This window comes from Rhinopithecus roxellana, chromosome 1, assembly GCF_007565055.1.
Source record: "Rhinopithecus roxellana isolate Shanxi Qingling chromosome 1, ASM756505v1, whole genome shotgun sequence".
Lineage (NCBI taxonomy): Eukaryota > Metazoa > Chordata > Mammalia > Primates > Cercopithecidae > Rhinopithecus > Rhinopithecus roxellana.
In genome coordinates this window covers 182,073,601-182,197,616 of record NC_044549.1, presented here as the reverse complement: position 1 = coordinate 182,197,616, position 124,016 = coordinate 182,073,601, and the positions used below count along the sequence as shown (strand labels likewise).

The window sequence follows — 124,016 nt, the reverse complement described above, 5'->3', positions numbered from 1 at the left end:
TATGCACATATTTCAGTTGGGCACTATTACAATTACACCGTCATCCCAGGGATAAAACATAGAATCATTCTTAAAGTAAAACTCATACCTAATATTTGATTTTTCTAAAGGTTGATTTAATTAGAGGTTTTAGACTAAAATCAATACTCACGGTTTAATTATACAATCGCATGCTACTACCTTTTTAAATAAATAGTTTTGTATTAAAGTGTCCTCAAATACAAAACATTTCGAATTGTCAAACTTTTACTAATTTACCTTTACATTTCTGAAGTTGTTTTGAATGATGTCTGAGATTATCATATTAAGGTAAGATATTATCATACAGATAAGAAATTACCTGCCCTGGAACTTATTTTAGCCAGAGATGGCTTCAAGCCAAAAGTCTGATTTTTTTAAATTTAAAAAAGAGAAGTGACTTTCTCAGTCTGCACTGTCTGATAGGATAGAAAACAAGTTACGTGAGAAAAAATGATCAGTTTAAACACTTAACATAAATTGTAAGAACACTTCAGTCTTTACTGTGAAATTCATCTGGAACTTAATATGCTATAATTAATAGCTTTTTACCCCAAAATATTTTCAAATGTTTGTTTTCTCTTATCAGAGCACAATATTTACTTTTTTATTTTTCTGAGATGGAGTTTTGCTCTTATTGCCCAGGCTGGAGTGCAATGGCATGATCTCAGCCCACCACAACCTCCGCCTCCCAGGGTTCAAGTGATTCTCCTGCCTCAGCCTCCTGAGTAACTGGGATTAGAGGCATGGGCCACCACACCGGCTAATTTTGTTTTTAGCAGAGACGGGGTTTCTCCATGTTGGTTAGGCTGGTCTCGAACTCCCGACCTCAGGTGATCCACCCACCTCGGCCTCCCAAAGTGCTGGGATTACAGGCATGAGCCACTGTGCCTGGCCTCTTCTTGCTTGTTAAATGAAAGTTTAATTATTAACCCACAGTTTAATTTTATACTCACAAGGTACCTATTTCGAAGAATAAAGTTTTTGTGTTTTTGATCAAGTCCAGTCCTCAATACATGATTTTCTTAAAGAAACTCATTTAATATGCTTACATACATTTCACAGTTTAAAAACCACAGTTTCACTCAGCATTCTATGAGATGACAAAGATCAGCCCGTTAGAACTACAGGAACACATGGAGAGCAGGGGAAGGAACAAAATGTTTATCAGCCCCAGCTGTTAAGGCAATGTGTCAGGAATCTACAAATAACTTAACTGCTTGTCTGAACACCCCTGTAATATTATTCCACGTCTTTGTATTGACAACCTCCTATGGCCATGATTCATGTGTGCTGAGCAGGAGGGAATTCCTAGGGACACACCCTCCCTTCTCCTCCCACCTCACTGCACTTGGGTGTCCAAGAGGAACATCATTCACCCTTCAACAGTGGAACAGAGGGACTCAACCCCAGTGCAGCTGGAGAGGCCAGGAGGCCCTCTCTACTCATCCAGTGCTGCCAGGACTGGTCAAGTAGGGGGAGTTTCTGGGATGCGAAGCACAAAGCACACATCTAAACAGTGGGCTCTACATGCCTACATACTCACACACAGCAAGCACCCACTTTTTGTCTGGGTGCTATTTAAATATGAATGACATTCCACATGAATGTCCCATGTGCAGTGAGGAAAAGAAAAGACACTTTGGTGAGAACTGACTCCTAGTGAAGCAGGTAGAAGCCAGAAGCATGAAAGCCCCACATGGGTTGAGTGGATCAGAACACCCACTTCTGCCTGCCTGGCCTCTCCCAAGGTCCAAGAGAGCAAACACACTCAGACTAGCCAGCATGGGTGTATTCTCCAATTGAAGCTTTACCCTCTGGCCACAGAGACCTTCAGGAGGGAGGTGAGGGCGCCTGGATAGCTCCAGGGAGAGCTGGAGCCTCCGCCTTGGTCTGTGACAGTGATGGAAACCTCTTTCTCAGGCAGGGGCTGCACAATCCAGGGTAGAGCAAATGCACACATCCTCATCTTTCAGATTGAAACGTGAATTTCTACGGTGTGAAACAGCTGCCTCTGGAGGAGACAGAAATGTGTCTAGCTCTTTCTTAATCTTACCATCTTGCTACTGCTGTGGTAGGGTAAATCATGGCCCCTGAGGATATGACCACCTTCTAATCCCAGAACCTGTGAATGTTACTTTATATGGCAAAGACTGCAGATGTAATTAAATTGAGGATCTTAAAATAAGGAGATTATCCTGGATTACCTGGGTGGGCCCTAAATACAATCCCAAGTGTCCTCCCAAGAGGGAAGCGGAGGGAGATGAGACAGGAATACCTGGAGAAAGGGAAGGGACGGTGGAGGCAGAGATGGAAGCGGTGGAGGCAGAGATGGAAGCAATGCAGGCACAGACAAGGAAGGCCAGCAGGATCTGAGTGGGCAAGGAGCAATTCCCCGCCAGGGCCTCCAGAGGGCACATGGCCCTGCCGACACCTTAATCTCAGCCAGTGATACTGATTTCGAATTTCTGGCCTCCAGAACTGTGAGAGAATACATTTCTGTTAAGCTACAGAATTTGTTACAACAACCATAAGAAATTAACATACCACCTCTCAGCTAGAACACCTCCTCACTGACAGGGTTTCTAACGCCTTAGGTTTCAACCTAACTGACCTGCAGGTGGGCTTTTCCTTTCCATATATCATTTAGGGATTACAAAACAAAATCGGCTTCGGGCTAGCTTTGAACTGGCAGGGCAGTTTGCTGGGATCCCGGCACACTTTCAGATAAAATCCCGAGCCTGGCAGGCTGTGCACCCCGTCTCCCCACTCCCCAGTCTGATCTGACTCACAACTCTTTAACTGTTATAAAAGGTTCTGTGTTGTTTTCGAAATAAATCTGCTATAAATTCTTCCAAAAAGCCTTCTTAAGGAAGAAAGCTTACCATTAAATTTCTTGTTCACAAAGACTCTACTTAGTTTATAAACTCTCAGATTAATTATAGCAAGACCAGAGGGGACATAGCCAGGGATTACTTATCAAGTGAAGGATGAATACATTCAATTTCCTACCACAAATATCGTTTGCAACTCTTTAAGTGAACAGTCACAATCTTTTATAACAAGCATCTTAATAACTCCACTTTTCTCCAACACATATAAAAATAAAACAAGCATTGTGGTCTCTGCGGCCTTGAGATTAAGGGTTACATTCCATAGGGAATTAACAATAAAGCCTAGAGTTAAGCTGTCCAAGGTTACCACAGCATTCTGGCAAATCAACTACTTAAGGTTATGATGACAAGACTAGAATAAACAGAGCATTAATTTTTTTAAGTTTTCTTTTTTAGGTAAAGAAAAATCAAGATAGGCTTTGTAAAAATAATGCATGCTTATTATAAATTATTCAAGCACTGCATAGAGGTTAAAAAATTCAAATGCCACTACTCATAAATAATTAGCATTTACATTAGCAGAGTATCATTCTAGACATCTTTTTAGTTCATATGTTCCAGAAACTCTAAATAGATATATTAAAATATTTTCATAAATATGTGATTGTTTTATATGTTATTTATCATAAGTTATCAGATTTAATTTTATTTGTATTTAAAACTTGAAAAAGAAACCAAAAGGAATTTGAAAAAATTATAAAATTTCAAATAAATGTTTATTCACTTTGAGAGTTTTTACAAAATAATCTTCTATATTTACGAAAAGAGATTTGGGGAGAAAAACCATGGAGAGTGATCATTTTTACATTCCGTACTTCAGTTTAGGTATTATCTTTCGATTCCCTGCTACAAAAGATAAGGACATTAGACACAAAGCATCCTTCCTTCTCTTCCCCCATCTTCACATATTGTCATATTAACATTTTACACAAGCAGCATTTATATTTTATTTTGCAACTATAATTTGCAAAATGTTTTGCATTAATTTATTATTTTTTAAATACGAAGTCTCACTCTGTTGCCCAGGCTGGAGTGCAATGGCACGATCTTGGCTCACTGCAACCTCTGCCTCTGTCTCCCGGGTTGGAGTGATTCTCCTGCCTCAGTCTCCCGAGTAGCTGAGATTACAGGCATGAGCAACCAAGCCCAGCTAATTTTTGTATTTTTAGTAGAGATGGGGTTTCACCATATTGTCCAGGCTGGTCTCAAACACCTGACCTCAAGAGATCCGACTGCCTCAGACTCCCAGAGTGCTGGGATTACAGATGTGAGCCATCATGCCCAGACTGTATTAATATTATTTTATAGTTAGATGTTTCCAAGTCTTACCACTAGACATTAGAACACAGCTCTCCACTTTTAAATTTTTTATTTACAAAAATTTAATTTCAAATAAGCCCGAACCACTCTCAGCTAATGATATTTATTCTTCAATGTTTTTATTCTGACAAGTACTTATTTTAAACAATATTTTCCCTTTAGAGTTTTCACTGTGAATTGTGGCTATTTTCTTGAATATCTAATTTTTTCCCAAGGTTTAGAGAAATTAAAAGATCATACCCAAAATCACACAGCTGATATCCAAAGTCAGGATGCAAATACAGGTCTAATTTCTGAGTTCATTCTGTTACCATCTATCCCATTATCCACTGACACCACTCAGTTACACAATTGCTCATTATCCAGAATCCCCACCTGTCTAGTTCTGTAGCTATCCATCTGTTACATCCATCCATCCATCCATCAAACATCCAGTGACCTACTTCTTCATTACTCCATTCACACATATGATGCAAACTTACATATACTTACATGTAGTCATTAATCTATCCAGACATTTCAATATGGCATCTATCAATCCATTGATCATCCTTCTATCCACCTATCTATCCATTTATCTACATTAATTTACTCCATCCACCATTTATACATGCATACATAGATACATCTGCTGATCCAGACATTCATCTATTCATCTACCCACCTATCAATTCACCCATTCACAGGTCACTCCATTCCATCTCCGATCCATCATCTATCCTTTCTATTAATTCATCTATTCATCCAACCAGTTCATCAAATTATCTGATAACTCTGAAACCTGGATCTTTCATAGAATAGGGAATGGTTTCCATCTATGTCTCTTCTGATCTCATTCCATTTTCCAGCTATCAAGGGAAGACCACAGCATCTCATTAGCATGATAAGCAGTCTGTGAACTCACATCCTAATTGCCTCTTACCTAAATAAAACTTCTTGCAACAGAGTGTGGATCTTATGGTATCCTATTCAACAGTGGGCCCTCTGTTAACAATCTCTCCAATAACTGGATTTTCTAATCTTACAGTAACCAATTCCCTCTTCATTGAAGAATAATCAGCAGAGATTATGACCTCACACTATGAAGCAGAAACATTGCCCATATTTGGACTCATGTAGACCTCCTCCCACATTGGTCTCTTGATTTTACTGGGGGCACAACCTTCCATCAATCCACCCACTATAAAGCTCTCTGGCCATCCAGCCAGCACTGAATGTGACTTGCCAAATTGCATATAGTTGTGTTTGTTTGTTTGTTTGTTTGTTTGTTTGAGACAGGGTCTCGCTTGCCACCCAGGCTGGAGTGCAGTGGCCTGATCACTGCTCACAGCAGCCTTGACCTCCTGGGCTCAAGCGATCCTCCAGATTCAGCCTCCCAAATAGCTGGGACTACACGTGCACACCACCATGCCTGAGTAATTTTTGTATTTTTTGTAGATAGGGGGTTTTGCAATGTAGCCCAGGCTGGTCTCCAACTCCTGGGCTCAAGAGATCCACCCACTTCAGCCTCCCAAAGTACTGGGATTACAGGCACGAGCCACCGTGCCCAACCTGCATATAGTTTTAAATCTTCTCTCCCCACCCTCTCTGTAGGTTAAGCAGCCTGGAAGCACCACTGAAGTGGACCTTGGTAACAACTGGAGGTGAGAAAAGCTAAGTTTCTCACTCAGATGAGTGAATCACAGCCACAGTGACCGAATCAAGGCTATTTATGAAAAATACAAGTCAAAACAAATCAAGAGGAAAGTATACAGAAATACAGAAATAAACAAACTTTAAAAACTCTCTTGTAGATTAATTTGCCAAGTAGGAACAGAGAAACTGTAATCAAACCTAGAGTTGAAAAAAAAAGAAAGGAGAAAGAGGAAGAAGAAGAGACTAGGAATAAGAAGAATAAGAAGGAGTTGAAGAGCCAAAAGAAAGTAGGAGAAAGAGGCATACCAGTGCCTCACAAGATAGTGAACTAACCTTGTCTTCTAGTTGTCTCCCAAAAATTCAATGATAGAGAAATTATGGAAGATGGAGGAACTAATATAAAACTGTGACTAACCCTTGGAGAGACTAAAGCTGGGATGAACTAACGTGAAAAATTAACAGTCTGGGCTGGGCACGGTGGTTCACGCCTGTAATCCCAGCACTTTGGGAGGCCGAGGCGGGCGGATCACGAGGTCAGGAGATCGAGACCATCCTGGCTAACATGGTGAAACCCCGTCTCTACTAAAAATACAAAAAAAATTAGGTGGGCATGGTGGCAGGCACCTATAGTCCCAGCTACTCGGGAGGCTGAGGCAGGAGAATGGTGTGGACCCAGGAGGCGGAGCTTGTAGTGAGCCGAGATTGCGCCACTGCACTCCAGCCTGAGCGACAGAGCAAGACTCTGTCTCAAAAAAAAAAAAAATTAACAGTCTGAGAGGTAGGAAGAAAGGATGGTGTAGATATTTTAAGTTCTGCTCATTCCTCTCTCCCGTATTTTCCAGGGAAGGTCACTAGTGGCCTCTGATACTGTAAGAAAGAAATCAGCAGCAAGAACTCATGCCGCTCAGGAATACCACGGTAATATCAGAGCCATGCTGGATTGAGATTCTGAGAAAAGCAAATGCAAGCTGACCAAGTGTCACAGGACATTGACTCTTCCATCCTATTCTCCTCTAAACCTCCAAGGATAGTGGACGAGCATCTCAGGGACAGTGGATGACCTTCTCATGTGTATTAGTCTGTTTTCACGCTGCTGATAAAGACATACCCAAGAATGGGCAATTTACAAAAGAAAGAGGCCTATTAGACTTACAGTTCCACATGGCTGGGGAGGCAGAGGGGAGCAAGTCACATCCTACATGGATGGCAGCAGGCAGAGAGGGCTTGTGCAGGGGAACTCCCATTTTTAAAATCATCAGATCTCATGAGACCCATTCCCTATCATGAGAACAGCAGGGGAAAGACCTGCCTCCATGATTCAATCATCTCCCACCAGGTCCCTCCCATAACATGCAGGAATTATGGGAGTTACATGATGAGATCTGGGTGGGGACACAGAGCCAAACCATGTCATCATGTATGGCAGCTGACCATTCCAGAGATTTCTGTCTCCTCTCGGTGCTGCATTTTTCAAAAAATTTAAAGAGGAATCCCTGACTAAAGAAATTTTCCTGTGAAATGAAAACAAAAGGAATGTGGAGCAACAGCTCTGCAATACCTGAGGCTCTCCATCCTGGGGCTCATCCCCACTCCTCTCTTCATATTCACCAGGAGGGGCAGACTTTAGTCACATCCCTTATCCATGATCAGACTGAGAATCTCATAATCACCAGGGAAACACAATTTCACAAGCCAAAATCAGTAGACACCCGAGGAGCTATAGAAGCATAACAAACTGAATAAAGTGTTTATCACAGACAGGCCAACAGTGGAAAATAAGCACAATAAATATTAGAAATACCTTCAAGGATGTAAAAGAGAATATCAGTAAAATGAAGAAGGAACAAGAAGGGATAAAGAAGAACCCTGTGCGTTTTTTGATAGAAGAATAGGTCATTCATTCAGGATATCAAGAAAAACTAGAAACAGTTTTTAACAATACATACTTGAAGATACTAGATAAATAACAAGGTAGTAAATAATTAGCGGGCCTGTAGCTTCAAAAATAAAAAAGTAAAAAAGGAATCCAAAAAGGCAAGCTCCACATTTGGACTCCTTCTACCTTGGGAACATTTATTAATTCCGGAGGAGTTAGTGGAGAGCCCGATCTGTGTTTTAGACAATCTCAAAGAGTGGGGTAAAAAGTCAGATTCTAGGACTCATCAAGGGAAACAGCCTAGCATTGGGATGAGAACTCAAATAATCACAGTATAGTAATAAGATTGGACTGCAACAGACCAGTTCTCACAGAGATTTCAGCCTCAAATCAGCTCAGTCTCTGGAATTGGATTAAAGCAATACCAGTTTTCCAGGATTCCCTGGTGCCTGGCATAAACAAATGGAAATCCTCCCTAGAGAAGGAAAACATTTCCTAGGCCTCAAGTTATTTCTACACAAACATTTTTTCAAATACTATGTTCCTCAGATAATAAAAATAATCAGACACTTGAGGAAACAGGACAACATAAATGAAAAGGAGGAAAAAACACCCCCAAAACAAAAACCCCAAACCAACCCACAAAGGAAACAGACCAATAAGGATTCCAGATAGTAAAGGTACTGGATACACACTTTAAAATTAATGCTTGCTAAATTTAATGAGGTTAAAAAAAAAGTTAGAAAATTTTTGAGATAAGAGAAAACCATTAAAAAGGATATATTTTTAAGAGAATACAGTAGACTTAAAAACAAATATACAGACATACTAGACCTTAAAAATACAATAATTAGGAGCCCATTGGATGAATTTTTAAAAGATTAAACATAGCTAAAGAAAAAAATTAGTAAATTGGAAGGTTAATCAGAAGAAAATATTCATAATGGAGCATAATATCACAAAAGAATGGAAAATAAGAGATACATGGAATACAGTAAGGTCTAACATATCTGTAATTGTAGTCCCAGAAAGAGAGAAGGGAGAGAGTGGTAAGGAAGAAATAGTTTAAAAGGTAATGTCTGATGGCTGGATGTGGTGACTCACACCTGTAATACCAGTGCTTTGGGAAGCCAAGCAGGGTGGATCACCTGGGGTCAGGAGTTCAAGACCAGCCTGGCCAACATGGTGAAACCCCGTCTCTATTAAAAATACAACAATTAGCTGGGCGTGGTGGCAGGCACCTGTAATCCCAGCTCACCGGGAGACTGAGGCAGGAAAATCACTTGAACCTAGAAGGCAGAGGTTGCAATGAGCCAAGATCGCACCACTGCACTCCAGCCTGGGTGACAGAGTAAGACTCTGTCTCCACAAAAAAAAAAAAAAAAAAAGATAACGTCTGAGAATTTTCCAACACTGATGAGAAATATCAGGCCATATATTCAAGAAGCTCTAAGAATTCTAACCAGGGAAACTGAAAGAAAAACATACCAAAGCACATCAAATTTCCTAAACCAAAGTAAAGAGAAAATCTTTAGCAGCCAGAGAATAAAAGACAGATTCCCCCTTAAAGGAGCAACAGTTAGACCAAAGGCTGACTTCTCAACAAAAACCATGGAAGTCAGAAAACAATGAAATATTTACAAAGCATTGAAAGAAAATAACTGCAACTTTGAATTTTATGCCCAGCAATATCTTTCAAAATTAAAACCAAAATAAAGATTTTTTTTAACTGAGAAAATTCACCACTGACAACTCCATAGCAACACTTAAAGACCTTATTAGGCAAAATGAAATCGGTCCCAGAAGAAAGAAGGAGATGCAGGAAAGAAGGTAGAACAACAAATTGGTAACTATGTAAGTAAACCTAAATGAATTTTGACTCTACAGAATGGCATAATGTGAACCAGGTATGCAATTTTACACTTTTTAGTAGTCACATTAGAAAGAGTAAAAGAAGCAGGTGAAATTAATTTTAATAATATATTTCATTTAACCCAATAAAACTAAATTATTATTTTTTCAATATGTAACAAATATATAAGAAATTACTAAAGAGGCATTTTACAGTTTTTTTAACATGAAGTCTTAGAAATCCAGTGTGTAGTTTTACATTTATAGCACATTTCAATTTGGATGCAATATTTTCATAGAATGTATAGATAAGAGTAGACTCACATATTTAAATTGTTTCAAATATACATTAAAGTGTTTTAATAACTGAATTCAGTACTAAAATATTTTCCTTCAATATTATACTTTTTCTTTAATATTTGCATTCATACTGACAAAACCAGTTCATCTTTTTTCAGAAGAATTAATTTGACTTTAAAGCAAAAGCATATTGGTTTCAAAATTAGATCTAAATTAAGAAAATTCAATAACCTATGTCAACTCAGTATTATTAAATCACATTAAAGGAGTATTATATAAATTAAAAGGCAATTCCAAATTTATCAACATTAAAAAGTATTCCTCAAAATTTTCTTATAGTCTTTGCAGCCAGTTTACATAATGGTAGCAATTACAATTAAAATCTTGTGCATGCTGATTCATTTTAGAAAAATGTGTCAAATCGCTATTATTATTTTGTACATATTATGAAATATTGCACTTTCAAAATAAATTCTTGAAAATTAGAAGGGCATGGTGGTACATGCCTGTAAACCCAGCTATTTGGGAGGCTGAGGCAGGAGAATCGCTTGAACCTGGGAAGTGGAGGTTGCAGTGTGCTGAGATGGCGCAACTGCACTCCAGCCTGGGCAACAGAGTGAGACTCTGCCTCAAAAAAAGAAAAAAAGAAGAAAAAAAATAAACTCTTGAACCTATCTTACTTCTAACCTTACTTAGAAGTAAGCTAGAAGATCTTACTTCTAGCTAGGTCATAAGTAAGCTTTATTCTTTCCTTGACATTTCAGATTAAGATGATTCACATGCAGTGTAATACCAGTAAGAAAACTTAAATCCCACTGACATTTTTATCTTTGATTATTGAATATCTGACTAACATTTGTTTAAAAAAATCTTGAAATATCAGTCTCTAGTTTTAAACTTTAAGTAAGTATAGATTATTTACTTAACATTGCTGCAGCATCTTCCATTGTTAGAAACTAATTTTATGCATATCTAGCTGAAATTATTTTTTGATAAATGTAAAATATTGAAAATATTCTGATCACAAATTCAATTTAATCTTTTAGACCACAAACTGACAATATTATTAGTATATTTATATGATTAGCTTCACATGGTATTTTAGGCAAATACAAAACTTGAGATCACTGCAACAGCAACAGAGGTAGCTATGAAATTATTACAGCAGTACAGCATGTACTACAGTAATTACATGCAGTTATGATTTAATATTGTAACTTTATATTTGTTTACATTTCTCTCATGAACCAAATGTATACTGTTGTAAGGATCTTGTACTATAGGTAAAGTAGTATGATAGTGTATGAAGATAGGCTATGCTAAATCAAAGATGCGAACTATAAACCCTATTGTAACCCCCAAAATAACACCACAAAGAGTTATAGCTAACAAGCCAACAAAGGAGATAAAACAGAATCATAAAAAAATGCTCAATCCAATAGAAGGTAGAAATTGAGGAAGAAAGGAACAAAGAACAGATTAGACAAATGGGAAAAAAATAGCAATTGATAAATTTAATTAAAGCCAATACTATCAATAATCACATTAAATGTAAATTTTTTTAACCACTCTAATTGAAGGCAGATATTGTCTGTTTAGACAAAAAAAGCAAGACCCAAATATTAATATATACCACCTGCAAGAAACACGCTTTCAGGAAAAATATATAAATAGCTTAAAAAGGGAAAAATTGGAAAATATACTATACTAAAACTATAAAAAGTTAACTGTAGTGACTATATTTATATCAAAATGAAATTTTAAGGAAATAACATTATCAGAGATAAAAAGGGTCATTTTATAAGGATATAGGGGTCAATTTTAGGTAGGAAGTGGGACTCAACTTCAGAGGGCTCGACAGCAGACCAGATTGAGGACTAGCTAAAAACACAACCCCGGTGAAAGCAGCTTTCAATCAGACCTACCCACCAGTGTGCCATGTCAATTTACTGTTGCCATGGCAACACCCGGGCACTACCACCCCTTTCCATGGCACCCGATGATTCAAAAGTTACTACCCCTTCCCTGCATAAACCACCCCTTAATCTGCATGCAATTTGGAATGGGTATAAATATGACTGCAAAACTGCCCTGAGCTGCTACTCTGCCTTTGGGACAGCACTGTTCTGCAAGAGCAGTCATGGAGCTCTAACACCACTGGAGCTGTATCACTGCCTGTTCAACAAAGCTGTTTTCTTCTACCTCTGGCTTGCCCTTGAATTCTTTCCTGGACAAAGCCAAGAACCCTCACGGGCTAAGCTTGCCTTTGGGGCTCTCCTGCCCTGCATCAAATTTATCAAGAGAGTATAAAAGTTCTATACCTTTATGCAGCTAATACCAAAGTTTCAAAGCACATGAAGCCAAAATTGATAGAACAGCAAGGAGAAATAGACAAGTCCACAATGATAACTGGTGATTTCCAAACACCTCTCTCAGTAAGTAACAGAAGTGGAAAATCAGTGAGAATATACAAGACTTGAACGATACAATCAGCCAACTTGATCTAATTTATATTTGTATAACATTTCACCTAACAACAACAGAACATACAGTCTATTCAAATGTACACAGAATATTTACCAAGATGGACCATATTCAGGGATATAAAACAAGCCCAAATAAATTTAAGGGATATAAATCACAAACTGTGGTGTCTGACCACAATGAAATAAAATCAGAATAACAAACTATTTCTTAAACATCTCCAAATATTTGTAAAATAAATAATACTGTTCTAAAAAGTAACCACCATAGATAGAAGAATAAATCAAAAAGTGAAAATTAGAAAAGATTGTGAACTGAATTAAAACGAAAACACAACATATTAAAACTGGTGAGATGCAGCTAAGACTTGGAATGTAATTTAGAGCAATAAATGTGTATATCAGAAAAGAAGAAAATTTTAAATCAATAAATCAGCCTCCACTATAAGAAAGTAGAAAAAGAAGAACAAATTAGACCCAGAGTAAAGAGAATAAAGGAAATAATAAAAACAAGAACAGAAATCAATAAAAGAGAAAATAATAGAGAAAATCTACAAAACCAAAAGTTTATTCTTTGAGATAATCAGTAAAATCAGTAAACTTTTAGACAGAATGTTGAGGGAAAAAAAGAACAAATACACAACTTACCAATATCTGGAACAAGAGAAGTGATATCATTACAGGTTCTAGATATATTAAAAGGATAATAAGGTAATATTTGAACAGCTATACATCAATAAATTATACATCTTAAAAAGACAAATCCCTTGATAGACACAAACTGCCAGGCGTACCTTAAGAAAATAATAGATAACCTAAAGAGTCTAATATCTATTGAAGAAATTTAACATTTAAAAAAACCTTCCCACAAAGAAAAGAACCAAATGGCTTCCTTGGTTAATCCTACCAAGCCTTTAGAAACAGTAATGCCAATTCTACACACTGTTCCAGAAAACTGATGAAACCATAACACTTCCCCAAAATGATTTGTGAGCAGAATATATTAAAGAATTCTCAGCTGGGCACAGTGAGTGGCTCACACCTGTAATCCCAGCCCTTTGGGAGGCTGAGGTGGGCAGATGGCTGGAGCCCAGGAGTTTGAGACCAGTCTGGACAACATAGCGAGATGCTGTCTCTACAAAAAATGTAAAAATTACCTCAGCATGGTGGCATGCACCTATAGTCCCAGCTAGTTGGGAAGTTGAGGTTGGGGGATCGCTTGAGCCTAGGAGGCAAAGGCTGCAGTGAGCCCAAATTGCACCACTGCACTCCAGCTGGGTGATAAAGCGAGATTCTGCCTCAAAAAAAAAAAAAAAAAAAAAAAAGAATTTTCAAAACCAAACAATAAGAAAACAAATAACTAAAAAAGAATTGGCAGATTTTTAAACTGTAACTACAATCAAATAAGATATATAGATAGCTAATAAATATATGAAAAGATGCTTAATACCATTACTCATTGGGAAAATGTAATTTAAAAATCACAATAAGATACCACTATACATCTATTAGAATGACTAAAATTTTTAAAACTGATCATATAACATTATTGTATATGTAGAAAATCCAAAAGGAATCTATAGATAACCGACTACAATAAATAAGTGAATTTAACATGATACTGGATAAGATCAATAAGATCAATCCATGATAAGGCCTCTACATAAAATTACAAAACATCACTGAGGCAAATTAAAGATACAAATAAGTGGAAGTAAACACTGTGTTCATGGGTTGAGAAACTCGATATTGTAAAGATGTCAACTTTCCCCAATCTGATCTCTAGATTCCATGAAATTTCAATCAAAACCCTCTCAGAGGAGTTTGTAGTATGTGTGTATGTGTGTGACTTTGGAAATTGAGACTCTGTTTCACAAAAGTATTTGGAAAATATAAAAAAGAAACAAGACAATTTTCGAAGATTAATATACACTACTTACAACATAGCTATAGTAATTTAGAGAGCGTGGTGTTGGCCCAATGAAAGTGAAACAGACTTAACGGAAAAGAAGTCCGGAAACAGACCACTTACAGTCACTTGGTTTATGAAAAAGGTACGATTGCAGTACCTTTTGCAGAAAAGTACAATAAAAAGTTGATAAATGTCACTGCATCAAGTAGATATCCTTATGGTAAAAAGTGGATCAATTTCAGGTGTTCTGTAACCTGAATATGAAAGGTAATACAACGTTAACTTCTACTAAATGAAGTATAATATTTGCATGATCTTGGAGTGGGCAAAAGTTTTTTAAACAGGACACAAAAAGTCCTAACAATAAAGAAAACAATACATTTGACTACATTTAAAAAAGGATCTGTTCATGAAAAGATATCATTAAGAAAGTAAAAAGGCAATCCAGATTTTAAAAAGATTCTTGTCATACATATTATTAAAAATACCAGAAAACATAATGTACGCTGCATGCCAATAAGAAAAGACCAGAAAACCCAATAGAAAAATGGGAAAATACTTGAACAAACACTTCCTTATGAAAATATCTAAATGGATAATAAACATAAGATAAGGTGCTCAACACTACTAGTTGTCAGAGATATGCAGATAAGACTACTGTGAGATATCACTACAAATCTACCAAAATATCTAAAATTAAAAGACTGATAAAATAGCAAGTGTTGGGAAGGATATGAAACACTGGAACTCTTACACACAACTAATGCTTTATACGACCACTTTGGAAAGCTGAAAATACCTACTAAATCCGAAAAAATACATGCTTCAGCAACCCCACACTTAGGTGTACCCAGAAGAAACATGTACGTATGCTCACCAAAAACATGTATAAGATTTTCATAACAGCAAAATTTGTAATAACCAAACACTGGAAACAACCTATTTTTCCACAGTAGAATAGACAAATAAACCGTGATGTATTCATACAACACAACACTATGCAGCAGTGAAAATGAATTTATTTTGTCTACATGCAATACTATGGCTGAATCTTACAAACCCAATACTGAACGAAAGAGATTCCAAAGAGAGTACATATTGTTTGACTCAACTCATCTAAAATTCAAATATGGGCAAAACCAATCTATGCTGATGTATCTGGAGAGTTATTTCCTTTGTGGAAAATGCAGTGTAATGACTGGGAGGGGTATAATGGAGACTTCTGGGGTATGGGTAACATTCTTTTTCTTGACGGGAGCAGTGGTTACAAGGATATGTTCGTTCATTCTATTGAAATTCATTAAGCTGTACACTTGTGATTTGTTGACTTTTATGCCTGTATGTTATGTTTAAATATAAGTTTATATTAAAATGTGCGCATGGAAAGATGAAGTAGGGATACTCTTCTCTATTCCTCCTGTTAGGTATAACTGAGTACTCTGGATATTGTGAATAAAACAAACATAAGAAAACTCTGAAAGGTGGAGGAAAGAAGGAAGAACCAGTTAGAGACCCTGGGTCCCAAGGGATGAAGCAGTGATGAGCTTTTTGGGTTTTCTTTTTACTTCATATATATTTGAGTCCTGGAGCTGAAGAAGGTGGCAACCCAGACACATCAATAAGCACAGGCCCAAATCAAGCCCCAATAAAATTTGATCTCTCTAGTCAAAGGACCAGAAAGGGTTTGTTTTACTCCAGCCAAACACCACAGAAAAAACTGCGCTGTTCCCACCCCACACCTACCTAGTGAGCAAAGTCTAAGTGATGAATATAGACTTCTAGCATCACCAGACTATATCAAGGTGCCCCAACTCTTTGGCTGGGATGGGGGTATCACAGAAGGTCAAGATGGGAGCCAGGACTTTTGCCTCCAGTGGGCAGTACCAAGGCCTCCAACCTGCAATGTCAGCGTAGACCATGTGGGGAGGCTGGACTTCCACCACCACCCCACAGTAATGAGGACCGGCAAATTTTTGACAAAGGTGCAAGAGCAATTCAATAGAGAATATAGAATCTTTTCAACAAATGGTGCTGTAGCAACTGGACATCCATGGGCAAAAACCCGAAAACAGACAACAAAAAAACCCCTCCAGCCTAAGTCTTACACCTCATACAAATTTAACTCAAAATGGACCATGAACATAAACAGAAGACATAAAACTATTTTTAAATTTTTTTCAAAAAACATAGGAACATTTCTTTGGGACTTAGGGCTTAGTAAAGAGTTCTTAGACATGACACCAAAAGGCACAATTCATAAAAGAAAATACCATAAATTAGACTTCATCAAACTCAAAAACTTTTGCTTTGAAAGAGACCTTGTTAAATTGCTCAGAGTGGTGGCTCATGCCTGTAATCCCAGCACTTTGGGAGGCTGAGGTGGTAGGGTTGCTTGAGGCTAGGAGTTCAAGACCAGCCTGGGTAACATAGCAAGACCTTGTCTTCATAAAAACAAAATTTAAAAATTAGCTGGGTGTGCTGGCGCACCTCTGTAGTCATAGCTACTTAAGAGGCTGAAGCAGGAGGTTCACTTGAGCCCAGGAGTTTGAGGTTGCAGGGAGCCATGATTGTGCCACTGCACTCCAGCAGAGTAGGAAAAAATATTTGTAAATCACATATCTGACAAATAACTAGTATCTAGAATACATAAAGAACTCTCAAAACTTAACAGTAAAGAAAACAATCTAATTTAAAAATGGACAAAAGACATGAACAGACACTTCATTAAGAGGATACACAGATGGCAATTAAGCACATGAAAAGATGTTGAACATCATTAGTCATTGGAAATGTAGATTAAAACCACAGTGAGATGTTATTACATTCCTCTCAGAAAGGCTTAAAATATTGACAACAGCAAATGCTGGTGAGGGTGAGAAGAGGCTGGATCACTCATCCATTGCTGGCGTAGAAAGTGGTAGAGTCACTCTGGAAAAGTCTGGCAGTTCCTTTAAAAAACAAACATGCATATGACCCAGCAAGTGCACTCCTGGGCATTTATCCTGGAGAAATAAAAACTTCCTTTCACACAAAATTCTCTACATGATAGTTCATAACAGCTTTATTTGTAATGGCCCCAAACTGGAAATAATTCAGATGCCTTTCCACAGGTGAGTGGTTAAACAAACTGTACATCCATACTATGGAATGCCATTCAACAGTAAAAGGGAGCTAACTACTGCTACAAACAATAACCTGGGTGAATCTCCATAGAATTATGTGAAAAAAATTGGACATGCAGTGGAATAGTAACCAGCACGGAAAATGAAAGAACTGCTGCTATGTGAATCAACAGATGGATCTCAGGAACATAATGTTAAGAAAAATGCAAGTCATAGGACAGAATATACAGTTTGAGACATTATATAAAATTCAAAAGATGTAAAACAAAAAAGTATTGTTGGAGGACACATCCAAATGTGATTTAAAAAAAAAAAAAAAAAACTCAAAGAAAAGCCACAGTTCTGTATTTCCAAGCTGGGGAGAGCGGGAGGGGCAGAAACACCTGAGGGCCTCAAAAGTCCCGAAATATTTGAGTGCTCCAGCCAGGTGGAGTGAAAAAAACCACTCCCGAAGGGTGATATACTGTGTAATGCCACTTATATAAGATTCTCAAAATAACACATTTATTGAAATGAAGAACAGATTAGTGGTTGCCAAAGGTTAGAAAGGGGTTGAGGGTGGGAGGAAAGTGGGCGTGGCTATAAAAGGGGAACATGAGGGCTCTTTGCGTGTCAAGGCACAGAACAGAAATGTTCTGTACCTTGACTGTCTTAATGCCAGTATCCAGATTATGATATTGTAGTATATAGTTCTGTAAGATCTTACTCTTGGGGAAAACTAAATAAAGGATACACAGATCTGTATTTTTTTTTTTTTTTCCTGTTGGTGAATCTACAACGATCTCAAAAAGTTTAATTTAAAAAAAAATATATATATAACAGCAAAAGGCTGAGGAAAACCAAGATCTTGAAGAAAATGAAAAATATGGATAATGCTGTAGTGCTATATGATCTGACGAATATCTTTGAAAAATAGTTTTGCACAAAATTAAACATACAGTTCTTTTTATACCACAACTTACCTGCTGACACATATCTTAGAAAAACTTCACAGGGGCATCAAGAAACATGGAAAGAATGTTGATAGCAACATTGTTTGTTAATAGCAGAAACAAAACTGAGTGCATTTTCCAATGTTAATTTCCCGTTTTACTAATTAATACGGTTATGTAAGATGTTATCACTGGGGTAGCTTGGTGCAGGGTACATAGAAACTCCCTGTAGTGCTTTTTATAATCTCTATGTGAGATTATAAAAATTATTAAATACAATTATTTCAAATAAAATTTTTTAAAAAGTCCAGGCGTGGTGGCTCACACCTATAATCCCAGCACTTTGGGAGGCTGATGTGGGCGGATCATGAGGTTAAGAGATTGAGACCATCCTGGCCAACATGGTGAAAGCTTGGCTCTACTAAAAATACAAAAATTAGCTGGACATGGTGGTGCGTGGCTGTAGTACCAGCTACTTGGGAGGCTGAGGCAGGTGAATCGCTTGAACTCGGGAGGCAGAGGTTGCAGTGAGCCAAGATGGTGCCACTACACTCCAGCCTGGTGACAGATCGAGACTCTATCTCAAAAATAATAACAACAATAATAAAATAAAATAATAAAAATTTTAAATGACACATTTTACTGAAAATAATTTAAAAATTGGGACATAAGTAGAATACTAACCAGCAGTGAAAATGAAAGAACTGCTGCTACATGAATTAACAAATGGATCTCAGAAACATAATGTTAATAAACATGCAAGTCAGGACAGAATACACAGTTTGATACCTTACATAAGATTCAAAAGATGCAAAACAAAACAAAGTATTGTGAAGGGCACATCCAAATGTGATAAAACTCAAAGAAAAGCCAAGATTCTGGATTTCCAAGTTGGGGAGGAGGAAGGAGAAGAAAACACCTGGGGACCTGAAAAGTACTGTAATATTTGAGCCCTCCAGCTGTGTAGAGGGTAAATGGGCACTCATAGTGATGGGTTTTCCTTGTAACTTACATATACACAGCACATACTAAATAGGAAGATTTACAGATTTTTTTAAAATGGAACACACAGATGCTATTTGGAAGAAACTCTTTCTAGTGAGGTTGCCAAGCTGAGGTTCAGTGGCAACATCTTCCACCTGGAGAAAGCCTGTCTGCTCTAGGGCAGGTTAAGGACAAGACCCAAAATCAAGAGAGACAAGCAATGATAGTTGGAGGAGAGAGACTTGGAGCAGAGCAAACTTGGAGTCTCTACGGCTCTCATTTCCACAGCATGATGACTGCATTCTGAGACAATGCCAGTATCCGCTCCAGCTACATAAGCCAGCCCAGTAGTTGGAGCCGGGTTTTTGTCATTCGAACTGGCAGATTATGACAGAGTCCCCCAAGGTAAGCTGGATCATAGTCAGCCCAGCTGGACCTGGTAAGCATATGGGATGACTTGGAGGCTTAGAGATGCCCAGAGGGGCCCTGCCCCAAACCTCCCTCCCCTACTGCCATACCACCTTTCATATGCAGGACCAGATGATCAGATGAGGTACAGGACTTGCCAAGGCTTACCCAAAAGATGCTGCCTTTTCTGGCACACCTCAGCTGCTTTGTCTTGCCACCGATGATCTCCTCAGGTCAGGATGAGAAGGTACAGGGAGACAGCACCAGATGTTAGGAGAAGGTGCAGGTTGGAGGAGTGTTGCATGGCTGGGTACCTTGGCCAGTAGCTCCCTGGCCCTTCTTTGGAGGGATCACTTACAGAGACAGGAAAGGCTGTGACTTGGGAGTCTCCTCTCCTTCTAGAGCTTTCTTCAGCCCCAAGCTGGATATGGTCTCCTAAGAGAACAGGAGCCCCAGAGAAGTGGGTGGGCATCTGGAGGGTTACCCTGAGCCTGGTGCCAGCCACAATGGGGCAGATATTCTAGGTGATGACTTACAACCCTTGAGGTTCCAAACTAAAGGTGATTATGAGAATAGGACAGTTATTTTGATTTGAGTTCTAGATGTTCATTTGAACATTAAACAACTATTTCTTAAACTCTGAGCTATGTCCTTGGGATGACTGCTTTTATGGAACTTGTGGTCAGGTTTTTAACAAGAAATAGAAGAGAGATTCGAGGTGAGCATACCAGGGAGACAGACAGGCTTGCCCAAGCAAGCCCCATCAGTCAAAAAGTGGGTAACAAGTGTCCACGAGAAATCTGGAGGTGAAGGTTGTGTCTCACTCCTTTCTCTTTGTATAACACATGCGTGCACACACCATCGTGTTCACCAACATGCAGATTATTATCTCAAATAAATGCTCACTGAACAGCCATAAACGAACAAGACCGCGCTGTGGCAGAAGAGTAAGGGGCAGCTTTGTTAAACCTCAATTAACCAGCATGCCTTAGGCTCGGGCTGTCCTGGGAGTGTTTCTAGCGCTTGGCTTCTGCTCTTTGCTCTCACCCACTCACAGCTTGGTCTGCGTGCCTCGGATGGACCAGGCGAGTAGAGGCCAAGGAGAGAGGTCGCCCACGTGTCCTCAGATAGCTCATTGTCCAGATACACCTAATTGCCAGGGTGGGGAGTGGCGTTGTCAGCCTGGCGACCCCAGGATCAAGAAACGCAGGGCACTGTACTGTCCTGGAGATAGTGGCACTGGCATTCAGAGTGTTACCTACCGTTCCTTCTCTCCCATGGGGCAGGTTATGATTTAGCATAAAATGATCCAAATGAGCAGCTGGTTTGAGGTAGGCGCGCCCTATATTGGCAGCTCCTCTCTCGCTGGCCAGGTCTGTGGGTACCCACAGACCCCACAAGAGGCCGCCCAAATAAACGGTCTAGGCATCGAGAGGGGAGGGCGGGCTAGAAGCCACACGGGGCAAGAGTCAAGCCCCATCTGCGCCAAGTACGCCACGTTTCCCTAGGTCTGCCCGCCCTGAAGCGCCTCGCCACACCCTGGCTCTCCCCCACCTTCGTTCCTTTCCGCCCTGTCGGACGACTGCGCTGTGCATCGGTGTCTCGCGAGGTGGAGGAAGGGACTGGCATCTAGGTTTAAAAGACCAGAAACAAATGTCCCCTGACAATTTCGTGTCATTTTCTGGATTCGAAAGAGGGGTAGAGTGGGGAAGACAGACGCAGCGGGGCAGTGAGAGACGGTCCGACCCGGGGGCCTCTCAGGGGTACAGCGAGGAGGTTCTCTCCTGCCCGGGTGCGGGCTCGGGTGGGCGGTCGCACGGCCCCCAGCCCCGCAGCGCCGCGGGCCCCGCATGACATCAGAGGTTGGGGAGCGCGCAGAGCGCAGGCGCCGGCGGAGGAGGGAGGCGGGAGGGGGCCGACTGGCGCGGCTCTAGAGAGCGCTCCTCCGCCCCGCGCGCCGTCCCTGCGCGCCGTCCCTGCGCCCCGCTCCGCCCGCGCCTCTCTCCCAGCGCCGCGCCTCGGGCGTAAAGAGCGCGCCCCTCGCACCGCAGCCAGTGCTGCCCGCAGCAGCCCAGCCCCAGCCTTCCCCCGCCTACTCCTCCCTCTCCTCCTCCTCCGCCGCCGCCGCCGCCGCCGCCGGACACGCAGCCGCAGGCCGGGGCCGGGACGCAGCTGGGAAGTCAGGGACGCGCGCAGCCAGCCCTTCCCCCTCCGGCTCCCGCACCACCGGCCGCCTCCCCTCGCCCTCCTCCTCTCCCCTCCCTGCTCCTTCGCTTTTTCCTCCTCCTCTCCCGGCCCCGGCTGCCAGCACCATGTCCGCAGGGGGAGATTTTGGGAATCCACTGAGAAAATTCAAGTTGGTGTTCCTGGGGGAGCAGAGCGGTAAGTACCCGGTTTAATCTCTTGGCTTGTTGCCGAGTCGACCCCCGCCGCCCAAGCGCCCACCCCATTGGGACCACCGGCCGCGGCTCGGAAAGGCCCCTCCGTGCCAGGATAGAGGAGAGGGACAGGGATGGGGAGGTCGGGGCCGGCTCGGGCGGGGTCGGACTGGGGAGGGGCCAAGGGTGAGGACGGAGGAGGTGCTGGCGCCCGGGGTGGAGGTGAGGGTGGGGGGCCCGGGGTGCGGGTGCAGGTGCGGCGCCGCAGGGGCTCGGAGGGCGGCGGCTGGCTCCGCCGCGCGGACCAGGGCGTGAAGGACCCGGGCTCGCTGGCTAGCTCACACTGCGGCACCGGCTGCGGGCGACCGCGCAGGTGGCTGGGTGCTGCCGGGGGTGGGGAGAGCGACGGGCGCCCCCCTTGGAGAACGAAGCGAAACTGGGGTCTGGCCGAGCCCCACTCCGCTGCACTGGAGGGGGGGTTCCCTGCGGACCCTGCCGGTAGCCATGCGAAAGGGCACGTCCAGGCGCTGGGACAAATAGCCATCAGGGGAGAAAAGACCGGCACCTGTCTCTGCTCGAAAGAGCGAGTGCAGGCCATGAGGGAACGGGGCGCCTACCTCCCCTATCTCACGTCCGACTGGGCACAGAAGGTTCTAGACCCGGTGCCCTTCGCCGGCGCTCGTTAGCCTCCTTGCTGCTCAGGGGTCTGGGCAATGACAGTGAAGGCTACCCCAACTCGAGGCGATTTGGGGAATGATACAGGGGCACCTCACACCAAGAGGCTGTGAAGTCTGGCTCTGGGCAGAGAAAGGCCCAGGCGACACGCCCTGCCTTGCTTCCCAGCACTCCTCCTGAGAGCATCGGTGGATTCTTCCCACCCCCACCTCCCAGCTCACCGCCCTTCTTGGGGGAGGGGAGGTCACCGTGGCAGCCGGCCAGAGCTGGGGGAGGGGGAGACTGCTTCTCCGCTGCCTTGCTCCCTCCCCAGGAAAACATCTCTGAAAACCAGCGTGGTCCCGAGGCGGGAAGCCCAGATTGAAGAGCAGGGACCCCTCTGCCACCTGTAGGAAGGAGTGGCTTTCGGAGCATCCTTCCAGAGGCCTCTCGAATGGGGCTGTAGGGAGACAAACTGAGCTTTGGTCAGCTCTGCTCTGGGAGAAGGCTATCCTTGCCGGGCAGGACCCCAGAAGGCTGTCCTTGTCGGGCAGGACCCCAGCTCTGGCTCTGCAGACCCTCTCTGACAAGGGGGTCCAAAAGAAAGGCAACTGTGGGAGGACTGGGTGGGCCACGAACAGTGCTACTGTGCTGTGTGTAGATGAGGGTTATGGAGGTCATGTGACTGGCCCCTGTCTGCTGATGCTCATTGCCTGAGATGGATGGTTCAGAGAAGGACGTTAGAAGGTAGTGTCCAGGCCCAATATGGAGATGGGTTTGGGGGCCAGGCTGGGTGTTTCAGAAGATCCTCTCAGTCAACCAGCATTTGCCTTGGATTCTGATTGCCTGTTTTAGTAGATCCCAGTTTCATGGAGCTGACCATTCCCTGTGTCTGGAAGGGATTTTGGTGGTATTCACATCCCAGTGCTAGTCTCACCGGGCCTGGAGTCCTGGGAGATAACCTGCGGGGATCAGGCAGCCTGGGAGTTGAATTCTTAGCTGTGTTGCCTTTAGTAAAATTTGAGGCCTCTCTGTGACTCACTTTCTGTCTCTGAAAAATGGTTGCTTGAAGACAATTCTCTTACTTCTTCATGTTTCCTTAGTGCCTCTCAGTGCCTGGACCCTGGTAGGTTCTCAACAAACATTTGTTTATTCTAAGTCTGCAAAAGCTTTAGAAAGGACTAGGAGTTTGGTGAATAAAGTGTCTCTGGTGAGTTTGAGGGAACATCTGGGCTCCCTCAGAATTCCTCATGAACAGAGACCCCTGCTGGGCTCCGCAGACCCCCTTTGCTCCCAGAACCACGGAAATGATAGCTGAAGTCTAAGAAATGAACCCACCACCTCTCCCACATGTTCAAATGGGAAGTCTGAGCCCCAGGGAACAGGGAGGCCTTGCCCAGAGTCCCAGAGTCCCATTGTGAGTTGCTAATACTTCTGGGCTGGAGCCTCACCTCTCGTTTCCAGTCCAATATTTTTCACTAGTGTGTCATTGTGAAGTAAGTTGACCTTGAATATGGGAAGCCAACAACTGGGGAGCCTCCCCAAGAGGGAGTAAGGGTTGCTTCTGTACGGCCAGGCTTATAGCTGGGGCCTGTGACTGGTAGGAATGAGTAGTTGGTCAGAAGCAGGGTTATGGGCCCTGGGAACATGGTCATTAGAGAGTCACTGCTGTCAGTGAGATGGGCTAGTGGCCACCCTGGTGCCTTCTGTCAGGGAGTCCCAAGGCCCTGAAAAGCCTGTTCCACTTTGTTGCATCGTTAGTGGGTTGTTTTAGGTTTTACGGAGCTTTTGAGTTAGGTAGGGGACATGTGCGTCTCTAAGCCTTATGGGATGGGGAGTCACCTCCACAGCCGCTTCTTCTACCTTGCCTGCACAGTTTTGCATCTGTTGGTCATTTGTGCCAGCATTCTCTGCAGCCTATGCAGTGGAGAGAGCCTCCTGAGGGCTGGCCCTCATGCTGGCCGTGGCTCTTTTTATATGACCTCGGAGGTCCTTTACCTTCTGTACATGGGGGACTTGGGCCCGCTGAGCTCAGTGGAGTCTTTCAGAGCAGCATGGGCTTGCCGATATGAGCCGAGTCCCCTGGAGATGGGCCAGGGGAAGGAGCTGGAGGGATGTGGCTTTATCTTATTTCCTGTGCCTAGCATAATGATGGCTTTTCTCTAGGCTGGTGGGCAACAGCAATGGATTTCCAAGAAGAGTGGTGTGCATGGACCAGGGTGTGGAGCACACTCTGGGCCAGATAATCCTGGGTGGACATCAGGTCTTTAAAGATACCAGGGAACTGGTTTAAATGGGAGGCCCTTGAGAAGCCACTCTGGAGGAAATACCTCAAGCCAGTGAGAGAGCCCCCCTCCTGGCAGCTGTCCCCCTGGCCCATGGAATATAGGCTGGGATTGTGGGAACGGTGCTCTGGATCCAGGGTGAGAGATTTCCTTGTGGCAGGGAGGCTGTGCAGTCCCACTGGTGCCAAATGGTTCTCTGGGCCACTGGATATGCCCTTCTGCTGATGGCAGTGGTAGGAGACATGGGGGGTGACATACATCAGTCCCAACTGGGGCATTTGATGGCGTCCGAGAAGACAAGAAGGAGCAGGTGTTTGAGGAAGGAGAGTGGGCCTGTGGGACCTACATCTTCCTCCTAAGCTGTAATGGCATTCTGTCGGCTTTTAGGCCTCACTCGGTACATCTCAGTGTGTGTGGTGGGAAGGGAGGGTCAGGGATGTGTCTGCTGTGCACTGTCTTCTGACCTCCCCTTCCCCAAGACTCTTCCAGCAAAAGCAGAAGGATTGGATGGAGATGCAGAAGCTCTGTCTGCTTTGCTAGCTGAGGCCAGCAGGCCAGTTTCTCACTCTGACCAGCCACCTGCCTGCCCTGCCCCTGGCATTGTGCTGCTGGAGGTGCTGTCCATGTTGAGCATAATGTGAATAGCATTCCTTGGAGCTGTGCAATGAAGCGACCCTGCAGGCAGCTGCCTTTTGGTTGTTCTGTTGTTTAGTCATTTGTTCATGTATCTTTCCCTCCTGCTCCTTCTCTCTTCTGTCCTCCCTCCGTTATCTGTCTATTTATTTATTCTTTGAGCGTATTCCTGCCCTCCTGGAACTTCTAGTCTGCTGGGAACACAGACATTTGTGGATATAATTATAGTAAAGGTCTATGAGAGTCATGATGAGAGAAGAACAGCTGCTACTGGGGCCTAGAGCAGGGGCACCTGACCCGCCTCTGGGGGCTGATGTCAGAGGCAGCTTCTGTAGGCTACCAAGGGATGCTTCTATAGGCAGTAGGCTGCTACTACTTCGTCTTTGGGCTGTGTGTAGAAAGTAGGTCTTGGAACGAGCCCACCCTACCCCAAGGGCCTTGCCTGTTCTGTTCTGCTTTGTAGAAAGTACATGAGGTGGAGGTTCAGGAGGACAAAGGTGACTCTCAGGTATCTGGCTTGCTGGTACCGAGTAGGGGCTGTCCCTGCACTTTCAGCCCATTCCTCTGTGGTTAAGGGTTGATGATCATTCAGTGGCCTCCACTGCCTGGAAGGCTTACTCCTCTGCCCACAGCCTGACCCATCCTGACTCCTGCCCTCCCACTGGCCACACCATGGAACATCTGCCCTCCTGCAGGGAGCCCTTCATCGGCCTGGTAGATGTGCCAGCAGCCCCTCCTAGCAAGTTTCCTCCTCCCAGCAATTTCCAGACTTACCCGCTCTTAGGTGCTCATTTCCACTCCTGCTCCCCGGGCTACCAGCTCGCCTGGCCACACATTGTGGCATAGCTTTGGTTTTCTCTGAACATCGCTTAAATACAATCATATGCTTCACCATGACCTGTCTTCTGTTGTCTCTGTTAGCTAAGGATTTTAAAATGTTAACTTTTTCAGGTACAAAAACCGTAATTGAATTTTAAGTGTCTTCTGAGGACTATGTCTTAGTCATCATTTCACCCCTCCCCACCTGCAGGTGGTTTGTGCTTATTAAATCTCTTGATTTGAAAATGATGAGATTATGCTCGCTGTGTGAGATTTGCTGATGGCCCATCAGTAGATTAAAAGTGAAGGAAGTTGAGGTGGCTTTGAAATAGGATTCCTATTTCACATTCCTGACACCTGCTGCTTTTCAAGCCAGATTTTTTAACCAGCAATATCTAAGAATCTTTTCTGAAGGATTGAATCATTTAACGTTTTTTTTTTTTTTTTTTTTTTTTTTTTTGAGATGGAGTCTTGCTCTGTGGCCCAGGCTGGAGTGCAGTGGTGCAGTCTCGGCTTGCTGCAACCTCTACCTCCTGGGTTCAAGCGATTCTTGTGCCTCAGCCTCCCAAGTAGCTGGGATGCAGACCCACGCCAATATGCCCGGCTAATTTTTGTATATTTAGTAAAGATGGGGTTTCACTATGTTGGCCAGGCTGGTCTTGAACTTTTGACCTCAAGTGATCTGCCCACCTTAGCCTCCCAGAGTGCTGGGTTTACAGGTGTGAGCCACAGCACCCAGCTGGATCATTTAACCTTGGTCATGCCCAACTCACAGTTCATCTCAAAAAACCTGGAGTTCTTGGGGGCACTTCCTCATTCCTAGTGTCTGAAAAAATGCATGAGAACAACCAGACCACCAGAGGTGGAAAGGGACACACCAGACCTCAGCTTGCCAGAGCTCACTTTGAGATCTGGAAGAAATCACCCTGTTGCCCTGATCCTTAGCTTCCTTCTCTTGATTTCTCTCCTCCCAATTTTTCTCCTTTCCTCAGTGGCTGGCATAAGAAGGGGCAGCGTTGTGGATATGGGATATAGACCCAGAACCTTTGCTTTTTTATTTGTTTAAAGAGATGTGTGTGAGTAGAGAGTCACACAGACACCAGGATGAGAATTAACCTGGACTTGGTAGAAGAGGAAGGTGGCGCCTTTAATTTGATGATACATAGCAAGAGAACTTACCAGTAAAGAGAGAAACTTAGAATGTGTTCTGGCTGCGTAGATGTAATAATAATTACTGTCTTTTGCATGATCTGATTATCATTATCATTTGCAGCCCCCAGATTATAATGAATCACACTAAATTATAACAAAATAAGGCTGGGCGTGGTGGCTCACACCTGTAATCCCAGCACTTTGGGAGACCGAGGTGGCAAGGTGGGCAGATCACTTGAGGTCAGGAGTTCCAGACCAGCCTGGCCAACATGGTGAAATCCTGTCTCTACTAAGAAATACAAACATTAGCCGGGCATGGTGGTGCATGCCTATAATACCAGCTACTTGAGAGGCTGAGGCAGGAGAATCGCTTGAACCTGGGGAGGCGGAGGTTTCAGTGAGCCTAGATGGCACCACTGCAATCCACCCTGGGCAACAGAGCAAAACTCCATCTCAAAATAAATATATATATATATACATATACATATATATATATATAAAAACAAAACAACCTTATTGCCCTTTTGTTCCTGATTCTATCCCTAAAATCAGTCTACGAATATTTATCTTTTTTTTTTTTTTTTGAGATGGAGTCTCGCTCTGTCACCCAGGCTGGAGTGCAGTGGCCGGATCTCAGCTCACTGCAAGCTCCGCCTCCCGGGTTTACGCCATTCTCCTGCCTCAGCCTCCCGAGTAGCTGGGACTACAGGCACCTGCCACCTCCCGACTAGTTTTTTGTATTTTTTTTTTTTTTTTTAGTAGAGACGGGGTTTCACCATGTTAGCCAGGATGGTCTCAATCTCTTGACCTTGTGATCCGCCCGTCTCGGCCTCCCAAAGTGCTGGGATTACAGGCTTGAGCCACCGTGCCCGGCCGAATATTTATCTTTATAGGTGTTGCCCCAACATTGCAAACTCACCGGGGACAGGCCCAAGGGTAGTAACATTTGTATCCCATCCAGGCTGCAGATTTCCCCTGTCCTCCCCACCCATGTCGTCCATTGTTGCCAAATGCATTCGCCATTGAATGTGTAGGGCTGTCTGGTTTCAGTGTGGATAATTTTGGGAAATTATTGGACAGAACCACTGGGGAAGGTAAGAGAAGGCTAGGTAGAACAGCAGAATTCGTAAACATTCGGGGTGGACTACTAGGAAAGCTGCCGGGCATTTTCTCTGCGTCTGCCATCCTTTTCCATTTGTCACCACAGGGAAGAGAAGCCGGGGGAGCTCTGGTTGAGGTTGCCAGGGAGAAGTACCAGACACGCCCTGAGATGGACAGCTTTTGTTAGGGCGGAAAGAGAGGCTGCCAGGAAATGGGGCTCCAAGCAGGGCCTGGGGACTGGAAGCCCCTGGGAACTTGGAATGGCAGGCCAGTCTTTGTTTCCTAGAACAAGGGAAGGAAAATATGAAGACTCACAACTCCTAAGGACTCCTAGGATGTTCTTTACCATATCTTGGGGCTTGAGATTTCAAAATTGTTTTCATTATTTTCGTAACTTTTGCCCTAAACAAAGTAAGATCTTTTTTAAAAATATTGACTGATATACGTAACTTAGCGTTTTAATAAAGTGGTTTATTTTTAGTAGAAAAACTTATTCTGATCTCTTGGTAACAAGGCCAGAGGGAGCCCAGGTGACCAGATCACACGCTCTGGGCCAGCCATCACCTGTCCCAAGGGGCTGACATACCTAAGGGACAGGCCCAAGTCCTGAGGAGGCAGATGATACCTCACCCCTGAGGGCAGAATAGAGCTTTCAGAGCAAAGGTTACTTCCAGGAAATGCATAAAAAGAATGGCAGCCCGTGTCCTTCCTCATGTGAGTTCACTCACGTGGCATTTATTGAACATCCTCAATGCCGGAGGCTCCACACAGGGCACTTTTTATCTTCCCAACCACCCTGTGATGGATATGAGATCATCCCTGTTTTGTGGGTCAGGAGGCAGAGGCTCAGAGAGAGCTGGCCCTGCCGAAGGACTATGAGTGTGGCAGAATTAGAATTCAGACCTAGGTCACTGTGAGAAACACAGTGGACTGTCGGACCTCTTGCCTAAAAGGCAGGCTCTGGCCCAGGACTGGAGTGGAGGAGACAGAAGAACACTGAGGTCTTCTGGACACGAGGTCTGCTGTGCATGACTTGTGGGGAGTGTTTGTGCGAAGCTCTTTGCTAAAGAGGAACCTGCGGGGCCCTGAGCAGGGAGGAGGGAAGCAGGGTCTCTGTGTGGGAGCTGCTGGAGCTGGTCTTGCACAGCAGGCACCCTGTTCTTCCATGGAATGAACTGTTTATTTGGGGTGCTTTGAAGGGAGTTGATAGAGCCTATGGGGGCAGCTAAATCCCCCCCAAGTCAGCCCTCAGCCCACTGCCATGGTTCTAGCTGAGAACTAATTACTAACCAGGGAAGAACCAATTAAACTAAACGGCTGGTTCCCACCTACTCTGGGGTAACCCTTTCCTGGCCACATCCTCCTTCCTGGCTTGGAGATACTAGGGCCCTGGAGACCCTGATTCTATCCCCGGTCTGCCACTGGCTGGCCGTATGTTGGATAAGCCCCAGCCCATCTCTGGCTTTTTCTGTGTATCCCCTCAAGGCTACAGGGCTGGGTGACCCCTTGGGCCAATGGAGCTCTAACTCTGCCAGCTCTGAGTATGAGGCCAAGCCAATAACACTCCCAGCCTGGAGACAAGCATGCTGCTGGTAAGTGGGGCTGCAGGAGTGAGGTGTGGGATCAGGGGCTCTGCCGACTGTTGCCCCCAGAACTGCACTGGGTCCCACATGCAGGATCCTCTCCAACCTACCACCTCCTCTCCTGGGAGGCATTCCTGGCCCACCTACACCTTAGTGCAACCCTCCCTGGGGGCACAATGTGGGGGAGGGGCACGCTGACTCCCCTCTCCTGATGATGTGCTTGGCTCTGGTTGCCAAGCAACAGGGATGGGGCTGTCCTGCACTTCTGCTTCCAGGAGGTGTTTCTTCCACACAGAGAGGAACCATGATGAGGACGACAAGGCAGGTCACGCATCCCAGGTGCTCCTAGCCCAGGGGCCCCCCTTTCCACAGCCTGGTGGTAGGGGTAAGCTGGGAGGGCAGGGAAAGGGCAGAGCCAAGAGGGGTATATGGTGTCCCCAGCAGACCAAGGAGGGCTTGGAGACCCGGCTGCAGCTCCCACTCCCACCCCATCACCGTAATGGTCCTCCTGCATCCTGGGCTTCCACCTCAGCCCACCCCTCTGCTGAATGGATGGTGTTGGTATGCAATGGCACCACCTGTGCTCATTTTCCTCACCTGTGCAGGAGGGTGATCATTACCTAGTTGGGATTCCAGGAAGATCAAGTGCATCTATACATGGCATGTGATTAAAGCTCACATGATAAACACTCAGCTCGTTGTTAATGAAATAGTAACAGCAATCTCCATCTCCTCCCTCCTTGCAGAAGTAGGGTGCAAACTTTTGAGAATTATTGATCATTTCTATATTGTGAACTGTGGGGTCCACATCCTCATGATCTGGCAGGAAGAGCTGCTCATCCCGTTTTATAAAGAAAGCGAAGGTCCTGCCAGGTGAAGGCTTTTACACAGATGGAAGGATCCTTCGACTCCCTGGCCAGTGTTTTCCCCAGCTCCCCATCCCTGCTCAGAGACAGGCTGGCAAAAAGTGGGACAGACTCACCATGCCTGCTCGTCTGGGACCACCAAAGCTGCTCAGGGGAAGAGCACCTCATCTTCACAGCTCTGTTACTTCCCCTAAGGAGCTCAGCCAGGGTGTACTATAAGGGCAGAGGCTTTGCAGCATTGGAGTTATATGCCTTCAGGCATGTGAGATAGGCAGTAGTCGGCCCACAATAAGCAGGCAACAAATCTCAGCCAGTGTTAGGATTAATATTACATACACAAGCAAGGCTATGGGTGTGATGTGCTTGGAGGAGTCAGGGAAGGCTTTCCGGAGGAGGTTTTGCATAGTGAGCAGGAACTCACCAGCAAACAAGGGGAGGCATTGAGGGCAGAGGGCCTGGCTGTGCCCAGGCAGTGAAAAGCTTGGGGCTTCTGGGGAATCGGGTGTGGTTCAGGGTGGTGGGATTCTGGTGCAGGTGGGGAAATAGTGGTGGGAGGAGGGGTTGAGCCTAGAGGAGTCATTAGGGTCAGGCCCTGGAGGACCTCCCTGCAGGCAGTGGGGATCCACTGGGGAGTTTTGACCCAGAGGGACGTGCCCATGGATTAGAAGGTGAAGGCAGAATGTGGTCTGATTGGAGGCAGCAGATCCAGGTGGCTGAACTGGGTCAGAACAGAAACATTCCGAGGATGGAATTTATAGAGAGGGCTTGTAAACCTAAGCTTCCTTCCAGTTCTGAAGCTCAGCTCTACTGCAGATGTGTATTTTCTTGATTCTTTCTCTTAGAGTGAGGCCTCAGGAACAATGAAGGATTGTAAGGGAGGGACTATTGTCTCTCTCTGCAAGGCCATACTGTACCCAGATGGACCAAAGCTAGCCCATTTAAACTCCCCTGTCCATCCTATCTCCACAGTGCCCTGGGTTCCCTGACAGCTCTGGCCTTCCATGGGTGTTCTGCGGGACTGTTGGCAGCCCCTCTGGACTCCTCCCCTTCTGCTACCTGCTCAGGTTGGATGTGGCACATGACTAGAAACTGGCCACGGGGTGTGTGAGCCCCCCATCCTCTGGTCATTGGATGTATGAGCCCCCCTATCCTCTAGCCGTTGGATGTGTGAGCCCCTGTCCTCTGGTCATTGGATGTATGAGCCCCCCTATCCTCTGGCCGTTGGATGTGTGAACCCCCCGTCCTCTGGCCGTTGGGTGTGTGAGCCCCCCGTCCTCTGGCCGTTGGGTATGTGAGCCCCCGTCCTCTGGTCATTGGTGTGTGAATCCCCCATCCTCTGGTCATTGGTGTGTGAGCCCCCGTCCTGTGGTCATTGGGATATGTGAGCCGCCTGTCCTCTGGTTATTGGGATATGTGAGCCCCCCCGTCCTCTGGTTATTGGGGTGTGTGAGCCCCCCGTCCTCTGGTTATTGGGATATGTGAGCCGCCTGTCCTCTGGTTATTGGGATATGTGAGCCCCCCCGTTCTCTGGTTATTGGGGTGTGTGAGCCCCCGTCCTCTGGTTATTGGGATATGTGAGCCCCCCTGTCCTTTGGGCACTGGGTATGTGAGTCCTCCATTCTCTGTCATTAGGCGTGTTTGTGCCCTGTCCTCTGGGCACTGGGTGTGTGAGCCCCCCCATCCTCTGGTCATTAGTTATATGAGCCCCCCTGGCCCTGTTATGCAGCCTCCTGTCCCTCCCTGTCTCACTGGACTTCTCTTCTAGTGGACACTTGATCACTTCCTTTGCTTTCTTAGATATTTTCCCCTATGCCTGTCTGCTGGATTTCATCACCCCAGCAAGCTCCAGAGTCCCCTAGGACTTGAGAGAGAGCAGCATTGTAGAGGGGAGTGCCCCTTTCCATGCCTTGGAGAACAGAGATCCATCTTAAGCTGGCTGCACAAAAAGCTACGGCTGAAAGCCGGGGGGCCAGAGTGGAGGCAGGGACTGCCGTTTTGAACCCTCCCCTAACCCAGAGAGGGCAGCCTGTTCAGGCCAATTGGTACAGCCCCTTGCTCACGGGTCAGCTCGTGATCTACTAAGGCTTGAAACCCCACCTTCCAAAGGCCTGATGACTTTTGCTCCCTGCCCTTCCTGTGCTTCTACACAGGCATTGCCCATTGGAGGTGACTGAGCACCACCTGGGTATTCCTTTGCCATTGTAGCTGGTGCATGGAGTTATCCTAATTTTGCAGCATCAATGATTACAGCATTTTTCAGTCACCACCCTTGGCCTCTTTGAGCAGTGCCAGGTTGTCTATGAGTTCACAGTGGGTAAAGAGAGCTGCCCCCTCATCTTGGTGCTCAGCAGAGGTGGCTCTTCTGCCTGAAGCAGCTGGCCCAGAGAAAAACTGGTTTGGAAAGCTGGGCCACAAACAACTCAGCCAACTTTGACCTGTTCCACCCTCCTCTGGTCCCTCCATTTCCCCCAACCCTGGAGCAGGCAGGAGGAGGACCATTCTGGCTCAGGATTGGAGAGCAGCAACTTTGGCCTGTGCACCAGAAACAAGTCCCTAGAGATAAGGAAAACCTTTCTCTCTGGGAGTGGCTGTGCTAATTCTGAGAAAGGTAGAGAAAATGTTCTCTTCTGACCCTGTTTGTGAGTGGGGGAATAAACACTGCATAGACTAAACAGTAAGTGAGGCACTTAGAACACATTTCTTGTTTCTTTCCCCTGTCTAGTAAAGGGAGAGGGCTAACAGGGCAAACAGGGGAAGCAAGGGGCACTGGAGAAGAGAGATCTACAGAAGTGCTGAGACCAAAGGGAGAGGCTCACAGACACTGCTTCCTACCAGACCCAGACGGGGGCTTGTTGTTTATGCACAGGGCCCTTGGGAGCCAGGGTAGGTCAAGCTCCAGGGGGGGTGCTGTCCATCCCAGGATTCTGACCAAATTTAATTAAAGGCTGGAGGTTCCCGTGGAGCCACTGATGAGTATGGGGGCACAGGACAACGTGACCAGTTCTGTGTTTGCGTGGAGGACAAGATGAGGAGCTCCAGCACAGCAAAGCAGGAGGAATGAAAAGAGAGAATGGCTCTTACCTTGCCTTGGAGGTTGAGGGAGGGTTTTTTCCCAGCACACTGCCTCTGTGCTGCCAGCATTGGCTTTGAGGAAAAGACTGAGCTTTGTCTCTTCCTCCCCAAGGCTGTCTGGCTCTGCCCCACCCTGCCCAGGGTCTGGAAACAGACCCTGAAGTTCCCAGACTGTCTCTGGGCTGCTGCGAGTAGAGTCAGGGCTTGGCACTGGGTAATCTTCATCTGGTTCTGCACTTCTCAGAACAGAGAAAACCTCCAAGGGTGTCCTTAGGGGGAGAAATCACTCCCAAATTTTCTTAGGGATATTAACAAATCCTACTTGTAGCACCAGGATCTGGAAATTCTCCCCTGATTCTGATTCATTAAATGCCCCCTCCGTCCCCTACATTCAACCCAAACACTGCGGGCTGCTGCCCAGGTTAGAAGTGAACTGGAGACCTGAAGAGGTACCTAGCCTAGCCGCCTGACCCTGGCTCTCACCCATCTTTATCAGAAGAGGATAGCATCCCAGATGTTGGGCCAGAAGAACTCAGCTCCTCTCCTGCCTCTCTCATGTAGCAAGAAGTCCAGTCTCAGCTGGAGGTGTGGTCTGGGCAGCTGTGTCTGCTGGTCCTTCCACCTCTGCCTGGGGGAGGGCTGGGTGCAATGTGGGAGAACTGGATGGAGCAGCATGCAAATGCCCAGTGAAGTACACAGGCAGGACTCAGCCTCTGCCCCGGCCAGCTAGGAGCGCTTTAGTCTTAAGGCAGAGACCGGTGAGGTTTTCTTCCAGGTGATTAGCCAAGTTTGCCACAGTAGGAGAAAAGGCAGACGTGTAGTAAAGAGTAAAGGCTGCATCTCTTAGGAACCTGACTGTGAGATGGTGTGGTAGACACAACCTAAGGTGACCCCAGGTGAGTCACACCGTTGCATAGGCTCCTTTCCTGAGTGCGGATGGAATTTGTGACTTGCTTGTAGCAAATACAGTGTGGCAAAGGTGATGGGTGGCGTTCCTTTCATCAGTTTATGTGGCAAAGGTTCAAAGGTGATGGGATAGTCCCTCTCATGATTATGTTTCTTTATGAGACTCCTTTTGCTGGCCTTGAAGTAAGCAGCTGTGCTGGGAGAGGGCCTGTGAGGGGGTCATGTGGCAGGGGATGTGGGTGGCCTTCAGGAAATAAGAGCAGCCCCTGGGAGAAAGTCCTACAACCACAAGGAACCAAATTCTGTCAACAAGCACCCAAGCTTGAAAAATGACTCCCTGATCCAGAAAGAAATGTAGCCCAGCTGACACCTTGATTACATCCTTGTTACATGCTGAGCAGAGGACCCAGTTAAGGCATGTTCAGACTCCTGACCCATGGAAACTGTGACATAATAAATGTATTAATATATTGTTTTAAGCCGCTGAATTGCTGGTATTTGCGAATACAGATAACTAATACAGATGGGATGAAGATTTTAGAGGAAGGTGACACCTGAGATGGTCTCATTTTACACATAAGGAATTGGAGTGTCCAGGAGGAGCAGAGACTTGTCCCAGGTTAAGTAGCCAGCCTGGTCCAACCCATGAAACACTCACTGGGGTCAGGCCTTGGTTCTTGATCTGCTATTGTTCTTTCTTCCTGTTCTGTCTTTGTGTTTTGAGTAAACCCTCCTTCTTTCTAGGCCTCATATTTTTCCTCTGTGGCATGCAGGGCCAGACCAGACATTCTGTAGGCCCTTCTTGTCATGACCTGGTTTTCTGGGGCTACTCTGATCATCTGTGATCCTTCTAGAAGCTGGGCTTCCAGGCTTTAGTATGGTTCACTCTCTGCTGCTCCTTGGCACTTCCCATGTTGTATGTTTCCATTTGGGCCTCATGACATGGGGACACATTGGTAAGCCTTCTGGGCTCAGATTGGTGGCAAAAGCAGGAGTAAGAAGAGCAGTCTCTGAGGTCTGTGCACCAAAAGAGATAGCATCTGGCCCTGACCCTGGTGCTATGTGATCCTGGGCAAGCGGCCCCTCTTCTGTGGCCACTCTTTGCATCTCCTCTGACAAGATCAGCTACAGTCTCCTCTATGGCTCATCTGTGGTGCTGCTTTTGAGAAAGGCTAACCTTAGGGACCGAGAGCTTGCAGCATGGGGATGGGTGAGCCTGGCCACCATCTCCTTGCCCTGGTGCCCAAGCATCCAAGTCCAGGAGGGGCATATGTGGACATTGACATAGCTCCCCTTGATCCATCCCCCAGCCTGGCCCTCTGGTGACCCTGATGCCTGACCAGCAGTCTGTGTCCATAAGGGCTAGAGACACAGTGGGCCTCCTGGCCTGCTGGGTGGTCCTGTGCCTACTCCCAGGCCCAGGGTCCTTGGGATCTAAAGTGCATTTTCCACCCCAGAGTCAGTGGTTTTCATCTCTAAACTTCACTGGAAAGGCCATCCCTACTCTGGAATCAATGCTGAGCAGGTGACATTGAGTCCTTCTAGGGACAGGAGGAGGGTTCTTTCTGTTGACTGAATGAGGAGGTCTAGAAATTCACTCTGCCCCTTGTGCTGCCCTCACCACCTGGCTTGGCCGGGGCAGGGGCTGGGCCTGTGCCCTCCTCCTTGGCAAAGCAGAAAGGTTGAGCAGCAGTGAGCAGGCTGTGTGAGGGTGTATGGAAGGACAGGAAGAGAAGCTGGGGCTGCAGAAGTGCAGGGACAGCGCCCTATGTTCATGGAGACCACAGGACCCCCTGGGTTAGCAGGTCAGCACTACAGCTGCCAAGGCCAAGAGTTCCTCTGAGAAGGGGACGGGCGTCTGGTATGATGCCTTGCCTACATCAGCCTGCGGTCTGGAGTCCTCCTTCCACTTGCCTGAGCAAGCTTAGTCTCATGGCCAGGCCACAGCTGTGTCTTAGGTCCAGGTGGAGAGATCCTGCTCCTTTTTGAAGCTGCCAAGGGTATGTGAGAAGGCTCAGCAAGGCAGAGAGGACTCAGAACATGAGTGGGCTAACCACAGAGGTATGCAGTCTATACAAGCTGTTTGGTCAAATCTCAGGTGGTTTTCAAGTAACCCTGAAGGTATTGCCCTTGACTGTCAGTCCTCATAGCTAAGACACCAGGGAAACTAGAGTTCCTACCCACACCAGGGCCTTTGGTGCCTGCTGAGTTGAGCAAGTACACATGTGTATATATGTATACTTGCATTCTTCTCTGTGCATGTGCACACGTGGTGGTTACATGAACCCCAGCCACTGAATTGATTGATCCAGGCTTTCTCTATCTCCTGGCCTGTGATTAGAGGGACACATAGCAGTTCTGCAGTGCCCAGCTAGTCCTGGTCTTTCGTGAATCCTGAGTTGATGCCAAGTACAGTTATATTCCAGTTCCTTAGGAAAATTTCATGCTGACCAGAATGTTTAATCAGTCAGAATAAGCCATTTTCTGAATGTGCCAGGAATCTAAGAAACAGGGATGTGTGCACGTAATTAAAATAATTACCATTTTTTCTTTAACTTTTTATTTTGACTCACTTTTAGGATTGTACAGAGACTTTACATATGCCTTTCACCCAGATACCCTGAATTTTAACTTGTTACTGCTTTCATAGAATTCATAACAATTCTGTGAGATAGGCATTTTTATCCTTACTGGATGTATGAAGAAAGCGGAGCCTCAGAGAGAATAGGAACTAACCCAAGATCACACAAGAAATGAGTGGCAGAGCCAGGATTAAAACCTAGGTCAGTCAGACTTTAGTGCACATGCTGACCACATGTGATCTAAGTGTGAAAGTGCAGGTATACTGCTCCTTCTGCCCAAAGAGCTTTCTTTCTTGTATTATTGATGTGTTAGCAGTGAATTGTCTCAACGTATGCCTTTATTTCACCTTCATTTCTGAACGATTTTTGCTAGGTATAGAATTCTATGTTGACAGTGTTTTTCTTTTAGTATTTCAAAGGTGGCACTTCATTTTCTCCCAGTGTGTGTAGCGTCTGACAGGGTAACAGATATTTCTCTATGTTTTCTTAGGTCTGTGATCTAATATATTGCTGCTAATTTTGTTTAAATAGTCAATTATCCTTTAAAGAGACTCAAATAATAAGAGAAAGATCTTACATACCCATGTAGTGACCATTTCCTGCATTCATCATTCCATTGTATAAAACCGCATTTCCATCTGGTTTCATTTCACTTCTTCCTGAAGTACTTTCTTTAACATTTCTTGTTGTGAGGGTCTGCTGGTGATGAATTCTGTCAGCTTTTGTATGTTTGAAAAAGTCTTTATCTCACCTTTGCTTTCGAAAGATGTTGTCCCTGGACATAGAATTCTAGGTTAGCAGGTTTTTTCTTTCAGTACTTTATAGATATTGCACCATTGTCTTCTTGCTTGCATTGCTTCTGAGGAGAAATCTACTGTCCTTTTTATGTTTGTTTCTCTGTACGTAATGTGTCTTTTTTTCTCTGACTACTTTTATGATTTTTTTCTGTATCACTGACTATGCAATTTGACTATGATGTGCCTTGCTCTAGTTTCCTTTATGTTTCCTGTGCTTGGGGTTTTTGAATCCGTGGATGTCTAGTTTGCTTTAATTTTGGAGTATTTTCAGTCATTTCTTCAAATATTTTTTCTGTCACTGCCTCTGCCTTCATCCTTTGAAGACTCCAATTACATGGATGTTAGACCACTTGACATTATCATAGAGCTTACTAGTGTTCTGATCATTTATTTTCATTCTTTTTTCATCATGTTTCGCTTCAGGTAATTTTTATTACTGTCTTCAGGTTCATTGATCTTTTCTTCTGCAACATCTAATCTGTCTAATCATGTCAGCCAGTAGTTGTTACCTCTGGAAGTTTGATTTGTGTCTTTGAAAATCTATTTTTTCCCCTGTGTAACTTCTTAAACATACTATACTATATGTTATTATACTAAGATATAGTATATAACATATATGCTATATATAACTAAGTTATATATAATATATAGTAACTAAGTTGTATATAATATATATTATATAACAGTTATATATAAGAACTATTTCTTAATATCTTTGCTAATTATAACATCTCTGTCAGTTTAGGGTTGGTTTCAGTTGATTGTTTTTTCTCCTCTTTGTGAGTCTGTTTTCTTTTTTACATGCCTGATAATTTTTTATTGGATACCAGACATTGTGATTTTGCCATGTTGTGTGTGGATAGTTTTTCTATTCCCATAAATATTCTTAAGATTTGCTAGCTGTGGCCAGAGTAGGGCTCAGTATATGGCTAGTTATTACCCATTATGAGGCCCTGCCCTTCTGAGAACTCTCCCCAGCATCCCGTGAATGATGAGACTTTCTGCTCTGGCTGCTGGGAATGAGCACTGTCTCCAGCCTGGTGTGGATGCCAAGCACTGTTTCCTCTAGTCCATTTGGGCAGTCTTTCCCCAGTCTCAAGTAGTTTCCTCATACACATTTGCTGATCAGTGCTCAGCTGAAGGCTTGAGGGAAACCCTTTGCAGGTCTCCGCAATTCCCTTTCTGCACCTCCCTCCTCTCTGGTATTCCATCTTCTGAACTCTAGCTGCTGTGTTTTCTCTGAGCCTCAGCCCTATCCTCTCAACCTAGGGTGTCCACTGGGTTTCATCTGGGTCCCCACTCCCTGTGCTGTGGCCTGAAATGTTCTGAGGGCAGTAATCTGTGGGGCTCCCCTCCTTTGTTTCGTGTATCTCAGGGGTTATCATTGCCTAATATCCAATGACTTGAAAATTGTTGCCGGGCGCGGTGGCTCAAGCCTGTAATCCCAGCACTTTGGGAGGCCGAGGCGGGCGGATCACGAGGTCAGGAGATCGAGACCATCCTGGCTAACACGGTGAAACCCCGTCTCTACTAAAAAATACAAATAAACTAGCCAGGCGAGGTGGCAGGTGCCTGTAGTCCCAGCTACTTGGGAGGCTGAGGCAGGAGAATGGCGTAAACCCGGGAGGCGGAGCTTGCAGCGAGCTGAGATCCGGCCACCGCACTCCAGCCTGGGCGACAGAGCAGGACTCCATCTCAAAAAAAAAAATTGTTGTTTCATATATCTTGTCTGTCTTTTGGTCGTTTCAGGTTAGAGGCTAAATCTGGTCTGTGTTACTCCATTTTGACCAGAGCTAAAGTCTTGGGACTTTTGTTTTTTTGTGTATTCATTTGTTTGTAGGGAACATCAGTCTGGGCAGGCAGTGTTGTGTGGTCTGGTTTATCAGCCTTGATTTTCATCTGGGATTTTCATCCAGTTGATTGTATAAATGTGTAGACTTCCCCTTTAAGTGGCAACAAAATTTCTGCACTCTAGACTCTTTTTGAGAACTTTCTGCTGCCCAGCTCTTATAAAAAGCTCAATATTGGCAATTGATGGAATTTAATCTCCTGAACACTGTGAATCTTACTGTTGGTCGTACTTCTTTTTTTCTCCTTTGACTGCCAGAGAGCTTAGACAGTTTCTTAGTCTAACTTCAATAATTAGGGAAGATTTTTCAAGATTTTTTTTTGTAAGCAAATTTTTGGTCTAGCTTTCTCTTTTTAGCTTATGTAACTTTTGCCTTATATTTTATCTCTCCTGGCATTTGTAGTTGTGAATAAGTGAGAGAAGCTCTCTCTATCCAGCAGATTTGAGCAAACAGTGAATGTATTAGAGGAATGATTGGGAAGTTCATAGAATCCGTGGGAAGGTCAGAGATCTGAGCTTGGAGCAGCAGCCCGAGTCATATAGAACTGGTCCAGGGGAAGACACAGCTCCTATGATGGGTTCTGGCAGGTGCCATTGTTGAAACGCACATCATGGCTGCCCCTGAATTTAGAATCCAGAGGGAATTCTCTGTCTCACCAGATTCATATCAGTTGAATCTGGTAGTCTTGCGTGAACATCTGTTGGGAGAAGGCTCAGTTATGTGCCTACAAAATAGCTGCAAAGGAGGCTTCTACACTGGGGAGAATGGTTTTGGACCTCCCCAAACACAGTAGGGATATTCAGAGGGACTGGGAGGCTATTCATTGTTTTGATATATAGCTACTTTATTCTGATACTATTTTAAATAATTATGTTTTCAAATCTTATTTTCATGAGTCATAAGTACAAGTACTCCTTGTGCACAGTAGTCGCATTCCGGATAGCACTGCCTCTCCCTCCACACCCGTGCATTTGGTTCGCCTCTGCCTGATTTTGAAGCTGGGGTTGACTCTTGGCTACAACATTTCTTAGGGTAAGGTAATGGGATGCACTAGGGACAATCCATTTCCCTACCTGCTACAGTCAAGTCTACTGTGAGGACTAATGACGTGAGCAGCGTACCCCAAGTCATTAGTCCTCACAGTAGACTTGACTGTAGCAGGTAGGGAAATGGATTGTCCCTAGTGCCCTGAGCGTCTGCTTCAGGCCGGGGGACAAGAGGAAATCTCAAGTCAGGTATGGACTCTCAGTTTAGAAGCCCCAGGACAGGGATGATTTGCAGTGTCCTGAGAGCTCATGAGGCCCTGCAGGAGGATGGAAGGACTGAGGCCAAGACTGGTGTGCAGGCTGGGCCTAGGGGCTTTAGAAAGTGAAGAAGAAAAGCTGGAAATTTCAAGTATACGTTATTATTAATTGGAGTCACCGTGCCATATAGTGGGTCTCCAGAACTTACTTCTCTTATAACTGCAAATTTGTACCCTTTAATCAGCATTTCCCCACCTCTGACCCCTGGTAACCACCCTTCTACCCTCTGTTTGTATGAGTTCTACTTTTTTAGTTTCCACATATAAGTGAGATCATGCAGTATTTGTCTTTCTGTGTCTTGTCGAGTAGATCTTAGGTATTCTTATCACACACACACACACAAGCATGTAATTATGTGAAGCAATTAATATGTTAATTAGCTTGATTGTGGTAATCATTTCACAATGTATATATAGTCATGTGCTGCATAGCAGTGTTTTGGTTAATGACAGACCACATATATGAAGGTTGTCCCATAAGATTATAATGGAGCTCAAAAATTCCTATTTTTGCCTATTCCTATTCCAAAGATTGCCTATGCTATACTCTATGTTGTTATTTTAGAGTGTACACCTTCTACTTGTTTTTTTTGAAAAAGGTAACTATAAAAACAGCCTCAGGCAGGTCCTTCAGGAGGAATTCCAGAAAGCAGTATTGTTATCACAGGAAATGACAGTGCCATGTGTGTTACTGCCCCTGAAGACCTTCTGGTGGGAGACGTGGCGGTGGAAGACGGCGATGTTGGTGATCCCGACCCCATGTAGGCCTAGGCTAATGTGTATGCTTGTCTCTTAGTTTTTAACAAAAAAGTTTAAAAAGTAAAAAAAAAAATTTAATAGACAAGAACATATAGAATAAGGATACAAAGAAATAATTTTTGTATAGCTGTACAATGTATATATTTTAAGCTGTTATTACAAAGAGTCAAAATGTTAAAACAAATTAAAAAGTTTATAAAGTAAAAAAAGTTGTAGTGAGCTAAGTTTAATTTAGTCTTAAAGAAAAAAATTATTAAATAGATTTAGTGTAGCCTAAATATCCAGTATTTATAAAGTCTATTGTCATGTAATGTCATAGGCCTTCACATTTACTAACCACTCACTGACTTGCTCACCCAGAACAGCTTCCAGTCCTGTGGCTGTATTCATGTTTTATGTTTTATACCGTACTTTTACTGTACCTTTGCTGTTTAGATATGTTTGGATACGCAAATACCACTGAATTACAATTGTCTACAGTGCTCACTGCAATAATGTGCTGTGTAGGTTTGCAGCCTAGAAGCAGTAGGGTACCATTATAGCCTAGATGTGTAGTAGGCTGGACCATCTAGGTTTGGGAAGCATACTTTATGATGTTTGCACTACGGCAGAATCACCTGATGATGCATTTCTCAGAACTTATCGCTGTCATTAAGCAAAGCATGACTATAGATAGATAGATAGATACATAGATAGATGACCCTTGAACACGATGGGTTTGAACTATGCATATCCACTTAAAGGTAGATATTGTTCAATAAAATTGACACCAGTGTGCCTTCCTGTTCTGCCTCCCTGTCCACCTCTTTCACCTCTTCTCTGCCATTTTTGAGACAGCAAGACCAATCCTTTCCCTTCCTCCTTCTCTTCAGCCTATTCAACGTAAAGACGACAAAGATGACCTTTATGATGATCCACTTTCACTTAACGAACAGTAAATCTATTTTCTCTTCCCTGTGATTTTCATAACCTTTTCTCTAGCTTGTTTTATTATAAGAATATATAATACGTATAACACATAGCTTATTTTATTATAAGAATAGAGTATATAATACATACAACACACAAAATACCTGTTAATCAACGTTTATGTTATCAGGAAGGCTTTGGTCACCAGTAGCCTATTATAATAGTTAAGTTTTGGGGGACTCAAAAGTCATATGAGGATTTTTGACTGTGCAGGGTATCAGTGCCCAGACTCTTGCCTTCTTCAAGGGTCAACTCTATATATATTAAAACATCACATTTTACACCTTGAATATATACATTTTTTGTTTGTTGATTGTACCTCAATAAACCTTGGGGTGGAGGCAGGAAGAGAGGAAGCTAGAGAGAAAAGAAGAAAACCAAAGATGATAGCACCTTGTGCAGGGCAGGAGAGGGGGCTGAGCCCTCCTCTGTGGCAGCCAGGGCTTTGGTCGGGTACCTGAGGATGGGGCCTCTCCCAGCCCAGCTGTGCTGGCAGCATGTTTCTCTGGAATTTGCCTCTTTGTGTTAAAGGTGGAGCCTCTGGGGGAAAAAAGCAGGAGGAGGTCCAGGGTGTTGGTATAGGAAGGAAAACTGAGACTAAATCTTCCATTCTCCAGCCAGTCACCATGTGGAGCCCCAGCAGACCATCATGTCCCCGGCAACCACAGAGCTGCTGAAGGTGTTCAGGAGGAGCTGGAGGACCAGCCATCCTGGGAACACTCCTGTCTAGAATCTTAGCTTACCTGATCACAAGGGACTTTTATTTTGCCTTTCCTTTTTCTGCCCTTGTCCATGTACTGTTATGTGGATGGGATCCTTTAGGATGTACTTGCCCTGTTCCTTCTTGCTGTGATGGGCAGGCTTACTGGGCCCCCTGAGCTTGGATAGAGGATAAGGGTTGGGTGCAGGATAGTGAGACGGGGCACTCAGTGGAGAAGTGAGAGGGTCAGGCATCAGTCCGCCTCCTCGCTGGTGCAGGAGAAGGGCCTGGGCCAGACCAGCCTGTGCCACTGTCTGGCTGACCTCTCCCTCCCTTATTTCGACTCCTCCCTCCCCTCTACCCTCCCCTTTCCGTCTTCTCTGGATCCCTGGGTGAGGCCCAGGCGGCTGAGCGTCCTCTAGCAGAGGGAATTAACACACTTAATTAAAGTGTCCAATGAAGAGCTTTGCATATTTCTTAATTACCATCTGAGTCTTTTGGGGGATGGTTTGAAATGGGGTTTTTCACGTGTTTCCTCATTTAGCCTACGGTGAGCCAGCCAGCCCCTCAGGGCTCTAGTGGGAGCTGCCAAAGATGCATGCCCAGTTTGGGGCTGCCTTTTGGAGCCCAGTGTGGCAGGGTGGGCTGTGGAGCGGGGAGCCTGGCTTGCAAGCTTACCCGCCTTTGAGGAAGAATGGTGCTACACTTTCTATTTGGTGAAAACAGAGCCAAAGGAAACAAGGTTGACAGATATAGCTGGTGTCTCTAACTGTTTTGCTTGTCACCACAGGGCCTGGGGGCCGCACCTCACAGTCAGGCCAGGAATGGTAGACTATGAGCAGAGGTTACAGGGATGGTGGAGGCCTCCCCACAAGGGCCCTGTGCAGCAGGGATGTGAGTAGCCTGGCCTCTTTCCCAGCTGCAGGACAAGAGCCAAGTCCCTCTGCAGGTCCTTCTCAGCATTTATACCAGCAATTCCCACTTCTGTTCTAGAAACTGAGCTGATGGGATGACTGAGTCAGCCAGGTCTCTGCTAGGACTGGGTTACTGGTCTGCACAATGAGGAAGCAGATTTGCCTTTTCAGCGCTGAGGACCACCTTCTGGCAGCTGCAGACATTATCTGAAATGGGCCTGGCTGCTGGGGTCTGGGGGCGAGGGATGCAGAGGTTCTTTCCCTGGCATAAGGACTGTTTTCCTGAAAACACAGGCATCTGAGAACACAGGCATCTGAGAGGTGGGCAGCCCACCAAGGTGGCCTAGAAATGGCAGTGAGTTATGCCACATCTGTCCTGCCTGCCATCTCCTCCCAGAACTCCTGGGGCCCTAGGCCCTGAGCCCAGCTCTGTGAACCCCAGGAGGATCAGGATCCCACTGTTTGGCCAGGAGCTCTGAGGAGCTGGTGTGTGTGGTAAGTGTGGATGCACAGCGAAGAGCAGATTGTGGGCCAGGGTTCTGGCTTGGCTCTGCGAGGGGCTAGCTAGTGGGTGGTGCACCTTCTGCCAGGTCCTGGCAAACCCTCCATGGAGTCTCTGGCTAAAGTCTGTGCTCTGCCTCCCGCTGTTCCCAGTTTCTGGCCCTTGCAGCAGCCTCTCCACCCACATCCACACCCGCTGTGGAGGCAACAGGGAGGAGAGCTGTCCTTCGTGGAGGGAGGCAGTGTCAGTGGAGGAGTCTGGGGACTTACCGCCCACTCAGCTTTCAGCCTGTGATGTGGGCACAAGACAAGACCAGAAGTTCTCATAGCCACTGACTCCGAAGCCCTGGGTGGATTTGGCGTCACGTGGCAGCTATGGAGAAATGTGGGCAAATGATTTTAAGCAAAGGAATCTCAGCCTCACATGACTGTGGTTTCATTCAGTTCCTCCCCCAGGAATGTCGTTCCCTGTGACCCCCTCATCTCCATCAATCAAGGCTCAGCCCAAATGGTGCTTCTTTCAAGAGGTTACTGTGATTTTCCCAGCAGAGTGGCCTTTCCTTGTATGGGCCTCTCAGGAGACCTTTCCTGTATTGCCTGGCATTTTAGTATTTGGATCTGTGTCTTGCTTCACCACTGGATATGGATTGCTTGAGGCCAGAGGTGCATCTGCTTTGTCACTACAAATTCTGTGCCCTGCACAGGACTGGTACACAATGAGCCCCAGTGGATGTTTGCTGAGTGGCTGGAGAAGCCTCACTGGCCTCTGCAACTACCTAGAAACCACCATAATGTACGAGAATCTGTTTACCTGGGACCTGCCAGTGAGATGGGGACCTGGGGCCCATGGGGGGCACTGATGGAGTGAATAGCCCCCATAGGTGAGGTCCAGGTAGGCTAGGTCCAGGTAGGCAGGGGTAGCTGATTGTGAAGGGCCAGCATCCAGTGCACCCTCCTTTGATGGGATTTCTAGGGTACATGGGACCAAGCTCCTCTGGACATCCCCATGGATGTGCAAGACCCCTGGGACAGTAGTTCTCACTAGGGTAAGAAAATAAATGTTTCATGCTGATGCCAATAGTGAAAAATAAGCTTACATCTTTAGCTCAGGAGATTGAGTGATTATTGTTAATTGCTTTTTCTGAATGCAGTGCTGGCATTTGTGCTTTTGATCTGACAATTATAAAGAAGGCTTTTATGAGTGACCTGAATCCAAGGTGATTGCTTGGTGTTTTTCCTTGCCCAGTTGGCTTGGGTTCAGGGAAGAGCTCTAGCATCTAATGGCCACGAACCCAGGTCGCAGGGAGAAGTTCTGGGCTCCTCTCTGAATCTGACCAGTCACTGGTCCTGTCCCCTGCTCTCCTCCCCATTCTCTCCAGCCCCACCACCTCTGCATTGTTCACTGAGATCCTCCATCTCTGGCAAGATTTCTGCCCCCAGTCCGGCTTCCATAGGCCATTCTGTAGCAGAGTGTCCCCACCCAAATCTTAACCTCGAATTGTAATCCCCATAATCCCCACGTGTCAAGGACGGGACCAGCTGGAGGTGATTGGATCGTGGGGGCTGTTTCCCCCATGCTGTTCTTGTGATAGTGAGGTCTCATGAGATCTGATGGTTTTATAAGCATCTGACATTTCCCCTGCTTGCACTCACTCCGTCCTGCTGCTCTGTGAAGAAGGTGCCTGTTTCTCCTTTGCCTTCTGCCATGATTGTAAGTTTCCTGAGGCTTTCCCAGCAATGGGGAACTGTGAGTCAATTAAACCTGTTTCCTTTATAAATGACCCAGTCTCATGTATTTCTTCATAGCAGTGTGAGAATGGACTAACAAGTTTTCTTCTTTTTAAAACACAGGTCTATTGCTTGGATTACCTAATGCTGTGTAACAAACCACCCCAAAACTTAGTGGCTCAAGACAGTAAGAATATTTACATTGCTCACGAATTTGTAGTTTGAGTAGGACCTGATAGGGAAGTTGTGGCTTTGTTCCATGCAGCATTGAAGGCAACTTGAAGTCTGCCGGCAGGAGTCACCTGAAGGCTCACTCACTCACAGGTCTGCTGGTTGCTGTTGGCCGGGGGCCCCAGTTGGTTGCTGCATGCGTATCTTCCTCCTGTAGGCTTTCTTGGGCTTCCTCACAGCATGGTAGCTGGGTTGCAGGGCTGGCTTCCAGAGTGTGTGAGTGTGAACGCGCTCCAGGCAGAAGCTGTGCTGTTCTTTCTAAGCTAGCCTTGGGATTCCCACAGGGCCATTTCTGCCATAGTCACAGGCCTGTCCATATTCACTCCATAATGGAATGTCAGAGTTGGATTGTAAGAAGAGCACATGGGATGGGAATATTTTATGAGCCCACTATGGAAATTATGAACTGCCACACCTGTTCACACCATCCTTCTGCTGAAGATCCTTTCTGAAGCTCCCACTGCCCTTGGGCTAGAATCCGTGCTCCTCCATGTGGCTGACATGGCCTGTGCCGTCTGGCCCCTGCCCCTGCCTTCGTGCTTCTGTCTGCCCCTCCCTCCCTCCACAGCTGGCCCCAGAGATGGGTTTGGCTTAAATCAACCTGACAGCCACATGGAGCTTCCATGAACAGTGTTTGCCACTCACTCCTCCCCACACAGTGTCTGGCTCCACTTGCCCTGAGATGTGTTTCGCCCATCGCAACCTAGCCTGTTGCCTCCTGTTTCTTCTCACAAGCGTTTTCTCTCCCTGCCTCTGTGCCTTTGCGCACATTGTTCCCTCTGTCTGGAATTTCCCCTTCACCCCACCTACAGCCTTCCCCAGCCCCACAGCTGCCCCGCCTTCTTGCAGCCATCCTGACTGCCCGGCCACCTGCACCCCTGCCTTTGGGATCTGCCGCTTTGCTGCTGTCAGACCTTTACATAAACCAGCACAGCAGAGTGGATGAGGCATTGACTCTGGCTCAAATCTGTGCTCCTATTCCAGCTCCACCACTTCCCAGCTCTGTGACCTTGGAATAATAACTAACTCATTGGATCGTGATGAGGATTAAATGAGAGAACCTAAATAAAGTGCCAAATTCTCATCTGCTGCCAAATAGAGGCCCAGTAAGAGTTTGAGTTTCCTCTCCTTCTTTCTAGCATCTCCTGGTAAATGCTCAGTAATGAATTTTCTCACCCTCATTTGGTTGAAAAAGGAGAAATGCATCTCCCTGCTTAATCATGTGGGACTAAACTACCAGAAGATTACAAGAATATTGCTGAGCCATGATCAGAGAGAAAATAAAAAAGCTCAATAATGATTTGCCTGCTTATTTTTAATAAAACCTGCCAGTGGAGCTGAATCTTTGTCCTCAGGAAAAGCTCCACTTTGCTGCAGTGGTGTCCGAGAACTGCGGTAGAAGCACAGTGGTGTGACCTTGAGAACAGAGCTGGCGGGAGGACAGCTCCCACAGAAGCTCTGGCAGCTGTTGCGAGGTAGGGGGACACAGGAGGAGCTCCTGGCTCGTCCACCTGCCCGTCTGCAGGGCTGCTGGGATGCCCTGTGCTACTGCTCCTCTCAGGCTGAGTGGGAATGCCCAGTCAGGTGGCTAGGGATGAGTACTGCCCACCCTTTATGGTTGGGGGACTGAGAAGGTAGCCAGGTAGATGCAGTGTGCAAGCTCTCCATTTGCAGGTTCCAGCACTTTCTACCCTGGGCAGTTGTTGAGGGCAGATGTGGGCTGAGGAAGGGGTCTTTGCCCTTTAGAGGGGAGAGGAGCTTAGCACAGGGCAACCCCTTACCCACTCAGCTCCTTTATGTGATACCATGGGCAGAGGCTGGGCAGAAATGGACAAGAGGAGCTCATTTTAATAAGCTCTGCCTCAGGTCTGCGGACGCTTCCCCAGAGACAAAGCATGGAGGTCAAGGGTCTCGGATACCACTGCAGGGGTGATGAGAACATGGGTCGTCTTAGCGGGCTCTGAGGTGGGGAAGAAGGCTTTAGCTCCGAGAAATGAGAAAAACGAGCCTAGAGGAATAGCGTAAAGTCATTGCCTTTTGCATAAAAGCAAGAATGAGTCCCTCATCCGTTTCAAGCCTGAGTTGGGGTGCTGGGCCCCAGATGTTAAAATTCTCACTTTCCGAGCCCTCCTTGTGCCTGACAGAGCACCTCCAGGGCACCTCAGTGACCAGTTTCTGACCTTTCAGATTGGATCAAGCCCCTCCCAAGTAGAGAAAGGCCCCCAGTTCCAGACTTGGCCTGGGATGGGCTGTTCCCTGGCGCGCCACAGCAATGGCAATAATGACCTGGCAGAATCCTGAACCCAGCGTGATCTATCAAGGAGTACCCGGATAAGAACTGAGCACCTAGTCAGGCAGCCACATCCCAGCCCCACTCAGCTCTGACCCTAGGGCAGGAGCTGCCACCTGATGGCCCGTTGTGTGAAGTGCGGATGACATTAGTGCCGCCCAGAGTTGAGGGCTGGGAGGTGTGGTGCCGGGTGTTGCTGCAAGCTTCGGTGGGCAGGTGCCACGTCTCCTCTGTTTACTGTTCTCATGTCAATTCTGTGCCTGACTCAGCCCCTACTATGTGCCTGGAACATGCTCTGTAAATGCTGGGGTCATGTGTTGCGTATTGTGGTCCTATTTTCTGTGCATTCCCCCATAGAAAATATTGGCTCTGGCCAGGACCCCACACCTAAAAGCTCCTCCTGCACAGTCCCAGTAAAAAACTTTTGGGGGATGTTTTCCTGCCACCTAGACCTGTGAGCCAGTACTAATCCACTGCCAGTGGCTGGTGTCTCAAGGAGGGGCACCTTGGCATTAGAAGGTGTTGCAGGGATTTCCAAGTTCTCAGCTACTCCATGAACTTCCTGTGCCCTTAGTGGCTTTTTGGAGACTCTGCTTTCTCTCCTCTCTGTGCTTGGAGGCCCCAGGGAGAAACCTACTGGGAGAAGAGGCTTAGTATCTTCCCATCCATCTCCCCACCCTGATCCCTGATGCAAACCCCTTTCCCTAAGGTACAAGATGCAGAGCGTTGCTGCCTAGGGAAGTGACCAGTGCACCCTGGGATGCCTCTCTTCCTGAGGAGGCAGTAACTTTCCACGGCCTCTCAAAAAGGAGGATGCCGTGTTCTCCCCAATTGCATCTGCCTCTTGCTAGCTCAGGGTTGCCCCACTTTTCCCTCTGTGGTCCTCAGCCAGGTGCCTGTGCCTTCATGGCCTCAGAGCTGATCTTCCAGGTGTGGGAGGCCCCCCACTTCTCACCTTCATGTGAAATTTAAGGGGAGATTTAAAGCAGTCAGAATATTCTTTATAGCTTCATTTCTATCAGAAGTTTAAAAGGCTGCTTCCAGGTATAATTAGAAGATATCTTGGGCACATTTCTGCTCACCCCAGAAATGTTCTTTTAAAAATGGGGCTGTTCTGACACCAGCTGGTACCCTACAATTCACTTCTGGCACTGACCACCCAGAGTTGGCATGGTGGTCAGTATTCTCCAACAAGGGCAGAATCCTGACCTGGCAGAATCCTGAACCCAGCATGACCTATCAAGGAAGACCTGGATAGGAACTGAGCACCTGGTCAGGCAGCCTCATCCCAGCCCCACTCAGCTCTGACCCTGGGCTGGGAGCTGCCACCTAATTGCCCATTGTGTGAAATGGGGATGACTTGAGTGCCGCCCCGAGTTGAGGGTTGGGGTAGTAGTGATACATATATTTTTTCCATCTGATATTCCGGAAACTACCTTACCTAGCTCAGTTACCTGCTGCCTCCTTCCACTTTTAAACATTTCCCATGTGCCTTGTACTTTTTACCTGATTTAGTTCTTACTACAGCCCCCTGAAGTCTTCATTGTAAATATATCCATTTTTAAATGAGGAACTGAGGTCCTGGGATGGTGATCACCTCAAGGTGACACAGCTGAAAAGTACCCCAGTAGGATTTCAATCCAGCTAACCAAATTTGGGTTAAAGATGGGGTCTTCCGAGTTCACCCCAAACACAGTGAGTCAGATGCTCCTTCTGAGTAGATGATCGTCTTTCCCCTAGCACATGCTGGCGGCTGGGAGCTAACTGCACTTGTCTGTTACGTGGTGCACCGTTGAGGCTTCAAAGCTGGTAAAGGGCCTTTGCCAAGGGGTCCTGTTGGCTTGTCCTGCTCCCTCCAGGGAGTGACCAGCCGCCCCACCAGGCACAGCTTGCGAATGTCCTGCCAGCCTGGGAAATGGGAGGGCGAGGGCGTTTTTGCCTTGCCTGCCAGCGTTACCTGTCCTCCTGCAGCCCAGTGCAGAGAGGGCTCTGAGCCAGTACAGCTGGACAGATTCCCCACTCTGGAACAGAGCCTCCCAGGGCCATGGCGGAGACATGGTGGTATAGTACAGAGAAGCATCGTGCAGGGCCTCTCCTAATGAATGTTCCTTGACTGCCCTCTTCTCCCATCCTAGATGGTTAGAAACGCAGCAGCTGACATTTCTGTCACTGCCAGGCCCCAGGGGAGCAGCCCAGGGTGAGGTCAGAAGCCAAATTTTACAGTCTGGGAAATTAGCAGCATTCGTAGGATTCCCAAGAGACATCCTGGTTTCTCTCAGCCTTGCCAGTGGTTCTCAGTTGGGGTGTCACTGCCCTTACAGGGCATTTGCAGATGTGTGAGTGAGTCCACAGTTGTCACAATGACTGGGGATCGATCCTCCTAGCATTTGCCCAGCGGGGTTCTAGGTATACTAACCATCCAGCAATGAGCGGGACAGTCAGGTACACAAAGAATAGTCCTGTCCATGAGAGACATTGGGAAATGACATTTGCCTCCCCGCCCTTGGTTCCTTAGAAAGCCACTGTCCCCACCAATCTTCAGGCTGAATTAACAGGAAATAAAGGGCAGGTTCCATCCCAGTGTATGACCAACAACCAAGTGTACATGGGCAAGTACGAGAGGAGCCTCCTGTTTCGCGTCACTTACCCTGATTCTTCATAGATAGTTCTTGCATCAGCTGGGTTCTCCTGGGTCAAGGAAGACCTGGATTTGGGTAGTGGAAATTCATGGGGCAGTGGGACACCTCCTCCTTGGCAGCAGCCTGGTGCCTGGCAGGACTAGCTCTCAGCCCACCTGGAATAGAGACTCGGTGGCCACACCACGGGGTCCTTGGCAGGGACCTATCTCCCACTTCTGTATTTCTGCAACTCGGCCTTTCCTCAGTGCTTTTTGGTTTTATCTGTTTTCTTCAAATGCAGTGTGTTTAGAAGAGCCTAGCTCAGATGCCGTGACTGAAAACCTGTCTCCTTGTTGTTTTGCAGTCGGGAAGACGTCTCTGATTACGAGGTTCATGTACGACAGCTTCGACAACACATACCAGGTGAGGTCCTGGGTGCTCACCCTCCATATCACCTGGCAGCAGCCAGCCTCTCTTTGAAACTTGCTGAGCTGGGGTGGGAGTGGAATGGCCCTGGGTTCCCAGGGTGTCATTTCGCTATGGAGGAGCTTCCCACCTCTATACTGGCCCCATCCCTGTAAAGAGCTTGAGCCCTTCTGAAAATCCACACCTTGGTAAAGGAAACATTTTCCAGAGGAAAATTCTAAAAATAGAGAGAGTCTGTGTTCTCTTGTTCCTCACAGGCAGATCCAAACCATGATAGTGTTTGGTTATTCAGGGGAGTCATCATGTGGAAGAGGAACAAGATGAAAAATGAGAGAGGTGAAAATGAGAGTGTTAGGCGAGCTTGCATCTCATGCATGGTTGTAATGGTTGTGTTTGCTGGGACCTTCTCTCTTTCGCTCCCTGCCCCCTACACACACACACGCACGCACACACACGCACACACGCATGCACACACGCATGCGCACACATGCACGCACAAGCGTGCATGGACACGCGCACACACACACACACACGGTTGCTGAGGCACTTCCTTCCCTGGAGAGGCTGGTGTGATGAGCTTGCCCTGCCCTACAGGGCAGAAGGCTAGATTCAGTGACCTCTGCAGCTCCTGGCCCTGCAGGGGTAGTCTGGGATCAACCAGAGGCCCAGAGGTGGTTCCAGGTGCCCTGAAGGCCAAGCTCTTGGGGGTTAATAACATGTCACTTTCCTGGCACCCTGGTGAGTAGGGAGGTTTGTGCAAGTAAAGTAAATTTTCCACGCAACTATAGCTTTTTGCAAAAGGCACCAAACTTAATCATTTCAACTCTTTTAAGGAAAAAAGGTGCTGTTTTCTTCCTTAGATAGAGACAAATGATAATGCATTTTTCTACACCAGTGGATTCTGTGAGATACTAATTCCAAGAGGTGTTGGTAGGTGTGGGGCAGGTGGGTTCAGAGCTTGTACAGATTTAGGGAACACTGGGCGAACAAAAGTAAATCTGCTGTGCTGCAGGGCTTCTCGGAGCCTGACTATATCAGTGGATGGTTTTGATTTATTGAAAGAGAGATATAGTGTGTAGGATCTCCCAGATGTATTTGATCATGGAATCCCTTGGTCATCGAGTTCTCAAAGGACGAATATTTATAGAACACACCAGGGACTGCTGTTCTAAGATGTCCCTCCGCCTTTCTGGATTTACAGAGTATGTGGAGCACAGCTCACTGCAGATTGCAGCTCTGTGTCTACTTTTTAGTCTGTCTGTCTCCCTCTGGACCAGTTATCCTCCTTGCCTTAAATACAGCCCCTCTGTCCGCCTCTCTCTAATTTTCACTCTTTCTCTGCAGTGGTCTCAATTTTTACTTTACCTCTGCTTCTGCTCTGCTGTGGTCTGAAATACTGGCTAGCCCATGAACTTGGTGGAACTGACCATAGGAATTGACAGAGGCTCTGGGAGAGGGGCCGTGGCTGATGTGCACAGCCTCAGGCGTGGACTGTGGGATGTTCACCTTGGTCACACTTTGTCTTTGTTGTATCCTCTCTGGGCCAGGGCTTTGTAGCACCAAGCCTGTCCTCCTAATGAGGGGAGTTCTACTGGATCAGTTTGAATTCAAGATGACAGCTGCAGCAGACTTAGTTCTGAAGTCTGACTTGGTATTCATTTATTTTTGTGCATGCATGTGTGTATGTGAATGATCTCATATATTATTTGGAGTTTTTACTATTAAGTTACTTATAATGCCTCTTGTTAGTGTCCCCTTGAAAACAGTGAGACTGTTGGTTGGTTGGTGTTCTTGGCAGTGGTGGGTGACAAAGGCCTCCTCCCAGGCCTGTGCAGTAGGTCCCATCAGTGTGGATCAAAGCCTCAACTACTCCCCATGTCATTCAAGGTCCTCAAAATCTTGCCCTACCTCCATGTTCAGTGTCGTCTCCCATTGCCTACTGCTTGTCCCCCATCCTGTGGTCTAGCTGACTTCCCTGCTCCTGCTGCCCTTGGAGCGACACTGTTATGCCTCCACACCTTGGCTCATGTCATTGTCTCTGCTGGAATGCCTTTTCCTCTCTTCTCTGCTGCGAGAATTCTCTGGATGCATCAAGGCCCAGAGCACACGTTTGGTCTGAGTGGTGAGGGCCTTTCATCCTCTGTTCTCTCCATGACCAGTCTCTCCTATAGCATCATCCTCAGGGCTGGTTTAGCCTCTCAGCTGTGCAGTAGCTCCTGTGTGCTTCTGGCTCTGGGCTGGGCTCTGCGCTTGGCTGAGGCCAGGACCCTCTGGGACCCACCACTGGATTCATGAGTCTAGCACATGCCCGACCATACTTGGAGTCACCAATGCCTGCTGGCACAAAAAAAAAATCATGGAGAGTTGGCCTCGGGTTTTAGACCCATCAGATCAAGAGGCTCCAAGGACCAAATGTGGTGACAAAATGGAGAGAAACCTCAGAGAGGACTGCCCTCCCCATCCCAGGCTTTCTCTTTTTTTTTTTTTTTGATATTGCAGCAGGTGGAATTCCTTTCCCAGTGCCCTTAAAAATGGTAATTAGGCTGGGAGACCAGGGCTCCAATTCTGTGCATACAGAGGCTCATTTTAATGAAATCTGTGGAGATGGAGAAGGGGAAATGTTATTTTGTCTGTTTTTCCTAACGTGGTGGCAGAGGCATTTGAGAAGTAGACAAGATCCCAGGGTCTTTGGGGGCTCAGCAGACCTCACCCCAAGTTGTGCCCCTGCACAGCAATGACTCCTCACCACCCCTTCAGATACCCTTCCAGCTGTACAACCTGGCAGAGCTGCCTTGCCTTGATTGACTGAGGTGCCCAGACAGTTCCTAGAATGGGATCTATCCCTCCTTCCCTCTTTCCCTCCCACACTTTCTGTCTCTGGCCCCACTACTCCCCTCTTGTTCATTCATTCTGACAAAAGATGTTTGTCAAATGCCTACTGTATGTTTGGAGAGGCAGAAGAAAGTGGCCTGGCCACAGAATCTGACCCTGCCTTCAGCCAGGGCATGGAGGGCTGGGAGGGGGGTGTTTATCCCTATCCTCAGTGACAGCTGGTGAGTTCTCCCTCGGTCTAAAGCTGAACATGCAGGAGACCCTGAGGGACTGGCATGAGGACCTGGGTGTGCGGAGCTGGGTTCTACAGACCTCTCAAGACTTTTCGTCTACTTGATAGGCCCCGTGAGATGCCTCAGGGGGGCAAGTCTTCTACCTCCTCTTGCCTCACACTTACCTCCTCACCCCCAAACACACACACACACACACACACGCATGCACACACATGTTCTCAAGGCACATGTACTCTCTGGCCTCTCAACACCCTGCCCATCACCCCCTCTAAATCCACTCACTTGAAGAAGTAAAAAAGCAAGAGTCACAGCCAGATAAGATTCATGTCTGCAGTGGTTCTCTCATATAAAACCCCAACTAAGTAACTACTTTCAAAATTTATGGTAGAAAAAAACCTTCCAGTATGTGCACTGTGATGAGACTTGGCTGTCTTTGGGGCCAGCCCCCCTTCCTCTTCTACAGGCCAAATGAAACATACTGCAGGCCTGGTCTGTGAGCCACCTGTGTGAAACCTGCAGTCACGCCACCGTGGAAGGGTTCAGTCTCTGCAGGTAGCTGCTGGGGATGGAGGGGGAGGACTTGGCTGCAGCACTCTTCTGGGGCCTCTCATGGGCCCACTATCACTCCTGGCTGCCTGTTAGCATTACCTTTTGGGAGATTCAAGGGCTGGCTCGGGCATTAGCATGGTTAAAGCCTCAGCAGTGATTGTGAAGCACTTAGAGCCCACTGGCACGTCCCAGGACCTCACACCATGGCACAAATTAGGAAACCACTGACCTAATGGGCTGTCCCTGGGAGCAGGTCCCTGGCCTGCCAGAGCTCACTCAGCTGCTCTCAGGAGGACACACTGACAGCGTGGAGGAGCATTTCTGGAGGCCTGTGAAGCTTTACCTGCACTGGGTCCCTTCCTGGGTCCCACAGAGCTGTTGGGAACAGAGTGGCTGCCTCCTCGCCCTCCCAGGCCAAGGCGTTGCCTGAGATGTTCTGGCCTCACAGGTGATCCTCACTGCATTCCTGCCGCTCTGCCCTGAGGCTTTCTTCTCTCTCCTCCTGGGGCTGCCTTAACAAATTGCGTAGAGGGGCCTTAAACAACAGACATTTATTTTCTTACCATTCTGGAGGTTGAAGTCCAAAATCAAGGCACAGAGGGCCTTGTTCTCTGAAGGCGCTGGGAGAGAATCCTTTTCTCCCAGTGCCTCTGGGCCTTCCTTGGCTAGTGGCTGCATCACTCCACTCTCCGCTTCTGTCTTCAGCAGGCCTCCTGTCTCTCTCTGTCCTTGCCTTTTCTTACGAGGACACCAGTCATTGGATTTAAGGACCCACCCTAAATTCTGGATGATTTTTCATCTCAAGATCCTTAACTAATCGCATCTTCAAAACTGCAATTTTCAAATAAGCTCATATTCTGAAGTTCCAAGTGGACATGAATTTGGGGATGGATACCCTTCAACTCACTCCAAAATCCTAGCACCTCCCAGTCCTGGCACCACTGATCCCAGTGGGGACTGCACCTTCTGGTCTGTTCCTCAGCTTGGGCACCTCACCGCATCCCCCAGCATAGCCCCTGCAGGCTCACAGCCCCTCTGGCCCTTCACGTGCCTCCTGCCCACCATCTCGACCTGGTGAGGCCATTTTCCCCAGGATCCTATCTTGGCAGCATGACTTTTTATTCTCACAAAGTGTCTCCAGATTATTTCTTTGTGTAACATTTGTAAGTTGATTTAATGAAATAAATATGAGTGTTTCCTGGGGCCTGGCCATTGTGTCTGCAGGCCACGTATCTGGCTGCTTAGCCCATAAGCCAGCACCTGCCCCTCCGCAGTGATCTTGCCCTTCTGAGAGGAGCCGAGCTCCACACGTAGCACATCTCAGCTGCTTAGGGAGGGGCAAACAGGAGAGGTCACGGTGCGTGGAAGGCTATGCTTTATTCAACATGCTATTTGGTGCTCTGCCATCTCTTTCCAGGTCAGCACATTCTCAGGTGGCCCTGGGGGTTGCCAGCCTTGAGCAGCATGACCTTGACAAACAGAGACTCGGGCCTACAAAGCCCCCGCACTGCCTTTGCTGGTGTGGGTGAGGTAGGGCCCAATGAGGAAAACAGACCTGAGTGAGGGTCAAGCCAGAGGTTCCCTGTGGACAGACACCCACACACTCACAGACACTGGACCCTGACACCCACACCCAACCCAGGAATAGAAAAGGGGCATGAAAAGAGACACCTGTAGGACTTCGGGCAAGATTCTGAGGTTGCTGAGCACTTTCTTCTTGGTGTAATTTTCCATCATCTAGACTTTAAGACCTATATGAGCTATGGTTTAAATACAAATTTACAGCCGAGGTTGGGGGTTCATATCTGTAATCCCAGCACTTTGGGAGGCCAAGGCCAGAGGATTGCTTGAAGCCAAGAATTCCAGACCAGCCTGGTCAACATAATGAGACCCCGTTTTTATAATTTTTAAAAAAATTAGTTGTATATAGTGGCATGAGCCTGTGGTCCCAGCTACTCAGGAGGCTGAGATGGGAGGATTGCTTGAGCCTATGAGATCAAGGCTGCAGTGAGCCATGATCATGCCACCGCACTCCAGCCTGGGTGACAGAGCAAGACCCTATTTCAATCAGTCAGTCAATTAATAAATATATACATACATATTTGCCACATTCCTACCTCTAAAGGAGGCCACTGGTCTAGATGATACAGGGGTTAAATTCCATCTGATTAGTTTCCAGGTTAAAACAATGCAGTACTAAGACGCTGAAAAGCTCGGTGTGTTGGAGTGGAAGGAGGGCAGTAGTGGGGCCTGTGAGTGGGCTGTTGGCAGGGCTGCATTTTGACTTTCATGAGCCTCAGGCATTTCGCTTCAGGGGCCCTAACATGGGCTGAATTGTGTCTCCTCAAAATTCCTGTGTCGAAGTCCTGGCCCCAAGTATCGCAGAATGGGACTGTAGATCAAGATAGGGTCTCTACAGAAGGAAAATGAGATTATTAGGGTGGCCCTAATTCAATATGACTGGTGTCCTTAGAAGAAGAGGAAATGAGGACATTGACATTCACAGAGAAAGACAGCGTGAGGACACAGGAAGGGACGGCCATCTGTAAGCCAGGGAGGGCCTCGGAAGAAGCCAACTGTGCCTACACCTCAGTCTCCGACTCCAGCCTCCAGAGCTGTGAGGAAATGACTGTGTTGTTGAAGCTATCCAGTCTGCGGTACTTTGTTATGGCAGACCTAGGAAACGAATACAGGTTTCTTCCTTTAAAAAATGTTAAGAATTATATTTTTACAGCTACATTGGTATAGAGATGAATGTAATTCAGACTGGATTCATTATAATTATAGTCATTTCTTCTTCTGATTTTAAGATAAATTAAAATGGAAACATTTTCCTTGGCCCTTACATGTCTTGTGGGCACTGGGCTTTGTGCCCCTCATGCCTGATGGGTGAGTTGGCCCCAGTGACTGGGACTGTGGAAGGCCCAAGACTGAGTTGGGATCCCTGGGTAGGAAGGGTGCGCCATGGAGGGTTCCTGACCCAGACACTGACGGGATCAAAGATACAGAATTTATGGCAGGCAGGGCTGGAGGGACTGGGCCGGGACCAGGGGTGGCAGCTGAGGCAGGACACACAAAGACTCAGATCAAAGATACAGAGTTTGTGGCAGGCAGGGCTGGAGGGACTGGGCCTGAAGCGGGACACACAGGGTGACAGCTGAAGCGGGACACACAAAGACTCAGATACAGCTGTGTGTGGAAGGGCAGGGAGGGCAGGGGCGAGTGAGGAACCATGCAGCGCTGTGTGGGAGGTAAGTGAGGGACCTAGGAGAGACAGCACAGGAAGTGGAAGGGGCCAGCGAACAGTGTGTCTGTGGGTTACATACAGAAGAGGAAGAGGCCTGAATGTGCCCCAGGTTTCTGTCTGGACATGCTGGAAGAATATCAATGCCATTGACAGAAAGAAAAAGGAAGAGTCCAGTGGGAAGTAATGATCAAACAGCCAAAATGCTTGAAAATGGCTGTTCTCTGAGGCCAGCCTGTGGGAGACTGGGCAAATCTAGATTCCTAAAGCCCTAAAACTGGGTGCGTTTTTCTCGAACAGAATGTAGGACGGAGGCAGAGTGCCAGAAGAAGGGGCCTTTTACCCACAGAATCTCAAATGCCGTGTGTCCCCAGCACCTGGGGGAGATGGGGACAGGATCTTCTGCCCTGGTAGAGGTGGTCAGAGTGAGGGCACATGCCGAGGAGAAGGATTCAGCATGTCCCCTATGCCTCAGTCCTTTTTTTTTTCTTTTCCCTTCAAAAAGAGGCCTGGGTTTAAGCCCCATGTTCAAGTCCCACTTCGCTGGGAGACCTGGGCCAAGCTTTTCAGTTTCTTAGTATTACTTTTTTTTTAACCTGGAAATTATTCAGATGGAATTTAGGCCCTCTATCATCTAAACCAGTGGCCTTCAACTTTGGAAGTAGGAATGTAATTAATTTGTATTTAAACTATGGCTCACAGAGGTATTAAAGTCGAGGTAGTAGAAAATTATGGGCCAAAACCACTGTTGATACAAATGTGCATTACTCTACAGAAAGAATGATGGCAACCCTGCAACAAACCAAGATGATAATGATAAAGTGAAATGAATGATAACTTTCCACAGTGTCCTGACCATCCCTGCATGTGCACTTGTGCTGTGCTTTGCTGCTCTGCCAAATGATGCTTGACCCCGTCGACTTCGGGCAGAGCACTGGACTACAGTCCTTGGTTACCCCTAGCAACATGAGGATTTTTTTTTTTTTGTATTAATAGAGTGGAGTTTCATTTTTTGCAGACATTATGTTCTGGGGTCACAATATGAGTTGACACTCTTATGTCATGAAATCTGAATGCCAATCACTCTGGCAAGATGACCCTGCCTCAGAAACCCACTGGGGCACCGCAGGTCATCCAGGTGTTCCCTCTGGGCATTGAGCCGGCAAAAGATACTCCAGGTGTTGGACTTTTGAGGGCATCTAAGAACTTACTTATGGTAACCTTCAAAATGAATTAGGAAAGATTACCAAAGCCTGGAGCAGAGATCTGCATCCTGAGTCCATTCCACTTATTAAATGTATCAGGAGCTAGTGGTGGGCTCACCCAGTACCCACTGGCAACCTCCTACTCCCTCGCTTGACTACTTTAGACTGCAAAAGCTAAACTTGGCTTTCCCAGCCTCCCTAGAGGCGAAGGGTAATGGTGTGACTCAATTCTGGCCAATAAGACACAAGCAGCAGTCTGCTTGGGGGGAAGGATTCCAGGGAAGCTCTTGCTTACTTCTTCTGCCTTGAATGTGGATGTGATGTCTGGAGCAGCAACAGACAGTCTGCACAAAGCTGAGAACCCATGGGCCATGACAGCAGAACGGAATAAGCAGTAGTCCAGGGGCCTGATTTATCACCATTCAGTGTACCAACCACACTGCCCAGCCTCTAACATCCTTTCTTTCTCTCTCTCTCCTCTCCTATGCCCTCCTGTCCACTTCTTTGTCAGCACATGCAAATTAGAAATGTAGTCCCCTTCTAGTACGGAAGGCTGATGAACAGTGGCATAAATGAAGGAGAGTTTTAATTTTGTAGGTGCAAGAGGTCATGTGGTTGGCACACTGAGTGGTGCTACCATCAGGCCCCTGGACTATTGCTTTTTCCATTCTGCCGTCGTGACCTGTGGGTTCTCATCTTCGTGCGGGCTGGCTGTTGCTGCTCCAGACATCACATCCACGTTCAAGGCAGAAAAAGCAAGAGCTTCCCTGGAATCCCTCCCCCTCCAGCAGACTGTTTCCTGTGTCTTATTGGCCAGAATGGAGTCACACCATTACCCTTCGCCTCTAGAGAGGCTGGGAAAGCCAAATTTAGCTTTTACAGTCTAAAGTAGTCAAGCGAGGGAGTAGGAGGTTGCCAGTGGGTACTGGGTGAGCCCACCAGTAGCTCCTGATACATTTAATAAGTGGAATGGACTCAGGATGCAGATCTCTGCTCCAGGCTTGTAATCTTTCCTAATTCATTTTGAAGGTTACCATAAGTAAGTTCTTAGATGCCCTCAAAAGTCCAACACCTGGAGTATCTTCTGCTGTAAGAGTTGAGGGGAGGGCTGGCACACATGGATCCATTTGTCACCCTTTGGGAGGCCTCTCAGGGAGCTTCAGGCCACACAACCTTCACATATGGGTGGCTTTTGAAGGGACCCGCTGATATTGATGAAATTTAACCTTGTTTAAAGTTTGAAGGTATATGTTTTCAAAGCACAGTCAGTAAATAAAAGAGCAATCACATATTTAAATTGGGTGGTGACTAAAGTACAAGCCACTCTCCATTGGGAGAAAAGTGGCCTCCAGGACCATACAGACTTTGAAACTGAGGTGTCTGGAAGAATGCAGGTAACTGTACTGTGGCCTTCTGAGCCAAAATCCCCTCCCCCAGGGCACATTACTGCGCTTCTGGCAAGGACACGCCCAGCCTATTTGCCAGAGACTGCTGTCTCATCTCTCCAAAGCACCCACTTGCCAGTCTGGATCCTGAAGTTTCAGCAGGCTCATTTGCAAGCTAATTTGCATGACTTTACCCTGATACTTTAATCTAATGGTTAGTGGTGCAGAGCACAAACAGCAACTTCATTGTCAAAGGCTTGTCATGCCCAGCTGCTTTCTGCCACTTATGGATGCTTCCCCAGCCCTGGGCCCAGGCCTGGCCAAGGCTAAAAGAAGATGCACATACATGCCTTTTCATTATTTCTCTTCCTGAGAAGAGAATCTTGAGTCAATTTATGCAAATTACCATGCAGATTTCCATTGCAGACTTTATTGCTGTGTCTTGTCAGAATGTGGATACAAAATTGTATTTCATAATAAATGCACATAGCAAAGAAGACTTCAACAAGTGCCTCAGGAAACCTCTCCTTCCTCTGGGATCAGCAGGGCCAATGGAAGCTTCTGTGCAGAAGGAAGCGTGTAATGTACTGTCGTTCTGCACTGTATGTCTGAACCCCTGTAGATACTGTTTAATACCACATTCAGAAGAAGATAAATGTGGATGCAGCTATGAAATCCATACTCATAAGGTTCCTCACATTTTGCATAAATGAAGTGCCTGCCCTTTCTCATATGCAGTGCTATTTGTAAGCACAAAGATATTAAAGGAATAAATAAGCATTGCCAGGTTTGGAGCAATCTAATCCTAGCAGTGTGTAGCTCAGCCTTCTCAGAGGACACGGTGCACCCAGCACAGCCGAGGAGGGAGAGGAGGGTCATAGGGATTGTGGACTGGCTGGCAGGAGACTCCCCAAGGACAGGCCTGCTGCTCGTGTTGTCATGATATCCTGTGTTTACATCCCTGTAAAATAGTTACCAGCAAAAATAATTTGCTTCATACCTCACAAGAGAAAATGAAGTTCAGAGAAAGAATGCTTTGACCAGGAGACTCCATGGCAAGCTAGAAGAGGGAAGTAGTCTCCTTTAGAACCCAGCTCTCTGAAGGTCAGCCTTTCCTGAAGCTCTGGGAATACTCAGTTATTGGGATGTTTATAGGGATTGCAACCACAAAGGTTCCTAGGGCAAAGAGTTTTAGTTTCTCTGTTGAGATTTTTAAATCTGTGCCTTTATTATGAGCTTATTTTTATATTTGAGCATAGTTATATGAACTATTTTTAAATACTTGCCTGCTATTTTCGACATCTGGGTACCTCAGAGTTAGTTTCCATTTAATCTCTTTTTTCTTGAATATGGCTCACATTTTCTTCTTAATTCATGTGACTAGTAATTTTGGGTTATACATTATGTTAAAACTGTGGACTCTATTTGTTCCTGTGAAGAGTGCTCTTGGTTTTAGTGGGCAGCTAAATTGTCTGGACCCAGATTCTCAATTCTCCCCACTGTGGTAGGCAGCAACTGAAAGTTATGTTCAGATTTTTTTGTTTGCCTGTTTTATTTTGTTTTCAGTCTTAGGTAGGCTGCTGCTTAGGGTCTGCTCGGGTCAGTCAGAGATTTGGGTAGCATTTATATGCAGAATTTGGGGTCACCTCTCTGTATCTATGTCACTTCCAGGATTTTCCATACTTTCTGGCTGCTGTAGTAGCTTTGCAGATTGTTCTCAAATTTCTCAACCAGTAAAACTGTCTGTGCCTTATTTGAGGCAATAGATGATGTCAAAGAGCTAGAAATTTTCTAGTAACTGAGGCCCAGCCAAGGCCCTCTTAAAAGTTCTTGTTTTGGCTGGGCGCGGTGGCTCAAGCCTGTAATCCCAGCACTTTGGGAGGCTGAGACGGGCAGATCACAAGGTCAGGAGATCGAGACCATCCTGACTAACCCGGTGAAACCCCGTCTCTACTAAAAAATACAAAAAAACTAGCCGGGTGAGGTGGTAGGCGCCTGTAGTCCCAGCTACTTGGGAGGCTGAGGCAGGAGAATGGCGTAAACCCGGGAGGCGGAGCTTGCAGTGAGCTGAGATCTGACCACTGCACTCCAGCCTGGGCGACAGAGTGAGACTCTGTCTCAAAAAAAAAACAAAAACAAAAACAAAAAAGTTCTTGTTTCTATTCTGTCCTTAGAGAGCTGACTTTTCTCTTCTGGCAAATGAACTTCATCTTAAGTGGGCTCTGCTGAACTATTATGGCTGATGACCATAAGATTATGACAATAGGTAGCCAGATAGTATGTGACCCCCAGGAATATTCAGTGACAGCTTCAGGGCGCATGACAGGTTCAGAAATGAAGGGATTTCAGGAAGGAGAGGGAGTACAACTGAATAGTCAAGAGCAGGGACTTTGCACTCAGGGAAACTGATACTGACACCACTGACTGTGTGACCTTGGTTCTGAGTAAGCCTTGCTTTCTTCTGTGAATAGCACCTTCTCATGCATAAGCATCTCCCTCTTGTCTCTCACCCCGTACAGGGCATCTGCCACTCCTGGGCATCACAACCTTCCCAGACTCTGATTACAACAGAAGGCAGTTTGCAAACTTTACTGCACAAATGAGTTATCTGAGGGCTTGTCTGGAATTCTGATTCCCAGAGATTGTGATTCTGTCTGTCTGAGTGGAGCTCAGGAATCTACATGTTTAACACGCTCCTGATGTGATTCTGATGCAAGTGACTCATGGGCTACATACTGAGAATCATTGAATCAATGGCCAGTGGAAGAGATTGATCAGTATGAGATCTTTCCAGTTTAACAGAGAAAGTGTTAAATGAGGGGCCCTGGACCAACCTGAGGGCCCAGAAAATGATTTGTAGAAGAGCTGAGTCTTGAATTCCAGATAAGTATAAACCATATGGAAGAGCATTCCAGAGGAGGGAACAGTATTAGAAAAGGCCCAGACACACAAAGGAACTTGTTTGTGAGGAGTTCTGTACAGAATATTATTTCTAAAGTATAAAGTGCAGGCTGGGCAAGGAGGGAATGAGTCCAAAGAATGCCAGGGACAGGCCCTGAACAGCGTTATAGGCCAGCTTGAAGTGTTTGAGCTATTTCTTAGAGGCAGTAGAGAGTGATATGATCGTATTAATGTTTCAGAAAAATAACCCTGTGCAATGGTTTCAATGTCACCATCAAAACTCATATTAAAATTTAATTGCCATTGTGACAGTATTAAGAGGTGATCCTAGAAGGATGCAGCTGCTTTAAAAAAAAAAAAAGGTGGAGCCTTTAAGAGGTGATTAGGTAATGAGGGCTTCACCCTCATGAATGGATTAATGCAGTTATTGAAGCAGTGGGTTGATATCCATGGGAGTTTGGGCCCCTTTTTCTCTGTTCACTTTCCCTTCCACCTTCTGACATGGGATGACACAGCACAAAGGCACTCTCCAGATACCAGTGCCATGTTCTTGGACTTCCCAGCTTCCAGAATTGTGATAAGTAAATTTCTTTTTAAAATAAATTATCTAGGGAGGCTGAGGCAGGAGAATGGCGTGAACCTGGGAGGCGGAGCTTGCAGTGAGCCAAGATCGCGCCACAGCACTCCAGTCTGGGAGACACAGCGAGACTCTGTCTCAAAAATAATAATAATAATAATAATTAAAAAAAAAAATCCAGTCTGTGGTATTCTGTTACAGCAGCAGAAAATGGACTAAGACATCCTGCCTGCTACATGAAAGATTAATTACAGTGGAAAGCATGAGGGATAGTCAGGAAGCTGTTGGTGTTATTTAGGTAAAAGAAGTTCAGTGTCTAAACTAGGGCAGTGGGGTTGGGGATGGAGAAAAAGGGAGCTTGGTGAGAGCCCTTAGGAGGCCAAGTAACCAGTTCAGTATTCATTTGATGTGAGGGAACAGACAGCAAGTAAAGAGGAGCAACTCAGGAGGGCTTTCAAGGTTCCAGAGACATGGGCGCCCTGGGTGGTCAAGGTGCCATTTATTGAAATAGGAAAAATAGCAGAAGCAGATTTGGAGGAAGATGATAGGCTCTTTTCAGAACATACTATATTTAGTCAACTGTCTAGTGGATAATTAAATGGGATTTGTAGTAAGTAGCTGGATGCATAGATTTGGGGCTCAGAACAGGGGTAAGGCCTGAGTTATAGATTGGGAACTGATCAGTATATCATATGTGAAGCATCGAGAGTAAATGAGTTCCCCTTGAAACAAAACAGTAGGAAATGCCAACATTTTAGGAAAAGAGAGGTAGAAGATCCTACAAGAGAACAATAAGGAACAGCAATTAGAGAGACAGGGAAAGCCAGAAACAAGTAAAGTCATGGAAAGCAAAGAAGAAACAAATGCCATAGAAGAGGAATGGTCAGCAGGGTCAAGTGTGTTGTGTCTGGCCTATACAGTGTCCTCATGATTTGGTGATGAAATGGCAACTGATGACCATAGCAAGAGCTGTGAGCAGAGGGACAGAAACCAGAGTGACCTAGTTGAGAAATGGGTGGGCATAGAGGAAATGGATACAGTGGGTTTGAAGTCCTTTTCCAAGAAGCCCATTGAGAAGAGGTGAGAGATTGCAGATGACTAGAGAGCAACTTAGTGAAAATGAGGGATTTTTCCACTCAAAGATGTGAGAATCTTGAGAATGTTTCTTGGATGAAAGGAAAGAGTGAGTAGAGAATGAGAGATTGAGATACAGAAGAGAAAGGAGATGGCTGAGAAAGCATCATCCAGAGAAGGCCAGGGCCAAGAGGGCCTAGGAAGAGGCTTTCTTTAAACAGGAGAAATAACAAATACTCAGAGCCTGGAGGCGTGTGGGGATAAGTCTGGACATATGTAGACAACTTTGCAAATACCTTTTGAATCTTGACTGCAGTCTCAGCTGTGGACATTTGACAAGTCACTTAGCATCTCTTGTATTCCGTTTTCTTAGCAGTGACACAGAATACAGAAGAGCCTAACTCATCACATAGATTTATTGTCCAGATTAAATTAAGTAATGTATCTAAAGCAGTTAGTACAAGAGCTGGGAAATGATGAAGTGCTGAGATGTTTAGTTGTTACTGTGGATGTCATTGTTACTGTGATAGGAAGCAAGCAATCAAGGACAAGTAGCATGTTTTTATATTTGCCCATAGATTTGCCATTTCTGGTGCACTTGTATTCCAGCCTTAAAGATTCTAATTTCCATCTACAAAATTTCTCTTTAGCCTAAAGCATCTCTTATAATGAGTGCTTGCTGGTGACAAATTATGTGACTTTCCCTTATGTGAAAATGTTTATGTTTTGTCTTCATTTTTGAAGAAAATTTTCACCAGCTATAGAAATCTAGGCTGACAGGGTTTTTGTGTGTGTGTCTTGTTTTATTTTTTAAGCAGTTTAGAGATGTTATTCCCTTGTCTTCTGTCTTCCATTATTTCTGATGATAAATCAACTCTAATTCTTACCATTGTTCCCTTGTATGTCACGTGTTGTTCTGTTTTCTGGCTGCTATTACGGTTTTCTATTTTTTTATTTTCAGCAATTTGACTATGACAAACCTTGGTTTGGTTTTTTACAGATTTACCCTGTTTTAGGTTCACTGAACTTCTTGGAACGGTGGGTTGATGTTTCTAATTAACTTGGGGGAAATTGGGGGCTATTGTGAAGATGGTTTTTGCTTGCATCTGTTTCCACTGTCCTTCTGATACTGTAGTTGCATTTTTTATTTTATTATTTTTTGGGGGATGAAGTCTTGCTCTGTTGCCCAGGCTGGAGTGCAGTGGTGCGATCTCAGCTCACTGCAACCTCTGCCTCCCAGATTCAAATGAGTCTCCTGCCTCATCCTCCTAAGTAGCTGGGATTACAGGCGCCCGCCGAGATACCCGGCTAATTTTTATATTTTTAGTAGAGATGGGGTTTCACTGTGTTGGGCAGGCTGGTCTCAAACTCCTGACCTCAGGTGATCTGCTTGCCTCGGCCTCCCAGAGTGCTAGGATTTAGGCATGAGTCACCATGCCCGGCCTCTAATTGCATTTATATCAGCTCACTTCATATGGTCCTAGGAGTGCTTAAAGCTCTCTTTATTTTTATTGCATCATTTTTCTCTCTGTGCTTCAGTTTGAGCAATTTATTTTGGCCTGTCTTCAGGTTCACTGAGCTTTCCTCTGCAGTGTCCTAGCTACTGTTGTTTAAATCCAATGCATTTTTATTTCAGATATTATAATTTTTAGTGTTAAAAGTTCCATTTTGTTTTGTTTTAGAATTTTCATAAATCTCTTGACAGTCACCCTTGTTTATTTAAAATTTTTTTACATATTTATAAGAATTTTAAAGTCTTTGTCTACTAATTCAACATTTGGGTCATGTAGGGGTCTGTTGAGCTTTTCCCCTTGATTATGGCTTGAATTTTCTGTTTCTTCACATTTCTAGTCCTTTTTTATTATACAGTGGACCTCATGAATAATAAGTTATAGTCCTGGATTTTGTTACCTTCCTCTGAAGAGTGTTGTTTTATTTTAATAGGCAATTAAATGATGGGCAGTTAATATTTTTTAGGGAATGGTTAGTTATCATGTATTGACCTTGTTAAGACAGATGTCTTCATCCATTCAGATTGCTGTAACAAAATAGACTGGGTAATGTATAAGCAATTGACATTTATTGCTCACAATTCAGGAGTCTGGGATTTCCTTCCAAGATCAAGCCTCCAGCAGATTCTGCATCTGGTGAGGAGTTGCTCTCTCCTTCAAAAATGTCACCTTTATGCTGTGTCCTCCGTCGTGGAAGGGACGAAAACTGTGTCCTCACATGGCAGAGGGGAGCCAGGGCATTCCCTTAAGCATCTTTTATAAGGGTACTCATCCTATTCAAGAGATCAGAGTCCTCATGACTTAATCATTTCCCCAAAGGATGTGCCTTTTAATACTGTCACACTGAGGATTAAGTTTCAGCATTTGAATTTGAGGTTGCAGGGGACACATTCAGACCATAGCAAGAGATTTATTTTGGTTTTCTCTTAGTCCTCTGGTGTAACCCTCAGTCCTGAGATGATCTTGTCCCTCCCAAAGCCAGCCTTTCTGGTGTTTCAGTGGAGTCTGAGGTGTTTTTGAAGTTCTTTTAATTTGGTGGGACTGGGGAGTTTCTTCAGGAGGCAAACTGATTTAATGTAGAATCTACCTAGTTCTCTTCCATTCCTTCAGCGATTGTAACCTCTGCATACGTTTTTGTTTTTTTTTGTTTTTTTTTTTGTTTTTTTTTTTGAGCCTGAGTCTTGCTCTGTTGACCACCTGGAGTACAGTAGTGTCATCATGGCTCACTGCACCCTCAGCCCTACCAGCCTCAAGCGATTCTTCCCCCTCAGCCTCATAAGTAGCTGGGACTACAGGTGGGCACCACTGCACCTGATTATTTTTTATTTTTTATTTTTTATAGAGGCAAAGTCTCACTATATTACCCAGGCTGCTCTCAAACTCCTGGGTTCAAGTGATCCTCCTGCCTCAGCCTTTCACAGTGCTGGGATTACAGGCATGAGCCACCGTGCCCTGCCTTGTCCTGCTTTTGATCATTCTTCAGTGCTTGCAAATTGTTATTTCTTGTATTTTTCCAGATATTAAAATAGTTTTCTGTGGGAGGGTTTGTTTGATACAAGCCACTCAGCCATTATTGAAAGCAAAACTTAGGAATATGTTTTTGAGCAGAGCTGAGGGCTCAGTTACACCCAGACACAATGCCTATGCTTTGGCACCATCTCCACAACTATGGAAGTTCTTCAGTGGCTCAGTGGCCTGGTCAGATGGAGATTGTGGCTAGAACAGGTCTGAGGGAGTGGACAGTTAAGGGACCAGAGGTTTCTCTGATGGGGAAGCTGGAAGTGGGAATTAAGAGAGAGCTGGAGAAGATGGGATGTTGGCCTCATTCAGGTTCCTCGTTGCTGCCTCTGGTCAAGCTGTTATGGGATGTGAGAGAAAGTATATGGATGTTCAGTAATGGTGTTTATGATTATGGAGGCCACTGGGTTGAGCTTTGCTGGGACTTCATCCAAGTAGCACAATTCCTTGTTTCATTTGGTGACTTCTCTGCCCTTCATGGAAGCAGAAGTGCCTTGTGACATGTGAGGTGTGATGGGGTTGTCATCATTACAGTTACCAGTAGCATTGCCATCGGGTGCCTACCTTTGAGGGATACATTTCTTCATGGTTCTTTGCTTGTCAGTTAGGCTATAGTTAGGCTATGTTAACAGAAACCCAAAATAACAGTGGCTTAAACAAAATAGAACAATCTGAGCAGTCCAGCGCTGCTGAAGTAGCTCCTCAGGGTCAGGGAGTCAGGCTTTGTTGATGTCATCGCTCCTCTGTCATCCTCATCTGGATGGGCCACTATGACTCATCCCCACCAGACAGTGGGAAAGGGAGCAGCTGTGGGTACTTCTTGCCCACAGAGGACCTGTCCCCAAATATGCCTGCATCACCTTCACATCCCATTAACCAGAATGTAGCCACCCAGCTGCAAAGAAGGCTGGGAAATATGGTCTTTATTTGGGGCAGCCCTGAGTCCATCTGCACACCCAGAATTCTGTTACTATAGAAGGGGAGACTACATACTGGGGACAACCAGCAGTCCCTGCCACCAGACCTAAGCTCATACACCTGGTTTTCTTTCAAGGGTTACTCTACAAAAGGAGCATGTCACTCCTGGGGAGCCTGTTGAGCATTGAGGAGTTGAGAGACTTCTACCTGCTATGTACATTTCTCCATAAGGGAATCAGAAGACAAGGAGTGTCAATCTAACATATACCTGTGAAGGAAAAAGTCTGCATCCACAAGCACTGGTCATTGCAGATTTGTCCCTCGGTGGCTACAGTATGCGAAGCTGGGCTGGAAAGAGCCCAGGTGCTGCCGAGGTTGCAGCTCTGATCTTCCCAGCCCTGCTACTGATGAGTGAAGTCACCCTAGGCATGTCCTTTAACCCTCTTGGTCTGTTCTTTCATCTCCAAAGTAAGCGATTGATTGGGTTGTATCTAAGGTGTTTGTCTAGTGCCCTCGTTCTAGCATCATATGCTCCGGAACATAGAATCACCCTCCATATCTTTGTGTTATGAAGCAAGCTTCCCAGAGGATGCAGCCACCCTCAGTCCTTTGTGGAACGATTTGGGAGTGTGACTATGTAAACATGCACACTTGTGCACACACATTGGTGCACACCTTTGCATTCAGCCTCGGGGGCCTGGAGACATGACCTTTTCTACTTTCTTGGGCTTCCTTTGGTTTTGTTTTTTGCAGTAGAAAATCATGGCATTCCACACAATTAAACTTATTTATTAAACTTTATTTCAAAGGACTCTTTCTAATTTTAGAACTGTTATATGTTCATTGTGGAAAGTAGAGAAAAGTGTAATGAAGGAAACAAAATGCACTGTCACTATTCAGACTGTGATGCTATTAACACTTTAGCAGATTCCCTTCACTTCAGTGTCGAAGAAAACATGAAAAATACTCATGGATCTACTTGAGTTAATCTAATTGGGATCACTCGCCACATGATGCTTTATAACCTGTTTTTTTTTTTAACTGAATGACCATTTCCCCAAATCCTTAAATATGTTTTCAAGAATGTGATTGTTAACAGCTGCCAAGGATTCTAATCACATGGATGTACCACACTAGGCTTATTCAGTGCCCTGGACATTTGGGCTGTGTCCAAGTCTTTGTTATTATTGATTATATAGCAATGATATCTCCATTTTACATTGACAGCATCTCAGTCCTCCTGACAGGTACTGGGTGCATGTGAGGCCCAGAGAGGTTGGTGGCCTGCCCAAGGACACACAGAATCCTGGCCATCTGGCCACAAGACTGGCTGCCTCTCGCAGGTGCCAGGGCAGAAGAGGCATAGGTGTGGCACAGGGGAGCTGGTGACAGCTTCCAACGTTTTGGCTTGAGGAGAAAAGAGCCAGTGGGGCCTCCCAGCAAGAGGCCACTCTGGGTGGTCTGCAGTGCCCGCACCTGAGAAAAGCCATGCTCCTGTTTGCTCCCACACAGCAGCAAGCTGCCTGCTCCTGCCCCCTGCCTCCCACCCTCCCGAGGCCAGTGTTGAGCCCAGGCCCATGCTTTAGGGCAGCGGGAAGAGGCTTTGGAAGCTGCAGATTAGTCTGTAAGGGGAACAAGGCAGGGAGGCCAGGTGGGGAGAGCAGGATATGTGTGTTGAGTGGCCTGAGTGGCCTTGCTCCTGGGGAGGCCTCCTCACCACGGTGCTCTCACTGCTCCCGAAGCACTTTCCTTCTCCAGAGAGGATCTCGCCCTATAAAGGCCACCCCCATCTTTCCTCAGCTTGATCCCTCAGTAAGAGGGCCGCTGAGTAGTGGGTGGAGGGGCAGGGAGGACAGAGCATGGCCACGTTAGACCTGACATGGACGTCCCCTCTTGCTGGTTATGCCACCACCTGCGGTCACCAGGCTTTTGCCCCTTTGCATGAGACCTTTTGGTTTTGACTGTTCTGTGCTTTTCTCTAACAGGCAACCATTGGGATTGACTTCTTGTCAAAAACCATGTACTTGGAGGACCGCACGGTGAGCACCAAATATTAGGACTGGGAGGGACAGGGAAGGTTCCTTTGGGCTTATCCCCTAGGATCTTTAGCTGGTCACCACTGAGAGCCCCTGCCGACACTGGGGACTGGAGCTGGTGGTGCCAGCATTGCAGAGCCCAGCTCTCCCAGTTCCCCGGACCAGGAGGACCTCACTGCCCCACTGACCCATCTGCCTGTGGTCCTGCCCTCCCTGAAACAGGTGCGACTGCAGCTCTGGGACACAGCTGGTCAGGAGAGGTTCCGCAGCCTGATCCCCAGCTACATCCGGGACTCCACAGTGGCTGTGGTGGTGTACGACATCACAAGTGAGTGAGGGTCTGCGCCTAAGGGAGGGTGGCTCATTGGGGGTTCCAGGGCCCAGGTGTGACCGTGGCCAGGCCTGTGTGTATGCGTGTGTGTGTATGCATGTTTGTGCACATGCATCTGTGTGCACACATGTGTGCGATTGCTCCCTAAATGCAGAAAGGCAGGGAGCAGTGGTGAGTTGCCTTTGAACACCAACATGTTTTCCACTGCCCCCCACCCTCCTGCAACAGGCAGGGTTTTACAGGGCCAGGTTGGCCCTGCTCAGAGCAGGGGCCAGCATGTGGTGTGAGCAGATGCTCACAAGGTTGGCTCTGCTCCAGCCTCTCTGCACCCTCCCTCTCCCTGGCTGTCAGAAAGCTCCCTAAGGAGCTACTTCTGTATGTGTGTCACCATGGGAGAAGACGCTGGTCCCTAGGTCAACCCCGGCCCAGCAGCTGTGGGTGCAGGACTCCCTGGGAAGGTAGGCCAAGGGGGTCTGGAAGCGCAGTAGACTGGTAATGCTTCTCCAGCACTGTGGCTCTTCAGGCCAGAGCAGGTGTTCTTAACAGGACTGCACAGCCTCGAGGGCACACAGGGCCAGAGGTGGGGGTGGGGGTGGGGGCAGGGGCCGATGCAGAAGCCAGACCTGCAAGGCTGGTGTAATGGAACACACCTGATAAGCCCTCAGGGCTGTGGTTACCGTGAAGTGGGCGGATGCCCTAGGTGCTGTCCGCAGCCCTAAAATCACACAAGGAAGCATGTGTGACCCCACGCTGGTGCATGCCCCCACCACCCATCCTGCTGCCCTGGCTCTGCCTGCCACCTCTGTCCACCCCTCTTCTGACTATAGGCCCCATCCACACCTGAGTGCAGGTGGGAGCTGGGCCCACAAGGGCCTGAGTTCACATGGCCTGAGGCACATCAGAAGGGATACCAGGCTGTGTGAAACTGCGGCTTCTGAGGACAGCTGCCTCCCCTCCCCTTGGGTGTGCAGGCTGCAGAGTGGTGGGCTTTGCCTTATAGCTGCTCTGCCCTGCAAGGCTTGTCATGGCAGCTGAGGGAGGTCAGGCTGCCAAGAAGTGGCCTTGTCTCTCCTGGATTTTTGAGTGCACCTGGCTCCCCTGACTAGTCCTGGGGCCACCTTTCCCCTCCTCTCACCTGCAGAGCCTGAGGGTTCTCTTCAGAAATCCCTCTGGCCTTCCCCTAACTCTCCTGAGTTCCCCTGGTGGGGAGGCCACTCAGTAGGGTCCTTCTTTCCCTAGAGGCTTCTGTGTCCTCCTCTGCCCACCCCTCACTGTTTCCAAACTTGCCAAGTCGTGTGTGTGTGTGTGTGTGTGTATATATGCACACACGTGTGACCCAGTTCTCACACTCCACTCTGAATCCCCAGAGTCAGGTCTGACTCTCAGGCGGGCCCCTAAAGCCACTATTTCATGTAGCAAATCATGACACCATGATCTTCCAGATGGGGCAATTCCTCTCCCACAAAGGGCGGCTAAACAGTGCAGGCGGCTCCCAGGGCTGCAGGGCAGGGCCTGGTTCCCTCTGAAAGGCCCTACCCGGCTGATCTGTGTTGACTGAGCTTGCACCCCTCCCTGGGTATCTGAGGGCACTATGCTCACCCTCCCTCCTGCTCCTGGCTCACACATCCCCTTCCCATCTCCTGCTGGTGGCTGGCCCTGGCTTTCAGTTTTTCCTCACTTTCTGCCTCCAGATCTCAACTCCTTCCAACAGACCTCTAAGTGGATCGACGACGTCAGGACAGAGAGGGGCAGTGATGTTATCATCATGCTGGTGGGCAACAAGACGGACCTGGCTGATAAGAGGTAGGTACAAGGGCACGCAGGTGCAGGGTTCCACCCTCCACTCCTCTCCAGCTGCTCCTGGACAGGGAGCTCTGGGATGCATGGGTGGTGTGTCTGTGCTTCTGACCATGCATCCAGAAAAGGTCCCTTGAGACACTAGGAGCTTTGAGAACGCCTGGTAGACTCTAACCCATGGGTGTCTCATCTGTGAAGCCCTATCTTCCACCACCAGACAGGGGCGGGACACTCCTCCGTGTGCTGTCTACACAGAGCCCTGTGCACCTGGCTTGGCCCAGCAGTGCATGGTCTAAGACCCTGCCATGGCCACAGCACTGCCCCAAACACAGCAGTTCCCTAAGCCCCAGTGTGTGTACTGTTTACTGTCTGTGCCTGTGAAGTGTCCGCACCAGTGTGCATGGGGGTGTGAACACCCTGGGCCCTAGGTGTGAGCATGCAGAGCATTCAGACCACAAACCTATAGCTGTAGCCTGCTTAGCCTGGTTTGTGGCTGCGTCTGGCATGAAGCTTTCTCTGAGGAGTCTCCTCCACGCTGCCCTCCATGCACAGGGAGAACTGAGGTACCATGTGTGTACATTTTCCACTCATTTCACGTGACCCTGACTTGGGCAGATAAAGTGACAGGCCATGGACTCCAGCAAGCAGTGCAGGCTTCCTGCACTGTCCCTTGACCACCTGAGGAATCATCTGAATTAGAACCTGCTTTACTAGAGTTCTGTCCTTAAAGTAAGGAAAACTGGGCTCAAATCCCAGTACAAAGGGTACCTAGGCCATTCATACCCTCACCCACTTCTGCCTGCCCCATCATGGAGCCCTCTCTGCTAAGTAGCTTTGGGGAGACACTTTTAGCATTGGTGTTCTCATACGGAAAATGTGACTAATAGTACCACCCAGAGTGGCACTGTGTGGCTTGAATCTCTTCACAAGCACAAGCTCTGCAGTAATTACTACTGGGAAAGGCAGGCGTGGGGCATCCCTACCCCAGGGCCTGCTTTGAAGCTGAGAAGACATGAAGGAAGGAGTGGGGGAAGGGGATAGTGTCCTACTGTTCCCTGGTGCCCGCTTTGTGCTAGAGAGACTATGGTTGGTGCCCAGGAGGGACCCCTGGGATCAGAGCCTGTCTTCAGGGCTGACCAAGGGCCTGGTGGGCTCCCTCTGCCATGCTGGGTGGGTCCCTCCTCATCTCTGCCAGGGGCTGCTCCTCTGCTGAACTGATTTCCCCCCTTCCCCTCATCTCTAGGCAGATAACCATCGAGGAGGGGGAGCAGCGCGCCAAAGAACTGAGCGTCATGTTCATTGAGACCAGCGCGAAGACTGGCTACAACGTGAAGCAGGTGAGGACACACCTGGCACCGGGCCTGTCACGGTGTGGTCCTGTGGTCAGCCGCAGGCTCAGACCTGCCTTGCCCTGAGGGGCTGGTGGCGGGGTTGGGGCAGCCAACCAGAACACCCATAGATGCGCCCAGGGCGGGGAGAGCTAATTTCCGGAGCTGGTAAAACCTAAGAGAGGGAGGGAGCACTCCGGGCATAGCGACTGGAGAATGTAAGTCACCAGCCACCATAGCAGTGGCCAGTCACAGCCCGCGTAGCAGTCCCTAAGAGTGTCCAGCCACCAGCTTCCAGGTGGCTGAGGGAAGCAGTGGTTCCCTAGCCCCTCACCCCACTTCGGATGACGGGTGCAGGAAAATTCAATCCAATCAGCGTTTGGGGTTCATGCCTTGCACTTAGCAAGTGCTTAGGGCTGTGGAGGGCAACTCAGGCCTAGGGAAAAGAGCCCACCACGGTATGGCTGGAACTCACAGGAGGGCGAGGCAGTGGAGTTAGGGCCGAGCCTTGCAGCATGAGGGCCCCTGAGTGGTCCGTGGATGGAATTTAGCAGGTCAGCAGACAGGGCTGGAAAACATAGCACCTTTTATCTTCATTAACCACTAACCCGTCCATAGCACTGAAGGACGTCTGTTTGTCCTTCAGTGATTAATGTAGGCAATGACACTCAGTCGTATTAATGGTGCCTATGGCTTTACCACCAGTAGAAATCACAGATGCCTTCCCATCACCTCATAGTGTTGCAGGTATCTTGAACTTTACATCCATCAGTGTTTCAGTGTCACCGTAGTTATTAGATCTCTTACTAGTTCTCGCTGTTCGGTGTGTTCATAAGGAAGCACAAATGTCGATGAGGTGTATCCAGTACTCAGTAGTTCCCTTTATCATCCTATGTAATTGATTTCACATACTTCAAAGGAGTCCATAGACTGCCAGAGCGGTCGTTGGCTCACGGAAAGGTTAAGAACTCCTGCCACTGGGGATGCGAATAGGACTTGGAGAGGTGGTGAGGACGGAGGGCATGCCAAGCAGGGGAACAGCAAAGGTGTGGCTGCAGGGTGTCCGAGGTGTGGGGAGGAGACTCTGGGTGAGGAGTGTGGTTGGCCTGGCATTCGCTTCTGCCCTGCCACCCCGCATTGCTGGGAACCCTCGGCAAGCTGTGTATGCAGCACTGGCCTTTTGGATGCAGTGATGGTTTGCCCCGTGCGAACAGTGCTGGTGGCAATGGGGAGGGTGGGCTGGCAGAGTGACAAGAAGAGACAGAGTGGAAGGGACACTGTGTGACACTGGGGACCCCAAAGCTCCAGGACTCAGCGCCCCACCCTAACTGGAGTGCCCTCAGCAGGGCTCCACTCACTCCCATCTGTTCCTAGCCTCCCTTGGTGTGGGGCTGAAGCTGCCATGGTCCTTCCTGCTCCCGGGGGGCGTGGAGGAGAGACTGGGCTGCTGCTCTTTGGGAGCGCTAAAGTAATGGGAAGCAGGGAAGCAGAGGGAGGGCAGCACCAGCAGGTCCATAGGGCAGGTAGCATCTGCCTCATCAGTCAGGGTCAGGGAGGCACTGATGCCCCCACCCCCAGAGTGCTCTGGAACCCACGCAGTGGTTTAGCAGGAGTTAAATGTGGTCAGTTTCGGACCCTACGTGGCTCAGAGGAGTCTCCATGCAGTGCAGACTCCTGGATCTAAATGTGAGCATATCCACTCACAGAAACCCGTACCTGACCCTAGAGCACCCTTCAAAATCCCTAGTGGCATTTTGGCCACTAGTCGAGGCTGTGACCGTTTTGAGAGCCAGACAGGCAGATAGGAGCCGCCCAGGGCCAATGCCATGAGGGAAAGCTCAGGAAGGATGGCCCAGGTCCTTTGTACCCTTGCCTACTAATAGCTACCCTACCGCAGAGCCTCCTCTGCAGCCCGCCCACAAGGGTCTCACACTGTGCTGCACCCACCAGCAGCTTCCCGCCTTGGGCCCTCACGGCCTTTAGCCCTGTCACTCAGCCCAGGTGCTCAGTTGGGGCTGGGCTCTGGGGTGAGGCCATGAATAAGACTCACCCTGTCTTCAGAGAGCTCATGCAGTGGAGGGCATGAGCCCAGAGCCCACCCAGTTCCTGTAATTCGTATTTGTGAGGAGAGCAGGGAGTGCTCCTGGGTTAGTCCTGTCAGGCTACTGTAACAAATCACTATAGGTAGGGTAGCGTATAAACAACAGAAATGTATTGCTCACAGCTCTGGAGGCTGGGAACTCCACAGTCAAGGTGCAGGCAGATTCAGAGTCTGGTGAGGGCCCGTTTCCTCCTAGATGGCACCTTCCTGCTGCATCCTCACAATGTGGAAGGGGCAGACAGGCTCCCTCAGGCCTCGTTCCTAAGGGCGCTTGTCCCGTTCATGAGGGCTCTACCCTCCTGACTAAGCACCTCCTAAAGCCCCACCTCTTTATACTGTCACATTGGAGATTCTGTTTCAACATAGCAATTTGCAGGGGGACCAGCATTTAGAGCATAGCTCAGAGTCTTCTGTGCCTCATACTTCTGCCTTGTACTTGTCACCTCCAAGATTCCATCTCTGCCCGCACCCTATCTGCCATTTGCCACCTGTCCCCTGCCACCCACGCCTGCCCCAACACACATGCGCACGCGCGCGCACACACACACACACACACACACACACACACACAGAAAACCCACATGTACGCAGACACACACCTTACCAAGGAGACACTATAGACACATTCCCCCCATATTTACACAAACACGCAAAGATACCACACATTCATACACACCACACAAACATTCTCCCGTATGTTTACACAAACACACATGCACCTACCCACACCCATCACCCACAACACACACATTCTCCACGCAGTCCTACAGATAAAACACATACACTGCACACACACTCCCACACACAATCAACAACCCACACTCCACATCCAAACAAGCCCACAAGATTGTGTTCACACTCCTGCGTCCCTCACGCTCTCAGAGAAGCCTCGCCACTGTGCCCATGTGGCCCTGGCCCTGCTGTTCGCTGCCTTGGCGCCGGACCTGCAGGGCTCCCTGAGCAGAGTCATTCCTCTCAAGGTCATATTAGTTCCCCACGCCTGGTCCCCATGAGGGCTGTGTGCAGAAACCCACCTTAAGGCCTGTCACTTGGAGGCCCAAACCATTTTCTGCACCAGAGGAGGTCCTTTGCAGTCACTGCCGTGACCTAAGCTTACCCCAGTGACCTTGTGGCCAGTCTGCTTGGGCAAGAGTCCACAGCTTTGTTCCTTCCATGAGCTACTGAGGCCTGCCCAGACCTGATGCTGTGAGAGGCACTGCAGGTGGGGGAGAGAGAATGTAGGCATAGCCCCTGCCTTTGAGGGCACCGTCCGCTGGGCGGATGGGAGAGTAAAGCTGCAGGTTGGGAGGGGAAGAGGGGAGAGGGTACAGGCGCAGTGAGGAGCAAAGGGGAGGGTCAGGGTTGGGGTTCACGCTGCATTTCTTCATCTTTCCAGCTTTTTCGACGTGTGGCGTCGGCTCTACCTGGAATGGAGAATGTCCAGGAGAAAAGCAAAGAAGGGAGTATCCTTTTCCTTTGACAAGTAAGTGAAAAGATGTATAAGAGCCATTTATTCACTGAAGGTTAGTGCAGTGGACAGACACTCGCCCAGTCCCTGCCTGGCCTTCCCTAGCCTGCCGTGAATGGCACAGGGCCTCCTCTAGACAGGATACAGCTGAGCCCCATGGTTTGGAGCCCCATCTGGCTCTAACCATCTACTTCTTCCAGAATAGCAGGAAGATACCAAAGGGGTGTGCACAGAGTGATGCTGTGGGGTGGGGAGTGAGAAACAGCGACTGCCCCTCTTTACAGTGAGCATGGGTGTGGGTTTCATGAACACAGGCAGAGTCTCCGCTGCAGGGAAGGCTCTGTCACTGGGGATATGATCTCAACATGGTTCAGTCTACTCGAGACAGCTACTCCCTTCAGACAGATGCCCCCTCCTTGTCCCGCCTGCCTTCTCTGCCCAGCCCTGAACAGCCCCTGAGGCTCCCCACTGGTCTGTGGGACAGTTACATCACCCACTGACCAGCCCCAACTTGAAGAGACACCTAGATGCTGAAACGGAGGTTCAGAGAGGTAGTCTGGTTTGCCCAGTGTCACACAGCAGTTACAGAGTTAGGATTCACACTCAGGCTTGCTTCCTCCATATCCAGCCCTATTCCATGTGGGACACTGTCTCTCTAAGGGCATTTGAGAGGATCAGATGAAAACTGTTTCAGCAGGGGAAGGCATTGCCCACACCTGGGCCTCCCCTGCACCTAGTCAGATGTCCCCGCCTGAGTAAGCCACCAGAAACCAGGCACGCAGATCCCTGGCTGGCATCCTTTAGAATGGACCTGTCCCTATGCGGCAGCTCTCCAGCATCCCCCACTGATCCCACAGGCCTCTGAGGGTAGACATCCCTGACAGATCGGAGAAGGGCACTTGGAAGATGGAAGGGCACCTTCGGGCTGATAAGAATAAAAAGCGAGAGGAGCACACAGCTTAATGTTGGAGGTCTGATGGAGCTGCTGGGGCAGGGCAGGCAGGACACTGGGAGTCTCAGGGCTGCAGCAAGGGGGAGCCTGACACAGGCCTGGAGGGAAGCTGGGCCTCTCCAGCCTTCGTCAAGGAGCTCTCTGAGCAGACTCGAGACCCATCCCCCGGGCAGGGGACGGGGGGGCAGGCAGGAAGGCTCACCAAGGAGCAGGTGCCCCAGCAGTCCCATGGTCTGTGTGTCACCAGAGGACAAGCAGTGGCCGAGAGGAGGAGGTTTGAGGAGTATCTCCTGGTTGGTCAGTTATAAGACTGCAATCACAGATGAGGAAACTGAGACTCAGAAACTTGACTAGGGCACCCCACGGCTCTCAGTAGCAGAGCCAGGCTCCAGAGCTCAGGAGAGAGCCCCCATGAAGTCACCTGTCACATGGGACTCCTTTGAGGTTCCAGGAACATACAGAAGCCAACCTGTAGGGCAAACATAGGAGCAGGACCAAGGGAGAGGGGCAGACAAGGTGCAGGCGATCTCCGCGGTGCCTGCCAGCGAGGGGAAGGGTTGCACTGCCCGCTCTCCATCCCACCAGCTCCCAAGGTGCGGCACACTGGCCAGGGTGAGTGGTGATCATTTCATTCATATTCTCCTAGAGTCGCGTTGTTCAGGGCTCCAGGCTGGGCCCACAATCAGGTGAGACTGGGCTGAGTGCAGGTGACAGCGAGCTCATCATCGTCCTGGTATGCCTAGCGTTTCATCCAGCTACCACTGACCTTTGGGCCCCTTGGGAGAAAGGATACAGGGCAGGTTGCAAACAGACTGCACAGGGCGATGTGGCATGTGTCCCTTTTTCTACCTATGGGGTCCCCTCATCTAGGTGGATGTACCCCCATCCTCTCACTTCTGCCCAGGAGCCAGCTTGCTGGGCTTCTCACGAGGCAGGTGCTGGAGCAGCCACCAGAGGTCCCAGAGGGACCAGGCGGAGGCAGCTGTCACTCTGCTTCATTGGCGTTGGGGTGCTGGCATTTCTGCTTACTCACAGTCCAACTTCAGGTGTTTCGAAGGTGGGTGCTTTGGGGTCATGTTCATAATTGTGTTCAACATTGAGAGCAGACACACAGAGGCACTGCTTTGTGGCGCTGTATAAACTGTTCACACTTGGCCTCACTTGCTCGGCTCAGGGCTTGGTGAACGTGTGGCTTGAGGCTTCCATCTGGACATCTTGCAGGTCCAGATGGGAGGCTGCTGCACCTCTTCTTCACATTCAAGACAGGAGGCCCCCTCAGGGCCGCTCTGGCCAATACTTCTGCCCAGCAGCACCTTCCACTGGTTTCTCTCAGCAAAGTAGAGGCCAAGGGGCCACCAAATGGTAGAGCCATAAGCCCCTTACTGCTTCTTCATACACAACCCCCAACCCCCACTTTCTGCTCAAATACAGTATGCCTCCATCGCATGGGCCCCGAACTCTTTCTGAATAAGGCTGGCTTACGCAAAGGAACAGCAATAGTGTGGGCACTTCATGAGGTGGCTCTAAACAGGTGAGGACAGTGATACCCCAAACCAGATAGAGCATGCCCAAGGCCTCCCAGCTCCTTAATTCAGAGCTGGAACCACATCCAAATGATTGGATTCCACAGCCCTGTTGCACTCTCTGGTGGGGCTGTGGTGTGCTTTGACATTCCAGATACGGAGAGGATTGCGCTGCAGTAGAGTCAGAGGCACTGGGACTGCGGAAGCATACCCAGCAGTAGGGGGTAAGTTTGTAACAGGCTGTCTGGACCCACCCATCACTGTTCCAGGAACCAGGGAGAAGGGACAGTGGGCAGTGATTGTGGCCCACGATGGGCCACACTTGACCCAGAGGGAAGAGGTGGGTGTGCTGTGGCCATGCCTGCTGGAAAGGCACATATCAAACCTCTTGAGGCTTATGAGAAACCGTGAGTTTCCCCTTCTGGCGCATTATTTGGACATGGGTCCAGTCATTCTTCCCTATCCTCTCAGTCAGCAAGCAGGCCCCTGAGCATTGCGTTTCAGCAGCATGTGCCGTAACAAGGAAGGAGGTGACATTAAACGAGAGCCTGTGTGAAAGCTCCTAGCGGAAGAGCTGGGCCTGTGCTCTCCAATTCTGCAGCCACATGTGGCTCTTCAGACTTAGATTAGTTAAAATGCAGTTGAATTGAAAGTTCATTTCCTCACTTGCACTAGCATCCTTTCAAGTGGCCAGTTGCCCATGTTGCTAATGGTGACATCTTGGACAATGCAGATATAGAATATTTCCATCATCGGAGAAAGTTCTTTGGACAGGGCTGTTCGGGGAGTATCAGTAGAATTGGTTTCCTGGATGTCTTTGTGTTGGGACTCTCCAAAAAACTTGTTAAAAACACACATCTGGGGCCCATCGCTACATCTACCAAGGTAGGACCCAGCGAGACATATTTTTGACAAATATCCCAGAAAAATTTGATGCAATCCATTTGAGAACTACTGCCGTGCAGTGTACAAAAGTATTGTGACTCAAATTGCACATGAGATTTTTTTAGTGGTAGTAGGTGACTTCAATACTGGGCAGAACGTCATACTGTAACAGTGGCCAAGCTTTAAGCTAGACTACTGGTTCTCAACCAGGACTGATAGCCCTTTCCTCCCCTCCCCGCAGGGGACATTTGGCAATGTCTTCAGACGTTTTGACTTGCCATAAATTGGGGGAGGGGGAATGGGGTTTAACTGGCATCTCATAGATAGTGGTCAGGGATGCTTCTGAACGTCCTTTGTGTATAGGACCTGCTCATAACATGGAATTGTCTGGCCCAAAATGTCGGTAGTGTTGAGCCTGAGAAGCTGGTCCACAAGGGGCTTAGCACAGCCAGGTCATTGAAAGTAGAAGGCTGCGGTCAAGATAGCCTTGGGTTTGTACCTGGGCACCTCAGCTTCCCAGTTGGAAGGTGGCTCTTTTACTCCCCACTGCACGAGGTCTAATGTGGAAGTGAGGTAGCGCATTTATAGTGCTCAGCACAGAGTAAGCGCTCAGCAGGAGAGGCCACTAACGCGTGCACCCTGGATCAAGGAATGAGGACATTTTTAGAGGTGGAAATGGGGAGGAAGGCTGGGTGTCAGGGAGGGAGCATCACTTCTAGAAGCAAAGAACAGCAAGAACAAAGGAAAGAAGGAAAGCATAGGACGTGTTTAAAGTGCGGAAAATCTGGTTGGTGGAGGCTTGGTGTGTGATAGAGGGAAGGGGATGAACTCGCGTCAACAGGTGGTTGGGGTGACCTTAAATGGGGAGGCCTTAAATGCCAGAGTAAGAAATCCATGGACACTTTGTTTCTGTAGCAGAGTGTGACATGGTTGTCACCAGAGCTGACTTTGGGAAGCCACTATGCTGAGAGAGAGCTGGCTGGGCTCAGAGGGGCACTCAGAGAAGACCAGGAGACCTCAAGGAGGCCTGTGCCTAGGCCAGCAATACAGAAGGGGATTGCACTACTGGCATGGGCCATAGAACTGCAGCTGGCAGAAACAGCAGGGCATTCCTGGCAGTAGGTTTGCCAAAAAATGATAGGCAGTAGAGAAGTAGGTTGCTTGACTGGAGTAGAGAGAACAAAAGGTGGGCTGTGGTGGGCAGTGCGAAGGAAGGCACTGGCTTATTATCTATTTACTCATTTATTTATACACTGCCATGGTAGAAGATACATATACCCATGTACACACAAGATAAAGGCGTATGTGTATGTGTGTACACACACATAGGGAGAATAAAGGTAGAAAAAGCAAAGAAAAGTCAGAGATAAAGTCATACTCAAAATATATGCCATGGCTGCATGGTTGTTAGAGGTGGCCAAAAAGTTGGCTCTGAGCATTCTCACAGCCAAGACAAGGAAAGAAAATGTGAACTTCAGGAGAAGCATGACTTTTCATAATGCTTAAACCAAAAGAACCTCTCCTGTTGTCCTCAAATAGGAGCCACAAAAGCATCCTTAGGATGCCAGCAAGAAGTTCCAAAACAGTGCTTCTTATACCACCACACCCCACACACCCCTGTCTCAGGGCAATCATCTACAGCCGGCACCAAAGCCCTGTCTAGGAAGAGCAATTCTGTGAGGTATTGAAGGACCTGATCCGCAGCTCTAATTAGGTCTGGTTTGATGCAAGGCTAAAATCTCAAACGCAGTGTTGGTTTTGAGCCCGATGAGGAAGGCAGAGGGCCAGCCTGGCTGTGCATTTGGAACCAGTCCCTCTGGTGGTTCTGGTAAGTGCTTCTCTAGCCCACAGCCACTGAGGGCACCAGTGGAAAGGGCTGGCGAGGGGGCTGTAAGCACAGCTTCTCACAATAGCCATCCTCAGGATCTAAGTGATGTGTTCTGACTAAAGTTTGAGGGTTTTCCTCCTGCTGCCAATTAGGCAAGGCCCACATACCCCTGTGCTTTGAGATGTGAACCCAGCGGGCTCTTCATCTCCATTGCACTTTGAGTGGGGCTGACAGGTAACCGGGCTGAGGCCAGGGCTGGGAGCTGGCATTTGAGCACTGGTCAAGGGAAGGCTTCTGGGAAAGGGACTCCCTGGCCTTGGTATAGATGGTGATCCCACGGCCCAGGCAACACAAGCTTTGCTTGGGTGGACAGGCGCTGGGGGAAGTGGACGGGTGAAGGGAAGAGGAGGCAAGGTGGGAGTTGGTATTGCATCCTTCCTAGCCCAGCCAAACCAAGAGCCAAGACCCTAGGTGTTTGCAGAGAAACAGAGCAGTAACCAAAGGGTACAGTGCACAGGGCTGAGTGGGGTGGCAGCTTCTCCAGGAGAGTCATCTTCCTTAGCCCGTCCCTCTGCAGTGATCGACATCAAGCTGGACAAACCCCAGGAGCCCCCGGCCAGCGAGGGCGGCTGCTCCTGCTAATGCAGAGCCGACCTGCGGCTTCCCATGACACTCCTTGCTTGTTGTGTTGCTTCCTATTGGCTAGCTTCCTAAGGGGGGAGGGAACCGAGTTATCAAGATGGGAGGATTTTTCTTTTCTCTCTGTCTCTAGGAGTAGGGTGGGATGGGGAGGGAGGCTGGGCATCAGGGATCACATCACTCTTAACAGCTGTTACTTAAACAACTATTTTTTGGTTTGGTTGTAATATATTGTACTTTATTAAGATTGCCAAAAACTGTTAAAATTTAAAAAAAATTTAAATCATGTGTATACAATTTTTTGCCAGATAAAAATGTAGTCATTTTTATTTGAAAGATGTGCTTTTTGTTTTTGTATATTTGTAAACTTATAGAGAACCTTTCCACACACCTCCTCCTTCCTGTTCTCTTTGAACCTTTCATCACCTCTGCCTTCCTCCCATCCCCAGCCCAATAAATTATAACAATTAACTGAGCAACTTAATTAGGCTTCAGTCTGGGGCCATCTGGCCCCACTCTCTAGGCCCTACTCTGTTTAAATCAAACATTGGTTGAACACATCAGCCTCTGAAAAGGTAGCTCTGACTCTGTCCTTCCATGGCCAGAGTGGGTCGTCAACCTTGTGTGGAGCTGAGACCAAGGACTGTGGGCTCTAGGCAGCCCGGCAGCAGCCCCCAGGGGAACTGCTCCCACCTCTCTTTCTCCTTCCCTGAAAAGCCTTGAAGGGGGTTGAGGGTACAGGCAACCTTGTGTTCTCTGTGCCCTCAGGGACTGGCAGAGCAAGAGGCCATCAGAAGGATGGGGTGCTGTTGGCAATTGCAGCTGCGTGGTGCATGGTTTATAGACTGGGGTGCCATGTGTAGTTCTGAAAAGATTTTAACCAGTCCACCCAGCAGTCAGTACACATGCCTGGGCCAAGTCTAAGAAACTCTGTGTGATGTTGGGCAGCGTGCCATCCTGAAGCCTTCCTCCTGGATGTCAGGAAAGCTGGAGCCTGTACCACCTGGAGTTGATCCTCTGTGATTGGGGAGGTGGGGGTGTTGTCTGCAGAACCACCACCTGGAAAGATCCATGTTCGTAGAGCCTCAGCTTCTAATATTGTTGAGTGCTTTCTGGAAAAGCTGATTTGTTGCTATGTTTTTACCCACTGGCATGGCACAGTTGAAGTCTTTGTGGACATATCTTTCTGGCTACTGTGGCTGCGCTGTGGTCACCTGAGGGTATGGTTCAGGTGGGGTCTCCAGAAGGCTGCCCAGGGCACTAGGACCTGCCCCCAGAGAGCCATCTCTTCCATTTTTGATTCATTCCTGAGAATGGCTTAGTCCTGAGAACCTGCAAAGTCTCTGAAGAGACCTCTCTCTTCCCACTAAGTGATATAACCTACTTGGCCAGCATTCCAAATAGACTCAGACTTACTGCCCTGAGCCTGCACAGAGCCAGGTGCAATGGGCAGTGAGTCTGGCCAAAATGTAAACCCCACCCTCCCTGCTGTCATTGGCTCTCCCTCCAAGCTGCTGCTGGGCATGTCATAGATGGAATGAATGACCATCTGGGGTATGGTGGGCTGAACTCCACAAGGTTGTTGGAATGAATTTTGAAACTTCTCAGAAATTAATCTGACATGGCAGGTGGTAAGTGCAGCAGAATCTGGCAGGACTGATATTTGTGCAGTGGGCCTGCCACACACCCTCTGCCTAGGAGGCTGTAAGCCACAGCTCATCTCTAGCAAGGAATTTATCTTCAGGTGAAGAAGAGAGGAAGCAGGATCCCACTGAACACCTCTTGCAGAAGGCAAGGACCAATGTTTGAATGTGTTTCAGATGTCATGTGTTTAGTTTTTATATGTGTGTACATAATTATGTATAGAGATAGACTTGTGTATACACCTTCCACAAACACATCCTCACGGAGATACATGTGCTCAATGTATATTCTTGTTTCTCCTGCTCTCAAGTTGGAACTTGCATTGTGATAAGTTTTGGAAATTCAAAAGTACTGCAACGTGTTGAAATAAGAAATACTTAATATTGTCAAATAACTTGTGATTGTCTTGCCATCAATAAAATAATGCATAGTTGTGTTAAACTACAGGCAAACATAGCCCACAGGAATATCTCCACCATTTCTCTATGTACTTTATATGCACGGGTGTGCATGCCTGTGTGGGCCAGTGTCCCCCCACCATGGGCACACCCCCAAGTGGTGCTTGTTGGAAGAGTGCTTACTTACCTCGAGAGAATTTACAGGAGTCCACATGACAGTGTCCTGCCTGGTTGGCAGTGAGGGCCATCACCTGTGGCCTCTGAGACCGCCCCATTTACAGGGATCTGTACTGGGTCTCAGTGAATGAACGTATGGTAGATTTTTATTTTCTTGGCACTAAAGATTAGCTTTTTTAAAAAAACATCCTTAAAACAGTAGAAACTCAGTTCCCTTCTCATGGGCACACATATCCAAGGCACCATGGACTGTTTTTCCATCCAGGCCTAGAGGAGCAGTAAAAGATAGCATTTGGTTTGACATGGCCTTAGTGAGTCCTGCCTTTCCTAGCATGCACACGACATCCTCTCTTTGAGTTTGGGTTGTCCCCAGCCCCTTGGCCTCTGAGGCTGAGGGTGGCTTCCTCCCGTCCTCCTATCTCAGCAGTTCCATGACGCTCCCTTCCGCAGGTGCAGTTTCCACCCCTCCGTTCCTGGGGTGTGGAAAGGCAGCCAGACCTCTTTTTCAGAAGTTGTTGGTTCCCTGATTTTTGTCTTGAGCAGGCACCATCCTTGTCCCCTTGGTTGCAGGTCGAATTGGCACAGAGTTAAGGTTCCATAATAAACTGTTAGGTGCTCTTGAAGAAGATGTCATGGCATCACCTTAGCACCCCAGCAAGAGCATTGCATCTTTGCTGAATCCAGACGGGTTAGCAGAGGGCAAAGTGGAGGATTCCTTTGAGGAAATGTTCTCAGTTGAGCAGTTCAGTCCCTCTCCCCAAAGACCCGGCCTGACCTGGCAGATTAGCAGGATCCTCTTCTTTTGGCCTTCTCTTTTGGGATGATGGGAGTGAGGGAGGTAAATCTCAAAAGCTATCAACAAAGCTCCTGTTCTGCAGGCATCAGGAAAATTGAGTGTAAGATGGAAAAATCAAACAGCCTATTTACAAGTGGAAACACATTGGTTCTGATTACTCCTAACTTGCTGGGTGATCATACATACATCATCATGAAAGTGTGACATCAGAATCATGAGCACCATGGCTGCAGTTGTCTGATCCAAGGCTAGTTGGCTTGGTAGCTGTTGGCAGCAGTTTCCGTGGGTCAGAGGCCTCCTTGCTGTCTATCGCTGCTCTCTTCTTCTTGTCATCCTTAAACATTCAGTCACGTTCCCAGGTCTGCGGAGAGCAATGGCCAGACCAGTTTCAGTGTCTCTGGCAACAGAAACAAGGATTGAAATGGTGGTAGTTAAGAGTGCAGACACATCTGGGGTGCAATGTCTCCATCATCCTGGTGGCTAGCCAGTGCTGGGAGGCCCTCCCCTGGGGTACCAGTTGTGACAATAAAGGGATGGCCCTCTTGGCTTCGGCATCCTGCAGGTAGAGCAGCCTCATTCCTTCACAAGATGGAAGGCAGGTGAGGATTGTCAGGATAAGATGGGACCAGGTAGCCGAGGACGGTGAGGCATGTCTGAGCCACGTGAGGGGCAGCTGAACAAAAGGATGTCTGTGTGCATCAACTGAGCAGATTGTGTGCCCACTCGTTTCCGAACTACCTCTCCCCAAAGAACGTGAGGCATTGTCACCTTGTTACAGCTATGTGAAGTAGAGCTCTCACAACTCTTCCTATCTACAGGCAGGAAAACCAGGATGGAAAAGGGCGACTTGCTTATTAGGATAGGAGTGATCAGAACCAGTGAAGTTTCCATTTTTCATCCATTGCTGCCCTGTGTGTGAACAAATGTGACTCCGTATTTATTACACAGCAAGGACTGCTGTGCGTGGGTGTGTTCCTCAGACCATCTCTACTCTTTGGTTAGGACACTAGGTTCTTCCCAGCATATGAGTGAGAATATCAGTGGCATTTTGGGCTCCTCTACTGCACAAGGGCCAGTCCCCAAGTCTACTCTGTCATGGGCACCCACACAGATCAGGACACCCTTTGAATTTTTGTTTGACATGAACTATTTAGGTGTTCCAAAACCTTGGGATCTCAATGTGCAAACTCCTTGGACTCCAGACCCCTGTCTGGTTGGCACTCCCAGAAGCATGTGGTTTCATCAGGAAATCCTTGCAGCAGGGGTTTAGATGGTTCCTTCAGGAGGTGGGAAGCCTCCGTAGCATCGAATGCCAGCCTGCATCTCGCGGTGTGTGTCCACTTCTCCCCTCACTTTCCCCTCACCCATCCCTTTAAAGTGATTGGCTGTGAGGAGCACAGAGGGTGGCAATTCCATCTGTTATGGGCTCAGAAGACATAGCCGCCATGTTGATTTCACATTAAACTGTGTAAAATGTGGAAAAGACTCAGCATGTTGGTCAAACAATAAACTGTCCTAATTCTCAAAACGACGCTTCTGGTCTATGTTTAAGTGGTGCAGTCATACATGGGGAGTTCAAAAACAGAGTTCCTCAAGTGTGTGCTCCACAGAGTCCCTCTTCTCCTGCCTGGGTGGTATGTCCACTACCCAAAGCCCTTTGCTGCTTTCATTCTTCCTTCTACTGGTGGAGCTGGGCTGTCCACCAACTCCAAAAGGGGAAAGGTGGGACACACTCATGAGAGTAAATCCACACACATTCCCCTAATCTCCATTTTGCTGAAAGGCTGACGGGAAGGGAGCCTCCAGGCAGAACTGAGAGTCAGGGGTACCGTATCTTCCTTCATCCCCACTCTCTGCTTGCCATGGCTCGGGGATTAGGAAGCGGGGAGAGGGTACAGGAACTGGATCTCTTATGCTTCTGGTGATTTTCAGAAAGCCATTTAAAGGCAAGAACTTAAGGTGAACTGTAATGACCTTTGACAATATCTAGCTGCCATATTCCATCCCTAGCCCCACCCCACACTAGTTAGGAACATCCCTGAGTGGCCCCTCCAGGTCTCAGTTATCTCCAGACTAAAAGATGCTCGGAAAGTCAGCACCGTTCTGGGACTAATCCAAAGAGGAACAAAAGCCAGGATTAGGTAAATTGCAGTAGCCTGGGAATCTCACTCTTCTTCAAGTCCAACTTCACTAATTACCTCCCTTTTAAAGCTTCTAAAGGTTCCAGAACACCCTCCAATCTGCTGCCACCTCAAGGAAGCCATCTTTAATTAGAAGAGACAAGAAATAGATGTCCCTGCCTACTAAGCCTTACTTTTTCTGGCTGCCAGTTGTAAAATGTGAGGCAGAGCAGGTACAGGGGATGTGGCAAGACAGAGGGCTGAGGGCCAGTGAGTAGGTGCTTGCATGGGCCAGACTAAGGCTTGAGTGAAGTGGTTCCAAGACAAGCAGTCGTTCCCCAATAATTTATGGTGACACGACTTCACACTACAGGGAAGCGAGTAATCTCACATTCACACTCAGCTGTCCAGCAGTTCCTGCCTTTGGCAGACTAAGGAAGTGCTGTTGGGAGTCCTCAGCCATGGATGGGACGATGGCAGAGCTGTGGTGAACGCCCTGCCTAGAGTGCACGGTGTGGCATTCAGCGACGCTGCTCAGCATGGTTCTCCTCATCAGTGTACGAGAGTGGAGGTCACTGTGTGCTAAACTCAAATTAAAAAAAAAAAAAAAACTTTCTGAAACAAAATGATTTCAATACTTGAAACACAGGCTGGGCACAGTGGCTTATGCCTGTAATCCCAGCACTTTGGGAGGCCAAAGTGGACAGATCATGGAGGCCAGGAGTTTGAGAACAGACTGGCCAACATGGTGAAACCCCATTGCTACTAAAAATACTAAAAATTATCCAGGCATGGTGCCACACGCCTGTAATTCCAGCTACTGGGGGAGGCTGAGGCAAAAGAATCATTTGAACCCAGGAGGCAGAGCTTGCAGTGAGCCGAGACAGCACCACTGCACTCCAGCCTGGGCGACAGAGTGAGACTCTGTCTCAACAGAACAAAACAAAAAAGCCCTTGAAACAATATTCAAGTCAACAGAACATGGCCATGTGCCTCACACATCAGCATCATGGGAACACTGGCATTTCAGAGGCCAATGGAAAAGTGGCAGTCCTGTTGGGGCTGCGTGGCTGGCAGCTGACCACAGGCCCACACAGCACTTACGAGTCAAGTGCAGCCATCATGGAGCTCACACTACTGAGAGAGTAGGGAAACCACACTGAAAGGGCACATTTCTTAACCTCAGAACCGGGCCACCAGCCTCTAAAGCAGGAATTGTGTTTTGTTTAGCCTTTCCATGGTCTGCTGCAAGGCGTAGCATTTACCCAATGGATGAATGTGTACAAGGCTCTTGTGAGCTTTACGGTTGAAGGTAAGTGGGATTGTTTTCCTGCGCATTTAAATGAAGGTAGGTGTGGTGATCACTTTTCCTTAAATGTGTGAAGGGATGAGATAAAGAGATAGGCATCTTAATTGCCACTGATAGCCTTCAGGTGAGGACAGGCATGAGCCCACTGAAGCTCTGACAATTGTGCTGAACCCAAAACTTCAAAAACAAGAAAAAGCATAGACTGGCTGAAATGATCTAAGTCAACAGAGCATGGTCAGTGCTTCATACAAGGCAGGACCACAAGGGAACACTGACAGCCCAGGAGGCACTGAGACAGAGGCAGTGGGAAGAAGTGACAGACCCCAGGGACTCCCCACCACCAGCAGCTGCTGTTGATTAGGAACCCCCAGTGGACTGTCAGGCACCTGGTAGTGGAGAGGTTACCAAGGCCCGGGCTGGAGAGGAGCCAAAGGAAGAAACAGTGCAGTGCCTAGACCCCTCTGGGTCTGTCCACGTCCATACCCACTGGGAGATTCCATTCCAGAAGTGGACATATTCACCAACAGAGTGCCTGGGGCTCACTCATCACAGCTGCTCCTTCCACGACAGCATCTCACCGCAGCCTTAGCAAGGAACAGGGTCATTTGCATTAGGCAGCTGCTGTCCTAGGAGGTCTCAGTGCCCATACACTTCCATGTTCCTAAGGTGTTTCAAGCTCAAATGTCTCATCTATGTCATACACTCGTGCCTAGTCGGCCCGTCTCCATGACCTGACATCCATCCTTCTACTCTGGCCACACCTGCCCATCTCACAAAATGGGCCTACTTTAGTCAAATGCCTTCAGGGCCACAAGAGGGCACCACCTGAGTGGAGAGAGCACATTTGACCTCCCATCAAAACCCTTCCCAGTTCCCAAGGACTAGTCACTATGACCTCATCCTGGCCCAAAGCCACAGGAACGGAATGCCTGCAGGAGCAAGAAGTAAGGTCAGAGTTCCCATGCCTGCTGACTTGACCCTGTTAGAAAAACTCGCAGGGTGTTGCCCCAAGAGACTTTAAAAACAAAACAGTAAAGGCACATGTGACACTCCAGGCCAGATCATCTCTAGGGATGCCCAGGAGCCCCATGTGCCTGACAAAAGACTGGTTCAACATGCAGATTGCTGAGGCAATACCAGACTTGCTATTGAATCAAGTTGTCTAAGAGTAGGTCCTCAAATCAGTTTAACAAGCATTGCAGGTAATTCTGACGCCCACTAACATTTGAGACCACTAGTGGTTCTAGATAGAATTTTCCTTTTCTGGAAGACCTTCTTTAGGTCTTGAATCAAACTCAAACTTGTACCCCTTCTTCATTCACTTTTTCTGGTGTGCTGCTTCCTCCAATGAAGTAAAATATTAACCAGAAAAAAGAAGAGGCTGAGAGGGACACATGTCTCTTAACAGAAGCATCAAGCCACTGACTTTTATTCCCATGAGCTCCTCCTGTGATTAGGTAAGCATGTCATTCATTGCTCTTAGCTACTTCCTAAGTTACTACTTGCCTAATAAGGAAAAGGGCAAGAAATAGAGTCCAAAAGACACTAAGAACACTAGCAGCAGCTTTCAAATAAGGACTCGGTCAGGGTCTCACGACTTCTCCATTTCGTGTTTCATTTACATTGTCTTCGTGCTCCAGCAGCAAGGCTGACACATGCTTTGGGGTGGGAGCCTGGAGTATTTATTTCTGCCAGATGGTCTGAGGTGACGTGTACTCCCAGAGCCCAAGTGACCCACCAGAAGGGACATGTGAGACAGCAGGCAGAGGCTGTACATGGACGATCACACTCCCTCAGATGGCATCAGCCCCATGCTTTATCCTTTGACTCCCCCGATCCTCAAGGCCAAGTGGGGTGCCCCTGCTGAATGCTCCAGAGAACTGCGGGCCTCTCCTACCATGGCTCTTAACACACTGTTCCACAACTGGCTTCTCACCTGGACAGAGCCACCCTGCTCTCCTTGTAAGCTTTAGCTGGGCTTGTCCCTGAGTGTGTGAGGTAGGAATAGGAGAGTGTGTTCTTCTGTATGTTGCAATCTTTAGGCTCAGGAAACAAGGAGTTAGGCCAGAATCCTGACATGTGCACTCATCTGTACTCACCATTCCATTCTATTTAATTGCTTTGAGCCAGACAGCCTGTTTTCTTTACCACAAAATCTACTAATCATTTTTAAAAGTCTCACGTTTAAGAAGACAGCAAAGAACATCACTTCAAAAGGCAACTTTTTTTTTTGGCATCAATGAATATGCACTTCAGAAATTTACAGAGAACTTTTTTCACTTTGTATTTGCCCCACAGCATTCTAGCCAAGAGTACAAAATAGGAGCTCTTCGAGCAGCACATGAAGATGGCCCAGGAGCCTTCAGCCATCCAGAGAAGCAGAGCAGCACCTAAATCTCCATACACTTCCCAGTATAACCACTAAGAACACACTAGACCCTTGGCATTAGGGGATTTATCACGTCCAGTCCTGTTATCTGGGAATGACTCCAAGGGTTTGTGACAAGCTTTTGAAACATAAGTGCTAAGACTGGAGTGTGGACAAGTCACTGAGCTAATGAAGAACAGACCTACTGTCTGCTTGGCTCTGCTATTTTGTACCTGTCTTCACATGTGGGGAAACTTCGTTAACTGTGCCCACAAATCAGAGAAATTTGCAAAGGACTAGACAATGTTTTGCCTGTGAACTTCAGAGGCAACGGAAATCAACTAGCTTCATACATAGGCAGGTTTGTTTCCAGGAGAAAGGGCCCAAAGCATAGAAGGAGAAGATGAGAAAACTTTTCAGGTGATGGCCATATCTCATCATATCCTCTCTGTGTGGAGTCTGCTTGTTGTCACAAAAACTTTGACCCTACATCAAGTTAAACCTTAACAAAGGGAAGATACAGGCATCAAATAAAAGGTACTTGTTTGAAAGGCAGCCATAAGGGAGAAATGAACTTAAAAAAAAAAAATTCCAAGCTGGTTTCAACAGTACTTTGTTTCAACAAGGAAATGTTTCTAACCACATTTTGTATCCCTTCCTTATCAACTCCAGACTACCACAGCCCGTTTTCCAAAACTGTGTATCACACACATCCGGGTCTTGTGCTTTGGAGCTGCCTCTCAGGCAATTTTAGCCAGCCATTTCTCCAAGTCCTGGATGTCAGCAGAGCCCGCGTCCCCTCTTCCACCCTTGGCACTGCACTCCAGGAACTCCACTTTGAGGGCCAACTGTGAGAATTCAAACTCTTTGCCTTTCTTCCCCAGCTGAGCAGGGGCAGTGCTGGAACTGTCCAGTGTGCTAGGGGCAGCAGAACGGGTAACTCGTAAGGTGTTGCTGTGGGGCAAAAGGAAACAAATCAGGAGGCAATATTTTTATACAGCAATTAAATCATATTAGTTTCTAAACATTTCAGCACTCATTTAAAACTTAACCATAGAATCGCCAATTATGCTATTAAGATTGTTGAATAATCCTTTGCATTTATAAGTCCCTCTCTTGGACAGAGAGGTGAGGTAGGTTAGTGGGGGAGGGGGTCGGACGTCACAGGGCTAGAGGGCAGGTCAGCAGTGGACCAGGTCACACCAACTTTCTTCCAGCCCAGGGACCCCTCCTAAGAGGATCTCCTGAATGATGCTATTTAAAAATATATTTTTAAAATACATGCTGTAAGTGTTACAAAGACATAAGTTTCTGAAAGTTAAGTGTGGGTAGATAGGGTATGTATTTTTATCTTGAGTCTATTTGGATATGGAGTTGAGAAATCCACAAACTCCAGATGCTCATATCTAACTAGGGCACAATTACTATTACCCAACCTCTTTAACCACCCAAACTTCCCAATGTAAGTCCCCTTACTGCCACCTGCCGGTCCTAATAAAGGGTACATAAGCAACACTCATTTGCTGGCCTCCCCTTCCCTTTCTGCTATCCAGAAGCAGAGGAATGCATGCTGCCAATCTTCTTTCTTACAAAATAAAGCATTTCTTGTTCTGTAAAGTTGCTTCAAAATTAGTGAAGAATCCACAGGCAAAACTAAGCAATACCTTGTTTAGGAACGAACACACACACACACACACACAAACTATAAAAGTATTTTTAAAAAATAATACAAAACTGGATATTGCTAACCTCCTGACGGAAAAGCTTTTGGGGAGAAAAATGGGCCTTCTAGGTATGGTGGTGAGTACATAGATATTCATTTTAATATTTTTTAAGCTTAATGCATGTGACTTTTATATATAAGATATTTTATAATAAAAAATTTTTAAGGAAAAAAAGTATGTATTCAGCTTTTGCCACAAGGCCATGTAAATATAGTATACCTTGTTATTCAGAGACTATGAAATGCCTCAAAGCTAACAGGACCTAATTCTCATAAATCTGAAATTCAACTAAAATTAGTCAGATTCCTAGTTTTAACTGATGTTAACCTTTACAACTTTTCAACATTTCGTTTCACTGCCTTTTAATAAAGCATTGCCTTCTGTATTGTTTTTCTCTAAGTCTACAGAGTGAAAAGCAAACAGCCTATGGAAAACGTGTTTTAACCAGGGGAAGACTTGGACTGTACTGTTAAAAATAACCAAAGACTGATTCACAAATAATATTATGACAGCTTTGGCTTCCCCAAAACAATTCCCAACAATTTCAAGAGAATTTTTAGAAAAACCCAACCATCGAATTGTTCCAATGTCCCTATTAACCTAACGGCAAGCAATAGATACAATCCAAGAGAGTGAGCATCAAGAGCACAGGGCAGGGTGATAAACTCACAGCTCCAGAAGGGAAAGGAACCACTGAAAATGGCATAGGCAGGGCCAGCAGAATTGTTCTGCAAAGAGCCAGAAATTAAATATTTTGTCACATATTTTTCCTCTGTTTTCTACCTGCCCTTTAAAAATGTCGATTTACTCTTGGCTTGCAAGCCCAGGCAGGAGTTTGCCAATGCCCGAAGCTGACTAGATTCTACTAGACTCTAAGCTCCTGAGTACAGGAACACATCTCCTCCTACAGCTGCTCCCGACTGCAGGCTTGGCATCTACTAGATGCACTACAGGTGCTTCTTAAATGAATAAGGGAGTCAGTAAATCATAGTGAGGAGACAAGGTTCTAAAAGTTGAATTTATACAGTTTTTCCTCATCAGATCCTTTTCAAGGCCTTACACAAAAGCAATAAGAAAACATAACTTGCTTTACTATAAATGTTGATCATTTCTTTTAAGCCAGCTTTTGGCTAGCTCTCACAAATTGGCATAACACAGAAGACATGCTAGATGCCTAAAAATTCAAAAGCTCAATTTATAAACTTTGAAACACTCAAAGCAGGATATATAATATTGCCAAGTACTTTAATAATCTATGAAGCTACAATATAGTATCAAAGACTTGCAGGCTTCCTCAGTGTTCTGTTCTTATTCTGTCAATAATAATTTCCACAGTGGCTTTTAAATGTTTTAATTTCTTTTTTCCTGATTCTCAGTTTTTACTTTTTATTATTTACATGCGTCCTTAAATACCACTTTACATGCATTATTGAGTGGTGAACAAACACTTCCACTCACTGAAATAACACCGTTCTCAAGTTAGCATGTAAAATTTTTTAGCTTCTAAAACCTTTCAACTATAAATGATTTAGTAACAATGGTAAAATAAATTGAGTTTATGGTTTCAAAAAAATCTTTCCATGAAATTTTAAAATATAAGCATCCTAGTAAGTTTCTGTGATTCCATTATTTTGTAAATTATTTAACAAATACGTATCACACTAATCTTCAGTCTATAATTGTGATAATCACATACAACCAAACAAAAGAAACATGCATATGCTGCTTACAGTCTAAGTATTAAGATATATAATTAACCAACAGGCCTCTTTCACACTTACAGTTCTTTCTCCAGCTGCTGTTGAATTAACTTTGCTGATTTTGCCATTGCAATATCTGTAAAGAAATAAAGACACTGTTGTAGTTTAAACGAGAATGGGTTTTTTCCCAAGACTTCTTACACAGAAGGAAAATTCCTACTTAAACCAGCAAGTTTCTTTTCTCTTTTTTAAAAAAAAAAAATACCTTTTTTACTAGTTCCTTCTCTATCAAAGTAAGCTTTATACTTGCACTAGGGGCTTTCCCAAGATAATGCTTATAAACATATTATGCTGGTGACCCTAAAACTGACTTTAGCTTTCACTAAAGTTCTTCACACCTTACAGACCTTTCAATTCAATGCACATATAAGTTTAGTCAGTTTAACAGAAAGAAAATTACCAGTGCTGTGATTGTGAGAAGTGCCTTCACACACCAAAAGACAATGCCCTACCTGTCATTTAAAAGTAAACTTAGCATGTTTCCAGTTGATACTAAGACGATATGTTTAAAGCATTAAGTGTACTAAAGGTAAGAAACAAGCCCTGGTTTGGCACAAAGCCCATGGCAAATAAACAGTAACTCCCCTCCTTATACTCAATCAGAGAAATAAAGAGGTTAGGTAATGATGCTAATAACTGCATTCCCGATAAGGCATTATCAATATTAACTGGTCACTTCTGAGAAATGCCTTGGACTCATCATAGAATCAGAATTTCAGATCTGAAAGAGACCTGAAGAGATCCGCCAGTCTATCTTATTGTACAGGTAACGGAACTGAAGCCCAGTTTTACTGGGGATTACTGGAACGTTTTCAACGGTTATCAGGTTAAAAGAAACAACTTCAGCAAACTCCTCTTGATAAAATGTGCTGCTGACCTGTGGTTTGGCTGGGCGTGGTGGCTCATGCCTGTAATCCCAGCACTTTGGGAGGCCGAGGCAGGCGGATCACAAGGTCAGGAGATCGAGACCATCCTGGCTAACACGGTGAAACCCCATCTCTACTAAAAATACAAAAAATTAGCCAGGCGCAGTTGTGGGTGCCTGTAGTCCCAGCTACTCGGGAGGCTGAGGCAGGAGAATGGCGTGAACCCGGGAGGCGGAGTTTGCAGTGAGCCAAGATCGTGCCACTGCACTCCAACCTGGGTGACAGAGCGAGACTCCGTCTCAAAAAAAAAAAAAAAAGGAAAAAAATGTGCTGCACAGTAAACTTGTTAAACTTGTTTGAAAGCAGAGACTCTATCCTTCAAAACTGTGCATCTGATATCACATATTGTCAATCTGATGAACTTAACTTGGTAAGGTAAAATAATTTATAATTGGAAAAAACACTGTATCAAAGAAAAATCAGTTAGCAGTCTCTTGGTTATCATTCCTTGGTCTTCTGGGTAGAAGACTGGTGAAAAGGTAGGAGTAGAAATAAATTTTAAGATTAAAAATCCTTCAATTTATAGTTCTTTATAGCAATTATCTCTCATCCTCAATAATAACAACTGTAAATAATGGAAATAATTCTTAGTAGCAGCAATCCCCAAAAAACTCAATTATTATTGCAAGAAAACATGATGGCACCTTGCTTATTGCAGGCTATTAAGAATGATGGTGTGTTCTTCAGACCCATACTGTCAATGAGGACTTGATACAAAAACTCAGCCACATCTTTCACCTCTCGCTGGAATGCTGCACTATCCACAACAAACACAATAGCCCTGGTGGGAGAAAAAAAGAAAAACTAGCACGTGAACATGTAACAGGACATCATTATCTTGAAAAACTATCCTGAATTTCTTCAAAGTCAATCTTGGTGATTAACACTCAGCAGACACACATGCAGGTCTGTGCATATGTTATCATACAACACAAATCCTCATTTAACAAGAACTATTGAGTGCTACTGTGTATCAATGACTGAAGCTGAAAAAAGACAGTAAGAAATGATGCCTGTCCTCCAAGACACATCATCATATAGAGAACCGTATGAAAAATGCCAAGACAGAATTATGCATACGTGTAATAGGAATAAAGAGAAAGATCATTTAAATGAGACCAGGTCAAAGGTAACTTGAAGGAGAATGTAACAGTTGAGTTGAATCTTAGACCAAAAATTGGGACACAGACTGTCTGGAAAGTACAGGTTGAGTATCCCCAATCCAAAAATCCAAAATCTAAAATCTAAAACATTTCTGGTTCCAAGCATTATGGATAAGGGATACTCAGCCTACAGTATGTTCAAGGCACAAATACAGGAAACAAATTCCCTGGGGAAGTCAAGGTAAGCTGGTACACGGGGAGATGGAGAAATGAAGGAGAACCAAGTCAGACAGCGAAGAGGGACACAATGACCTGTGGAGCTCATGCTTTTCTGTCTTATGAAGAATACTGGTGCATAAATGGAAGACAAAGCAATCTCAGAGGGCGCTTGAACTAGAAGCACAGTGACCAGGTAGGGTGTCACTGAACGCAGCCACAGTGGGACTCCTCATGTGACAGAGAAAAAGAAATATCAAAGCTAAAGTGCAGCAGCCCAGGGAAACGGTAGACAACAGGTCTTAGGGGCTGGGTGTCGCGCCTCACGCCTGTAATCTCAGCACTTGGGGGGCTGAGACGGGCAGATCACTTGAGGTCAGGAGTTCGATACGAGTCTGGGCAACAAGATGAAACCCCATCTCTACTAAAAATATAACAATTAGCCAGATATGGTGGCGGGAGCCTGTAATCCCAGCTACTTGAGAGGCTGAGGCAGATAAGTTGCTTGAACCCAGAAGGCAAAGGTTGCAGTGAACTGAGATCACGCCACTACACTCCAGCCTGGGCGACAAAGCGAGACTCCATCTCAAAAAAAAAAACAAAATACAAGCCTTATGGGCAAGGGTTTGAATGCCCAGGTGGAGATAAGAGACATGCAATGGCCAACATGCAGCTAGGGAGCTAGAACCGAACGCCCTGTACAAAGCCTACAACTTGAAATAGTCTCAGGGAGGTCGGGGCTTGCAAAAAAAGTTCCCTTAGAAACACCAGGCGTCCACTGCCTCACACAGATATAGGGTATGAATTTATACTCTCCAGGTATAAGACCCCCAAGGGGAAAAGTTTACATAAAAATTGGGCCAGACTTATTGAAGCCCTATGGCCCCAACAGAAAGAATTATAAACTGCTTATGGAGCAAGGCTTTCATATCCTACAGGATTAAAGAAGACCAACCACAGTATCAGCGATGTGTCACTCTTGAAGAAAGGTTCTGGATCAAAAATTACAAGGCACAGAAGAAAATAATCATGAGGGAGAATAACTGGCACCCCAAAGAGAATAATCAGCACCCCAAAACTAGGATAATAAAGCTATCTATCTATAAAGTAAATGTTTAAAATTATTTAAGAAAATACTACAAACTACAATAAAAAATAGAATAATATAAAAAGAAACAGGCTGGTTTGAAAAGGTAAGTATTTTAGACAAATACAGCAAATGATATTAATAAATCAATGGAAAAGTTAAGCAGAGATTATGCTCAGCTGAAAAGAATGTAATAAACTAGAAAACAAATCTGAGGGAATCTTACAATATGCGAGGTAGAAAGATTTGTAAGATATGATAGAGAGGAAATAAGAAAGGCAGAATAATAAGGTTCAATAACATTCATAAGAATTCCAGAGTGTGAGAAATGATAATGGGGGAAACAGCACTACCTGGAGAAACAATGGTGAGAATTTTCCAAAACTGAGGAGAATCTTTGGTCTGGAACAGCACACCCGAATTCCAAGAATGATAAAGCTAAATCCATCCTTAAGCAGAAGAAAATCTATCCCTGGATAGGTCAAATCAGGCAGACTTACTACAGTGAGATGACAATTAACTGACTGGCAACAGCATTCTCATCTGCAACAGATGAATGATGTCAGGAGCGATGCGGCTGCCACCCAGGACTCTGCACTCAGCTAAAACAGCCATTCCGAAATGCGGGTCAAATAGAGTTACAAATGAACAAAGACTGAAAACATTTGACTACTCATCACCCTCTCTGGAAACACTTCTAAAAGATATACTCAGTGAGAGAAAACTGAATCTAAAGGGAAGAAGTAAAATTCAAGAAGCAATGGGGAGCAAAAGACCATAAACATCCTGGTAATTCTTATCACTGAATGTAAGAGAAAAAAAAAGTATGGTTGGGGGTTAAAAAGGAGCATAAATAAAAGGAAGATGTGAGGAAGATCAAAGTTCAAGTGTTTAAGGTTCAGGAAAAGGAAACTGCTATTATTGGTTTCAGACAATCAAATAAGCAGTGTTTAAAAAGTGGGGGAGGGAACCACGATAAGAACAGCAATAGCATATGTTCAAATCAGGAGAGGGTAAATAGCCACTAGGGAAACTTGGCAAAGCAAGACAGTAGAATTTTAAAAAGTCACATACCAATATAGTAAATGTCTTTTCAACTTGCATGTATCATTATTATAATGTATTTGAACTAAGTTTTATCTTCATATTTTGCATGTTTTATTTACCCAAAATACATGAATCACGGAGTAGTTACACTGCAAATCATAAAATATTTAGAACTGGCAATAGAAAAAGAAAAAACATTAATTAGAAATAAAAACCCAATTATGGCAAAATTTACCAGTTCTAGATTTGTCTCAATTGTCCAAGGAATAAAAATCACATTCTTATCTATGACAAATTGTTCATCACCCCCATCTTGTGGGCAAAGATGCAACAATGAAATTTCAGTCTAGACATCTTCAATAAAAGGCAAAGAATCAACTACTTCCTTCCATCAAAACTAAAATGTTGTCAATTAAAAGACATTATTTCAGGGACCGCTAAGACAAAATACTGCCAATTAAACTATGACACCATCAACTGTAAGATATATTCCAAATTCAGAGATAATAAAATGTGTCTTCAAATCAGCGAAATGTGGCATACTGATTTTCCTCTTCAGTTCTTATTAATGTTAGAGACCAAAAAAGAAGCATCTGAAACTGCAGCATAAGACTTTTAGGGAAGAACTTAAGAATCAGTAACACCAGGGCACACACTAAAAGAAATATGGAAATACTGTTCTGTACTTCTTGAAACATCAATTTTAGGTAATTTGAGAATATATATGGGCTGGGCGCGGTGGTTCACGCCTGTAATCCCGACACTTTGGGAGGCCGAGGCCAGTGAAGTTCGAGACCAGCCTGGCCAGCATGGTGAAACCCCATCTCTACTAAAAATATAAAAAATCAGCAGGGTGTGGTGGCGTGTGCCTGTAATCCCAGCTACTCAGTAGGCTGAGGCAGGAGAATCGCTTGAACCCAGGAGGTGGAAGTTGCAGTGAGCCAAGATCACGCCACTGCACTTCAGCCAGGGCGACAGAATGAGACTCCGTTTCAAAAAAAAACCAAAAACTATATATATAAATGATGCTGGCATTTAATAACTTCTAGGATTCAGCCCAGCTTTAAAACTCTTTTTTCAGATTTTAATAGTCATATACATTATTAAATTCATCTTCAGAATAAATGCAAACATTTAGTAACAATGACAAGAAGGGTTAACATTTCCTCAACACTAAAAAACACTTTTTAAGCATTTTAATCCCATAAAATCCTCAAAATCCAGGTGAAGGTGGACTTGCAAGCCAGAACTGACTGACCCCAAGGTCACCTCAAGGCCTACCAAAGGATACCAAGCTGCCTCCCAAACACCACCAGGGCAAATCACATGAGTGGCTTTGATAAACAGATACAGACCTAGGCAAGCCCACTTCACTTCTTTCCTTCTTACCTGGCTGAAGACTTAAACCGCTCTAAGAACTGAAGCCTCAAACTCTCATGGCCAGGGAGGTCAATCAAGGTCAGACTATTGCCCTAGGGATGGCAGCAATAACATTAATGTTTCAGTAGAGTTCCACGTTCACAGTATAAACCTTTAGTATCATATTTTGGCTACCAAACTGGTACCTAATCAATTAATCAAACAAATGTTCACAGAGCATCTTCTACTCATAAAACACTAGTCAGCGTTCTAGGGATGTAACAGTGGCCAAAGACACAGTTCCTGATCTAGCAAAATTTATGAGAAAGGTGAACGTAAAGTAAAATTACACATAAATATAAAATGGGAACGTTGATAAATGTTCTGAGGGTACAGGAGAAGCCTGTCTGGGGGTGTCAGGGAAGCATGATCTACCTGAGTCAGCTTGGGAGATAAACCAGTGTGAGTACAGCAAAGTAGGAGTACAGTATGAGTATAAGCAAAAATGTGAAAACAGTAACAAATACTCATAAACTAATAATGTAATATAAGAACTTACAATTTTTCATAGAGCTTATTACTGCTACTGGGATCTCCAATCTTTATAACAAAAGTACACTTTTATCATTTCCACGCTTAATCTAATTTTTAAAATATTTATCTTCCAGACACATTATTTATTTGTTCCAACTCCGTCAGTATTTGTGTCAATTCTGGGGCCCCTATTGAGCAAATCTATGATGCACCCTAGTAAGTTCTATTCACCATTCCAGGCCGCCATTCTTGAATATAAGGTCAAGGCCTGGAATGGAAATAGAGCTTATATTCAGTGCAAATGTGGCTGTGCTTAACAATAAGACTCTCAGATATGGCCTGGTACATGCGGCAGACCCACTAATCATTTCTCAGCTGTTCTACGTTTTCCACAGCCAACCATACCCACAGTTCAGAAGCAGACAATCTGTACAGGTTTAACACAATTCCAGCTGGGTTTATTATGACCTTACCTTTCACATAGCCTGTGCATTTCTTTATAGACAAATATAAATGTTTTTTATTAGTCCCTCTTTTGTTTTAAAGTACTGTTAAGAGTCTGGAGACCCCAGGTTGGAACTTATTGCTCCATTTCAAAAGCAGCACTACACCACATACCCTAAGCAATTCGGAAGATACATTACTAGGTACATTATTGTCTAAAGAGATGAGATCGAAAACGTAAGGGGGTAGAAGAAAGAGTGAAGAAGGAAGGGAAAAATGCTCTAAATATTCAGTAGAAATACAGATAGAATAGAAATATAGAATAACAGAAGCCACATATGTAATTCTAAATATTCCAGTAACCATAATAAAAAAGTAAAAAGAAATTGGTAAAATTAATTTTAATAGTTATTTAATCTAATATATCCAAAATATTATCTTTTAACATGTAATGAAAAAAAGAAAGTATTAATGATACTTTACATTCTTTTTTTCCATACTAAGTCTTCAAGATCTGGTGTGTACTTCACATTTACAGCATGCCTCAATTTGGACTAGTCCTAGTTTAGATGCTCAACAGTCACATGTGGCCAGTGGCTACATATTAGAAGGTACAGATCTAAAACATATCCTGGAATATCCTATGTTAAAAATCTAGTGCAGGTACCAGATGACCTTCCAAACCTGGAATTTCAAAATCTGAATCCTTGGGAGTTTAAAAAGGTCTGGGCCACAAAGAGTGTCATCACTGAAAAATATATATATCTCTCTCTAAGATATTTACAAATACGTCCCTTTATCTTTCTTTACAATCTTTAATTCTGGAGGCCTGAGAAAGGGGAAAGAAGACAGAAGAAGAAAAGGTCTCAAATCACAATTCTAATTCATCCATCTAACCATCCACCCACACCCTCCAACCAGCCCTCACTCCACTCACTCACCAAAACTTATTACATGGCTAGGCGCAGTGACTCACGCCTGTAATCCCAGCACTTTGGGAGGCCAAGGTGGGCAGATCACTTGAGGTCAGGAGTTCAAGACCAGCCTGGCCAACATGGTGAAACCCCATCTCTACTAAAAATACAAAAATTAGCCAGGCATGATGGTGGGCACCTATAATCCCAGCTACTCAGGAGGCTGAGGCAGGAGAATCGCTTCAACTCCGAAGGCAGAGGTTGCAGTAAGCTAAGATCACACCACTGCACTCCAGCCTGGGCAACACAGTGAGACTGTTTCTCAAAAACAAGCAAATAAACAAACTTATTATGCATTACAATTCGTTTGGTCTCCTCTATCGCCCAGGCTGGAGCGCAGTGGCACAATCTTGGTTCACTGCAACCTTCACCTCCCGGGTTCAAGTGATTCTCATGCCTCTGCCTCCCGAGTAGCTGGGATTACAGGTGCCCGCCACCATACCAGGCTAATTTTTGCATTTTTAGTAGAGACGGGATTTAATCATGTTGGCCAGGCTGGTCTTGAACTCCTGACCTCAAATGATCTGCCTGCTTCGGCCTCCCAAAGTGCTGGGATTACAGGCATGAGTCACCAAGCCAGGACCCATGATTCCTTATATTTGAAATATACTCATATATACTCTGCAAGATATCCATTGCAGCACTGCTTGTAAAAACAAAGGTTCTAATAACAAAACTAAATGTCTATTAACACGGTCCTGATTAAGTAAGAATTTAATTGTGTGGTATAGCAACAGAGTGGAGTACTATGCAGCTCATAAACCAACCAGGTGGTACTACGTATACAAATATAGGAGAATAAGAAAAGCCCAAGTCATATCAGCTGTATGAAAAAAAATAATGGGCAGAACAGTATTTAAAAAGAAAAAACAATAAAGGATATACAGACATGTTTATATATGCAGAGAACATCTGGAAGGCTACACACACAAAAAAGTAAGTTACTGCTTCTAAGGAGAAGACTGGGTAGTGGGGAACAGAAAGGAAAAATTACTTTTCACCAAATATCCTTTCTAACCTTTTGAATTTTTATACCACGTGCATGTATTACCTATTCAAAACATAAAAGGTTTAATGCCCACTCTTAAGAACTCACTGTAAAGTTGGAAAGAAGACACAGAAACAAAAAGTAAGAATAAAATGTGATATAACATTACTGTACATTAAGGTACAACAATGCAGAGGAGGGCATGATTAAATCTACTGTACAGATTGTCAAGAGCAGAATTTGTCACAAAGAATATGTTTCTCCATAAAAATAAGTTACAAATGGTACTTATATCCTCAGATGAACTCATCCTGACATACCACAGTAAAGTAAGGCTGTGAGACTCCAAAACTCCACAAACATCTTACCCTGTTATTGTTGACTCTGTATACAGCAGAGCTGTCAGTAATGGAAGTCTGAGTGTCTCTATAAAGGCCTGTTAACAACTGTAAAAAAAACAAGATGGGAGATAGTCAACATTTTAATAGCAAACCGAAATTGAGTTATATTATTCTAAGTCTCCCAGGTGTAAGGTTAAGTAAATGAATGCTGCTTGCAATAGGTGAAAAAAACCATATTAGTATTTTTTACCTGTAGAAAAAAAATCTAATTAATTGCAAATTTTACTCCTTAATGGAATAAAAACAACATTATTCTCAAAAGACAGTTAGTGGCCAAATTTCCCAATCTTCTGTAAAGATTTTTAACCATCAAAAATGATTTGAAGCCTGGGCAATGTGGCAAAATCTCATCTCTACAAAAAATATAAAAAATTAGACGGGCTTAGTGTCGCACGCCTGTAGTCCCAGCTACTTGGAGGCTGAGGTGGGAGAATCATCTGAGTCCCAGAAGTCAAGGCTGCAATGAGCAGAGATCTCGCCACTGTACTCCAGCCTGGGCATTGGAGCCAGACCCTGTCTCAAAAAAAAAAAAAAAAAAAAAGGTTTGAGCTATTTCTTGAATGGAAGAGAAATAATTTATACTCTCAGAAAGAAAAGTTAAAAAGCAGAAAACCTCTCCTATTCACCATGTTAAAACACACTGTTAAAAATACTAAATGTATTAAAAATAAATATTAGTAAAAAGAAGCTAACTAGCCCACTATGTCAAAGAAGGATCATCCTGTGAAAAAGTGTCTTTGATAAACTCTCATAAGAATTTGTTAACCAAGGAATGATAAACTGTAGACCACTGGCTTCTGTGCCTTCTGCTGTTCTGGAATGAAACTAATTAAATAAAACCCTTAAATGTGATAAGACTAAATATCAGCATCAGGCAAGGGCAAAAAAAAAAAGAGGAAAAATGATCAATATTTCTCAATTATGGGTTTCTAAGAGTCTTTCTGTTCTCCCAAGTAAGTCAAGTAAATTTGGTAACTCTCAAATTTACCAGCATCAGCTTCTTTTACAAAATAAACCATGAGATGACAGGAATACTGGGATGCTATACAATTTTCTATTAAGCTTAACAGGGGTGTAAATGAAATCATTTACCCTGACAAAGAGCAACGTTTTCCCGGAGTCACAAAGGCCAACAAGAAGAACAGCTCTCTGACTGCTCCTTCTGCTCCGGATTAACTTCCAGAAGACTGTGGAATAGACAGAGAAAAACAACAAATTACGCCTTGGCAATCAGTTTAAGTGCATGGCTGGGGTGGGGAAATTCACAGAAGTCTGTGATGAAACACCTCATTCACCTGAAACTGACTTTTATCATAATGGTTACTATTGCTGTTGTTAGGGGCCCACTGAGAGCCGGGCAGTGTCAACGGTCAACTTTTCTTTGCACTCCTTACTCGGACTGCGGACTCAAGTGTTATCTCACCTACCTTGGTATCCCAGCGCTCGCACGCAAACACCGGAGGCTGAAAGTTGGTGTCAAGACCCTGAATCCTTGCAGTGAGAACAGCGGAAGGCGGGGAACAGCGCGCTCAAGCACAACAGGGAAGATGACGAAGAGCAATCCGCGCCCCAAAGACCAGGACATAACTCCGGGGTCGCCCGGGATCTCCCTTAACGCCCCGCTGCTGCCGCTGCTTCAGGCGAGAGGGTGGGGTGTAGAATGGGTGGGTCTCACCCTCCTGATGCCCTCAAGGCGCCCTCTCAGCCCGGACCTCTGTCCGCCCCGAACCCGCCATAACCACCGGCCGCCTTTTACCTAGCGTCAGCAGCACCGCAAGAACCGCCACGACTACTGACAACAGCGTTGGATCCGTTTGCTGCAGCTCCTGCCGCAAGGAGTCTAGGTAGGGCTGGAAGGTGCCCCCAGCACCGCCGCCATCTGCCACCCGGCGCAAGTTGGCGGAAGCCATGGATGAGACGCGTGGTCTCTGGTACCGCAAAAGCGACGTGGCCCTGCACTCTGCGCAGGCGCAGGGGGCAGAGCCTCACGCGAATGGTGATTCCTAAGCCTTAGTCTCTCCCTCAGCCGCGGCGATCCCCAAGTGCCTGATGGGAGTTGTAGTTCTCTGGTACCTGGTCCTCCTCCAGAACGATAGGGACAGACAGGTTATTGGTCGAGGGACACACACATCTTTTAAGATACGAGTCAGTCGTCGTCACGTACGTTATGGCTGTTGAAAGAATGATGAAATCAATAAAATGAATGAATGGCTCCCGAAACTACCACTGAGGATTTCCCAACCGTCGCTAAGTGACGTGAGACTTGTGAAGAACTCAAGCATCCTACAAACATTTAATCTGAATTTAATGCGGCAAGGGATGTGCCAGATGGATGCACGGAGCGATGCGGGAGTACATAATGGGACGCAGAGTCCATCATGAGTTCAGAGAAAAGCTTCTGGAAATTCGAACTGAGTCCTGAAGAATGAGTTAGCATCTGCGAGTGATTAAAGGAAAAAGAGGTGCTGTGCAGAAGAAAATGAGTATAAGAAATGATGTGCATGGGAAAGCTAACTAATTCAGTGCCCCTACAGTGTAAATCTAGGGCTGCAAACTCAAATGTCTGCATTAAAGGAAGCAACTAGGAAAATCAACGCCCAGGAGAGCTGGGGCTGTTGAAAACTGCAGAGGTTATTTCTGCTGAAAGTGGAGCCGACCCTATTCAGCCAGGTAGGTGTTGTGGGACCTGGGTGGCCAGTTCTTCCAGTTTTCAAGAGAAGCAATAAAGGCAGATTTTTATAGGAAGTTTTCCACTTTGGAAATTTTGGTAGGTAATTGAAAGCATTCAAAAACTTGTGGCCCAAATAAAACACCAAAAGTGGCCAACCTCGAGGGTCCCAGTTCATAGTCTCTGTCATTAAACAAGTGTCATTGTTTTAAAATGCACACATGATGTAATTTAATTGTATGACTGAGTAGAGGCATGAAGATGTCAGTGTCACTGAAAGACTAAAAAAAGTTACTACAGTTCCACATTGCCACTGAAAAAGTTGTCAGAATCAAAATGGAGTCACTTTATTTATTTTTTTAAATCAGAAAAATAGAGCTGGTGAAAGGCCATGGAGGGAGGGTTCTCATGCACCAATGCCTGATGACAAAAACCGTCACAAAAGACTGCAAAAACCACAACCTTGCACAAAGGCCATCACAACCTTACACACAAAACATATGTCTGAGGACAGCTACCCAGCAACTGCCTGTCCAGCCTACTACTGATGCCATCCTTGCTGTTTGATCCTTGTAGCCGAGGATAATTATCTCAAAACAGTTATGGAATCTGACTCATTTTTTCTTTAAAAATCTTTGTCTTCCTTTACACCTCCCTGAATGTGCACATAGTTGAAATGGCATATGTATTCCCATTGCAATGCCTATTCGTGAATAAATATTATTTTCTTTTAGAGCCTCCCTCTCTGCTTGTTATTTAGCTTGATAACACTCAGGGCCACACAAAACCTCAATGTGCACAGGGACAAGGAAAAAGAGAGGAACTGGCGTTGGACCTGGTGACTCACAGCTATTAATCCCAGCACTTTGGGAGGCCAAGGCAGGAGGACTGCTTGAGGCCAAGAATTCAAGACCAGCCTGGGCAACCTAGTGAGACCCTGTCTCTGCAAAAAAAACCATTTTTTTAATTAAAAATTAATTAACCAGGTATGGTGGCATATGCCTGCAGTCCCAGCTACTTGGGAGACTGAGGCAGGAGCATTTGAGCTCAGGAATTCCAGGTTACCATGAGCTGTGATCACATGCCACTACACTCCAGCCTGGGCAACAGAGCTAGACCCTGCCTCCAAAAAAGAAAAAAAGAGAGGAACTGGGACTCTGCCTTGATTACTAATGTGTCAGCAAGTAGCTAGATAGAGACATTTTTGATTGGGCAAGAAGTGAAACACGGATGTTAAGGGTTGTGTTAGGAAGCTTTGTAATATGATTTAGGCACACCCTCAAAAGCCAGGCCACAGGGGAAATGTAAACAATGTTGGCTGTTAGTTTGGCCTGGTGATGAATTGATGTCAAATCATCAATTATAAAATCTATAAAAATTGATTACAGCAGTCATTTAAGTAGGAGTGACAGGAGATGAAGCTAGAAAGATTGGCAGGAATCAGACCAGAAGGGATTTTGTGTGCTATGTTGAGGATCTTAGAGTTTATCCAGAATGCAGTAAGAAGTGTCATTTGAGGTGACATAGATAATTGGCAGATCTATGGAGAACTAACACTTGAGAGAGAGAAAAAAAAAAAAAAAACTTCAGGGAGAGAGACCAGCTGAGAGCATTTAGGTAAAAGATGCAGTATTTAGGCAAAGGATGCTCAGAATCTAATACAGAGACAGAAATAGGTATGAAAATGAGGGCACAAATTTGAGAGATGTCTGAGAGTTAAAATACATAGGATGTGATTAGTCGGATATTGTGAACTAAGTAAAAGGAATGTTATCAAGGCTGCATCCTAGGTGGTGGGTGTGGGTGACTAGGAAGATGAGAAAGCCATTAAATGAATTAGGGACCTCTGTGGGCACAGATGCAAAGGAAAGACATGCGATACTGACTGCTGCCCACTGGTAAGTTTTTAGTTCTTGATTCCACTAGCAGATGGAGAGTTACAATGAAACCAATATAGGTCAGGGAATTTTTCCCTTCTCTTCCATAAATTAAAATGTCCCACTCACCAGACACCTTCTTCCTTCTGCTCCCCAAAGCTCCAATGTACAATGGAACATACCTCAGACCTAGGGATACCAATCATGGGATTCCCCTGCTATGGCTTTAAAAAAAATGTTTAGAGGATTTTTAAAAACAGAATTTAACACATGCTTATTACATTAAAAACTCAAGCAATAATGAAAGCCACAGATCACCTCCATTTTTCTACCTATAATACCTGATAAATATTATTTCAGACGTTCCTCTGTACATATGTACTAATAAGAAGGCTGTATGGATAAGAGCAGTAAATACAAATGGACACATTATTTTTAAAGAGATTATAGTACGCACCTCTGTATTCCCCATCCCTGAACAGTACCTGGCCCATGGGAGGCACTGGTCAACTGTTGAATGAATGATCCCAGGCCTACTGTGTCCACTGCCGTGCCCCAGGCTCCTGTCTGACACCCTCCTGGTTCACATCCCTGCCTTAGTGGGTTTGAGGATTAAACCCACTAAATTAAATTTGCCTAGCCTAACAAATTTAATTTCTAATTTTAGCTTCTTCAAAAGTGGGATCTGCTGGTAAGAATAATTACATTTGAAGGCCAGGCATGGTGGCTCATGCCTGTAATCCCAGCACTTTGGGAGGCTGAGGTGGGCAGATCACAAGGTCAGGAGATCAAGACCATCCTGGCTAACACGGTGAAACCCCATCTCTACTAAAAATACAAAAAATTAACCAGGCATGGTGGTGGGCACCTGTAGATCCAGCTACGTGGGAGGCTGAGGCAGGAGAATGGCATGAACCCCGGAGGCGGAGCTTGCAGTGAGCTGAGATCACGCCACTGCACTCCAGCCTGGGCAACAGAGTGAGACTCTGTCTGGAAAAAAAAAAAAGAATAATTACATTTGAACAGAGGCACCATTTAGGATTTTCTCTAACATCATTCAATATTCTTAGTCGGATACAAGTAGGATCAGTTGCCCACATCCATCAATCACACTTTGTCCACAGACATCTGGCCAGACAGCTTGGGCAGCTCCCTCCTGTCTCTTAAAGGACGGAAGGGGAGAAAGGTGAGTCTACTGGAAACACAAGAGGTCCTGACGAAGAGCTTCACTTCAGAGCGGACTTGCTCACTTGATTGCACCATATCTAAGCTTATTCAGCTCTCTGATACTGTGGACAGTCCCACAGCATACATTGTACAACGTAATCATCCATACTTCAGGTGTAGGCATAGGGAGGATCTGGCTCTATACCAAAACTGCTGGCTCTTAGCAGGCACCCACTTTGCACTTATTTAAATGCCTTGATCTGGGAAGGAAACACCTGGAGGTCCTGGGCGGTCCCTATCTGCTGATGGAGCAGCACAGTGTGAACAAATAATGCCTTATCCTTTTGAGACCAAGGAGAGGGATTTAAGGCCAGGCCAGATTACAGCCCTGAGCCTCAGTCACACGCAGCCTGGTACTACAGAGGAACAGTGCCACACTTCTAGGTTCTCTCCTGGGGGAAGAAGGAAAATGGTGTCAGCCACAGCTGTCCTGGCTTTACTCAAAGCGTGCTGTCACTACTGCTCACTGGCATGTGAAGTGCACATGCTGGCGTTACAGTGATGTAGACGAGAAGAGCCACCATGGTGTTCTACAAGGGAACATTCCACTCACTTCTGTTCATCCTTCCCAGCCTTTTCCACCCACTGGCACTTTTTCCTTCACATTCAAGTATAACTTTTTATCTGTTAAACACAGAAGCGGCCTCTGCTACTTTAAATCCTTCCTGATATTAACAGAATCTAGCTGGGACCTTTGTAGAATTATCTGGGCATACTTTCCTTAGACCTTAAAATACACAATTGCATAATACCAGGAACTGCAAAATTCAGATTATTTTACTATTTAACTTCTCCCTGAGAGCCACTTGAAAAAAGTAATTGAGGTAATAGATCATTTTGAGAAGCTGAATGGTATATAAAAATGCAAAATTAAAATGATTATTTTGTTCTCTGCCCTTCCAAGGCCACTGCTTATATGTAACTGTCCTTTCACACACACACAAGCATATATATTCATGTTTTTTGTTCAAATATATGATTATATACTATACATCTGATTATGAAACTTGTTTTACGAACCACCTTTCCCCAGCAGTTCATATAGCTATACTGCACTCTCTGTAAATGCTGCGGGGTATCCCAGTGTTGAGATATGTCCTAAATTACTCTGGTCCTCTAATGATGGAAATTTAGGATTACATATTTTTTTTACCTTATTATAAATACTCTGTGAGAGTACTTCCGTGGGATATATTCGTAGAAGTGCAATCGAGAATAAAGGACATATGCATTTGAAGGATAATAGATTTGGCGAAACGTCCCTCTAGGGAAAGATTTCTCCAATCTAGAGTCACATCAAAACTAGTAACAGTAACCATTTTCTCTGTTCCTTTCCCACCTCTGCGTTTTAGCAGCTTTTTAACTTTAGCTGATCTTAAAAAAAATGCATGTTCTCATGTATTCTATTTCTTTAATTATGAGTGAGTCGCTTCATATTTTAGATGTGTGTTGGTTCTATGTATGTTATTAGTAACTGTCTCTAGTATTTTTGGCCTATTATCACAATGTTCATCTCTTTTTTAAGGTTTTTAAAATATCCTTTATTTTTTAAAAGCTAACATGTGCATTTTAGGAAACTGGGAAACACATGAAGCAAAGAGCAAAGTCATCCACAATCACAGGCAGTTTACAGTTTGACTTGTCCTTCTAGGTCCTGTGTATGTATAGACACAACATCCAAATTTATGGGATTGAGATCATCATGCAATTTTATGTGTCATGCTTTTTTACACATAATGAATATTTACCAATTCAAAATCCTAAAGCTATATGAGTATTTTGATAGTCAAGAAAACACTACACCAACTCAATCTATTAAGAAAAAATATAATCCTGCCTTTCTTGGGACAAAAATTTTATAAAAGACAAAAATGGCATCACACCTCCAGATAAAAGCATTGGCAGAGTTCCAATTAAAATACTGCATTCCCTTAATGTTCAATTTAAAATGAAACATAAAGCAACAGAATACACTAAGTATGTTTCTAAGAGAATTCATTAGCAGATCTATACCATTAAAATATTAGCAAGAAGGTATATTTTCATTGAATTACTTAATGTATTCCTATGGTACAGCCAAAAGAGATGCACATACACATCAGTGGCTATCATCAAAATGTAAATGTATATCTGCATACATCTCTTCCCCCTTTATACTTCCTTTTGCCCCTCTGCTGCCAACCTAATGAACAAGTCCTGATATACACTGCTCAGTGCTGGTTTAACAATTCCATGTCCAACATGCATCTTTTCTGTCGATTATAACAAAAATATATATACAAATTGGCTAATTCACTAGCTCTATTTTTAATCATACATTGTCACCTCAGGACATTCTTAAAGGTTAGGTGTTCCAAAAAATAAATTCTGTCCACAATAAATGTGGGCACTTTACTAAAATGCTGACAGATCTATGACTGTCATCTCAAACTATCTTCTGGATATGGAGATACTAGCGAAAAGCCCTTCCCTTCACCCTTCCTCTTCTCCCTCTTCTCCCATGTCAGTGACTAAGTACAGGACTATGTCTAGCTCCAAGAGGTGGATTAACAAAGGTTACTCCCAGAAGACAGGTCTTCCTAAAAACTAACAAAAGGACATTTATAAAGGGATATTTTACTACCTCTACTTTTAAACTACCTTGAGCATTAAGACTTGTTTATTCTTTAAAACACATCAATATTAACTAAAATTCACATATAGAACGATGGCTAGACCATCTGAACTAATCTAACTCACGGGCCCAGAACCCTTCTCCCTGCATACTTCCTCCTCCTCCCGCCTGCTGCCACCCAATGAACAGTCAGCATCAAGTTTAAAAATTCCATTCTCAAATGCAACCAGTCCTAGGAAATAACAACCACCACAAAAATGCATAAAGGGTGTTACTTTAGCCCTCTATTTTTAATCTATATTGTGCAATTTTAAACATCTAGAAAGACTAGGTGTTTTAAATAGGACTTGAGTTTTCCACTTTATACACAGTAGCACTGAATAAATGGTGCACATACAAAGCACAGGCTATAATTTGAATGTGTCTTCTAAATAGGAACATGGCCTAGAACCCTTGCCCTTCCTACCTCTATCAACCCAGTGGACAGGTATAAACATCTCTAATACTTAGAGGGAATTTTAACAATTCTACTTTTGAAGTGTTTTTAAGAACAATCCTATGAATTTTAACATAAAGTGTACTCAATGTATTAGTTTACTAACTCTAGTTTTGTTATATGCTGGCAACCTCTTTAACATCCAGAAAGACTAGATATTATAAATTAGGACACCATCCAATGTTATGCGATTGGGATCATACAGTATGTATCACGCTTTTTCACACATCATGAATATTTACCAATTCAAAATCCCGAAGCTATGTAAATGTTTGTTTATATACACAGCAAAGTAAAAGGAAATACAGATATAAAGGACAATAGTCAATTGTGTCATACTGTAAACACACTGGTATAAAGCCCTTTGCACTTTCTTCTGCTCCTTCCTCCCTGAATCAGCATAAATATAATGTGAAGTGGTTTGATCAATTTCCAAAAGACAATATTTCATATGAATCAAAAGGGTGTCTATAAAATGTGTTATTTACTACCTCTACTTTTAACATAACTTTGTGTACTTCTAAACATCTAGAAGACTAGATGTTTCAAATAAGGACTTAATTTTGTCCACTATATGCACAGTAGTGTTACCACTGGAGGGTGTCCAGGTTCTTGGCTTCTTGAACAAATAATTGGACAAAATGCACAAACAAAGCAAGGAAAGAATGAAGCAACAAAAGCAAAGATTTATTGAAAATGAAAGTACACTCCACAGGGTGGCAGAGGGCCTGAGCATAGGGGCTCAATAGCCCAGTTACAGAATTTTCTGGGGTTTAAACACCCTCTAGAGGTTTCCATTGGTGACTCAGGGTATGCCCTATGTAAATAGAGAAGGCATTTCCCATGATAGCTGAAGCGTTTCCATTTTATTTAGTTCTAGGAAGTCAGCATGCATCTGCTGTATATTCCCTGCCTCCAGACCCTATTCTTCTGCCTCATTTCCTCCAGAGATGTGATCCCCATAAATCTTTATGGGAGGTGGAGGGGCCGATGGTCTTTCTCCTGTAACTGCTGCATGCTGGCTTGAGGTGTAGTCCCTACCTATTGAGGATCACAGAACTCCTGCCCTGCTCTGTCTAGTGAAGGTAGGTTGGCTCCCTGATGGCCAGGGGTGGTGGAACCAGCTGGAACTTTTGTTGTATTATCATCTGAAGCTTTATGGTCTTTTGGCGAGAGGAAATGAATTTGGTTAAAAGATTTAATGGGAACTTCAGAGGGTGGATACATATGCTATCAGGAATGTTTGTTATAGAGATTTGTAGGAGAAAAACAAAACCTGGCCTGTGGTCTGTTCTAGGATCTATGTGTTTGCTTAACGTCTTAGCATAGGTGACTCCATTTTGGTTTGGTTTAGTCTGTTGGGGCCTAACACATGAGCTCAGTCCAAAAAAAAATGGCCTCCCATAATTTTGTTTTAAAAAATTCCCCTTTTTTGGTCAGGTTCTCACTTAACTGAGAGTGTGACCAAAACTTAGGGCCTTACTTAGCACCACTCTCAGTTACCAACATTTTGGGTTTTTGGTCTCAGCACATCATTCATAGATTACAGTGTCCTCATGGTCGCACATTTCTTTCAGTTCTTGTCATTCCAGTTTAAGAGAGACCATTTGACATTCTAGAGATGGCTGTATGCAAACATTTAAAACCTTTGAGAGAATATAGCACACCAGGGAGACTATTATTATGACTATCAGGAGGATAATACCAAAGTTGTAAGTACGCTCCTTATCCAGGGTCCCCATAAACCAAACCTCCTAAACTCAAATAGATGAAAGAATGAGCTATATAAAGAGTCTACTCACTTAACTAAGCAGTCTCTTCATTAATTCACTACAACTGAATCTCGGTAATACCTGATGTTTTCTCCATAGGCCTTGAGTGCTGGCAGCTGCATAGATACTCTTCTGTTTAGCCAATTCTATTATTTAGCATAACTTTCTTAAGAGAATTTAGTCTATTATGTAGCCATAACCTTTATAGTAAACTGCTATAGAGTCTATTATGAGGGATACATTTCTAATCATTGTGTCTTTTATTCCACATCATGGAAAAGGGACCTAAAGCTGGCTGCAAAATTCTTCACAAATAAAAGTATACCCCATGAGTGTACGCAACAGATCCATTTTCCACTTCTATTTTTCATAGAGGCATAAGCAAGGAAAAAATATTCAAAGATAGGAGTCTCATGATAATAGAGAAGTCTTGACTCATGATCTCGGGAAAAGCTGTTCACATCAAGGATGCCATCTTCTTCTTTGAGAGAAGCTTCCCTGGTTAGCCTTACCTTAAGGGTTCCAATGGGTATACAGTTCCAAGAGTGTGGAGGCACTCTTCTCAGTTGTGAGATCATGAACCCAAAGTTCAAGGTCCAGAAGTTTTGCTGTAGTGTGGATGGCAAGGACAGTCTTTATCTGATGTTCTCAGAAGATCCAATCTTCGGGTTCTAGGTTGTGAAGGAGTTGATTGTCCTTAGTGAACCATAAAAAGCTGTCTTTACCTTGTGAAAATACATGGTGGCATAATAACTTAGTGTTATAACATCAGCCCTCTTGCATGGGAAAGCTTTTATACAACCAGAAAACATGCACTGAAAATAACAATTGAATGAAATCCCTCTATAAAATGTTTAAATGGCCTATCAGGTGACCAGATGTACCTGAAGCTTTTATTGTTTTCCCAGGAATATGGGACCAAACATTTGTTATAAATTATTTTAGCAATTTATAAGTCACCACATCAATATATTCAATTTGGATCATTTTATCTTTTCCATGATGAGTCATGTAATGCAGAAATTTTACTAACAAAAGCTTTAAGGACCGAGGAAGGAAAAAGTGGCTATCCTGGTTCTCCATGAGTTCAGGCTTAATTAACATTAGACTTATATCCTCTTGAATACCAGTTGCTTCCCCAAATTAGGTGTATAACACTGATAACTGATGGGTTATCATAGGTATTTTGATTTAGATGATGGAATGTATTCAAACTGTATATCTAAACAGTTTCAGTATCAGCTAATTTAGCATGAAAATCTGGCAAAGTATTTTCTTGGTATTTAATTAATTTTTGTTCTAGTTGGATTAGCAGTTTTATAACCCAGTCAGTCTTTTCATTAAAGTTCCAGCAATTCTTACCCAGTTCAAATGACATGATTCTAAACTTATTAGAAACCTGTATTCAAGAGTGCTTTTTAGGGTCCCTTCTAATCTTTTATGAATCTCCTAAAAGATACCATATTCTAGGACTTTGCATGCTTGTGAAGTTTTCAGAAACTGCATCAGTATTAAGCAATTAACTGTGGAAATGACTTTAAATAGTTATAGTTAAAAACATAATTGACAAGGAAATTTGGTTATTTCTGTGGTCTACAATAACAATAATCATAATTATGATTGATAGCATATACTCAGACATATTAGAATTTTAGAAATCTCATACAATTTTGGAACATATATTAATATTATTCACTAAAATATAACCTGAAGAAGATTAAATTTTTTTTATTTTTGACAATGCTTCCCATGTAACTAAACATGCCAAATAATTCTGTTTACCTCTCTTTTGGATGCTTCAGGGGCCCTCTGCAGCATCTCAAAGTTAGAGGTTAGAAAAGACAATTTTGAAGCTGAAATTTGATTTTGGGAAGCCTATTAAATATGTTAAAAGATTTAAAACACTCGATATTATGAAATAGAATACCAGGTTACCATAGTCATTCATTTAGCAAAATGACTCAAAAATGTGTTAAAAGGCAAAAACCTTTACTTGTTGATAGAGGGAAGACTTACTTTCCAATAATCTGTCTCTTGTCTTTCCCTTCCTTTTTTTTTGGTGTGTGTGTGTGGGGGGGGGGTAGTTTATTCAAAAGGCAAACAAAAATCTTTCATTATCTTTTAATATTGCATGAAAATCTTGTTCAAGAGAGAAAGTCAAATTTCACCTTTGCATTAGTGTACTATTAATGTCAACTACAATTTTTAAGAAAACCTTGTAGACATATCTTTCCAATCTTAATCAGTTTGACCATAAGGTGAGATTCTCATAAACCTTATATAACCCTTTAGAAATTTTTGTTAAAGAGCAGATCAGTGCTTTAAGAAAACCCTGTTTGTGCTTTTATTTTGATGTTCAATTTATGGAAAAACCAGAAAATAACCCCTTTAAATTTAGTCAATATGTTCACACACATAATTTTTTACAATATTAATTTTTATAAATCTTCCACAACTCATTCAAACTTTTAGCTTTGTCTGAACTTAAAACAATCCTTTAACCCTTTAGGCAAAAAAACAAAATCTACATTCCCATGCCTTGTTATAATCTTTCACTGAAAATGCATTCACTTTTCTTACATACCCTGCATGTAAAACTGTTGCTTCAGTAGTCTCACGTGTTACAATGTTAACTCTTAGTGAGTTTTACTTTTGGTGAAAACCTTAGTAAATTCAGGATTTTAATTATATGTTAGGTGTGGAGTCTAGGACCCAGACAGAAGTACACATAAGGTCTGACTCTTTCCAGCATCTACCTAGCTGTAAAGCAGGCAAGTTGTACAGTTAAGAGTCATAGTGGCATTTCATGAAGCATTTAGGAGTCTTCTTGCATACATTCTCTTTTGTAAATTAGTTCGTGACTTACACAGACCATCTATGACATGCTTGGACTTTCTAACTTGTCCTAAACATCCCTCTTTTTTAACAACCACTTATTTTACTTTAGGACAATAATTTATGATATAAAATCCTTTCTTATATAAAATCTCTTTTCTTTATAACTTTCTTTGCATAGCTAGGGGGCGTAGCTAATTCTATTTGTCCCCAGGCCTTATCTAGAATCTAATGCTCCAAAATAAATTAAGCAATTTTTAAAAGTCAAAGAAGCAGCTTATGACCTTAAAGCATTTCACAAACCGAATATCTGACCTGCATAATTTAGACTAAATATTTGCATTTTGAAGATATTTTTATTTTACCAATAATCTTTAAGATTGTCTTTATTTCCCAAAGATTACTTAAGTCACATGAAGTAAATAAAGGCATTACATTTTTTACTTTTCTGACAAAATATTTGATATAAGCTCTTATTATTAAACCAATTAATTGATACGCTTTTATAGTACACACACAGCACATATAAATACACAGACAGAAGATAAAGGACTCATTCCCTAAGCCAGGAATTGAACCCTAAAACCAGGCTGCCATTGTGAAAAGAGAAAGCATGGCCACATGGTTACACAGTCAAGCTCCCAAAGACATGACTGATCAGTCTGCTGGGATGCCTTAAACAGCAGGCCTATGGGGTCCTAAGCACACATTTCATTCTAAGGTACCCCTCTTTATGACAGAACAATACAGAAAGACACAAAGCACACCAGATTCACTAAGTTTAAGATCAGCCTCAGAATTCTTTTTTTGTATTAATCAAAACGTTACAGAGGAGATAAACAGTGACTTTTACCATTCATTTAACCAGTTTGCACAGAGAGACAGAGACCAGAGTCTGGCTGGTAAGAAATTCTTACCCTTTTGCCAGTATGCCATGTTTCTGGGTTCTGTCTCCCAAAGTGGCCCTAGGAACCCTGCTTGACTATATGCAAACAAACACATTGCCATGAAGTAAGAATATTCACAGTTTATGAATTTTGGAGAAAATGGGCAGAGAGAGAAATATGACTCAAATTCTGTTTATGAAAATATACTCAACACATTTAAAGTATCAGGAAGCCTAAAATCCAACAAGTTAGTTAAAGGTTAAAAAGCTAGTGTACTCCATCAATTCCTTGCAGCCTGACAAAGGTAGCCTAGGAATTCCAGATAAATGGAACAAATGATGACTTGCTAGAAATGCACAGGGAACAAAATAACTATCACAGAACCAAATAAAAGCCTTCCACTAGAAATTTAAAAATATATATATATGTGTGTGTGTGTGTGTGTGTATATATGGTTTTATATATGCATACACAAGCAAAGCCAGAGGAGAATAAATAGCAAACAAATGAAAATTAGGCAGAGCAAGATGGCTGAATAGGAACAGCTCCAGTCTCCAACTCCCAGTGCAAGCGACACAGAAGACTGGTGATTTCTGCATTTCCAACTGAGGTACTGGGGTCATTTCACTGGGGAGTGCCGGACAATTGGTGCTGGTCAGCTGCTGCAGCCCGACCAGTGAGAGCTGAAGCAGGGCGAGGCATCGCCTGACCTGGGAAGCGCAAGGGGGAAGGGAATCCCTTTTCCTAGCCAGGGGAACTGAGACACACAACACCTGGAAAATCAGGTAATTCCCACCCCAATACTGTGCTTTAAGCAAACGGGCACACCAGGAGATTATACCCACACCTGGCCGGGAGGGTCCCACGGCCACGGAGCCTCCCTCATTGCTAGCACAGCAGTCTGCGATCTAACTGAAACGGCAGCAGCGAGGCTGGGGGAGGGGCGCCCGCCATTGCTGAGGCTTAAGTAGGTAAACAAAGCCGCTGGGAAGCTCGAACTGGGTGGAGCTCACAGCAGCTCAAGGAAACCTGCCTGTCTCTGTAGACTCCACCTCTGGGGACAGGGCACAGCTAAACAACAAAAGGGGAAGCAGCAGAGGCCTGTGCAGATCCGAACGACTCTGTCTGACAGCTTTGAAGAGAGCAGTGGATCTCCCAACACGGAGGTTGAGATCTGAGAACGGACAGACTGCCTGCTCAAGTGGGTCCCTGACCCCTGAGTAGCCTAACTGGGAGACATCCCCCACTAGGGGCAGTCTGACACCCCACACCTCACAGGGTGGAGTACACCCCTGAGAGGAAGCTTCCAAAGTAAGAATCAGACAGGTATACTCGCTGTTCAGCAATATTCTATCTTCTGCAACCTCTGCTGCTGATACCCAACCAAACAGGGTCTGGAGTGGACCTCAAGCAATCTCCAACAGACCTACAGCTGAGGGTCCTGACTATTAGAAGGAAAACTATCAAACAGGAAGAACACCTATACCAAAACCCCATCAGTACGTCACCATCATCAAAGACCAGAGGCAGATAAAACCATGAAGATGGGGAAGAAGCAGGGCAGAAAAGCTGGAAATTCAAGAAATAAGAGCGCATCTCCCCCTGCAAAGGAGCACAGCTCATTGCCAGCAACGGATCAAAGCTGGTCAGAGAATGACTTTGACGAAATGAGAGAAGAAGGCTTCAGTCCATCAAACTTCTCAGAGCTAAAGGAGGAATTACGTACCCAGTGCAAAGAAACTAAAAATCTTGAAAAAAGAGTGGAAGAATTGATAGCTAGAATAATTAATGCAGAGAAGGTCATAAATGAAATGACAGAGATGAAAACCATGACACGAGAAATACGTGACAAATCCACAAGCTTCAGTAACCGACTCGATCAACTGGAAGAAAGAGTATCAGCGATTGAGGATCAAATGAATGAAATGAAGCGAGAAGAGAAACCAAAAGAAAAAAGAAGAAAAAGAAATGAACAAAGCCTGCAAGAAGTATGGGATTATGTAAAAAGACCAAATCTACGTCTGATTGGGGTGCCTAAAAGTGAGGGGGAAAATGGAACCAAGTTGGAAAACACTCTTCAGGATATCATCCAGGAGAACTTCCCCAACCTAGTAGGGCAGGCCAACATTCAAATTCAGGAAATACAGAGAACACCACAAAGATACTCCTTGAGAAGAGCAACTCTAAGACACATAATTGCCAGATTCACCAAAGTTGAAATGAAGGAAAAAATCTTAAGGGCAGCCAGAGAGAAAGGTCAGGTTACACACAAAGGGAAGCCCATCAGACTAACAGCAGACCTCTCGGCAGAAACTCTACAAGCCAGAAGAGAGTGGGGGCCAATATTCAACGTTCTTAAAGAAAAGAATTTTAAATCCAGAATTTCATATCCAGCCAAACTAAGTTTCATAAGTGAAGGAGAAATAAAATCCTTTACAGATAAGCAAATGCTTAGAGATTTTGTCACCACCAGGCCTGCCTTACAAGAGACCCTGAAGGAACTCCTAAACATGGAAAGGAACAACCGGTACCAGCCATAGCAAAAACATGCCAAAATGTAAAGACCATCGAGGCTAGG

At 45.5% G+C, this 124,016-nt stretch overlaps 2 protein-coding genes across 2 annotated transcripts; one reads left to right on the top strand and one right to left on the bottom strand.

Annotated features, from left to right (window-relative positions):
- Positions 1-21,363: 21,363 nt before the first annotated feature.
- RAB6B (RAB6B, member RAS oncogene family) lies at positions 21,364-90,231 on the top strand. Its single transcript, XM_010387974.2, has 8 exons — positions 21,364-22,117; positions 52,791-52,849; positions 72,785-72,838; positions 73,058-73,163; positions 74,858-74,969; positions 76,207-76,300; positions 79,789-79,855; positions 85,626-90,231. Exons 1-8 carry the CDS (start codon positions 22,048-22,050, stop codon positions 85,688-85,690), a joined length of 627 nt encoding a protein of 208 aa, XP_010386276.1. The 5' UTR covers positions 21,364-22,047; the 3' UTR covers positions 85,691-90,231.
- Positions 90,232-93,533: 3,302 nt separating this feature from the next.
- On the bottom strand, positions 93,534-109,337 carry SRPRB (SRP receptor subunit beta). Its single transcript, XM_010387975.2, has 7 exons — positions 108,819-109,337; positions 108,155-108,249; positions 107,030-107,107; positions 103,752-103,834; positions 99,554-99,690; positions 98,005-98,059; positions 93,534-95,453 (listed from the first exon to the last, which is right to left on the bottom strand). The coding sequence occupies exons 1-7, from the start codon at positions 108,970-108,972 to the stop codon at positions 95,240-95,242; spliced, it is 816 nt and encodes a 271-aa protein (XP_010386277.1). The 5' UTR covers positions 108,973-109,337; the 3' UTR covers positions 93,534-95,239.
- Positions 109,338-124,016: the final 14,679 nt, after the last annotated feature.

Coding starts and splice junctions, on each gene's coding strand:
- RAB6B (XM_010387974.2), top strand. CDS start 22,048: ATGTCCGCAGGGGGAGATTTTGGGAATCCACTGAGAAAATTCAAGTTG. Junction 72,839..73,057: donor TGTACTTGGAGGACCGCACG/GTGAGCACCAAA, acceptor TCCCTGAAACAG/GTGCGACTGCAGCTCTGGGA. Junction 79,856..85,625: donor GGAGAAAAGCAAAGAAGGGA/GTATCCTTTTCC, acceptor GTCCCTCTGCAG/TGATCGACATCAAGCTGGAC.
- SRPRB (XM_010387975.2), bottom strand. CDS start 108,972: ATGGCTTCCGCCAACTTGCGCCGGGTGGCAGATGGCGGCGGTGCTGGG. Junction 108,250..108,818: donor TGCGGTGCTGCTGACGCTAG/GTAAAAGGCGGC, acceptor TCTATTCCACAG/TCTTCTGGAAGTTAATCCGG. Junction 95,454..98,004: donor CAGCAGCTGGAGAAAGAACT/GTAAGTGTGAAA, acceptor TTTGCCCCACAG/CAACACCTTACGAGTTACCC.